Source organism: Chiroxiphia lanceolata, chromosome 2, assembly GCF_009829145.1.
Source record: "Chiroxiphia lanceolata isolate bChiLan1 chromosome 2, bChiLan1.pri, whole genome shotgun sequence".
Taxonomy (NCBI): Eukaryota; Metazoa; Chordata; class Aves; order Passeriformes; family Pipridae; genus Chiroxiphia; species Chiroxiphia lanceolata.
In genome coordinates, this window is record NC_045638.1 from 118,111,475 (window position 1) to 118,230,494 (window position 119,020).

The 119,020-nt window shown below is 45.9% G+C and overlaps 3 protein-coding genes and 1 long non-coding RNA gene across 8 annotated transcripts; 3 read left to right on the forward strand and 1 right to left on the reverse strand.

Moving 5' to 3' along the window:
* The first annotated feature begins 278 nt into the window (after positions 1-278).
* Positions 279-14,240, forward strand: GPA33 (glycoprotein A33). Of its 2 annotated transcripts, XM_032679412.1 has the most exons (8): positions 279-293; positions 2,748-3,007; positions 7,919-8,070; positions 8,940-9,150; positions 9,688-9,846; positions 12,065-12,178; positions 12,582-12,705; positions 13,135-14,240. In XM_032679412.1, exons 2-8 carry the CDS (start codon positions 2,959-2,961, stop codon positions 13,214-13,216), a joined length of 891 nt encoding a protein of 296 aa, XP_032535303.1. In that variant the 5' UTR covers positions 279-293; positions 2,748-2,958; the 3' UTR covers positions 13,217-14,240. The 2 variants fall into 2 exon arrangements, with proteins under 2 accessions (XP_032535303.1, XP_032535302.1); XM_032679411.1 differs by lacking the exon at positions 279-293 and having other exon boundaries at positions 1,702-3,007.
* Positions 14,241-18,658: 4,418 nt separating this feature from the next.
* On the reverse strand, positions 18,659-34,036 carry MAEL (maelstrom spermatogenic transposon silencer). The gene is given in 13 exon segments (XM_032680768.1): positions 18,659-21,723; positions 21,726-21,757; positions 22,560-22,632; positions 22,843-22,960; positions 23,582-23,656; positions 24,871-25,012; positions 25,359-25,413; positions 26,179-26,306; positions 27,217-27,258; positions 27,600-27,755; positions 30,308-30,410; positions 32,575-32,661; positions 33,804-34,036. Coding segments are annotated over 13 exon segments (1,251 nt in total). The 5' UTR covers positions 33,936-34,036; the 3' UTR covers positions 18,659-21,615.
* Positions 34,037-34,846: 810 nt separating this feature from the next.
* On the forward strand, positions 34,847-42,898 carry LOC116782145. The gene is made up of 4 exons (XR_004355152.1): positions 34,847-35,246; positions 38,684-38,784; positions 41,484-41,594; positions 42,514-42,898. It is a non-coding gene; the product is annotated as an uncharacterized LOC116782145 (long non-coding RNA).
* A 1,320-nt stretch (positions 42,899-44,218) lies between these two features.
* On the forward strand, positions 44,219-82,311 carry ILDR2 (immunoglobulin like domain containing receptor 2). Of its 4 annotated transcripts, none has more exons than XM_032678331.1 (10): positions 44,219-44,498; positions 54,156-54,488; positions 55,578-55,697; positions 66,204-66,260; positions 70,517-70,663; positions 71,408-71,584; positions 76,659-76,775; positions 78,135-78,345; positions 79,291-79,981; positions 80,809-82,311. In XM_032678331.1, the coding sequence occupies exons 1-10, from the start codon at positions 44,453-44,455 to the stop codon at positions 80,842-80,844; spliced, it is 1,935 nt and encodes a 644-aa protein (XP_032534222.1). In that variant the 5' UTR covers positions 44,219-44,452; the 3' UTR covers positions 80,845-82,311. The 4 variants fall into 4 exon arrangements, with proteins under 4 accessions (XP_032534222.1, XP_032534221.1, XP_032534219.1 ...); XM_032678330.1 differs by lacking the exon at positions 44,219-44,498 and adding an exon at positions 46,137-46,738 and having other exon boundaries at positions 76,662-76,775; XM_032678328.1 differs by lacking the exon at positions 44,219-44,498 and adding an exon at positions 46,138-46,738.
* Positions 82,312-119,020: the final 36,709 nt, after the last annotated feature.

Genomic DNA, 119,020 nt, shown 5'->3' on the forward strand with positions numbered 1-119,020 from the left:
GGAGAGCCTGGGAATGAGGGAGGTGTTTGTAAGACTTGCTTTACTTCTCATTAACCTGCTCTGACTTGGATTGGTAGTAAATTCAATTAATTTCTCCAAGTGAAGTCTATCTGGCCCATAATGGCAATCGATGAGTGACATCTCCTCACCCTTATTTCAGCTCCTGAGCTTTCATTGTATTTTCTCTCCCTTGTCCACCTGAGGAGGGGAGTGAGAGCAGCTTTGGTGGGCACCTGGCATCCAGCCAGGGTCACCCCACCACACCACAGGGCAGCTCTACTGACTTCTCACAGGTAAACTGTACATTTGCCTCCTGCATTTAACCTGAGACCCCCAGTGAGAACCGTAAAGGAAAAGTGACAGAATAAAAGTGCCTTTCCAATCCAGGCTTAAATAACTAAAAAAAGCAACAAATACAGTGCATCTGAACAAGCACCTTAATATAAATTTCTGTAAGTATCAGGTGTTGAAGCATATGCTCTCTACAACACACAGGAAACCAGTTTTAGTGAAGCCTCCAAAACAACAGAACATCGTCCACCTCAGTGCCATCTTATTTACTCGTGGTGCAATGGAGTGCAGGGTAAAACTGTTCCCACCAGGGAACTGATTCCACACCAGCATTGCCACATGGCCATGACAAAAGGCAGCTTGTCCCTGTTACTACTCTACAATTTTTCCCTGGCTGCACAAAAGATGAGGCTGACCATGGTTGCATCGGTTGTGAAACCACGGATTCTTGGAATGGAAGACAATTATTAATGCCCACAAGGTACTGTTAATTTAGAGTTCTCTCTTGTCCCAACGGATTGGGATTGATGATTTTTATGAGACTGAAAGGAACTTCCCATTTTTAAGATTACTATCTGTCCATCAAATTTAGCTGAAATCAGTCAACTGGGTTTTGAAATTAATGGGGGAAGAGAAGAAGGAGAGGTTGTATAAATGATAGTGAAAGTCATATTTGTGTGAGGAGGGTAACAGCAGGCTGACCAAGTTCGTACAGTGTCTGTCAGAAACTGTAACCAACTTCCTATGGTGAACACTCAAAGCTGTTCTGTAAAGAATTGAGAATTAACACAGGAAGTATGAGCAGATGGTGTACAGTGATAGCATCACCATCTCTGATTCACTTAAAATATTAAATGGGAGCAAATTCAGAAGTGTGGAAGCTGCAGTAGAGATCCTACATATCTCTCCCTGGACGCTGTGGGATAAAGTCACAAAGATTTTGAAGTGTTTAAAGGAGGTAAACATTTAAGAAACTCATCCTTGTAAGGAGTCTCATCCTTGTGGGCTCCAAAGAGGATAACTGAGACTACTGACGTTGCTCCAATTTTGTTTACATCTTAAGTAATTTTTAGTTAACATTTTGAGGTTAGCAAGCTGCTTTTGGAAAATGGCTCTTCCCTCTTTGCGGGGTCCTTGCCATCTCCTAATGCCTGCAGCCAACCAAAGGTGAGACACATACACCAGGATGAATTGTTCTACCATCTGTCCTCATTTGGAAAATTCCCAAAGAATTAAGTCTCTGTACTCTTATGTACTAACAGTCCAAGGAGAACTGAGGTTATGTGTAAGGAACAGAAGTACAGATTGTCCTTTCTATCAGAGGGACTTCCAGTCACTTGCAAGTTTCATTGTCTTGGAGGTATTTTGAACAACTGCCACATGGACCACAAGGCAACCTTCAGTGGGGACTTTGGCAGGTTTACCATGCTAGTTTGAGGTCAGCACAAGGGCAAGATACAGATCTACTGTAGTGGACTAAACACAGATATCCGGTGTAGACAACCACTTTCGAAGTAGCCTCCTTCAAAAAACCAAAGCAAAGTTCATCACTATTATCACTGCATTGTAATCTGAAAATGATGTCTAAGGACGTGAAGTCCCCATCTAAGATGCCTAAAATGATCACTCACAACCTAAAAGCGACTTTGTCCCTCAAATGGCTAGAAATGGAGCAGAGATGACTATCCCAGATGGGAGCATCCCTTGCTGCCTAGTGGCAGTGAAAACTTCAGAAGGCACGCTATCCAGCTGCCCTCAGTCAAATGTAATGCCAGAAGTCTGCCTGAGCTGCTATCTGTCCTCTTTGTATTCTTCAGTCAATTACAAGAGCAGTTATTTGTCCTTGCCAGTGCCCATCCAGAGCACGGGAGCAGTGCCTGGGTTTGCCCTCCTGGGCTCACAGCCAGCACCTGCAAACTGTGGTTTATCTGACTGCCTTTTTCTGTTGAAAGGGAGGAGCACCTTTGGTACCTACAACTGTTGTGCAAGCCACACACACTGGGCAGCTGAACAGCAGGCTTAAGAGATTTAGAACCTGGCTGAGATGCATCTCACTTTTATTTAGATAACCCATTAGTGATCAAATTCTCATAAACTGCATATTCTTACGGGTATTTGGAGTAAGTGGAGTTCAGCACCTCAGTTCCTTAAAGCCTGGATGTGGGCTGCTGCCTGCATGCTGAAACACTTCAGTACCTTTTTAACTCTATCCCTAGGCTCCCTCAGTAAATATTTGAGATGAACGAGGCTGACCCTCCCCTAGTCACCTGTCACCACACGCATGACTTCAGCCGTGCTGTACACTCCACTCCCCGTCTCACCGCACCCTTCCGTTTGTCCCTTTGCTTGCTTTACGTACCTGTGTGTTAGGAGAAACTGGGAAAGGCAGTTTAATTGTGGAGGAAAGTTCACAGCCAGGGAAAGAGTTTACAAGTCTCCTCTCTGCCCCTGGGCAGGGAGCAGCAAGCGATGTCAAAGCCTACTGGTGATCCGGCTTGTCATTCTGGCCCGGAGGGGAGTGGCAGACCTGGGAAGAAGCACTTTAAAAGAGACTGAGGAAGTGAACCTGTGATGCCACTGCAAGGCAGCCCTTCAGCTAAAGCCAATTACTTATCCAGCCACCTAGAGATTACAAGGAAGAGCACCCTGAGGTGAAACAAAGGAGAGATGAGGGGGACGGCAATGAGAAGACTTGGGCTGTTCGTGTTCAGTGCAAGTAAGTACTAACTTGGTTACGTCCTCAAGGGCTGGGTAGAAGGAAACAGCACTACGAAGTCTGAGCACTCCAGTGTACTCTGTGAGTTGCTTTTTTGTTTAGTAAAGGTTCCTTTGTGTTTATGATCAGACAAGTGTGTGCACTGTCTCTGTGCCGAATGTCCAGACACACGGGCATATCCTAAAGCTGCAAGACAGTGGGGAAAAATGCTGTTCTTCATGAGGCTGGAAAATACCTTTTAAAAGCAGTTTTACTGCTTTCCATGAAATACAGTGTTTATCTCTGAAGAAGGAACTTCCTCATCTGGGAGTGGAAAGATCATAGAATGGCCTGGGCTGGAAGGAACCTTAATCTTGTTCCAACCCCCCTGCCATGGGTAGGGACACCATTCACCAGATGAGGCTGCTCAGAGCTCCATTCAACCTGGCCTTGAGTCCTTGGGTTCTGTTCTTCTGTACATAAATCTGCATGTACTGAACATCTCTGTAGCCTGAATGCTACACTGATACAACTTGTGATCCCTATGTATTACTCACACCAAGGGGATACACAGTGATTCCTACTAAAGCATGTAAATCAGCCTGCTCACCCTGGGCCTTCATCACAGTCTTGCCCTTTCTCACCTCTGCCTTGCAGAGCAATTCCAGTTCTCAGTTCCACTGCTTTTTATCCTGTCTCATCTTCTCCTACCAATGTTCCTGCACCTTCTTCCAGGCTCCAGACCAAGTTACACTCATGGAAATTGCTTGGGTTTTTTTAACCAAAAATCCTGAAAACTTCAATAAGACCCATGAGAGGGAAATTCAGAAAGTTTAACGTAACTAGAAAAAGTGGATGTGCTCTGTATGCAACAGAGGTCATGATTTGACAATCATTATGGAAACTGTGTAACACCACTGCTATTCACTCTCCTTTTTCATTATTCTCACCTTTCATTCGATCTAAATTATGGATGGGGAACTTTTCAGAGCAGAAATATGTACGTTGGATGAAGCTCTTCTTGCCGGTTTGGGCAGAACTCAAATGGCAATAATTTAGTGTTAAAACACTGGCCTGTGAAAAATTTCTGCAGAAGGTACAGCAGATTCCTGCACTGCACCCGAGTGGAGAAACTGCACAGCACATGGCAGTGCTGCATCAGGATTCTGGTGCTTGGCTGACTTCTGCAGTACAGCTTTTCACTGCAGTTGTGTGAGTAACTGGTACTGAGAACTCCTCGGTGCAGGAAAAGACACAAATGGCCATTGTGAATCAAACAAAATATTTACCTTTACTGCAAATTTCACATTTAAGAGGCTTTCTCTCTCCCGCTTTGGAATTAAATTTTAGCTAAATTCTGAGGTAAATGAATTAAAAATCAGAACATTTCCTTGTAAAAATGAAGTAAAACACTTCCTCTTTTCCTACTTTTCTCACTAGCCAAATCTACCATAAGAAATCAGCACTAATAATTTTGCTTGATCAGAATCTCATTTTTTTCAGCAACCAAAATATTTCTCTAATTGTTTCTAGCTGTATTAATTTCCCTTTGATCTATTAACACTTAGGAAGGAATGTGAAAGCAGGCACGTGATTTTCTTCTTTGTACAAGTACAAATCCTAAGTTCAGTAAGGGGAGATAAAACCTTTCTCAATTTCTTGAAGTGTTATAAACGTACTAATTGACAACACAAAACAAGTAATTCTAAGGGTTAAATCTAGATGACACTGTCTCTGTTTGTCCTCTCTCCTTTTATGGAGTTCTTTCCAAACTGGCCTCCCCTCCCTCCAGCCATACTTTGAATAGATTCTGTCTTCCCTCAGAAAAAGAACTCCAACCCTTGAAAAATGAACCACAATTTCTACACGTGCTGACTATGAAGTGAAATGTGGTGAGAAAGGGAAAGGAGGAAATCAGCGAGAGTGAACAGCATCCCAGAATGAAACCGTGCAGCTTCCCTGAGAGAGGGAAGCTCTGGGATCCAGAAGGATGTGGGTGACAAACAGATGAGCATCAGAAGAAGTGGGGCAGTGGGGTGACAGCACCAGATGAAAAAGCAGCCTCGCTTGTTACGGGCTCTGTCTCTTGCACGTGGTGTTTGGTTCAGCTGTTCCCCAACTCTGCATCACCCAAGACATGTCCAGAAAAAACAGAAAGATCTCATTTACTGTGGGATTTGAGTCATCCAATTGAAAGAAGAAAAAGAAGCCTAAGGGTTGGGCAGTTTCTTCTCTGCCTCGGGGCTCAGTTAACCTGTCAGTGAACCCCAGCCTGGCAGAACCAGTTCGAGTGACAAAAGGATCCGGAAATGGGTTTTGCTCCATCTCCTAGTACAGACAATGGTGCTTTTCACCTAAATGCAGGAAAGCACCTCTATCCAGTTGCAACAAGCAAAGAGAAAGCTTTCACAGGTGTCTCTCATACCAAGGGGATACGAGAACAACAGTCAGAAAGAGCCCCGGGGCTACACAAACATGGGCCTTGCCCTGGGTGCTCCAGAGCAGGGAAAAGACCTGGGAGTGGCTGCAATAAAAGCATTCGAGAAATACTTTGCCCTGCTGGTTTCCTCCTCGGAGCTGTCAGCAGCTGTAAATGAAATAACCTCCATGAGAACAGAAACCGCCACCGCCATGTCACAGAGGAAGAGGTTAAAACACGGGCCTGACTAATGAACTGTGAGAGACCAGAGAACAACTTGCTGGGTGGCAGGGGATGCAGAAAGATGAGAACTTTGGCTAAAAGCACATTCCTGTGCCAGTGTAATTACCTGAATTGCCACCTGCAGGTTCTTAGCTCAGTGGCAACAAAACCTTTTGGGTCCCTAGACTGTTATTTTCTATCATTCGCTCCGAGTCAAGGATCTGGTCGTGCTCAACTCACCAAAGGCTTTTTCTCTCTCACTGACCTGATGCAAGTAGCTGTGGGCTTTTCCTGTCTAAAGAGCAGGTATTCACAGCCAGTTTGCAACTCAAGGTGCAACCCAGACATTCCTTGCTTTCTCTCTTACATGTTACACTTCCTTATAGATCTAATTTGGCCAAAGTGTGGCAGAATCAGGACTCAGAAGTTTGCTGGATGGCAACTTTTCAGACAATTCCTCTCCAGGGAACACTGACTCAGCTTCCAGGAGCAAACCTTCCCCACCACACGCAGCGGGCCCCTCGTAGGGGTGAGCATATGTCTGTGCCCTCCTTAACCCTCCTCCTTGCAGCACCATGTTCCTCTTAGCTGTGGAAGTGGCTCTGAGCAGCACTTCCTTTCCTGCCATTTACATTCTTTCCGAATGATTCGGTTTGGTGCCATTAAAAAAAAAACCCAAACCCAAACCACAAACAAACCCAAACACAAGAACCCACGCAAACTGTTAGGAGAAAGCAGGTCTTTTTAACCACGGGATCCCCACAGGCATGAAGGTCATCTGTGGCAGGGCAGAGGCAAATGTCCATCCCAATTCTGAGAACAACTAAGACCTGCCCACTAGGTAACACTCAGATGTGATGAATTTACAGCAAGTCAGATGGAATACAGTGTACAAGAAACACCTGCCCTGTGCCCTGCATGCTTCACCAGGGCACGGGGGGGATTTCTGTTTTATTCAACTCTCAACTATTACAGTGCTCCAGAGGCAGGAGCTTGAGTTCTTGGGGAAAGGTGACTACTGCCTTACTCATTTTTAAAAACTAATAGCTAGTCTTCCCTCATTTCTTTCAATCACTCTTTGCTTTTCTAAGTTTTTCTGTTTTCAGGGCATTGCATGAACAGGTTTTGATTCCCTAGCACAAAATGCTGCTATTCTATGGACTTGGATTGAGGCAAGTTATTTAACAGTTTTCCTGATCCCTGAAATTTGACAATATCGGTTTGTTAGTTTAGCCTGAATCCTTAAGACTGCTGATGCACTTGCAGTATCTGTTTATCTGTCTCCCTCTGTATATTCTGGAGGCTGAACATGAGCCAGCAGTGTGCCCAGGTGGCCAAGAAGGCCAATGGCATCCTGGCCTGCATCAGGAACAGTGGGGCCAGCAGGAGCAGGGAAGTGATCCTTCCCCTGTACTCTGCACTGGTGAGGCCACACCTTGAGTATTGTGTTCAGCTCTGGGCCCCTCAGTTCAGGAAGGACATTGAGGTGCTGGAGCGGGTCCAGAGAAGAGCAACGAGGCTGGGGAAGGGACTTGAGCACAAGTCCTATGAGGAGAGGCTGAGGGAGCTGGGGTTGTTTAGTCTGGAAAAGAGAAGGCTTAGAGGCGACCTCATCACTCTCTTCAATTACCTGAAGGGAGGTTATAGCCAGGTGGGGGTTGGTCTCTTCTCCCAGGCAACCAACAATAGGACAAGGGGACATGGGCTCAAGCTCTGCCAGGGGAGGTTTAGGTTAGATGTTAGGAAGAAATTCTTTACAGAGAGGGTTATCAGGCATTGGAACAGCCTACCCAGAGAGGTGGTGGATTCACCATCCCTGGAGTTTTTAAAAAGAGATTGGACGTGGCCCTTAGTGCCATGATATAGTAATTGGAATTGGATCAGGGGTTGGACTTGATGATCTTGGAGGTCTTTTCCAACCCAATCTATTCTAAGATTCTATGATTCTGAACTGTCAAAGGATGTCAGTCACACTGAAAGAGGGCTCAGGAAAAAAAAAAACAAACCGAAACATCTTTCTAAACTCCATGGTGAAATATGTCTAGGCAAAGGACCTTCTTCTTCTCTTCCTCTTCTCCCTCGAAACACACAACGGAGAGCAGAGTTTAGCTCTCAGCCATCCTGTGCAGCAGCTCCCCATAGTCAACCAGCCACCTCTTGCTCAGGGGGGGAACGTCGTGGATGACAGTGGGAACGTGGGGTCACTGTGGCACGTGAGAAAGCCAAAGAGACCAAACGTGGAACCCAGACGCCGTTACTGTTGCTGAGTGCAGAATTCATTCTCTTCCCAGTTCTGGCGTCTGCTCGTGCCCTCACTGTGGAAGCACCTGCCAAGCAGATACAGGTGGCGCGGGGAAGGAACGCGACTCTCCGCTGTAATTTCAAAACTCAGGCTTCTGCTGACAGCGGAGACCTCGTTGTCTGGAAGAAAATCACCAGTCCGGTAAATCATACAGCAAGACGTGGCAGGGCATCCAAGGGGGGGGGGGTGGCAGGGGAGATGGAAGCAGGACTGTGGGTGGGAATGTGTGCTGGAAGAAAAATGTAGTTTCTCCAAGACTTTTTTTAATCTCAGAACTGAGTGAACAGAAACGCTGATCGAGATGCAATTTATCCTGAACCTCCTGCACGACACTAGGCAAGGCCCCACCCTTCTTCTTCCTCTCTCTTGGTCTCACAACTGGTTATTGAGGAGACATCACTGTATGTTAAATGCTCAGATACCTTCTAAAAAGATATGTATACTTTTAAGTATGTGTGTTATACGTGTATATTTATATATATGAATATCTTTGATACGATATAAAAAGTTCCAAGTTGATGGTAATAGTACATGGAGAGATTCTTGAGGCTTCCTACATTCTTATGGAGTATTTGAAGGTAAAAAGACTTTTAAAGTTCTCCTTGACTTCTTGGGAATTAGTGAGAAGGGAAGCAGCCTTTGGAGATCTCCTTGTGAGAACTGCCAAGGGTTTCTTCTCTGAAGATCCTTCCTGGAAGAATTTGCGTAACCATGGGGGAACTTGATTGACATGTGGATCTCAGACAAGCCTCATGTTGTCCTGCCATGGAGAGGAAAGGTGAATAAGCCCCAGCAAAAGAAATCACTGGTCTCTGATTTCACATAAGGTGGGAAGAAGGGAAGCCTGGAAAGAAACACAGATCCTTTTGAATTTCTATGGTTTTTCCTGGCATTTTGTCAAGGCCCTCTTTCCCAAGCTGCTCCCAAGAGCGGGCTAATTCATGGGGTTACATTGCAGACTCACACAGAAGGAACTGAGACTGACCCTTTTCCCTCCCTCTCTCCCGCAGATCGACGCTGTCACGAGGTACTTCGACGGACTCGTACAGTATGGCGAGGGCTACGAGAACCGTGTCCAGTTCAGTGGTGACGTGAGCAGTGGGGACATCAGCATCACCATCAGCGAGGTGACCATGGAGGACAACGGGACGTACGTGTGCAGCGTCCGCCTGCGGAACGACCCCCCCCGGCAGAGCGCGGTCCTGTCCCTCTACGTCCTCGGTGAGCAGGGGGATGGAGGCAAAGCCACTCCCATGAGATAAAATTGCCCTTCCTCTAATATCCACATTGTTTTAAACAACAGATTTTCTAACGGGGGGGAAAAAAAAAAAAGGAAGTTGTCATCCACAATTCCACCTCTGGTCTTTTCCTGCTACTATGGAAGTGGGTCAGAAGGCTTAGAGCATGCAGCTCCCTCAGATACCTCACTCTAGAAAATAGTCTTTAGAGTTGTATAATTCACTTTCCTAGTAATCCATGCCTCACTCTAGAGCATTCCTCATACCCCCTGTGGCTTGTCACACTCCAGTTATCAAAGGATAACACCTAACACCATCAGACACACCCCAAAAAAGCATCTTACAATTCCTTCTTGGCTTTCCAGTGCCAAGAAGGGAGAAACAAAATAGGTACAAATTCACTGGAGTTCCTTTGAGAAGAAGGTGGTAGATGCAAGACCAGCCTCTGTTTAGCAAGAGACGGGCTGAAACAAGAAACTACGTCTAATTAATAAAACTACTTCCTTTTTTCTTCCTTCAGTTGCACCATCCAAGCCTGACTGCAGGATTCTGGGGACACCACAGTATGGACAGACAATCAATCTAACCTGCGTGTCTCAGGAGGGCTCCCCACAGCCCAAATACACCTGGAAAAGCTTCAACGTAAAAAATGAGCCCCGTGCACTAGAAAACACAGAAGGTAAGGAAAGTTCAAAGGTATCAAGTCCCTGAGCTCTTTGCAGATGAGGGCTGGACAGATTTTGAAATGCAAATACTCTTCAGGCTTTTTCTAGATCCTTCCCCGACTAGGGTTTTGAAAAGTTGTCCTTTTGATACAAGACACGCTCATGAGTAACTCAGCAGGGGGCAAAGCACTGTAACCTGAAGTAAGCACGGTCAGTAAGTTTTTAACTCCAGCTCTCACCTGCTGAGGAAGCTGTCTCTCCCTGGAAGCAGCCAGAAATAATTACTTCTCAGCTGCTGGGTGTAAGGGGGGCATTACATGAAGAACAGCATCGACTTTCCTAACTGATTTGTCTTTACATCCCAGTTTGCTTGGCAGTGACCAAATCGCTTTCTAGGGTGAAGGAAACAAAAGCTGGCTCTGGAAGCTACTTACTTCCAGAGAGGACTCCTCACCTAGAGGAAGGTGGAACGAGAAAGTTACATCATTACTGCTTTGAGCATAAATAAAAGAGGCTTCTGGTTCTTCAGGACTGACACACAGACCCAAGTATTTTACTTGCTTTCAATTTAACTCAGAATCTGTAAAGAAAAGGGAATTGAATTTCCAAGGTAGGACCTTTGGCAGAACTATTTGTAGAGAAAGGAGGGTTTAGTACTCTTTTAAGTGTAGCAGTGACAGAGGACTCATATTTATTCCACTAAACTTTTGTTTTTTCCTGGCCTGTCCAGCTTCAGAAAGACTACCTGAGCCCACCCTTCCCAGTTTAACTTACTGGAGGGGGTAAACTAAATATGACGAGACTCCACAGGGTATTCAACACTCACTCAAGCTGCTTCTTGCACAAAACTCGCGAAGGATGAAACACCACCGGGGACACGAACCTTATTCACCTCCCTGGCCACTGAGTGGTGCCAGCGCATCACACACAGCCCTGAGCACACGGGACTTGCTGTGGCAGCAGCTGCTGCTTCTGCTGCCATCCTGCTCTCCCCTGGGTCCCCTCTGATCCGTTTCCTCCTCACTGCTGTTGTCACCACAGCACCCGTGTCCCAGCAGTGAGCCGACTGTCCCCTTGTGCCCCAAGCTGGTCAGACTGTCACTACAAGCAATTTTTTTTCTGTGTTAAGCAAGTCCTACTGCTGCAAAGTGTGCAGAACCCCGTCAGGAAACGCTCCAAAACTGATTGTATCTGACCCACGTTTTTTTCCCCCGGTTTGTCTCCCTTTCGATTTAACAGGAGGATTTACATTCCAATCACATTCTGCAACTTTGAGAGACACAAACACCGCACGAAAATAAAAAAAAAAAAAAGGAAAAAGGAAAAATATAAATAAGCACGGGCAGTATGTAGAGACTAAAAGAAAATAAAAATAAAAAAGATCAAGCATGCAGTCCATCATTTCTCAGTTTGCATGCTATTCTACTATCTGGCACCAGGCGCCAGCAGAGACTAAACAGAGAGAAGTGAGATCACAGGGAAAATAAAACAGGAAAATCCCTGGAAAGTATTCAGTCTTTTTCTTTCAGAGCAAGGATTTGGACCTTTATCCTAAGGAAATGCACAGACTACACATACAAACATCAACTGGAGATGTAACAAACAAAAACTGACTGCCTGACTGCCTAAGCTTCAGCCCATGGCACTGAGCTCTGTTAGGCTGGACACAAAACACCGGTATCATAACAGTCACGTCACTTCATTTCTTTTCCTTCGTTTATTTTCACAGCCTGTGTGGCCTCTCCCAGACTAGAAAACTTTTCCCCCTACTGCTAAATAATTCAGGTCTGAAATCCTAAGAGCTGGAGAACTAAAGAGCTTTTTGCTGTTTTACAAGTTAATTCATCAGAGGGCCAGTTCTGAAAGCCAGATGGTGGTTTGGGCATCTTATATTTCTCAGCAAAATCCAATGAAAAAAAAAAAAAAAAAAAAGCTTTCACTAAGCACACACACTTCTCTACCCTCCACCTACAATTTTCTTTCTGAAAGGAATGTTCAAATACCACAGATTCCCTGTAATCTAAACAGCACGCTTCCGTTTGTCCTCCCACAAATCACACCAAAACCCAGCGATGAGCACGGCAGCTCCAGAGCCAGCCAGAGCAATCCATCAGCTTTAAGCACCTCTCATCACTCCAACCACCCCGGGCTGGAATTGAAGGGCTGCTGTCCCCACTTCCTTCCCCGCTTTAATTCTTTTCTCTTTTGGACTGGATTTGTGTTTGGCAACAGGGGAACGAATAACTCTGAAGAACGTCTCAGCGGATACCTCTGGCTTCTACATCTGCACTTCAACAAACATTGTGGGGACGGAGTTTTGCAACATGACGGTCAGCATCGTGCCACGTAAGAGATGGGGCTGCTCAGTGGAGGAACAGGACCAGAGAAAGTACCCAAGCTAAGAGGCAAAGGGTTAAGGGAGGGGAATGACAAGTTTGTTATCTGGCTTCTGCACACCTCTGAGAGACCCTCTCCACTGGTCTGGTGCCAGTAGAGCACTCACTAACTCACAGAATTAGTACAGCAGTTGCTCAGACTCAGAGGCTCCTCCCTATCACTAATTGCTCCTGCAGACTTATTGACTACCCAGTACAGAATTAACTCCAGCTGCTGTAGTCAAACAAACGTGGCTTCCACTCAGTCTGGATGCGGTAGTGAGGTCTGACACCTGGTGGTGGGGTTTGAAGCCCAGTGATTGTGCTGACCGTCACCCTCCCTGCCGAGGGCTAATGCTTTCCTTCCCCTGCAGCATCCATGGACATCGCTCTGTACGCTGGGATCATCGGCGGAGTCATCGCTGCGATCGTAGTGATCGGGATCTTGGCCTACTGCTGCTGCTGCCGGGAGAGCAAGGACACCGACTACGAGATGACGTAAGTGCCTCTGCCTGCAGGATTGAATGGAACAGATGAAGGGTTCTCATTTCCCCTCCAGCATCAACATATGGAGTAGAAAGCACAGGAGGAAAAAGGAATCAAGGGAAGCGTGCGCTGCTTTCCCCTTTCGGTTTCCAGCCTAGCAGCTCCCGTCTCTTCTCGTGGAGTATGTCCAGTAGTGCCAGACACGTCTGTGGTCTCTGGGGTAGAATCAAAACCTTGGAGGTGAATTAGCATACATGCTGTGAAAGAACAAAAAGGAGCTCACACACCTCTTGCATCACCAGCAAGGCTTAATTTATGGAGTTCTGCTTGGTACAGTTCCAATAAGCTTAGAGCAGTGTAAAGCCACTGTAACACAAAATCTCTTCAGTAAAGTTTCTAGCTGGTTTTAATTAACATCTCTACTCCTGAACAATGTTTTAGGGTGCAAGAAGAGAGGAATGAACCCTCCAAGGACATGCCAACGAGGCAGCAGAGCACAGAGGAGGATGATGCAAATGCATGAAGAAAGAAGCAGGAGGCCAGTGCCATCTTCAGGATTTGCTGAGGCACATAGACATCACTGTAGAAAAGAAATCAGTCCCTCTTTCTTACTGCAAGAAATGAATAATAAAACGAAAGCTAATGGCTCTGCCTTCAAGTTCTGGGAGAGAACATCCTTGTTTCCCTGCAAAGAAGTGCTTTATGTACAGTGAGTGCTAATACGTAACCTCACAGCAGAAAAATGCATGTGGAGCACTGTTTCACCCAGTCATCCAAAAATAACCAGTCTTTTTAGACTCCCCCACTTTCTGAAAAAAGAAACCAGTCAGGTCTATTTGGAGAACAGAGTTGCTGCTGTATCCCCAGCTCTGGAGATGGCTTCAAGGTCACCAACTGCAATTCCTCAAGGAAGGGAGGTCTTGTTTACGGTGCCGTGCAAATGTCACAGCTTACAGCATTGTCCAATGCAGCAGCTTTTTCTGTGGACGTCGAAGCAAGCTGATTTTTAAGGACATTTTATTAAATGTGTTCTTTGTATATATTATACATGCACACATAAATAAAGATATGGGAAAAAATCCATAGATGACCAATGGAAGTCTCCTGTCTGGGACAACGATGCACACTAATCCATGGGTAAGAAGTTAGATGGACTTGTAATTGGCAGCTAATAAGATCCAGAAACAGGCTAATAGCCTACATACTGTCAGACTCCTGAATTTCTGAGTTCAGAGAGTTCCTAAATACTAATTTTCATTATGTTATTCTTTCCTCCTGATTGCTGCACGGGCAAGTCAGAAATCGTCCCCTGCTCCTGCTGCTGCTTCTGAAAAAATGACAGTGTGAGAGCATGTACATAGCAGGTACATCTTTAACTAAGAAAAAAGTAGGGGGGGAGGGAGGGAAGAAGGAAAAATACCTTTTTATTCAAAACTGTAACAATTTAATCAGAAGCACTTTATGTGCAAGATGTGCGCAGACACAGAGAGAACTCCTGCCACTGGTATCTTTGGAAGAGAGTGGACTGTCTGTCCAAAAGACTGTCAGCAGGGTATTAAAATTAATTAACAGCTGGTTCAGGGTTGGTTGGTGGTTTTTTGTTTGTTTGTTGTTTTTTTTTTTTTTAAAGACATGTTCAATAAATTACTTACGGTAAAATATTTATCCTTTCAAAACTCACTTTTGCATCTTCAGCTTCAGGAGTTTCAGAAACTTGCTGCAATGCCTCCCACATACCCTTTACTCTCAAATAGCTACTGTAATGAAAATCTAAAATTTAACTTCAAAGAAGAACCAGCAATCCTCCTACACAGGACCAGAATTTTCTAGATTTCGAACTATGAAAATCACCCTACCAGAACTGTTATTCTGGCTTGTTTTCTGCCTGCCTTTGTTTTACTTTGTTTTACACAGCACTTTAAAATACATTACTCATTTGTAGTAATGAGTAGCAAAGACCAACGACAGGAGCTTTTTACAAAGAGCATGCAAACCCAAATCTCTCTGGCAATGAACAACCCGAAATGCAGCTCAGCAAGACATTCTGAGGACCTTTTCCCACGAGGCATGACAAACATTGCAAAAGATGGATGACTAAAAAAGAAGGTTGCACACAGAAGCTGAAGGCAGATAAAAAAATGAAGTGCATGGCTCAGAAACAGAGCTGGTATGTATTTTATTCTCTTTTGTAGCGAGCAAGTATAGCGTGAACTATCTAATTAGCACTGTAACATGGTTTTAGTGAGAAACAAAAAGCTATTTCTTTTATAAATGTTACAGGCGTTACTCAGCACACCCTGCTCCCTCCACCAGAACCCTGTGGCTGAAGAGGGTTTCTGCTGAGGGACAACAGTGGGGATTCTCAAAGATCTTAGCTGGAAAGGCCAGCAAAAGGACCTTGACAATTATCAGCAGCATTTATAGCTAGAAGCTGGCTCTGGCCACTAAATAACACTGTGCTACCTGTTCCATACTCATCACTTTTAGGACATTTGAGGCTTAATTGCTGCTTGTCAGCTGAAGCCCTCAAGGAACACTCACACACTGGTCATTTTAGGCACAGAGAAAAATGCAGATTAGCAAACCTGCACTAAGTTATCTGAAGAAAACCAGCCATGAAATACAGAAGAGACTACACAATGACCCCCAAAACTGTGAATTCAATTCCCTGTAAGTAGGTTCTATAAGAACAAGCAGGGGAAAAGCAAGAGAGAGTCCAACTTGACAACCTTTACAATAGAACCACTTGAAGTTCTGCAACACTAAGCTCAGTTCTACACTGAGAAATAAACTAAGTGACAGCACATGAAGACATGGTTGAGATAATTCAGTGCTGCTTATAATTTTTCCTTTTTGGATAAGAGTAATATTTTGGAAGTAGTGCATTTATCAGAATGCTTTATGTGTTTTCCCTCAACCAATTTGTTAAACTCAGTCAGACAGAAACACACGTATTCAAATTTCTATCTTACTCCAAGGTTTTTCTGCGACTGAATTAGTTACTTGTCTGTCTTTGAAGCAGGAATACCTCCAGGAGTTACCTGTAGTATATCCACAGCCTTAAACAAAATTAACCAGCAACAATGTATTTGGAGGGAACATGAAGAAAGCTAGTGATACTTAACTAATGACAGAGAGTTCATGTGTGTATACCCAACTTCAGTACTCACTTCCCTCAAAAGGCAGGAATTAAGGAGAAAACAGATGACCAGGCAGAAAAGTAAATTCCTACTTTATCCTTTTACACAGCCTACAGCAAATTACTGTTTAGTTATGTTCGACTTTCATTATTCACAAACCTATCATGGAGAGCAACCAGGCTGGTCAAGCATGATTTAACCCTGGCTAATCCATGCTGATTCTTTCCACACCCCCTCTTCTCCTTCGTGTACCCAAAACGTGCTCCAAGAGGACTCACTCCATGATTTTTCTAAGGAGTCCAGTGGAGCTGAGCAGCCTATGCTTTCCTAGATTGCCCTTTTGACAGATGGGTGCAGTATTTGCCTCCCACTGCTGTGGACCTTCTGTGCTTTCTGTGACCTTTCAAAGGTGAGAGAACAGCCTTGAAAAGGTATCAGGCAGCTTTCTCAGCATCCTTGGATGCAGTCCCTCTGGCTCCAGGACTTGGATGGCTCTAGAACTCCCAGCTGATCCCTGACTCACTCTTCATCCACTGCTGCTGTTCTCCTGGAACTCTGAGTACAGAATTAGCAGATCTTATCAGAAAAGACTGAGACACAGAAGGTACTGAGCACCTCAGCCTTCTCTGCGTTGCTCCAGCCACGTTACTAAATCACTCACATCATTCAGCACCCAGGACCACTTTTCCCTGTCCAGTCCTTTCCTGCTAACACAGTAACAAAAGCTTTTCTGTTGTTGACCTTGATCCCTTGCAAGCATCAATTCCATCCCTACAGACGTGTCAGTGTCTGTGGATTCTTTCTTTGTATCCCACTCCTGTTTCTAACTCCTCAACCTGCACTAGGAATGGCCATGAGATCTCTGTGAAGACAAGACAGTCCCCCAGATCAATCTACCTGCATTCCTAGACTGCTCTTGTGTTTGGAAAAACACTGTTCTTAATGGAAATGCCAACCCTAATGAATTCTTCTATTATACAGAGCTTCCTAAGGGATTCTACCCCCTCCCCATTTCCCACATAACCCCAAAGGTCTGCTCTCACTGCCTTCCTCACCCTTCTCAGCATCCTGAGAAGTACTTCCAGCATTACAGAGGAGCTGTTGATTCCACAGCCCATTCCAAGATTCAGTACAATGCAGAATTCAGACAAGAGTTAATTATCTCACCATTCTTGTTGCTAGAAGTAACAGCACTCCTTTTCTATTTATTTGTATCATCTGTTCCAGGAGAGACACCGAGGCAGTCTTCTAGCTGATGAAGTTCACAGTACGATGATCGAACCATCAGATTAATACTGGACGTGTTGGAACTGGTACTAAATTTATTACAGCCCAATGTAAGGGAGCACAAGGGAATTTGTAACTTCTCTCTCTCTGCATTTCACCTGTTCACTACGGATTGAGAGGAATTATTTGATAAATGGCAATTAAAGAAGTTTGTGGAGCTTCTAACACAGAACCAAGGAAAAGTAAGGGAGCAGAGGTAACACACAAGGTAGACTAATAGGAGCGTTTGCCCATCTCTTCATTTTACTAAATCACTGGAACAAAAATATTGGCTGGCCATTCCAGGGTGACAGTGAGGATGATATCCAGCAGAAGTCATCAAGAGGACAGAGACTAGATAACAAACTTGTTTTTCTCCTGCTCCACTGCAGTACATTTACTCTGCCAAATGGAAACGTTGTTAAAGCCTTTGCAGTCAGCTGCATGATGAGTATCTACCTCTATCTATCAACCAGAAACTAAACCCAGTTTCACAGATATACTCGAGTCACTTCACTTCTGGGCAAAGTCTGGAATTCTGCTAGCAGAAAGCTGAACTTAAAGTGCTAATCCTAACAGGTCCAAAACCGCAGGCTCTCTGTGATAATTATGCAGATTTTCCTAAAGATATCGGAACAGAAAACTACAACATTTTGCAAGGAAACTGAGACAGGGCTTCCTAGAATACAGGTTTTCATTCACCCAACACAAACACTTACTCAGAAGAATGTGACCTTCAGCACACACCACCACCTGACTGTGACTGCTCAGTGTGTCTGAAATGGAAGCAAGTTTTCCAGCTGGGTATGACTCAGCCTGGACCTCACTCCTGGGGACCTGTCACAAGAACACTCCCCGTGGGATGAGCATCAACTGTGCCATTTCATCAGGGCTCACAGCACTGCTTCCTCCAGTCTGACACGCACCCAAACAGCAAAGCCCAATGCCTAATATTTGACAGACCATTTGGGACCCCAGAGGGAGGAAAACAGCAAAAAAGCAGCATCACAACCCTCAGCAGAGCAGTCTTCAGAGGCCTCGTTCAGAGACCTGCTTGAGAGAATCCTGTTGGCATAGGGTCCTGAAGAGAAAAGGGGTCCAGGTGAGCCTGTTGATTTTTCAAGTATCACCTCCCACAGATAAACAGTCAAGCAGCAGAGGTTGACCAAAGGGCTCAGGACAAAACTCACCCGTGAAAAGGAAACACACAGGAGATGGCAGCAGGGACAAGCAACTGGGGAGACACACAGACGCTGTGTGGGTGTGCAGGTGTGGGATAGGAAAGCCAAAGCCCACCAAAGTTCAACCTGGTGAAGCATGTGAAGGGCAAAAAAAGAAGGATTCTGTGGATGCATCTGAATGGGAATAAGGAGGAGGTCATGAAGGACAAGGATAAAGCTGGCTTCTGCCTTGATCTTTACTGGTAAGATCAGCTCTCCACAACAAAATTCAAATTAAAGATGTCAAAACCCAGGTATTTCTGTATCCACAGAATACATGTATGTATTTAAGAGAATGCTGGAGCAGAGACAGTGGTCAACAGAAGCTTCTTCCACAGATCTAGTTTCTGCAGTTTATTGAAAGGAGAGGGTGGACAAGCCAGCAATGCACAAGTGAAGTTAATTCACATCTTATACATACAGAACCAGTAACTGCTGCTTACTCTGTATTAACATGCTTTATTTTCAGTATCAGCTACTTACTCTGAAGAGACGTAAATAAGAATGTGATTAACAGGTCAATACACTGATGCCACACATTAGATCAAGCAAAGTTGGCCCCACAGCCCATTGCTTTCACAACCCTCAAACAACCGTTCCAGCCAAAACTTTAAAGAGTAGCAATGCATAGTTCAACCCTTTGTCTACTATTATTAAAACAAGAGCAAAAATACCGAGAAACTTTCTAATGTGCACGTAAAACCAGGATGGTTTTTACCCATTCCTGTCATGGGAATGAGCACCTACAATAACAGGACAGAAAGTCAGGTCTGACAGAACCCATCAGATGTCTTGTTTACAAACCCAACTCTTTAGCCACGTTGTACCTACACCCCCCACCTGCAGAGAGTATCATCACTGTTAGTTTTTACCACCTGGAAAGCACTATGTTTAAAGCTCCCAGGCTGCATCACTCAACTCTGCTCAAGGACGATTCTGCCTTTACTTGTGTTATTTCCCCTTGAGAATCCTGTCATACAAGTGGGGAGAATTTTGTCCTGATTGTGACCCACAGTTTGTGCCTTACCACTCCTATTCCTTGCACTTAAAGATGTGTGCTAAGGTTGTAAGTCACCATCTTTCCTCATCTTTACTTTCTTTTATTTAATGGAGGAGGAGTATTAGCTGTCTGTGTTTATTTTTCAAGAATTTATTTTCAGAAATTATGTTTCGGAATTTATTTTTTTTGAGAAACCAAACAGAGTTTCAAATTGCAAAGCAGCCAGGGAAGCAGAGCTCCCAAAATGAAAGGATTTTCAATCATCCTTCAGTGGCTGTTAGGGATCTCCCTCAATATATGCAGATAATAGCATTAAATGGGTTACATCAAGTGAAAGTGCTTACTCTAATTGTATAGGTCTTGTGGTTTTCACTACAAAAAACCCACTGTAGGTTGTTGGTTATTACAGTAAGAGTTACTGCTCCAGTTAACAGCCCACTGCTGCTGCATATAATTAGATCTTCTACAGCTTATGTGCTATTTTAAGTCACAGGTGATAAGGTACAGATATGACACGGAATCCTAACGGTGTTTCTGCACTCCTGCTCAGATTCTTTATCCCAGTCTTGACACAGGAACACATCAAGCATAACAACCAACGTTCCTAGGTTTGTGCACCCAACCCTGAATGGGTGTTTCAATTAATACTTTTGAAGGCTTCTCTTCACGTAAGAATTGAACAGAAAGCTTTTATTGCAACGCTGAACTCCGAAAATAATTCAAAGATTCCCGGTTCTGTACGTTTTGAAACCGTCAACTACGAACTCTGAACTTCAACCAACTCCATACAAACACAGGGAAGCCTTCAGCACTACTGGAGAGACACACTCATCCTGGTACAACATTCCCAGGTGGGATTTCAATCTCAGATTTCTCTTATTTGGTGAAAATTAGCAGGTAGGACAGCAGCCTCAAAGGCAGCAAATACAGAATAATACATGGAATTCAGGGATGGGGCAAACAGTCAGGTAAGAAGAATGGAAATGCCTCAGTGATCCTACAGTACTGGAAGAAATGCCTCAACTGGCCTTCCAGCAGTTTTAACAGGTTTCCAATTAAAATAGCAATTGGCCTTTTTTGACACACTGATCAGCATGGCTGAGTTTATCCACAAATAAACCTCTTTGTTGGGTTTTGTGTTTTGTTTGCATTCGTTTGTTGAGTTTTTTTTTCCTTTTCAACAGAATGAACCACCTAATCTTGAGTTTCAGTACCTAGAAGGAATGAAATAAATACCTTCACAGAGGAATGAAATAAGTACCTTCACACAGTTAGTTGCCATGGAAATAGTGTTTCAAAGCTGGACCTCTGTTGGAACAAAAACGCAGAAACAACTTAAAAAAAAATAAGATCATATTTCTGAGAATCCGTTGCTTAAAGACACGTGGACAAGGCTCAGACAACTTTCTGGGAACTGGTCCCAGAACTGTACCTCCATAAAATGGAACAACTGACTTCCCTGAGGAATGTTAATCAGTCTCCCACCTTGTTACGTGCCCTCAAATAATTATGACTAGTATACACCCAGCCAGCTAAACTTGCCAAATGTATCAGTTTGAGTTCGATACTCCTTTTAAAAAAATTAAAAAAAAAAACCCACAAACACTTAGACTTCTCTCCAGTCTGTAACTTTGAGGGACGTGCATTTCTTAAAATGAAAACTGATGCAAATTTAAAAAAATTAAAAGTTGTCCTTGCTCGTGATGTACACAATACAGTCCTGTGCCTCTAAGAACATTAACAGATAAAATAATTTCCCAAAGTATTTCTTTCAAGACACTTCATATCAAGTCTGCTTTCTTGCCTTGAAAGACCACTCAAATGCTTCATGGCTAGAAACTGATCAATTATAGAAACCTCAGGACTGTTGTACCTTTAAATTCCCCTTCATACCTTCAGTGCTTCCCCCTGCATCATTTCTTGGAGGGAGACTATTATACACTGAAATTTTGTCTTCCACATGCAGAAGAGGACAAGGTTATTACAGAAGAAATAAAGCACTTGTTTACAGTCATACTGCCACCAAAGAATTCTCCAACCCAATTACATTGATTAATCAATCTTGAATTTGCCCTCCACTCATTAAGAAACAGAAATAGTAGGGCATGTATTTTTAAAGATGCAGCTGCCAGGTCCCTCCAAAACAAGTCTTTCTGCAGATAACAAACAAGATTTTATCTTCTTTAAATCCAGTCAATAGTTTTATCATTCTAACAAGAACTTGAGACTGTCAAGGGTTGCACAAAAGGTGAAAATGCAGTCTCTACTACTGGTTTTCTTAGGGAAACAAAGAAAATTAGTCCTGAATGTAAAAAAGATTTTCAAATACTGAAAGATTGAACAGATCAGATGCACTTTTCAGAAATGGAGCAACTCCTCTTCCCTGTACGACACTTCTTTCACACCAAGGGAAGTCTTCACACCACATGGAGAATCACCTATTAAATTAATACAGTTTGCAAATCAAATCAGCCTTTACAGCCTGCACAAACTAATGGAATTATTCTTCATATGCTGTGGAGCTGAAGCTATTCCATAGCTCTCATACAAACAGTTAAGACAGGTTGTGTCCTCTACAAACACCAGACCGTAACATCTCCTGATTTATAAGTTTCAGAGTTTAATTCAGCAGATCTTTATGAGCATCGAATGTAAGCTGCAAACCCAGAATTCTCAGTTATTTATCTTGAAAACCTGATCCTGTTCCTCTGAAGGTGAGCCATGAAAGCCCAGATGAACTGAGCTCACGTGCCTTCCAGTAAAGAACTCCTGACTTCAAAAAGACATCTTTAAATGAGCAGTTTATAAACTGAGTTTGTGACAGAATACTTGCAACAAAGACCTGATGAGTTTGCACGTGTACTGATTTAAGAGCAAGGAGAGTATTTCCAAGCTGGCCCTGGCCTCAAAACACCTAGGCATATGAGAACAGACTTCATGTAGCAGAAAAGTAAGGGGGTATACATCAGAGAGCAACATTTGTAAGAAAAAGCTAAATTTTGAGAGACTTTTTTGACTCTAAGATTGTGTCCAGTAAGAAAGGGCAGCTCTTTATGTTTGTGTCTTCCAAAATTCAGTGAAATCCATATGCAGGGAATAAGCACAGCCCATGCAGAGCTAGAGCTGGGCAAGCTTTATGCCACTGACAAGCAACATTTAAACCCAGAAATGTGAAAAAGGCAATAAGTGGATTAAGTTTAAATATTCTTTTTCCTTAAAATGTGAAAGTTTCAAACTCACGATTAGAAGGGATAAACTCCTGACTTGGAGCACCAAAAGGTCTGTCGTAGCCAGAACTCTCAGCTTTCATTTTCTGTATGAAGAAATAAACATTCAAAAATGAATGTGTGTTCTAAAATGCAGTATACACCACTACCCACAAAACCCATGATTATGGTCAAGAAAAAACCCACCAGTTCATCAGTCTGCCCGATATATATGTCAGAAAGGACAGCACCCAGAGAGAAAACAGCTCCCTCAAATGAAATAGAAATAAATCAGGGTACCAGTTGAAAGATCTGACCTGACAACCAGCATCCAGTTTCACAATCCTGGCACTTGTGCTTTGATCACAATGAGAGACTCCCAGAGGCAGGTGAGCTGCTGTTAGTGGGGACTCCATACCATTGGCTAAAGATCTACTGAGCAGTAACTTGACCCAGAAAAAAAGGAAAACAAGGAAAGTTTGGCTAAGAGGGCTGTATGGAAGGACAGCATTCCAAATTCTTCAACTGGCAAACAAAGCAACCTGAGATGCACAGAGCAGATGCCAGAGGGCAGAAGACTTGATGGCAGCAGCTAAATGGTAACTCTGCAACCCTTCCAAGACCACCAGCCTATTCTACAACTACACACACAATGAAAACAACTGCTTCCCCACACTGCCACATGCAGCACTTAGAACTGTGAAAGGCAACACACAGCAGCACCTGAAGAGTTTTCTGAATGGAAGACTATTCATTATTGCCTCTCTAAGTGCTGCCACTGCTGCTGACTGAGATCAACAAATGGCATTTCCTCGTTTCCCACCTATTTACTTTCCCTTCTCCACACCAAAAAGATAACAGGGCATTACGACTCTACATTATACATAAGGCAGTACAGAAGTTTGCAAAGTAGAGATACACTAGAATATGCTGAGAATTTCTCACCACATACAGCAAACCTCTGAAGAAAAACAGTGAATTCTAATGCAACTGACGCTTCTGTCTACTCTGTAAGAGTGACACAATAAAAAGTCATCATCCTGGAGACGACTCCACAGCAATACTCACGCAATTTTCTTACAGGATGCCAAAGCACAGTAGATTATATCGTTCTCCTCGTGCCACTTGCACCTACATGAAACAAAGCTCAGGCTCATTTCAGAAGCACCTATGTTGTGAACCAACACGAACAGCTGGTCAGATGGAACAGGAATAAGCATTAAAAATATTATCTTTTTGTCACAGAGGCCATGTAGTACCTCGAAAATTTCACAGAGGAGTAGAGTTCAATAGCTGTGCCCTAAGTAGTTTATGCAGAGTTAAAAGCCTGGTTATCAGGAAACCTGCTCTGTGCTGAGGTGGGGGGCAGGGAGAAAGACAACCCTGAGAGACAAATGGAATTTAAAGGTAACCATTTGAAGTTTCCCCATTAATGTGAAACAGTTTCTCATAGCATAAGCATCGTCACTGTCCTCTCCAAATGTGTGGTTTAGAGCACAATTTTCCATTCTCCTTAAACTCTTCTTCTAGTGTGAAGATACCCGTGGAAATGCAAAACCACCTGACCACAAAAAGACAAAGTGACACCCATGAACCCAGTGGGTCTTGAAATCCACATTCCAAGCAGACTTCCGAGAATGATTTATGTGCTTTTTAAATTCACTAAAATTTAAGGTCAAATTACTGGTTCTTTCTTAAAACAGTAGCAGAGGAAAAGTTAAAAGTCTATTTCTAAATTAACTGCATCATCACCCAGTAGGCTCCTGCAATGTTGCAAGCTACACACCACTTTTGGCACCAACACAGAAGAATGTGAAAGCAGGAAAAGCTGTACTGTTGAAGACATAGGGGGGGGAAAAAAAAAAAAGTAAAGATCCTATGGAGTAAATAGGATTCCAGCTGTGTAATAAAAAACATTTCTTCTGGAAGAAAAAAAAATAGGATCTAGCTTAATCCTATGCTTGAGAACTTGATTTATACCAGTGGCAAACATACTTTGCCCCTCATCACAGCAGCAGCATGAAGCATTTGATGTATAGCAACAGCCAGGTCCCATCCAAATCACACTTCTAAGAGTCTGAATCTTCTCACTTCTGTGATTTCCAGTTAAGTGCCACAACGTATTTTATTCCCATTTTTACCCCCCTCCTTTAAATTAGGCCTCAGACTCAGCATTAAAACGCCACCTGCCTTTACACTTCTTCTGGGAAAGTAATTTTCATTTGCACTTGTACTCATGATGTGACAAGAAGCATTTCTGACTGGAAGGCCTAGCAGCACACGAGCTGTTTGCAGAGCACCAGGACATGCTAACTCACATTTACACAAAGAACCACCCAACCTACCTGGTGTTACTGGAGAAATCCCACAGGCAGACATCGAGTTTTCTAGACACCCACGTCTTGGATGGCTCCTTTAGGTATTTCTTCAGGTACAGTTCTACTATCAGGTCTTCTACAGCAAAAAGCTGCAGAGGGCTCTCAATGCCTACAGCGCAGTGAAAATCCAGGCCAGGAGAACAAGAGTCAGTGAATATTCTGCTCAGCTCACTTCTCAGGCAGTCCCTGTTGACTGCCCAGCCCCTTACTGTAGCATCAAAGCTCAGAGTTATTCCATTAGCACTTTTCATAAAACCTGGCTTCCCGGCAATGTGGCCTTTCTCCACTGACAGGGAGAAAAGAAGAGGAAGAAGCGCTCCAAGAAGGCGACCACCTCCTGTGAAAACTCTGAGGCACCATTTTCAGACCAATACAGCCCGTCCACGACCACATAACCCTTATTTCTGGGGGCAAGGGGGGGAGAAAAGGAAGGGCAAAAATGATGCATTTCCTACCTGCTACGCTGGCCATTCGACCGAGGCACCAGCTAATTCGGAACCTGTCGCTGGACTGGAGGGAAGGAAACTTCTGTCACCTCTAGGGAGCACAGGATGAATTCTGACAATTTGTAGAACTTCTGACTTACGCCTGAAAAAGTCACCTCCAAACCAAAACTGTTTGTGTGACCGAATGTACACTCTTCCTGAAAACTATCTTGAAGAGGAACCAAGTTTCATGCATATCTCTTCAGAGCCCTCTATCTACAGATGGAACCCAAGATCTTGACCCTCCCAGCCTTCCTCAGGACCAAGGTAAGGCTTGAATGGAATTGAAATGTGATACACCTGTTATGAAGCTTAAACACCCCTGCATCCTAACATTTTATTTTGCTCCTTGGCAAATGAAGCTTCAGCAAAAATTAAGAGACACGGTATTCTCATGGGCAAGGAGTCACAAAACCAGAAAAACCTCCCTTGATAAAAGCAGGGTTGTATGGCTATTACTGAGCACATTTGATTTAAGTCAATCTTAAAAAGCCCTTAACCTAAGTCAAAACAATGTCAGAGACCAACAAATCCTGTTCCTCAGTAGGCTAGAGCCAGAAGCACAGGCTGAAAATAAGAAGATAGAAAATTAGGTCTCTGCTTTATAAAAAGATCAGCTTCTAGAGGCCATTTCTTCCTGCATGGAACTGGGACACTTCGGACAGGAGTGTCTTTTCCCACTCATTTGCACACTGATCAGGTTTTAGAGCAAAAGTATCTTCTTAGTCATCCAACAGAAGTGAAAGCAGAAGTTTAGATTTAGAGCATCTTACTTTGACCTTGGCCATACCCTGCAGAAAAAGCGAGGCTGGACCCCTGTGGCTGGCTGGGCAAACTCAAGGAGTTCCTGCAAGACAACTGCGTAACAAGAACGTGGAAGATGAAATCCAGATATGGGGATCTTATGAGTTTCAGCACCTAATGGAGGGGAGGGAAGGGGGGCAGGAAAAAAAAACAAACACAAAAAGTTGTCAAAGTCCTGTTTCCTTAAATGATACAGCTCCCTCCTCCTTTCTATCTTTTATATACATATAGTATACCCACAAGCACACACTCCTCCTCTTTTCCATTGCAGTGTCTGTGATTAGAGCTATGAAAACCTTGCTTCTGTCAGCAGAAGCCTGGCAGGTCTGGGCTGTGAGCAAACACACACATACTCCTGCCCCTTTTAAAAGGCCATTATCCAAGTATTTGACATAGGAAAACAAGCTCGTTCCCTCTGTACACAAGGGGAGGAAGTGTCCTAACAGAAACAATTAGGAATCTATAAACATCACTAAAAGTCGTAAGGGAAACACGGCAGGCCAAGCCAGACACAACAATGGCATAAACATTTTAACTTTGTTGATAAAGTTGCAAAATATAACTTAAATATAAACCAGCATCTTTGAGATACCCTGTCATTAATTAGCACTTCATGCTGAAGGTACTTCATGCTGAAGGTACTTCATGCTGAAGGTACTTCATGCTGAAGATATAAGGACTATTAAAAGAAGGACACTCTGCTCAGACGGGCTTGGTAGGCCAGAAAAAGTTTGTCCCATTTAAGAACAACATATTGCAGTTACTATTGCATTAAAATAGGAAAACAGGATACAAATAATTCTGCCATTGATAAAACCATTTTGAGTGCTCTGCCACTCATGGGTACAAGAAATATATAAAAGGTGACTGTGACGAGCCACTCTGACATCTCTTCCCTTTGAAATTTGAGAAGTTCCCAGAAGGAGAAGCTGCAGACTCACAAAATACTTGGCTACAGGTCAGACAAGCTGAGTCTATAACTGTACACCTTCGCATATCCTTCTTTTCCTCCACTGACACTCACCAGCAGCCTGGCAGTGGTACCGAAAACCACGGGGTGGTGCTTCTGCAGGAGAAAAAGAACAGTCATCATCCAACAGCCACAGTGACAGACCCCTAACTCTCAACCACACACCAGTTCTCATACACAGAAGGAAACAGCTTCATCTTCCCTTGTGGCCTTGCACAAGTGCCACAACTATTTCTGAAAGAGCTGTTTTCAGCTGTATGCATACTAAAAACAAAGCACGTCGCACGGTGGCTTTGGGTCCAACCAAGAGAAAACCATCCCTTGACACGAAACAGAAAGCACAAACGTCTGAAGGTCCTCCTGGCTTTAATCCCACCCTCCCTGACGTTTCCTGCAGCTCTGACAGCTGAAGCCACCCCCACTTTCTGGGAACTCACCCGGATCTATGAAGTGGTGGAAGTCGGCCGTGATGCCGTCCTGCAGGGAGTACCTGACACACCCAATCTCACAGGGGAGGAAGCGCAGCTCACACTGGGAGGGCAGCTTGCCGTGGCTGTAGATGTCCAGGAAGTAGAAGATGTCTGTAACCACAGCTGCAAGGGAAAGGAACAAAACCATTTTCACACCAGCCCCCAGGGGTTACAGCACACGACTGAGTGAAGGAGGGTGACGACCAAATGAAACGTGCAGGTCTTCCCAAGATGACAAGATAAATAATGCTCGTGCAAGAGTCAGGCTCATCAGCAGTCCTAGTACACCTTCCATAAATGCTACTCTGTGTAGAGATTAGGTAAAAAAAAAAAAAAAAAAAAATCAATAAAAGCAAAACCAAACCAAAAATCCCACTAAAAAAAAAAACACTCAAAAAAACCCCGCCCAAGAAAACCCCGACAATTAAAAAAAAAAAAACCAACAAAAAGACCCCAAAACCCTCCTATAAAATCTCCCCCCAAAAAATCACCCAGAAAACCCCCCCAAAAAACCCATAAAAAAAAAAAACACCAAAAAAAACCACCCCAAAAAAACACCACCAAAAAACTCCAAAACCCCCCTTAACCCCCCCCCAAAAACCCCCAAAACTCCCCCAAAAAGCCCAACAATAAACCACTCAACAATAAAAAAAACCAACAAAAAAACAACAAAAAATCCCAAACCCCCCAAAAAACTCTCCCCAAAACCCCCCCTAAAAAATTCAACCAAAAAAAACCCAAAAAACCAAAAAATCCACATTAAGAAACCCCAACCAAAAAAAAAACCAACCAAAAACAACCCAACCAAAAACAACCCCAACCAAAAACAAACCCCAACCAAAAACAAACCCAACCAAAAACAAACCCCAACCAAAACAAACCCCAACCAAAAAAAAACCCCAACCAAAAGAAACCCCAACCAAAAAAAAAACCAACCAAAAACAACCCCATAAAAAAAAAAAACACCAAAAAAACCACCCCAAAAAAACCCCAACCAAAAATAACCCCAACCAAAAAAAAACCCCAACCAAAAAAAAACCCCAACCAAAAAAAAACCCCAACCAAAAAAAAACCCCAACCAAAAAAAAAACCCCAACCAAAAATAACCCCAACCAAAAATAACCCCAACCAAAAAAACCCCAACCAAAAAAAAACCCCAACCAAAAAAAAACCCCAAACAAAAAAAAAACCCAACCAAAAAAAACCCCAACCAAAAAAAAAAAAAACCCCAACCAAAAAAAAAACCCCAACCAAAAAAAACCCCAACCAAAAACAAACCCCAACCAAAAACAAAAAACCCCAACCAAAAATAACCCTAACAAAAAAAAAACCCCAACAATAAAACTCCAACATAAAAAAAACCAAAAAACCCAACAAGAACAAACTAACAAGAAACTCCAACAAAACAAACTAACAAAAAAACCCAACAAAAACAACTAACAAAAAACCCCAACAAAAACAAACTAACAAAAAACCCCAAAAAAAAACCCAGCCAAAAAAACCCAAAAAGAAACCCAACAAAAAAAAAACCACAAAAAACAAAAAAAAAAAAAAAACACTAAAAAAACCAACCAGAAAACCCCAACAAATAAAAATCACAAACCAACAAACCAACAACAAACAAAAAAACCCACTCCACCAAAAAAACACCAAAAAAACCATCAAAAAGCCAAACCCCAAACCCACAAGTTTTTAAGAAGCCTGGAATCCAACAGGAATAACTATTCCTTTTAATGATAGGTCTCTTTGCACTTTAGAAAAATAAGGACTGGGGGAAAAAAAAAAAAAAAAAATCAATATCTGCAAAGCAGCCTCAGAAGCTCAATTTAGTAACTTCCACAAGCTAAATGAGCTGGTAGTAATCTTGTGGGGCAGGAAGATGAGAAGTCTGCTAATTAAAAGGATTGCTTCTCCTCTGCCAAATGAGCTCCCAAAGAAAGCAGCAAGAACACCCAAGACAAATGTTAGGAAATAAATTTATCATTTACTAATTTCAAGAGTATCCAATATAAAAAGATATTTCACTCCACACCTTAATCCTTCTCTCCGTGACTGTCACGTACCGTCCTCACTGAAGTTTAAGGCAGACATTTACTCCTTTAGCTTTATCAAAAAAACTCCTTCTTGCTCCACTAAGTAATAATCCATTTGAAGATGGGGCACAGATAAGGAAGGTCTCATTTCCCAGAGTTCTTTCAATAAGGAAGCAAGTCAGGGTGTTATAAAGGCACCACGAGGACACATCCTCCCTTCTGCTCTCCCAAAGAGGCCAGGCCATTGTTTTATTTAATACCTCTACCTCACAAATCTTGAACTTGGGATATCTAATAACTCTTCACCCTTTAGAAAGAACCACAAAGGACTTGAAAAATTACTTTTTCTTTCTTAAAAAAAAAAAAAACTTGAAATAACTGTTAAAAAACTATTAGTGGCCATACTCCTAAAAAAAAAGAAGGTAGAATTCTTAGGAATTTGTGGGGGGGGGGAAGGGGCATTTCCATGACTTCACTCTATATTACCTTGTAGATCAGTAGCAAAATAGTTTAAAAGAAAGGAGCAGTTGACACAGATGGCTGTTAGCTAAATGTAAACATCCTTTGTAGAGGTACCACTGAGAACATCCACAGAAGGCAAACTTTCATCTGTGAGGATCAATAGCTTTAAGATTACCATACCCTGATCATTATTCCAAGAGGTAGCAAGGGCATCTGGCAAAGAAGCAACACTGGGCATCTTTCTGGTCAGAGAAGCAGGAACTGGATCACCCAGATTACGTGTCTGGAAAAGATGAGAAAGTTTTAAAAAAAAAAACCAAACAAACAAAAAAAAAAACCCAAACAAAAAAACAACCAACACCACAAAGAGTCTTCTCAGCCCAAATAAAGTCCTTCACCTCCTTATATCAGAGGAAAATGTAACATCCACCATAACAATTACAGGTTAGGTGGAATAAGTCTGCAGTTTATATAAAAGTGCCTGTATACCTTCAAGCCAGGAAATCAATATTTCTCTTCAGTACCTTTGTCAACTCACTACAACTTCAAAGAACTACAGCTAAATTTGCGACTGTAATTAAAAAAAAAATAATTTCTTAGGTTCAACCACTTATCACAGGCAAGGAACTCCTCAAACTGGAAATAAAAGTCTTTTTCCCCTAAGGTTTATGAATAAAAGCTCATGGCACATGTGTTAGTTGTCTTTGGGCAGAAACAAATTCATGAAAAGCTCACATAGCCACAAGGAAGTCATCAGATTGCTCCAGCAAGGAAGAGGGGTATGCATTCCCATAAACACTGAAACTCCATTCAGGAACAATAAGCTTTTAATAGGACGGGAAGAGAAACCTGGCAGGCTCACAGAATTCAATCATTCAAGACCCAAATTGGGAATAACATCCACATTCAGGTGCACTGATTCCAGACAACCACCTCAGCCAAAGTTAACTGGTTATCAGTCTGAATTATTTAAAACAAAACGAGGAATGATTCCCCTCTAAGTAAGCTTTGGTCTTCTCCGAAAGATGAACACGACCTTTCACTACACAAAACGTCTGTCTGTGTGCAGGGCTGTGATAAATAAACTGAGATCACACAGCTCCTCATACACACACACACTGCCCTATTTGCACTGACAAGCAGTGAGGATGGTGCTCTTTATTTGGTAAAGCAATTATTCCTTTGCTGATTACAGACTTCTGAAACGGTACAACTTGGGGAACGAAACAGAGAAGCTTCCAAGCTGTCATCACACTTAGTTTTCTACAATATATAGAAATGGAGTTTCATTAATCACATACCTTCAGCCTGCTAAATAACATCATGATCATCATATTTTAAACAGCTTCTCACCCAGCAGGCAGGCCCCCAAAAATCAGAAAACACTGCCTAATGTCCCCCTACTAGTCTAGACTGACCAATTTAACTAATCCAGATTTACCAGTTACTCCAAACTGCAATCATTCTGCCATTCTCTAGCATCACAGAAGTGTTTTAAAGTCCTGAAATTTATCCTCACCACTAATCCATAGCCATTATCTAGTAATAGAGCATGAAGAAGTAAATGCACTACTATCCATTTACTCAATCAGGCTCTTGCCTTTGACACAAAAGTTTTTACACTGCCAGCCAAGACTGGAATAAAATTAAGTTTTCTGACACCTCACATAATTCAAACTCTGAACCAAACTCTGCTTCAGGGAACTATTGGGAGAGGCAGAGAGACAGACAGAAACAAACAAAAGGGATACACACACCTTTCCAAGACAGTAAACAGCAGAAGTGGTGATGTGTTTACCACTATTTCCAACCACAACCACATTCGTCTTAACCTAACTGCTTACTTTATATCGTCCTCCACCATTGCATTACCAGTCTCTTCATAACCAAACCAACCTAGAAATAATGGCAAAGTGCAATTATTCTATTTGTGCACGGGCTGCAACATTTCACTGACCTGGTTCACCACACAGCCACTCAAGAACAACAAATCAGCTGCCTGTAAGATGTGCTTTCAGGCCATCAGGCAAGAAACACCTGAATTAGTGACACTCAAAAGCTACATGAACCTATGACCAGAAGTCATATCATTTTGCAGCATTATAAATTAAAACAGAAAATACTGTTAAAGTCAGGCGCTGCAAAATACTGCTGAACATCAAAGTAGGATGTTAGAAAAATACATTTTACTGGGTAAAAGAGCCCAAAGGAACGAGCCGTGCTGGTTTAAAAAGGTATGGAGCATTCTACCCTTCAGTTCAAGCCAGAACAACTGCCTGGACAACCTTCATAATGGTATGAACTGCTACAGCAGCCATAACCTCCAGAGGCTGGAGGCTTTGGAGAGCAGGGGACCTTGCACGGCATCCGAGCTGACCAAACCCCAACCCCACTTACCCCGCCCTCCTGGTTTAGCTACTGAAGGGTGTCCCATTCTCAGCTCTCACCTCTTTCTCAGCTTTCTGAGAGCGATTCTTTCCATTCCACTTACGAGCCTTCTCCAGGTATGTCGCCTTTTCTTCCTCTGTCAGCGACTTGAAGGAAAAAGAACTCTTATAAAAGGTTTCTACCCTCCCTTCTGCTTGTGGCCCCACAAACTCCATGTTGTAAAAAAATTACTCTTACGTTTTCCAAAGGACATTATCGAGGGGTTGCCAAGCCTGACTCAAAACACTCCCAGTAGCTTTTTTTTTCCCTAAGGACACAGTAAGCTTGGATTCCAAACACCCAAGCGAGCAGGTGCTTTGGAAGGATCTCCAGGTGAGGGCAGGCCAGCCCTGCCACACCACAGACTAGGGATCCTCTGGAACTACCACAGACTAGGGATCCTCTGGAACTACCACAGACTAGGGATCCTCTGGAACTACCACAGACTAGGGATCCTCTGGAACTACCACAGACTAGGGATCCTCTGGAACTACCACAAACTAGGGATCCTCTGGAACTACCACCAACTAGGGATCCTCTGGAACTACCACAAACTAGGGATCCTCTGGAACTACCACGAACTAGGGATCTCCTGGAACTACCACAAACCAGGGATCCTCTGGAACTACCACAAACCAGGGATCCTCTGGAACTACCACAGACTAGGGATCCTCTGGAACTACCATAAACTAGGGATCTCCTGGAACTACCACAAACTAGGGATCCTCTGGAACTACCACAGACTAGGGATCCTCTGGAACTACCACAGACTAGGGATCCTCTGGAACTACCACAGACTAGGGATCCTCTGGAACTACCACAAACTAGGGATCCTCTGGAACTACCACCAACTAGGGATCCTCTGGAACTACCACGAACTAGGGATCTCCTGGAACTACCACAAACCAGGGATCCTCTGGAACTACCACAAACCAGGGATCCTCTGGAACTACCACAGACTAGGGATCCTCTGGAACTACCATAAACTAGGGATCTCCTGGAACTACCACAAACTAGGGATCCTCTGGAACTACTCCTGCCAGCCAGGGATTCCGCTCTCCAGGGCACACGAGCCAGGGGCCGCCCCGCCAGCCGAGGGGGAGGGCGGCACAGCGAGACCCACCTGAGGCCGCTCAGGGTGCCCACTTGAAATGCTAAACACACTGACACCGACCCGACCCTCCGGACAGCCCGCACTGACACTGCGCCCCCCTCGCCGCCCTCCCCGCGCCGCTCGCCGCCCCCTCACCGCCCAGGCCTGGCGGCAGTGCGGGATGGCGTCCGCCACGCGGGCCACGGGCAGCCCCCGCCGCCGCAGCTCGGGCAGCTGGTCGCGCACGAAGCAGAAAAAGGGGCTGACGGAGCCTCTGCGCCGTGACATGGCTCCGACTCCAGCCGCTCCCGCCGCGGTGGGGCAGCGCGACACTTCCCGAGCGCCCGCCGGGGTGGTGCCCTCACGGTTTTGGCGGCAAGGGCGGGGCCGCCATTACCCGACATGGCCGGAGGGGCGGCGCCCGCCGCCCTGCTGCGAACCTGGGCTGGCAAAACGACCCTGAGTCGGGATCGCCCTAGGCCCGTAAACGGAAGAAGACTGAATCAGTGCGACAGATAGCAGCCGACAAGCTCTGAGGATCACAGAATCATAGAATGTTAAGGGGTTGGAAAGGACCATAAGCATCATCCAGTTCCAACTCCCCGCCATGGGCAGGGACACCTCCCACTATCCCAGGTTGCTCAGAGCTCCATCCAGCCTGGCCTTGGACACTGCCAGGGACGGGGCATCCACGATCTCCCTGGGCAACCTGTTCCAGTGCCTCACCACCCTCACGATAAAGAACTTCTTCCTAATATCTAACCTAAATTTCCCCTCTTTGTGTCCAGTTCTGGGCCCTCACTCCAGGACAGACACTGAGGTGCTGGAGCATGTCCAGAGAAGGGCAATGGAGCTGGGGAAGGGTCTGGAGCACAAGTGTTATGAGGAGCAGCTGAGGGAGCTGGGGGTTTTTAGGAGAAAAGGAGGCTCAGAGGTGACCTTATCGCTCTCTACAACTCCCCGAAAGGAGGTTGTAGCCAGGTCTCTTCTCTCAGGGAAGAAGTGACAAGACAAGAGGAAATGGCCTCAAGTTATCTCAGGGGAGATTTAGATTAGGTATTAGCAAAAATTTCTTCACTGAAAGTGTGGTCAGGCATTGGAACAGGCTGCCCAGGGAAGTGGTTGACTCACCATCCCTGGAAGTGTTCAAAAGGCATGTGGATGTGGCATTAGAGGACATGGTTTAGTGGTGAACAGGGTGGTGCTGGGTTAATGGTTGGACTTGATCTTAGAGGCCTTTTCCAAACTAAATGATTCTGTGATTCTGTAGTTCATCTGGGCCAAAACAGATGAACTAGAGAATGATGAACTCCTCCTGCCTCTCACTGTAGGGCTGGGCACTGCCTGGCAGGATGCCTGTCCTGATATCTGCATGAGCCCCCTTGGCTCCCATTCTTTCATCTCCTCCTGGAGCAGCCTGGCTCCTGCTTCTCCCTGACAAGATGATCACAGCGATGTGCCTTTTCTGGTGCTTCCAGTAGCATTCAAAATGCTACCAGGACGTGGGGGCCTGGGTGAGAATAGGGGCCCACAAATCATGGGGGCAGTGGCCCAGGACGTACAGGAAGGAGTGGAGGAAGAAGTGGAGACCAACTTCAGGTGAGAACCCTGGGTTTGGTTTTGAGATATATGACAGGAAAGTGGAGGATGTGAGAGGGCATGCGTGTGCTTGGAAAGGCAAACTTCCTTATTAAAAATAATTTGGGAGCTCATGTTATACAAAACTGAGGCTGCTGTTCAGATTGTCTTTTTGTGGGTTTGAGTTGTTTTTTGGTTTGGTTTTTTTTTGTGGTTGTTGGTTTCTTTTTCCTTTCATCTATCTCATTGACATAACTGACACCTCCTTCACTGAAAGTTTGCACAGTTCAGATAAAATAAAGTTTGGAAATAATCTGATCTGCATCATCTTGATGAGTAGCACAGATCTGCTTCTGACCTCAAGCTTTCTATTGATCTCTCTCAAAGCCCAAATGATCTTCACTGGCCATACTGAAGTGGCAATATTGGCATAGGCCCTGGTTAACTTCTGGCCTGGTTTTCCTTGTCTGAGGCATGTGGTCTCCCACATTCCCTACTGTTCCCATGTCTTTTGGGGGATCTCCTTCAGCATGTGGTTGCAGTTCCTGCAGAGCACAAGCAGTGCAGCAGAACAAGTGCCATGATGCTGCTTCTTGTGCAGCCATCTTCAGTGGAGTTGTCTGGACAATCTCGATAAAATAAACGGTGTAGCCCTGACTTGAAAGATTCTTGCAATTCTCTATCCCACAGTTCTGTTAAATCTGCTCTAAACTTAGACATGAGGATAAAAACAGCGATGAAACACCTCCATGCATTTCCAAGTCGCTGGAAAACATTGTCTCTTTTCCTCAGTCTCGCTACTTTTTTCATCCCCTGGTTGGTAATGTAAGGCTGTTCAGCTCCAAAGGAGGTAGCTCTTGTTTAGGCTTAAATATTGCCTTAACTGATTATGTTTGTCAGTGGTGGAACTGTTGTCAGGTAAGGTCAGATTAAATTGTTCCTGCAACTCCCTGGTGTCTGGTTTCTCAGAGGGTTAAAAAATGCTGGCGCAGTTTAATCTTCTGGAGGCTCAAATCTAATGAAACAGTTGGGTTTATGTTTGTGAACCGCTTGCTAAATTTGCTGTTAAACATCCAGGAGGAGTCAATCGCATTGTTAAAAACGTATAAAATTGTGATGTAACCTCGATGAAAACAGGTAAGCATTTTTAGAGTTACTTTCAATGCTATGGAAAATAATTTATATTCAGGTCTAGTTCCGGCTACGTTAAATGCTAAAGCTCTGAGGAGAGACTGCAAGAAATGACTCGTATCTTGTAAATATAAACATCTGCACAGAGTCTAGTTTTTTTTCAGGCAGAAAGGCAAGTATTTACTGTTATATTACTGTAAGAGTTGTTGCTAGGAGTGCATCTGTGCACTTGTGTTTTATTTTTCTTCGCATCGTCTTCTTTTCTCTCGTGTGCAGCTTTGGGACCCACCCTTTAGCAGCCCTTCCTTTTAAAGAAATTCAGATAATGTGTTCATCGACTGTTTGAAAAACACAAGGCTCCAGTAATAGCTCTCCTAGGGCTAGAGGTGTGGTTGGAAAATAAAATTCATAAGCAGCAGAGAGAGAAAGGATTTTCCTATGTGGGTTGTGGGGACAGAGAAAAGAACAGGGAACAGATCATCTCCAGAGCACCATGTCATCAGTATTCTCCCCCAGAGCCCTGAGGAGAGCCCAATGCCTCTGATGAAACTCATGTTTTAACTCTTCAATTGTCTGCTGTTTAACTTAGCTGGCAAAGGAGCTCTCTGAACCATTTACATTGATTTGTAAATAACTGATTTGTAGCACTGAGACCATTCCAGCAGATGACAGCAAGTGTTGTGCCAGTATTTATATATTACTTTTTTTTTTTTTTTGGCACTTAATTCAATTAAGTGATGTGCCAACACTTTAAGTCCTGGGTACCTGGCCTTGGAAACACAGCTCCAGAGTTTACAAAATCAGTGTAGATGGTCCAGAGAACTCATTTGCCAGCCTGTGCTTTTCCATCAATGCATGGAGTTTGCCACGGGTATCTCAAAAAAGGGTCTGTGTACCCTAGTACTTTGTTGGCAGAAAAAGTATCTGGAACTTTTCTGCCAGTGAGGTATATTCATTCATTCAGGCTTCATAGCTATAATCTATCCAAGGTATGTCTTGCAGCTGTTTGTCAGAAAGAATGAGCAAAGTTATTCCAAAAAACATCGCAGTGACCACATCTGTTCTTAGCCACTTGCCTGCTGGTCTGGGGCCATGTCACCCTCCCACAGAGTGAAATGTTTCGTGTTTATGTTAGAGGAGTCAGGCCAGATCCATCAGCCCAAGAGAGGCGAGGCGGGTGCAACTCCACCCTCCCAGGTCCAACCGAAGGGAGGTCAAGTATGCAATCCCAGCCTGACCCAGCTCCTCCTGTTGTTTTGCCATTAGGGATGAACCATCCTGTCCCCTCTCCCTGGCTCTCAGGGCACACCACCCTCTCACCTAGTACAGCTGACAAGTCAGGACCTCCTCCTGCCTCTCCAGTCGCTGTCACCCAGGCATGTGGACTCTCCAACCCATGGCCTGACTAGAGGCTGGCACAGACACCCCCACACATGCATACGTGCAAAATAGGGAGTCCTTCTCTCAGAAAAAAAGTTATAAAGGAATTCAATAAGAAGAAGGGAACGGGCTGTGCATGACAGATAAGCACATTGCCCAGCAAACTCTTCACACACACAACTGGGTCTTTCTATCCCCTTATCCATTTCTTTCTGTTTCTTGTTCCTTCCCAAATCATCTACATCCCTCTCTTTCTTTGCCTTTGATTCCTCCCCTAAGCATCCCATAAGAAGCCCTATGCAATTCTGAAATGCTTTTCCCTTGCATCCTGTAACAAGTCCTATATCCGTAGGCTGCAACCTAAAGTTGCTGTGGTGCTGACTCATCTTGATACGCTTCAAGTCTGCACCCGGGAGCTGAGGCTTCCCTGGGACAGCCCTGGGAGGGGCTTAGACAGGTTTTCCTTTATTCTGAGTTCCTATCTGAGTGTTCTTTCTCGTCTGCCATTGTGTCCCTGTGCGCCTTTGGGCTTGTGGAAATGGGCTGTTGATGGGCTTTTGAGACAGGTGTGGGAGGAGCCAGGGCAGGGTGTTTGCTGGGCTACCCCCATGGCACTGTCTCTCTGCACTCCTTTCTGTGTGTGAAGACAAAGTTTTTGTCACAGCTGATGTCTTTCTCAGCCTGGTTATGGAGGTTTTAAACCTACAAATTCTTTTGTAGGTTTAAAAGAATTTCTCTCTTTGGAGGCAGAAACAAAGTGGAAACTATGCCTCCCTGGTCGAGTAACTGTATTGTTTCATATGTAATGCATAAACATTTCAGAGATCAGAATCTGCAGGTTTCCCTTTCCCCAGGTGAATGGTTTAACCAGTATGCTACAGCTGCCAGGCTTCTCTTAGTCCCACTCCCTTTGACCTAGTGAATCTTGGGTTTCTTTTTTTTAACAGTGCCACAACTGCAAAAGGACTTCAGGGTGCCTTACACCTCAGCTATGTGTTTTAGGATGTAACCTAGATCAGCTAGGAGTCAGGAGGCCTTTTCACAAAAGGTAAGCCACGTCACCCTGTCTTTGCAGGGCTTTGCTGAGTGTTAGACCTATTGTGAATGTCCTGGACCAGGCCTCAGACGTGGTATCAGCATCTTTTTTCCAGGTTTCACAGGGAACTCTAGTGAGAACTGATATGCTTCTGCCTGCTCTCCAGAAACAGAAGGATTTGTGCTGGGAGCTGCAGTGCAGCAGGTCATGGAGTTGTGGGATGCATGGGACTTGCTGGGCGAGTGCTGTGACCCTGCTGAGCACCACCTTCCAGGACCACTGAAGCTGATACAAGCCACAGGGTAACCAGCTGCCCAGGTGAGGTACAGCTGCATCCCCTCTATGCCATAAATTTCAAATATCTTTAAAGCCATACCTCCAGGGAAATCATCACGTTGTTCCAGTATCCTGGACAAATACTGGGAAATCCTTAATATCTGATAAGACAAGGATCTGGCTTCGACAACCCAAATATATGTAAGCCTTGGCTTGAGTGTTTGTTAGACATCTGTACTATCTGGGTATGCAGAGAAGGAAAATTGTGAGCATGCACTTTGACAGTACATGTGTGCTTTCATTCTCAAACTGCTTCTCAATGAGTGTTTTTTTTTAGATTGCAGTTCTAAATGTTAGGTGCCAAAATTTTTCCAAATTTTCTTGTTTTGGATCTGGCCCCAAGTAGGATGCCCTGAGTAATTACAGACCTGTCAGAGTGACAGGGATCCCAGGCAAAAGAATGGAACCGCTGACACAGGAGTTGCTTCAATAATGAATTAAAGAAATGTAACGTAATTAATGCCAATCAACGTGGGTTTGCAGCAAATAGATTCTGTCACATTGGTCTGTAATTGCATCAAAAAGATATTAAGTGTGGTTACTAAAGGTAATGCATTCAGACACGTGAGGCATGTGACTTGACCACACAACATTGAATCAAGGATACACATTTATGATACAGAGACCATCCAGTCTCCAGATAATGCATTAGCTTAGGATGTCTCAAAATGTAATTTTAAATGAGGAATTGCAATCACACTTTTTCACGAGATCTTTCTTAGGTCATTTCTTGGCTGCATACTACTAAATATTTGTTGGTACCTTTGAAGGAAACATACAGTCATCACAGTTACTTGCAAATAATACAAAGATTGAGGGAATACTGAATAACATAGGTGACAGAGTGGGACCCCCACCAAAGAGGAGATCCCTATGTGTTGCTGTGTCAAGAGGACTAACAAAGAGCATGATCCTTGGAAGGAGAAACAAAGAAATATTAAGCAGGGATGATGATGCTGTAGTACTTCTGCTTTCATCCTTTTAGCAACTGAGCCTGAGATGGTCTCTCTATTTCTGGTGTTAGCTCAAGAATATAGCAAAATAACAGTCTGTTGAACTTCCAGAGAGGATGTTAAGGGTGCTTTGATCATAGTCTGTCATTACCTCTGTTCAGAAATTTCCTTAAGAGTGCCCTGTCTTCGAGCTTGGCAGTACTAGAAGGTGAAGTTAGGTGAAATTAGGGGCAGGGTGAGGTCCCTTCCATCCCAAAGTAATCTGTGATTCCTTTTGTAACAAAACACAGGGTGTAGTTCAAACTGCATGGATGTAGCGTGGCAAAGTGATGTGGCCTGTTTTATTAAAAAAGCTGGATTAGACAGTCACAGCAGTCTGGGTTATGAACTCCAGGTCCCTGAAGGTATTTGTGCTGCCCACGGTTTCTCTACAGCCAAAACCTTAGGGGGTTTAACAACTTGTTATCTCCTTGGTTATCTGTAGATATGCAAGCAGAGTTTTCTTATTCCTCTACTGTGTATTTTTGCTTATAGTGACACAGAGGATTGTGAGCTGGGATGGTTCACTGGTGATTGTGGTGTGCCTATATAATAACTTCACAAAACATTACTGCTGACATGTCCTTAGTGTTCGACTTAAATGAAAATTTCAGGTTCCCCCTGAAGTGTAGGAAAGTTATGCTGTGATTTTTGGTATCTAAAAAAAGGATCAGGAGCAACACGGGAAATTTAGACAGAGGAGTAAATACTATAGAAAGATGCTGTTCTCTTGGTTTCTTTCTAATGCTGAACTTGTATTACGGAACTGAAGGTTCACTGCAACGAGAAAGTCAAATTTCTCCCTTAAATATTCTAAACACTGCTTGGTACAAACACCATGGTTAAAAACAAAAGCAGTTTGTATATCCATATCCCTCACTCCTGACGTTAACAGGAAGTAAAAGCTCTGTATTATTGTGCTATTATTGTAGCAAGGCAGCTCGAAAAAACCCCAACATATCCAGAGTGCATATGTTTCAGTGATGTCTTGCTGTGAAGCTGTCAACGATTAAAAAGAGATTCCAGTGTGACAAAGCAAAGGAGGAAAAGTTTTAGTTAGTAGCCATGCTGAAGAGACTCACTAAACGTTGTGAATTGATGGTGTGTCACCTAATAACTTCTGTAGTGTGCTGGTCTCAGTACTAAATCAAGAAAGCAGTGTCTACTGGCTGAATGTAGTATGACATCCCAGAAAGCTGCTGAAATCACTGTTTCTATGGAAATTTCTACAGGGGAAATCCAGGGGGCTGAATGGCAAGAAAATCTTCGTGCAGCACAGTGGGTTTTCAGGGATGTTTCCGAGATGGGTCATTCTGAGTGAGGTGCTGGTGTAAATCATTCCACGTGCTGGTAATTTAAAAAGCTGACTCTGCTTATCAACAGAGGAAATGACCACAAAAGACTGGTACTGGAAGATGAAAGGAGGGAGGGAGGAATGAAGTACTTGGCAAGGAGAGAAAAAAAGCCAGCAGCTGCTACAGCATGAATAAAAAAGTGAGTTTGTTTGTTTCCCTATTGTTCAACCGAATTTGTTCAGGATCCCATTGCTTAGAGAACTCCTTCGGGTGGAATCACGGTATCAGCGATGTCAAACAGTGTTGAGGTGTGGTATTCTTCAGATTCAGTCTGGGGCTAAATTATGCAGGACAATCAGGGAGAAGTTACTGAGGGAGATGAAGGTTTAAGTCTACCGGTATGTTGTTTTTGAAGGGACAGAGAATCCCTGCTGGGCCGTGGCTTGAAGCCATCTGGCTAATTGCATAGGAATTTCCCCACCGTTTGAGGGTGAACTGGGGCTAACTGCAGTCATACAGCCTTCTGTCTCCAAGAACCGGCTACAAGGAAAGACAACATCCCAACATTAACCATTAAGCCAGCTCAGATGTTGCAATACTCAGATCAAAGGTCTACAGAGATCTGGAACATCTATTCCGGGCTTGGGCATCCATCACACGTGGATGTACACAAATGACAGCTCACATTAAATGAAAAAGGGCCCTACAGTGAGTTTATGAGAATTTCAAAGCAGATATAAATCCAACGTTACGTGCAAAACAATGGCGCTTCCTTGTATTGAAAATCTTTCCTTCCTTTGTCGTGAGTCAAAAGTTTAGCACAGCTGATGTATGCCAAACTTATTTGCAAGAGCTGGAGTGGATTAAAAAAAAAAAAACACAAAAAAACCAGCAAAAAAAACCCCTAGGAGTAGCTAACAATAGTGACGCATAAGGGATTGTACTGCTCCCAGTGTTAAACAGATGAGATAATATCGACATCAACATGGTCTCAGGAAACTCTGGATTAGACTCCCGGCCAATTAAGTCACAAAAAGGCAACGAATCAGGATTTTGAGGGTTATCAGCAAAAATGGCTAAGAGAGGGAGAGAAAAATAGCTTTATATTCACATTTTAGGAGTCTTAATTCAGCCCATACAGACCTTCATGGATTGTACCCTACAGATATATAACAATGGCGAGGCAGGCCCTCAGCTGATGCAAAGTATCCACCTGAGTTTTCTGGAACCACAGGTGTTTCTGGAGGCTGAAGTTGTGGCCCCAGTGAGAGTTTCTACTTTGTCTTCCACCTGCAAGTATGGGCAAAGGCAGTGGGGTGTCAGATTCCTGTGTGCTAAAGGAGAGCAACACTGTGGGCTGTTACACATATACATGATTTAGTGTTAACAGGGGCTTACTTCTTAATAGTGACTTTTAGCTAGTACTGCAAAACAGTTAAATTCATAATGTATCAGGTCAGAGGAACATCAGAACAGTGATTGGGGTGGGTGTGTATTTTTTTTTTAATGCGATGTTGAATAAAAATAAGCTTCCATGTGAAAAATATTTTTCAATAACATTGAATAGCTCTGAATAAAACACTTAAAAACAGATTGGCTGCCTAGGGATTGTCTCCTTGCTTAATTCTACTTTAACTATGCTAACAGAGGGACTACATCTGTTTAAAAACAGCCAAGGATGTTTCAACACACCTTTTATCACAGCAAACATGTTTTTTCACTCAGAAATTATTGATCTTCTTTCATTCACACTTGTTAAAATAAGCTTATCTTGCCTGTAGAGAAGTTCAGTCTGAAAGGCAAAATGATGAGGGATCTACAAGCACCTGGAAAATACCTGCTAGAAAGAAAACAGCTTGTACAGTTTTACTGCAGGCACCCCTGTGCACCCTTTCAGCAGTGCTTTGCGTTAGGAAAGTCAGAATTGTTCGTGTTCTTTGGCAGATTCCAGATGAGATGAAGACTACTCCCATCTCCCATGTGTATCGCTGATATCTGCATCATCCCAGCTTTGGTTACAAAGACCAGCCAAGCCCCTGCAAGAAAAATGCCTGAGGGTGAACAACACACAAAGGGGAGCTGTGCTGGATGCTGTGAGTGGTGAGTGCCACGTTGGAAGGTGCTGAGCCACCAAAGGAAGCATGATGCTATTTTAGCCAGCTCTAGGCCTATGAATAATTCCACTGATTTATTAAGTTTTCACAGAAACTGTAAAAGTTTTAGGTACAGTGAGTGTGTATCCGTGTGGCTTCACTGTGGCCAGGACCGTTTAATTTCCAAGCAACGTCCATATCCTAAAATGTCATTTTTAGCTGTATATCTAGTTGGCTGTCCCCTTCCTCACAAAAAAAAAAAAAATTCCATCCCCTCCCAGTATCACGTTTGCACAACAACTTAACACCCCACAACTCAGCTGCCCGTTGCTAACAGCCAGAACACCTCTTCCTCATCTAAAATTATATTCCATCTAAAATTATATCCCTTCTTCATCTAAAAATTACAGTAATTACTTGCAGTGCCCATGCTGGAAGTGGAAACCCCGGGGAAATTTCGAACAGGAACCGTCTGCACTTATCTCCCAAGGTACACGTTAAGGTTAATTTGGGGAGGACAGACGATCGGCGGGGACGTTTTTAAGCGCTTACTAGAAGTGGTAAGAACCCCGCTAAGAAGCGGAGGGATGCCCGGGGGGGGATGAAGGATTTGCGGAGGAACGTGCCGGGGTGCCCGTAGGCTGAGGAGCGGCACCTGGCAACCGAAACGCGCCTTCGCCGGAGGGAGGGAGGCAGGCAGGCAGGGAAGCAGTTTCGGGAAGCCGTTTTGGGAAGCCGCATCCCCCCTCCCGCGCCCGGACAGCCGCGGGGGCGGCCGCGGGCACCGGCGGCGGGGGAGGAGCGGAGCAGGAGCAGGAGCAGGATCGGGAGCGGATCCACACTGCGCGGCCGCTCCGCCAGCCCGGCCGGCGCTGCGGGGAGGCGGCTGCCCGAGCGGGGCCGCCCCCGCGCCTCTCCCGCCCTCCCTCCCTCCCGCCCCGCGCCGCCTGGACCACTGGGAAAGATGGATGGGCACGTCCTGGGATGGATCGTCCTGCTGTGGCTCGCAGGTAGGGCCACGGGCGCCCCGGCGGCCCCGACGTGCCCGTGCCGTGCCCAGCCCGCCGGGCTCGGCGGCTCTCTTTAGGGAGAAAATGGGGGGGGGGGGTTGGGGAGATGCTGCGGGAGGGCAGCGGCGGAGGGAGCCGGTGTGGGGTGAGGGCTGCTGCGGGGCGTCCCGCGGTGCAGTTTGCGGAGACTTCGCGGAGAGGGGCTGGGGACGGGGGGGGAGACGGGGGAAGCAGCGCCTCCTGCCCGCCCGGGGCCCCCGGGGGGCAGGTCCTCGGGGTCCTCGGGGGCAGGTCCTCGGGGCCCCCGGGGGGGCAGGTCCGAGGAGTCCCCGGGGGGGCAGGTCCGAGGGGTCCCCGGGGGGGCAGGTCCGAGGGGTCCCCGGGGGGGCAGGTCCGAGGGGTCCCCGGGGGGGCAGGTCCGAGGGGTCCCCGGGGGGGCAGGTCCGAGGGGTCCCCGGGGGGCAGGTCCGAGGGGTCCCCGGGGGGCAGGTCCGAGGGGTCTCTGGCGCTTCGCTCCGCGTGGCCCGCGGGGCGCCGGGGCCGCTTGTTCGCCGCGGGGCCGGCGGGAGAGAAGCGCGCCGGCGGCGGGGAAGGTGGGAGCCGGCCCGGGAAGGCAGCTGGAAAGCGGGGGAGCTGGAGTGTCCTTGGCCGCGGTGCGGGAGGGATGGCGACAAACCCTTGGCTCCCCCTCGCCCGCCCGTGCCAGGCCGGGAACAATCGCAGGAACTTCTCCTTTACCCGGTGTCCTGACCGCACACGCCGTGCTAACAGAGCTGTGAGAGGAGGGGGCTGCCCTGCCTCTGCCCCGGCCTCCAGGGGGGCCTTCCCCGTGACGGTGCAGTTGTGCCCAGGTCTTTGTGACCGTAGGAGGGGATTGCCCCCCCCTCCCCAGCCCAACTCGCCCACCACCTCTTGCCCGTCGGGCGAGCCCTCCCTCCCTAAGCCAGGGGGAGGGGAGCCGGAGAGGAGAGCAGAGAGGGGGAGAGGGCAGGGGGAACGAGCTGAAAAGGGGCTGGGTCTGAGAGCTGGACAGCGAGGAAAAGAGAAGGATTAAAACAGAATGAGAACGGCGGGGCAGCCGGGAATCAGGGAGGAAAGAGGGAGCCCTCTCTGAGGGACAAGATCTGGCTCCTGTGAGTCGGTGCAGCAGCCAGGCACAGGCAGGAGCAGCAGGCTTTAGGAAAAGCTGCAGCAGGATGACTTAGCCAGGCAGGCTGGTTACAGGCTGGTTACAGGCTGAAAGAAACAGACACACTTGGTTTAAGTGGCACATATTTCCCACCGCCACCGATGTATCCCACAAAGAAGACCTCAGCCTCTTCCCTCTTCCTATTCAGATTTAGGATTCACAAGCAGTAAATTCGGCTTTTAGTCATAACACTTCTCTCCCACTACCCACCCACCCCTTTCCTTGCTTTTTCGCTCTGAGTCATCTTCAACACCGGTGCCTGCCTACTGCTCCCTTCCAGGGTTTCACGGCTTCATCTGGGGCTTCAGCAGCTTCCAGCTCATCCTCCCTCCCTCCCTGCCATTTGGCTGCTTCCAAATGTATCCTGCCTCACCGAGTTGGTCTGGAGTGCCAGCGCACCCACAACTACCGCTCCTTTCCCACTAGCCATGGTAATGAGCTGATAAAACAGCATCCAGGGGCTGGGAAAGGAGTACAGGGTGCAGATAAACGTGACATAACATTCCTCCCTCTTTTTAAAGAGCTCCTTTATCTGGACATGTGCGGATAGATCAGGACTTTTCCATCAGGCTAAAAGACTGGGCTGCTGACACTTTCCTCCCTCCACTGAAGGTAGTTCAGGATTCCTGGCAGCGACCGCTGTTCGGAGCATGCAGGGTCAATGCAGAGAGAGAGAGAGAGAGGTGCCGCAGTAGTAGGAAGACCTTCCCGTTTCCTCTAGCCCCGGGGTTTTGAGGCAGGACTGCGTGCTGCTGGTGCTAGTCGAGAGCCAGTGGGCACAGGCTTCCGGAGGCAACAGGTTATCCACAGCTGCGTGCTGAGAGATGGAGGCAGCCGGAGCCCGTCTGCTTCCCTCCAGCCTCTGGTCGCTGCTGCCCAGCAATAAATCAGGTGCTGCTGTCCTTTTTCACGGCCGAGAGAAAGCAAATAAGCCAAGGTGTGTGACTGTGAGCGCGTGTGTGCACAGAAAGGGAGGAGAGGCTAGCAAACATGGATTCAAGATTTTCCTCTCCCCAGTGGCTGTGCAAAGGAATGAAAGGTCTGCATCAAGGTAAGGAGCCCTAATCCAGCCTGAGTGGTGCACTCTACTCTCGGAAAGAGAAGTGGGGGCTGGGAGGTGGAGGGGCCAGGGTAGGAGGCAGAGTGCAAGATGGGGGGGAGGAAGCAGGGAGACAAAAGGGAGCACGAAAGAGAAGGCTCTCATCCCCTTCTCTCCCCTCCTCCCTCCTCGAGGTGGGCTGAGAAATTTCTAATCAGCACTCGCAGTTCCCTTCCTCCCAGCAGTAATTCCTCTCTGTCCTTTGTTTGTCTTTAATTTTTGGCTCTTGCATTTATCTTTTGTTTGGTTTTGCGCATTGTGAGTTCTTACTGCAATTTCAAAAAATCCTGTGTGAGGTACAAAGGATTTGGTTTGGCTTCTCCTCCTCCTATCCTGCTCTCCCACGTTTCTAAAGCCAGTGTTTTAATAACAACAGCAAATGGATGAAGAACAGGTCGTCCTTTATTCCTTCCTGTAAGGTCACACAGGTTAAGATATGTGTGGGACTGTGTTCTCATTCTATAGAAAGAAGATACAATTTGCCAAGTATTCTTAAGTCACTGTGTAAAGCTGGTTTTTGTAAACTACCAAGTGCAGCTTGATTCTGGAATGAATCCTCTCCTCGTGCTTACCATTATTCTTAATAGTGCTGTAATTTGTAATGCAATTAAAACTAGAGAGAAGTGTTGTACTGGAGGCTGAGCTCCAGTTTTACGTACAGAACAAGCAGAGCAATATTTTTCTGCCTCACAACTTGGACTAAGCTTGGAAAGATTACAATTAGAAGACTGCCCATGTTGAAATGGGGTCTTTTCTCCCTCCACTAATTTAGGGCTTGGTCTCTGTTTACTCTCCCTATGCAGAAGAGCCACTGCAGTGCAATAGTGTAGTAGAGGTGGGTGTATTTGCTACCTCAGCTTCCCCAGCCACAGTTCAGGAGAGCAGGCTGAGGGGCACGCTGGAGCACAGCTGTGCTTTGCTGTCTCCTGGCCAACTGAGCACGCTTCTTGGGAAGGCAGGGAAATGGATGGACTGTCTCATCTGTCTTGGCACAAAACGTTCATCTGACTTCCCTTGCCTGGCTTCACAGAGCATACGTGCAGCATAACTGGGAAGAAATCTCACGTTTTTTCTTACTTTCCAGTCCTGTGAGGTCACCTTGAGTGGGACTGGCACCAGTGGAAATCCCAACGCTATCCCAAGGACGGGTGTTAATGCTTGGTGTTATAAAACTCGGAGAGGCTCTTCCCATTTATTTTCCTTTGTTCTCAGGTGTGGTGGTGATCAGTTGCTGAGTGATAGTTCTGAGCATGAATTCTGGGATGCTGAACCAATACTGTAAATCATGAGGCATCCGACAATTGTAACAGCTTTCAGACAGTAATAAGACAGGGTGGATTTGATCTGGTGACCAGAGCTGAGATAATTTGCCTGAGAACCTCTGGGGTGACTTTAGTCAGTATGTGAAAGGGGCAGGTCATAAGGGGGTGTAAGGAGCACGGGGAAAGTGATGAAGAGAGACCAAAGTCAGGAGCACAGGGTACCTGGGAACAGCACCACAGAGAATGGGGAAGATCATGGAATAGTCCAGTCTGTTTGCACAGCCTGGGCTGTCCTACATGGATTGTTTTTTCTTTTATTGAGGTACTGTACTGGGTGTGCAAGGCCATGCTTTTCTGCAGCTGCTGTGGGCTTTCCCCTTTCCAGGTTAAACAGTCAGAGAGCTGAAATTCTTGGTTTTGCTATGGAGCTGCAAAAAATCAGAACCATGCTTTCACCTCAATTGCTCCTGACCTGTTCAGGAGTTGGTTTCTTGCTTCCGAAAAAGCTGACAATTAGTGGTCACGTAGCTAAGAACACAAGTCTGATAGGAACCAGACCAAGCCATCCAATTCATTTCCCAAAAGGCACTCAACACAATCTGATGGTGATGGCTTTTGCTGATAAATTGCATGGATTGGATTTAGTCCAGCATGAGTAGGCAAGAACCTACAACACAATCCTAGTGATCCCGGTGGCTCTCCATTCATCAGTTTACACATCTGTTTATCATCTCTAACTTTCCAGCCTCAAAGTCGAGGTCTTGCACTTCCTGATTCAGGCTTGATCCACATTTGAGAGTGGATGGTGTGCCAGTATTCAGCAGAGGGGGAAAGGACACTTCTAAATGATGGGTAGTAGCCAAGGTGCAATAAACAAAGATCCTTTTGCCCAACAGTTTATTTTGTTCAGGGAGGTGTTATAAACTATGCCCTAAGGGCACTGTCTCTTACCAATGAGTGTATGCTTTTCTGCTGAAGCCCTTAGGTATAGTCTAGGAGTAGTTTTCCTGAGGTGCCTGTTTCAGGGCCCAACTGCATGCAACAACTTCTGTCAATAAAGGTGTGTAAAACTGGGAGGATGTAATTTTTGTAGCTTTATAGCGTCAGCTGTACTGCCTTGGGCAAGTGGTAGTGTGAGCCAAATAATAGCAAAGAAAGAGATGAGATGCATGCACAGGTAGGGAGACTCATGCTGACCTGAAGAATGATGTGTCCTGCCTTCTCTTGGACTCAAATCTTGTGTGCCAGAAGGATGCAGCCTGAGACCTGTTAGGCTGAACTACACTGTGTGGCTTTGCCATTACAGGGATTAAGGCTTTAGATCAATTTTATTTTGACTAGATGATCCTTGAGGGTCCCCCCCAACCCAAACCATTCTGTGATTCTATTAATAGAGGCTAACTTAAGGCTGTGTGGTGGAGGTAAATCTTCCTGGGATTCATTTCACCTCAGGGAGGCACAGACTTCTCTGGAGGGCAAGGGCAAAGCAAAAGGCTCAGTTATCACCCCTCAATTGCTTTCCCTCTTTTGCTCAAGAAAGGCGCTTATGGAGATCAGACTCACAAGGCTCAAAGGCGCCCTTACAAATATCCCCTCCTGTAATCACTTCCTGGAATTTGCTTTAATCACCAGTGAAATGTATTAGTGATAGCTCGTGTGTAGTGTTGATTGCATAGTTTGAATGCATAATCTGAGGGTAGTTTAGGAAAAGAAACAGAGAGAGGAGGGGAATGCACATTGCCAATTGAAGCAGACAGACCCCGTACAATCATATTTCTGAAGTGATTATTTTTAAGCTTTTTCTCTGGGACTGCGTGTATACATATGTACAGGCACACGAAACCATGGATTCTTTTTATTTTCTAAGACTAAGGATATCTGGTTTTTTAAGGTGCACTTGATTAATATTTTCAGACCTTTTTCTGAGGGTTTACGAGAACACGAAGGGTGGAAAGCAAAATGGTTAGAGTACTCCCACGAGCTAGATTTTTTTTTCTTGTGAAACTTCAAACGTTGTGAAATTCACAATGAACGGGTTGCTTCTCTGGAGTGCAGGAATTGCATTTCTATGGTGATTTTGAAGTAAAGGCTAATCTTGCTCTGTCTGCATTAATCAAAACATAGCACAACACAACTCAGTTTCTTTTTAGTCCTACTTATATTGAACTAGACAAAGCTACCGTGGTGCTGTCACTCGGCTTGTCATTGTTTTTCACGTATTTCAAGTTTTTTCTCTGCTACATTAACAACCCAGAGTTCTGCCCTGTGATACATCTGAGGCTTTTCTTATCTTGGCTAGTCTCTTGAAGTTTTTTGAGGTCACGGTTTCTTCTTGAAGGTGAGGAGGTCCTAAGCAGACCACTATAATTCCTGTGCATGGACATAACTGATCCGTGTAAAAGCCACCATCTTGTCTTCAGGCTGTCAGACATCCCGTTGGCCTTTTTGATGGACACTGTTACAGCAGTGACGTGCTACATGAATCAATTCCAGCCTTTTTTTTTTTTTTTTTTTTGGCAGAGGAAATAACAGGTGTATAATTTCCCAGTTCAACCATATATATAATTATATATAATTTGACTTAAATAGATCTAAAGTTTCCACTGCTCCAGTCTCTCAGTCTGAGGCGCTGTGTTGCTCTTAAATGCTATTCCTGGAAAGAATCCGAAAATAATGCTTCAGAAGTTAATAAAGAGCTTGGGATAGGATATAGAAAATGCCAGATAATTTTCTGCACATCTCCAAAAAGCTAGAAAAAGAATAGTCTAGAAAAAAAATTCCTATGTGTTCTCAAAACTGCGTTTCTTTTCTTGAAATAGACATTCACATGGGGGTATGGTGGGGAAAGTTAGTCAGATGAGAATTTGCTAAAGCTCAGCTAATCATTTATTAAAGCAGTCCCTGGCTTGCCAAACTCATTAATCTCATTAACAGGAAAGGAGGACTACAGTGCACGGTTAGCTGAAAGCACAGTGTTTACTAAGCAGAGTACTTGGTTCACAAGGGAAAGATTTAAATATTCAGTGTGTCACTGTTTTATCCCTGAAGCTGAGGTAACGTGATGAGTCACTTGATCAGCTCATGTCACATGCTGGCTTTGGCCTCAGACTGCGAGCGGTCAGGCACAGAGTTACCAGACACAGGTCTGACCTGGACCCGTTTGTTTTTCAAGGTGTTTGTCATGCCTGTTGCATCCAGATGCAACCCAGAAAGCACAAATCTCTTGAGAGGAGAGAGTAAGACATCGCCGCTCGGTTCACCTTGAGAAGCAAGTGCTGTCGTTCCCTTAGTGCCGCACGGCCCCTGTGTTTGGTCGCTGAGAGAAGGAGGCCTGGCAGAAACGTCCCAGTGGCTGCTTCCTGAATTGTCTCTTTGCTTGTGCCTTGGGAAAGTACAGGGACGGCCTCATGGCCCTGCCTCTCCTGTGGGAGACCTCAGCTGTGTTTGGTGGCGCTCTGGAGAACACCCACACTTCGGTGTTTGGATTTGTGTCCAAGCGCTTCTGTCAGGACCAGCATCTCTTGTGCAGCTTCCATGTGGCACAAGCACTATTTCCATGATGTCATGCATTTTTTTAATGCATGGAACAGTGTGGCCAGCAGGACCAAGGAAGTGATTCTGCCCCTGTACTCAGCGCTGGTGAGGCCTCACCTGGAGTGCTGTGTCCAGTTCTGGGCCCCTCAGTTCAGGAAAGATGTTGAGGTGCAGAGAAGAGCAACGAGGCTGGTGAAGGGACTTGAACACAAGTCCTATGAGGAGAGGCTGAGGGAGCTGGGGTTGTTTAGCCTTGAGAAGAGAAGGCTCAGGGGAGACCTCCTCGCTCTCTACAACTACCTGAGTGGAGGTTGTAGGTAGGTGGGGGTTGATCTCTTCTCCCAGGCAATCAGCAGTAGGACAAGAGGACATGGCCTTAAGCTGCACCAGGGGAGGTTTAGGTTGGATATTAGGAAGAAATTCTTTACAGAGAAGGTAATCAGCCATTGGAATGGGCTGCCCAGGGAAGTGGTGGATTCTCCATCCCTGGAGGTTTTTAAGATGAGGCTGGATGTGGCACTTAGTGCCATGGTCTAGCAACTGTGGTGGTAGTGGATCAAGGGTTGGACTTGATCTCAGAGGTCCTTTCCAACCCGTCTGATTCTATCATTCTGTGATTCTATGAATATGGCATTTATGTGCAAATGCCACAGCACCCCTGTGCACTTCAGGCCTTCACACAGTAGTCCCCAGGGTCAAGTCCTGCCTAGATCAGTAACTCTTTTTTAGTGTCAGGGACCATCTTGCCTGTCTGAAATAAGCTTTCCCCTAGGCTCTGTCCATGCTGTGTTTTTATCCCCTGAGTGGTATTTGCAGGCTTCGTTGTGATTAGTAGTTTGGACATAAATAACATGTTGAATTTAATATTCACTGTTGTTCCAACCTCTTCACTTTCCTTTGGTTCTGAATCCTGGTTGTGCAATCTCTGCTTGCTTTTGCTTTTCAGGTCTGCAGCTGTCTCCTACTCGACCTTGTCTCTTCATGCCTGCTGTTGTCATACTGTTGATGCGTTTATTGCTCTCTGTCTGCTTCAAGCTCCAGTGCTTTAGTCTATGCCTTTTTTTCCCCCATTCTAAAGATACCTCCTGTCATTTCATTTTCTTTGGCCAGCTTCCATCTCCTTTTCATCTCCACTTTCTGGAGTGGGTGGGTTATTTTTGCTGACTCCTTTTCCTCTCTTCTCTACATCGTTTCTTAATCTCCTGCAACTCTAGTCCTTTGAAATTATTTTGACCTGGGCTGAGACACCTTCTTCAGTTTCTTCCAGCTGAATGTAAGCTTCCATGATTGTCATCCTGCTTATCCTTCTGCTTCCTGTACTTACTTGATACTCTATCCCTACTCTGTTTTCTTCTTTCTTGGCATTTTCCCTTCTCTTCTACTGCTTCCTGACAACAGGAAGCCTTTATTTGTCCTCAGTCTTTTGTTCCTCCCTAAGCTTCCCTAAGTCCATCAGTCCATTCTCCAGATGTTGTGTAAACTTTCTCTTCTGCTCTATTCTCTTGATTGTCTTTTGTGTCTTGTCCTCTTTTTCATCGTGCGCTGCTCTGGGGTGTGTGTGAACTCTGAGTAGGGAGTCATCACCAATATTTTCAATACTGACTCTGGTTCCTTTTTCTCCGGTGTTGTGTAAGTGCTCTCAGGCATTGCTGCCTGCAGCACAAGGAGGGAAGCAGTGAAGGGCATGCAGGGGAGGTTTTGGCCTTTCCCCCTGTGGGTAGATGGAGTACCTCACTCTCCCAAGGGCTCTGTGCTGACACTGCTCGCTGACTCTTCTCCCTAAGCTACATAAGGATGTGGCAGCAGTCCCATGCGTCTTCTCTGGGGCCTTAATACATCAGAGCTCCAGGCTGCAGCTCTCCTGTCAGCTGGTAGATAAACATTACATATTGAGATCCCTCTCCTCCCTGGGAATGTGAAAAACTTGAGTGTTTGGGCCATTTTTCTCCACACCTCCCACATGGAGCAATTTCTTTCAGCGCTACTTGCCAGCCCTGGGATGAGCTGTCTGATTTGGATCCACTCCTTCATGCATCTCTAGAGGTTGGCAGAGCAAGCAGCACTAACTGGGCACCAGTGCACAACAGGCTGGGCCAGGCACTATGTGTTGCTTGGCTTACAAAGAGGAAGTGTGATGCCACTGAAATTGGGAGGGGGGTGACTTATTCTGCAGTGGGGTTGTTACGAACTTGGGATCTGACCCCTTGGCTGACCTGCTGTAGAAGTGCAGCATGGCCATCCCTGAAATACCTCTTTGTTATCTGTGAACCTGCCACAGAAGCTGTGAATCATCACACCACTGTGTTAGGGCCTGTGCAGCATAAGGGTGCTACATCTGAGCCTTCAGCCCCATCATGGTGTATTTTTATTTGTGGCTGTAGGCTAGGAAAAAAGCAAACTTACTTCTGCTGCCAACATCCGTCCTTACAGCAACATTGAGGAATATTGCACCCTAGCACCTGAAACAGAGGCACAGTTTTGTGTGCGTGGGGAGAATGATGCTGTGATAAAATGCAGTAGCTCCCTCTTCAAGCAGTGCCAAGGCTTATGATACTCATGTTTTTGCCTTTTAGCTGAGGTGGAAGGGTTGCAGGTCACTGTGCCTGAGAAGAAGAAGGTGGCCATGCTGTTTCAGCCTGCTCTGCTTCGCTGCCATTTCTCTACTTCTTCCACCCAACCAGCTGTGGTGCAGTGGAGGTACAAATCTTACTGCCAGGACCGGATGGGAGAAGCTTTGGGAATGGTGACCTCTGGGTTACAGACAATGAGCAAGAGGAACCTGGACTGGGATCCCTACCTGGACTGTGTGGACAGCAGAAGGACAGTCCGTGTCGTGGCCTCCAAACAGGGATCTGCCATCACTATAGGGGACTTCTATAAGGAAAGAGACGTCAGCATTGTCCACGGTAACTCTCCTACCCCAGTCATGCTTGGTGGGGGTTGGAATGGACCCTTAGCAATTTGGGATACTGGAGTCTGGCAGTAATTGTCTGGTTAACTCCCTTAGAAAAGGCTGTGGGATGGGATTGTATGTCAGACATTCAGGATTCAGCCAGCCAACCAACCCTAGACCCAAAGGGAATTTCCTTTGGCACTTCCTTTTATTTGTCTCCATATAGGTCTCCAACCCTAAAGATACAGAATTCTTTTTTTCCCTTCAGTGAAGTGGAATGTTTTCATTCCTGGCTTCTGCATATTGCTCTGTATATAGATTTTCCTTAACAAAGGAAATCTAGAGATTTCCAGCAAGAGAGAGATGAATTCAGCCTCTGCAAGCTGGGTTTTTCTTCCTTACAAATCCCACTGATTTTTTTCCCAGTTCCAAAATCCTCAAATTATCCTACACCTCATGTTTGCTCAGCCCTGGACTCTAGCTATAATGAATCTAAAGCCACACAGCCTTGGGCAGTGAGGAGAGATTCCTGTGGGGCGAAGTCCTGTTGGGTGGAGAAGAGGGGTGTCAGGGTCCTGATACATTTTGGTCTGGAAGGCTGTGTGAGAAACCTTGTTCCTCCAAAGTAAAAGGTTTCTGCTTGGCTCAGGAGACCTCCTAGCCAGAGGTGGAGACTCCTTGGAGTGGAGAGTGTGTGATCAGCCTCAGCAAGGAGGAGTGTTTCCCTTTGTCTCCACGTAACCTCTGGCAGATGACTGAGGTGCTGTAGGGGAGACAATGTCTAAGCCCTTCTTTAATGTTGTAAATAGTTTGGGCTCCCAGGCCATGGAGGAGGATAGAGAGTGACATTAGTTACCCCTTCTGCTCCTGGCACTTGCAGAGTTGCTTCTGCAACATTATCTGTCTTCCCACCTGCAGCTCCAAGTCCCGAGCCTGTTGGTTTTTTTCCTGAATACTGTGATGTTCAGGATAAGATTAAGTCCTCTTCTTAGTAAGGAAATGAAGTGGATTTGGGACACAGAGGTGGACACAGTGCATTCAACGCTTCATTCTTCCTTTAGGTGTTGGAGGGGAAGCTTGACTTTTCATTTTTGCCTTCCAGATGCAGACCTGCAGATTGGGAAGTTGATGTGGGGAGACAGTGGGCTCTACTACTGCCTTATTATCACACCAGATGACGTGGAGGGCAAGAATGAAGAATCAGTGGAGCTGCTTGTGCTGGGTGAGCCCTCTTGTCAGATTGCTTTTTCAGCAGATACCTGATGCACCTTTCCTTCTGCCCTCTCACTCTCCCCACATATCTGTGCACCATATTACTATGGGGTGTAGGAGCTGTGTAAAACAGCACCTTCACCATTGCCTTGCACCTTGTGCAGTCATTCACACCTTGGCAAAGTGGGTGGCAAATGCTACCAAACCAGAATAGGAGTGTTTCCACCCACACCGCTCACACGTTACACAGGCGTCAGTGACTGCAGGGAGTGCAGGGCTGTGGAAAGTCACAACCCTTGTTTTTAAGGTGCAAAACAATAAACTTGCGGCAAAATGAACACTTGAGACAGAGTCTTTTAAAAATAGACACCCAGAAGACAGCAAGTCCTATGATTTTTGCTGTCTTTTTAACATTCCCTTCGTCCCGCTCCTTCTGACCTGTGAGGATGTCAAGAAGTGCTGTGTTAGGTGTGTCAGTTTGGGAGGTTATTTTGTCTGCCTAATGCTACTTGTCCAGTTAGAGGTGCAGTTTCATAGTCACCCCAGTCAGGTCTGAGCTGGTGCTGCCACTGAAAGGAGCTATACCCTCTGTGTGGTCTGCATGCTTGGCTTAAGCTCCCCTGAGCAGTGTGGTGAGCAGTTGCTTTCCTGTTTGCAGAGTTAGCTTTCAGTGATGGCTTCCATGATCCAGCTCACTGTAAAGGTCAGAAAAGCACCCATCCCAGCTAGAGGAGAAAAGCAGAGTGGAATGGGCCTTTCAGGGACATTCATTGATGTGCCTTGAGCCAGCTGTAGTAGTTGAACCCTAGATGCCTCAGATGAGTTTTTCCCAACTCTCCTTAAGACCTGCTGATAGCAACATTTGTCTAGTCAGCATGGTTCTTGGGTGTACAGATTCTGTACATCCTGGGAAGGAAATGTTAAAAAGCTTGGGCCAATAGTGTCTAGGTGATATGTGGAAGCATGATAGAACAAGTCTGTCAAGTGCCCTTGCCCTTCTGCCTAAGGCCAGAGTTTAATTGACATTTGTATTTGGAGCTGTACTTATCATCACAAAGTAAACCAGGTTGAATGGATGAGGCCCTGTAACAGTGCCACCACCTCTCCTCAGCCCTTCAGAGGATGGTCAAGCAATGGACAATTGGAGTGGAAGGTCAGAAAGTGGAAGGTCAGCCTGGTCCCTCCAGAAAAGTGTCATTTGCCTGTCCAAACCCACGGTGTGACTGTGTATCATATACCAGTTAATAAGAGGCCCAGGACTGACCTGTGTGGGCTCAGGTGACATTATATCTGCCAGAGGGCAATAGTAGCTGTTACATACCCTCTCCAGAGGACCTGTCTGGGGCTGTGTGGTGATGAGCTGCTGAATTTTTGTCCTTTCTCCACCCTCCTGTTCAGGATTTGGTGTCTTCCTCTTGTGTCTACAACTGTGCTCAGACACCAGTGATGAAACAGTGCCATGGTAACAGGAAGAATCTGGTTTTTGGTGTGTACAGAAGATTATGTGGGGAGAAAACATAGAACTCCCCTCCTCTGGAGCTGGCTTGGTGTCCCTGTTCCCAGTTTGTTGTGGTTATGTTGGGAGGAAACACGTAGCTTTGTGTTACCCTCGGCCACATCTGCTTTTCTGTTCAGCTTGTGGGTCTGACCTTGCGCTGTGTGCAGCGCTCGTGCCAAGTTTGGCAGCAGCATGAAGCAGACTTGTTGTGGGCATACTTTGTTCTGCCTCATGCTGTTAGGCGCAGCTTGTGAATATTTCTTTTCCTGGGTAGTGTGTACGGAGGCAACATTCCAGCTTTTGGTGCAATTCCAGGGTTACTTCCCTCCCTGCCTCCCTCCCCCTTCCCACCTTATTCTTTTCCTTCTGCCTTTGCCGTTACTTTTCCTTCTTTTTCCTTTATCTCTCCCCTTTGATGGCTAAAGGATAAAGCAGCCAGCGGTGAAAATACCATTTCTTAATACTCTGGCATCTTCTGGGGCATTTTTTATTCCGTGCCACTGCTTGGAGGGAGACACTGGGTACAGATGTAGATTGGAGCGATTCCACAGTCCTGGGAAACATGTGGTAAAAAGGTTTTGTTTGCTCTTTTTCTGGTTTCTGCTCTTTGGGTGGAACCCAGATTCCCTGTTAGGTTGGAGCAGTGGAGGGATGGTGTGTGAGAGACACTATGATTCCCACAGCACATTGCTGTTTGCTCTCTGCTGAGACTGGGCTTTCATATATAATTTACATTGCTTATTTTGGGGTTGCTGCATGATTTAAGCTTAAATTAGGATTTTGACCAGGGCGTTGTCACGTTATCATTTGGGGTAATAGAAAACCCAGAATGTTTAAATTAGAGAGAGATACTGCTGGACAGGGCAGTTTTACAGCACGTAGGAAACATGAAGGGTCTGAGAGGCAAAAATGGTAGATACCTAATAGCACTGATAAATTAATGGTTTAGCCAAAAGTGGAGGGTCCTGCTTTTATACAGTGAATCACACCTTTAAAAATCAGTCAAAAGCTGCTTTATCACAAATTGAACCAAAATCCAAAACCTGAGCAAGTTACAGCATTTTTTTTTTCTTAGGGAAGCGATCACTGAGACTACCAGTGAACTCTTAAGCCAGTCAGCCTGAGCCATGATGGGTTTGCATGCTGGGTTTTGTCACCTGGATGTGTTGTGTTGGCACACAGAGCTGCTGGTCAGCTCTGGGTAGCATCAGAGAATCCCTTGTGCTGCCTTCATTTCAAGAACATAAAGGAATTAATGAATATCCATTTGTGCTCAGCAAAGCTGATAGGATTTGTAAAGCATACCTGATGTTAAGCATGTGCTTGTTATGTGCTTTGCTGAGAAGACCAGTCAGTAGCTTTTGCTTAGTCAGGGTCTTTACTCTCTCTGATGGAATCAGTGCAGGTGAGGGAAGAGGGAGAGTAACCTCTGTGCCTCAGAAACACAAGAGGAGATTGGCTGGTAGTGAACTTCCTGTAGAGTAAGGGAAGAATTTAAATAAAAAGTACTATTACACATTTTTTATATATAAAATACATATTTTAGACCTTATTGCTCTCTAAAACTATCTGAAAGGAGGTTGTAGCAAGGTGGGGGTCAGTCTCTTCTCTCAGGCAACAAGTGACTGGACAAGAGGACATGGCCTCAAGCTGTGCCTGGGGGGTTCAGGTTGGACATCAGAAGGAATTTCTTCACAGAAAGGGTTGTTAAACATTGGAATGGGCTGCCCAGGGAGGTGGTGGAGTCACATCCCTGAAGGTGTTGAAGGAAAGACTGGACGTGGCACTCAGTGCCATGGTCTGCTTGACCTCGTGGTGTTCGGTCATAGGTTGGACTTAATGATCTCAAGAGTTCTTTTCCAACCTAAATGATTCTGTGATTCTCTGATATATGTGTATTTTGATGGTGTTTGGAATCTCCAAATGGGGTGTAGTGTGCTGGAAGCTGTATGAGCTCTGCTTCTGCTGCAGCAGGACTGGACAGAGCTTAGCAATTCCACAGCTGGAGCCAAGTGATGTTCTCTGCACTCATATGCTTTACTAGAAGTGTAGAACCTTTGCTGACATTATAGCTGGGCTGGTGAATCCATTTGCAACTTTATATGTTTTTATTTTTTAGAAATAATGCGATTGAATCTAAAAGGCTGAATCCAACATTTTAAAAATTGCGTTTCTGTCATAGTAGCTATCAGCTAGTGTCCTGCTTCTTGAAACACAGTGCTATTAATCATGTTGTTATTCGTAGCCCCTGTGTACTGCTTTTTATATGAGAATGTCAGTGGGCTTCAGTAAAGTAATTCATTGCAGCCTTTCTGAAGGAACTGCACGTGTACCAGTGCAGTGGGTGCAGGGTGCCTGCAGTACCCTTCACACTGGAAGTACAGGGCAGTGTCAGGGGATACCCCATTCTTTGTGTGACCTTCTCACATCAGGAGGCTGTCCAGCTTAGTTGCATGGGATTGTGTATAACCCAGTAAGCCTTCCCAAGAGCCAGAATTTACTAACCAGGTGCAGGGTCCTGTGGGAGCTGCTGTGCTGCTCCTTGCCAGGCTGGTGAGGCAGCTGTAGAGCAGTGGCTGTGGGTACAGCTCAGCTCAGCTGGGTACCCTGAGATGTGTAGGTCTGTGCAGGCTCAGCAGTGTTTGCATTCTGAGAGTTTACACACCTAAGACATGCTTCATGAAACAGTGGCTTCATTTCCAGGGACCTGTCAAGTTCTTGGAAGTGGCAGGAAAGGGCTCCACTAATCCCAGCTGTTGGTTTGATACTTTGGGTAGTGATCCGTATGCTTTGCTTGACATCTATTGAATGTGCTCTTTTCCCCTTCATTTGGGCAGCAAATACTATATAAACTATATATTAGTGAAATACTACTTTAGAATTAATCACAGAATCATTAAGGTTGGAAAAAAACATCAAGTCCAACCTTTGACCAATCACCACCTACATCAGCAAGTGCCACATTCAGTCATTTCTTGAACACCTGCAGGGATGTTGACTCCACCACTTCCCTGGGTGGCCTATTCTAATGCCTGACCATCCTTTCACTGAATAAATTCTTCCTGATGTCCATCCTGAACCTCCTTTGGTGAAGTTTGAGGCCATTGCCTCTTGTCCTGTCACTAGTTGCCTGGGAGAAGAGGCTTCCTGTCTACAACCTCCTCCCAGGGAGTTGTAGAGAGTGGTAAGGTCACCTCTGAGCCTCCTTTTCTCCAGGCTGAACAGCCCCAGCTCCCTCAGCCACTCCTTTTAACACTTGTGCTCCAGACCCTTCCCCAGGTCCGTTGCCCCTCTCTGGACATGCTCCAGCACCTCAATGTCTTTCTTGTAGTGAGGGGCCCAGAAGTGGACACAGCACTCGAGGCGAGTAACTCCATTCCCCACCACTCTCTGGGCTGGACCAGCCAGCCAGTTCTTAACCCAACAGACAGTGCCCCTGTCCAAGCTGTGGGCTGCCAGCTTCTCCAGGAGAATGCTGTGGGAGACAGTATCAAAGGCTTTGCTGAAGTCCAGGTAGGGTTCAGCCTTCCCCTCATCCTCCCGAGTGGGTCACCTGGTCATAGAAGGTGATAAGGTTGGTCAGACAGGACCTGCTGGGTTTTTGTAAATCCGTGCTGGCTGGATCTGATCCTCTGGTTGTCCTGTAACTGCCATGTCCACCCACCAAGGTCAGGCTGACAGTTTATCAGTTTGTTTTATCAGTTCCCCGGATAAACCTTCAGCTTCTCCCATTGTTGTCCTTTAAATAACAACAATTAGCACCTGAGGTTTTTGTTAATTTCCAAAGACGGCTCTTAACAAGGGTAAACTGAAAACTTCAGTAGTTTGTATTACCAGCCAGGCTAACCCCAGAATTTATCGGTCTTGACACCTATAGGTAGGAAAGAATGTAGATACATACACACACAGCAAATTGTGCTGTAATTAATGTACTAATAGAGACGTGTTGGCTTTCAGAGAGGACAAATCTCTACTGGGACACGTGTGTACGATGTGCAATGCTAATAAAGGCAGTTCTTACTCAGCAAAGTGACTCAAAAGCTGGTATAAATATAGCCAGGTTTGGAGTCTCTTCCGTGCCAGGAGGGACTGTATTATAAAAGTCGACGTGATTTTGGAGATTGAAAAGCTCTTGGCAAAACTCTCCCTTACAAGACGTTGGTTTTAGGATTTTGCTCTGATTTGCTGAAAAACTGCCAGTAGCATCCGAGCCAGTGCTCGGTCCCAGGAGCTGGCAGAGATATCGGTGCTGTTGGCCACGTGCTGGGGATGAGAGGGCCAGATCTCAGCCGGGGAGATGCCTGTAAGGAACTTCACCGGAGAGGGCTTGCCGACCTTGAGCTGCACTTTCGGGACCGAAGGTGGGTGGTGCCAGCGGGCGAAGGAAGTGATTGGCACAGGAGCCTTCCACTTAAAAATCCGGGAAAGTTGCTGATGCCAGGAAGGCTGCTCCTGCCCTCCTACCCCCAGAGTGCTCATCCTGTCCTCATTGGGCACTGCCCCGGACCACTGTGCTGCCGTCTTTGTGATCTGGTTCCAGGACCCCTAGCCCAGCCTACTCCTAGTTAGTTATTTCACACCGTTTACAAGTGCTACTTGTTGCCAAGGTTTTTTACCCCTCTTTTCCTCCTTATTTGTCAGCGACAGCCGCACGCCTCTCACAAAGGAGACTGGTGTGATTAAAAGACCTCTGTTACTAAGGTAGCCATGGCAACAGCCTCCTTGGAGGTCTTTGTTGCCTGTTAAAACTTTGATCTCCAAAAGGGGCTGCTGCTGTTTCTCCCTCTAGTTGAAGAGAAGGATGGGAAGAAAGGATAAAGTTTACTCCGAGCAGAGGGAGCACAGAGGAACTCATTGCAGAACCATGCTCTCCCAATAAATCTCACAGCAGCCTCCTTGGAAAAGTGTCTGATTTACAAGGGCCACACTTCCTATCTTATGCTTTCCAGCCTCCCCTCAGGGCAGTGTCCCGTGCCACGGGCTCTTGCTGTGGCATGGCTTGGCACATTTGTCCACCACTGAGAAGGAAATAGTTCTCTCTGTAGCTAGTGCATCCCGTGGTTCCACTGCAGCAGGTAGGGCTGCAGAAGCAGCCTTCAAAGAGGAAAACAGCTCAAAAGTTATTCCCATAGTTACCCAATGTTTATCACATTTATGCAATTGACAGCATTTACCACGTTCCCATATTTACCCAATTGCCGTGTTCCTGACTGCACCTGCGCCTACTTTATTCATGCCATCATTTCTTTTCAGCTGCACCACTTACCCTAATTATTTTTGTGTCTCTTCTCTGCAGACTCTCTGCTAATTGTCTGCTTGACTCCAGGTCTTCCCTGATCTGCTGCTATTTGCTCTCCCGCTCTGTCGCCTGCCTGCCTCCTGTGTATTAACTCCTGTCCTCGCTCGCCTCCGCTGTGTCTCTGCACCTCCTGGAGCCGCTCTGCGTCATCCCCTCAGCTTTTCCTCTCCCATTCCTCCTCCTGTGCTCTACTGCTGTGCTCTGCACAGAGCAGACGGGGGGCTCATGGGCTCCCTGGCACTTCAAGGCTGGCTGGGGCCCGGGGCGTGTGAGGTGCCTGGTGAGAGGCCACTTCGGGCAGGTAAAGCCCCACAGCAGCGTGGTGGGAATAGAGATGGCACGTGTCCCAGATCCTTTCTGGAATGAGGACAAGCTCCTAGCTCTGACACAGTCACCTGGGACAACCCTGGTAAACGGGGCCGTTTTCTATTCACTCTTTTCTGCCGGGAGTGTCGAGGTGGTGGGAGCTTGCACAGAGGACACGTAGCTCTTGTGGCTGGGAGCACAGAGCTGTGACTCAGCAGTGGTGCCCAGCCACGTCTTGGAGTGCCTGCAGCCCTTTCTCAGCTGGGCAGAGCTGCTGTGCAGACGTGGTGTGGCCAGATGGTCTCTTGGCAGGACGTTCTACTAAATTGTTTCCTCCCCACCAATTGCTGTCTAGTCCCAGCCTCCACCTTCAAGTTTCCTTAAAAAAAAATGAGAGAAGTGAGGTGAGCTTAACACCCATGGGAGGAGCATCCTTGGCACAGAGAGCTGGATGGGTGCTGTGACCACGTCCTGGCTGATTTTACAGCCATGGGTCCAAAAGGAGACCCTGCTCTGTGTGTTTTGGGCACTGTGCAACTCACTGGGGTGCTGTCCCAGGATCCCCTCCGCTGGCCACTGCCTGGCTCTGGGGTGTGCCCATGTGTAGGCCAGGCTTGCACAGGCCAGGAGGCAAGAGCCACTGGCAGCCCTTGCCCCCTGGCGCTGCCCTGTCCCTGTGCCTGCTGGCAGCCGGGGTGGGGGTTTTGCTCCACTTGTTGCTGGCGGCAGCAGCAGCAGCAGCAGAGTGAGGAAAGCTGCCTCCAGTGAGGGACAATGGTGGGAGCCTCCCGTTGCTGAGGCAACCGCAGGCGGCCTCGGCCTGTTGGCTTCCCTGAACGAATAGTGTGGGGAAGGTTTATCAGAGAATTAGTTCAGCCCAGGGTGGGGAGGGGGCAGAGCTGTGGAAGGCTGCTGGGGGCACGGCAGTCCAGAGGCAGCATTGTGCTTGCTGGCTGTCAGCTGGGATAGTCGAGGCAGCAGAGCTCAGGCTGAGCTGTGGTGGTGTTTGCCGCTGCCTCAGGTCCTCCCAGGCTTTGTGCATCCCTGCTGGTGGCTCTGGGGCCCCCAGGGCTGTGTGAGCCCCACTGCCAGGGCAGGGATCCAAATTCCCCAGGCAATGCTCTGATGAACCAAGTCGGGCTGCACGAGCAGGGAAATACTTGACTGCTTGTAGGTAGCACAGAGGAACCACTTTGGTTGTCTTTGTAAAGACTTAGCAAGTTCTCAGGCACTGTTTTTTTGAGGGATGCTTCTTCCCCCTTGGTCATGTAGTTCCTCTTGGGGATCAGAAGGTACCATAAGACCCAGCACTAGCAGGGTTCAAGGCTCTTCAGGTAGGTTCAAAATAAAGCAGGCACCTATTTAGTGATGGCCATTTGAGATGGAGTTTTTGCTCCTTATAGGTGTCACTCCTTTAACTTTGTTAACACGGATTCAAGCCCTAAATTAGCTGTATACCTCCAGCTGTTTATCCATTGACATCTGCTCTCAAACTGGGGCTGCATGTGAGCTTGTGCAGAGATGATAACACGTGGGAGGCAAGCTACATGCTCATGTCTGCCCATGTGTTCTGCATGCATGTGGTTCATGCGTGTGCTCTTCACACACACACACACACACACACACACACACACACACACACAGGCCTGTGAAAGAACTGCTTGGGGTTTTTTTTGCGAAAATAAGGAATATATTTAGTGTGCATGTGGAGCATACTGTAAATCTAGGACACTGTCATACAAGGCATGCATTTGGTGCACGTGTCTGGAGCCCACCTGTGGCACCCAAGATTTAAGCCACACGTATGTTGTTTGCGTGTCCATATGTTTTGGGAGCAGAAGGCATACAGGAGCACGTTCCCACAACACACTAGTCATGAGTGGTTTGGACACTTGATCCCTGCAGAAAATGGGCTGCAAAGAACGTCATGAAGCTCTTTGTAAATGTAGATGAAAACGTTGCAGTGGACTGATGGCAAGAGCCCTCCCTCAAAGTGGTGAATGGGGAACAATTATGTGAAACATCACCGTGCTGTCTTTTGCTAAGAGTTCAGGACCACCTCATCATGATAGGAGTTACTGTGAGTACTAGTCAGCTTTGATGAGTTGCAACTGGCTGCAAAGCACTGCCTGCACTCAAGAGTATGTTCATTATGGCTCCAGCAGGCTTCCTTGTGGATTTTTGATCTCTACAGAGCCTCTGCTGAAGCACTGAGAAAAAAACGGACAGTGGGAATTTGATTGTAATGTGCTTCAAGGACAGACTAGAGGCCAAGGAACTTGGGATCCAGTTCATCAATCACTGTGTCCGAGTGCTGCTTAGTGCAGGACCTGCAGGGCCCGTGGGGAGGTTAAAGGTAGCTTTCTACCACTTTTGCATTGGCTTACCCTTAGCTGCACCTGTTATGTTACACCCACAGTGTGTGTCCCTCCTCAGAGTGCAGCTCTCCTGCCTTGTGCATGTCTTTAAAAATCGCAGCATGATCCTGGTGCCCTGTAGAAGAGTTCACAGCACAGCTGCACGGCCGTTCTGCCCATGCAGGTGTGTGTAAATGATAGCTGAACACTGGGCAGGATGTTTGCTGTGCGTTGGAAATATCCCAGGCATTCAGTGCCAAAACAAATAGGCACCAGGCTGCCTTTGGGCTTGGATTTTGTTTGTTTGTATTTGGCTTTAAATTTTGAAGTTGACTTGCCTTTGGTTTTTTTGTTTTTTTTTTTCCCCTTTTGCAAAATGACTCCACACAAATTTCCACACAAATCCTCCCCTGGCTGGTTTGCTTTGCTTGGGAGCTGGGCTTTATGACACAGCCTCACCAAGTTCCTTGTGCATCTCCAAATAATTAGCACATAGGCACAGTCATGCTTCAAGGCTCCTTTCGTGGAGCTGTCTGTGCACTTGCAGAGCCCCACACGGAGAGCACCACCCACGGGTTTTGGATGCATGTGTCTGATTTATCAATGGCCTTGGGCTAAAGATGTTTCACATCCACAGAAACTACATCAGTGCATTTCAAAAGTAAACAAAGTCCTTCTGTTTGAGTACCGTTGTGTATTTCCAGGAGCTTTTTGCATGCATAGAGCATATCTCCAGAAAGATGTTACCACGTAACCATGCTAAAGGGACTCCTTTTTCTTGTCATTTTGTGCCTAGATTGGAGAAGCTCTGTTCCAGATTCTTTCCCCCCCAGCTCTGCCGATAAAGATAAAATGCAAGGACACAGAAATGGCAGAAGTGCAGAGGCAGACACCAGGCATCGAGCAGGATGACATCTCTGGTTGATAGGAATTCACATAACACGAGAGTGCAAGTGGGCTGATGAGGAAGGGAACTGGAGGCTAAGGCAGGGGCTGGGGAGTGTGTTTTTCTTGCAGTAACCTCTCTCCTTGTTCTCCTCCTTCTGTCTTTTCTAGGCAGGACAGGGCTGCTTGCTGATCTCTTGCCCAGTTTTGCTGTGGAGATTATGCCAGGTATTCAGTCATTTCACCCTTCAATACCCATTCCTCTGTCACCTTGTCTGTTTATCCTCCTGCAGCATCTTTATGTGGTGTACATTTCACTCATATGTGTGTTTTCTCTGGGGATAAAGAGAGAAAAGCCTGTCACTTAGTGGGAAAGTGTGTTGGGTTCAGATCTGAGAGAGTTGATGCTGGGCCGTGCTGGGAGCCAGTACAGAGATGGTTGGTGTCATACCAGGATCAGTGTGAGAGCAGAAATACCAGTGCTGTTTTGGGGACGTTTTGTGTCAGGCTCTCTGCCCTCCCCCAGCACAAAGGTAACGCTGCTCCAGCCCACGAGACCTCGACAGCCCCGTGCAGTTCTACCCCTCAGCTGCTCCTGTGCAGTAACCTCAGCTCCCCAGACCCTGGCCTGTGGCACTGCCACAGCCATTGCCACAGTTGGTGGCACAGGAGGTGCTAGAAATAGAACACTGGCTAGCAGCCCATCAGTGGCACAGCCTCCCTTGTGCTGCATGGCCAGGGCACCATCTTGGTAACACCAGGTGGTTGGAGCAGACGTGAGAGCTCCGTGCCCGTGATGGATCCCTTGTTAGCCAAACTAGCGAGGGCCACCAGTTCTGGCACCGCTTGCAGAGGAAACGGAGACTGTGCAACAGATTGTCCTTGAAAGGGAAAAGCTGTGAGAACATTTAGCCCTTGAGTCATCTGATCATTCCCTGATGGTGCCCAAGGAGCATTTCTTTCACACGTTTGGGCAAAAATGCGACTTCACAGAAATGTGTGAAGCTATTTTCGAGCCTGTCCCAGAGATGCAAACGGAGAAGGCAGACACTCACCCACCTCCAGTGTAACCCAAACCTCCCTAGAATTTCTGCATGACAGAAGAGGGATTGGTCTTTTCGGCACAGACAGCAGTTGATTCTCTGTTGCCTAACACTTTTTCCGCCATTATTTACAATTTTATTGAATGGGTATAAAATTCTTGTGTGTTAGCCGGGTAGTTTTCTGATACCCCTACTGCACGGGTAAACAAGAAAGTGTAAGATGCAGGAGCAAAACACTTTTCAGCTGTTAGCATTGCCTGTTACCTGAACAAACAAAAACAGATACTTCTGCAAGCACAAACCAGTAATTTCCAGACAGCAAGGACACACAGCACTTCAGCTTGGTAGTCATTTGAATCCCAGCGTTGCACAGTTGTGTCAGGAAGTGTTTGAACCCCAGTTTTGTGCATACAGGAGGAGCCAGCAGGCTCTTCTGCTGTTTTCTTAACGTCATCAGAGAAGCAAAAGGTCTGTGGAGTAAAATTGCTCCTGACTCCTAGGTCCCCAGTGGTTGTGACACTGATTTCAAACATCCACTTCTGGTGCTGAGTATCTGGCACCGTGCAGGGTACACACTAACCTGACGCCCTTTTGTACTCTCAGGATGTCTTCAGGCAGACCACAGATACTCTTGCCATGGACTTGATGTGTCTGTTTTTTTTTCTTCTACCAGGCTTTTATCCTTTATGGAGTGGTTGTTCACTAACAGCTCTGGAGATCTGACATCTGAGCTTCATTGTGTAGCTGTGGCTGGCCACTTGTGTCATGCCACCTTCTATTTCGCCACCTTCTCTGTATCCACGATGGTTGTAGAGGACAAGATGAGAACACGACAAAAGAAGAAGCCACTGAGCTGTTGCCCTGCTCAGATTGGCATAGGTTAGGAAGTACAGGACTGGAAAGGATAGTCTGGCTTGCTGTCTTGCTTGCCAGCCATGTAATTTCATCCTTTCCATAAGCTTAGCCGGATAGTCTGGGTTTGGCCTTTCCCATTGGATCGCTTCTTTCAGCTTCTCTCTACATTCCTGATAGCCTGTTCATGCCCATTTATGTAAGACCTTTAACTATAATTCCTGCTTTTCCTCCTGCATTTGTCCTCCTAGCATATTTATGGGCAGCAGCCACGTCTGCCCTCAGCCTTCTTTTTAATGGACTAACACAGGGAACTGCAGCTCCCCTGCTACAAGGCAGGTTCCTTTCATCCCCTCAGATCCCTGCTTGGCATCAGCTCCAACTTGAATTCATCTTTTCTTCTACAAAGAGCTGTACTATACAACTTCAGATGAAGTTACATGGAGGGGAGACCTTGTGTGATGGCATTAATATTTCCTTAATGCGACTGGAAATTCCTCCCTTGTTGGGCATAGGATTGTGTCTGCCATTTTTTGTGGCTGTATTGCATAACTGGTGGCAGTTATCTTGTGATGGAGTAGTATACTGGATCATTTCTCTTGTTTTTCAGTTGTTTTCAGCTAGTGATGTCCTGTTCAGAACAGAAGTTGTTCTTAATCTTTGAACCTCTGAGCTTGAAAGTATTGCTGCATACCTTGAAATTCAGGATATTGCTGCATTTCACGTTTCTTATTGTAGGTCCAAGGACAACTGGCCCTTTCTGTAGCACGTCCCAGTCTTCATTTTTATTGACAGTGCATCCCTACTACTTCCTCTCAAGATATATTAACATATTCTTATATTCTGTGTCAAGGTAAATAATGAAAATATTAAGAAAAATAGCTGCAAGAACTGGCACTTGAGGAACCGTATCAGTAATCTCTCAGCTCCTGTTTTCCATTCATGAATGATTCTCTTCTGCCATTTCCTTACTCGTTAGCTGAATTATTCTCAGCATATAGTAAGTTCACTGAAAAAAAATAATTCCACAGAGACCAAAATTAACCGCAAAGTTAAATGAAATTCGTCTGTTTCAGCCAAAAAAGAAATAAAATATTCAAAAAAATAGAAAACATTTTACTTCACACTTCTGAAATGAAGTGTTTTGATTTGTAGATGCCAGATCTTTGACTGACATTTTTTAAAGGAAATTTTAAATTCTAGATTTAAAATGGCATTAAAAAAAGGGGAACTGTTTGTAAAAGAGTTAAGGAAAACTCCAGCTAAGCAAAGAATCATACTTTTGTTCAAACAGAATTCTGTGGATGGATCAAAAATGTCACCTTCTTATTTTTGTGTTTTATTAAGAACTAGAAAAAATTCTGTTTTGATTGGTCCAAGTGGAACATTTCTCCTTGACTTGTCAGCTTAGTGATGCAGGTGAGGGGTGCACTGTTTTTCCAGTGTGATTCTGTGTGCACATTGCAATCCTTGTATCAATACTTCTTCATCTTGGATAGTGATGTACCAGGAGATCCCTTAGAGAGCTCTGGACGTCTTTTGGAAACAGTGGTCTGCTGCTTTTTTTGTCTGGGGTGGGGATAAACCCTACCGCACTGCAAAGCAGCCCCACCACGTCTTTATTTGGTTTTTAACCATTTCTCCAAGGTGGTTGAATAACACCTGGAGTCTTTCCCCACCAGTGATCTGGCTTCTGGATAGGTCCGTGTATCTCTCTGACTTAAAACCAACTCTAGGCTTCTTGTATGTTCAGAGTCTTGAAATTTCTCAGCCCAGATGTGTTCACTGATCATTCCCTTAGTCTGTGGAATTCCCACGTGGCCCTGTGCAAAGTGCAGAGTGTTCAGATGCAGAGCTGGGAGCTGCCCTGGCACAGGCTGGGTTCCCCTTCCAACCCCATCCTGGTTTTTGTGGACCAGCTCTTCTGTGCTTTCATTTGTAGGGTGTTTTTCAGCTGCTCCCTTTTGGGGCTTGGCTCAGACATCATCTGAGGCTTCAGTGGGGGGGGGGAAGTGGTTGTTGTGTTTCCTGGCTGGCTGCAGCGCCTGAATAGGATGTTCGCTGGGCACATTCAAAAGAATAATTGCATGCGTGGGCCTTGCTGCAAAGGGGCAGGCCTGGCTCGTTTACTGGGCTATTTATAGCGTGCTTTTCACCATCTAGTTTGTCCCATTAAAACCAGAATGTGGGTAGGGAACAAACACATAAGCAGGGCATGAACATGGCCGAGAAGAATGAGTCTTTGATGAGATCCAAATGCTAATGGAGCACGTCCTGTGGCATTCTGATGGGTCTGCTGAGGGGTGAGGGGTTTCTGGGCTGGGGGTTTCTGCCTTTGTGCTGCTTGTTTCTCAGCCAGCCAGAGGTGCTGCCAGAAGGGACCACATTTCTGTAGCTCCATTTCTCACTGTCATGTGCCATTTGGACACAGAGGAGGACCTAGTCCTGGACCCACAGGGAGCCAGTCCACTTCTGTTGTTCACCTGTCTGTTTTGTCCCCGTGCTCTCCGTTGGGAGGATGTTGCTGACGTCCCTTCCACAGCAGTGTGCAATCCTGTAAGTATCTTCTTTTCTCCCTTTGTTTTCCAGAGTGGGTCTTTGTGGGCCTGGTGATCCTGGGGGCGTTCCTGTTCTTCCTCCTGGTGGGGATCTGCTGGTGCCAGTGCTGCCCACACAGCTGCTGCTGTTACGTCCGCTGCCCCTGCTGTCCTGAGTCCTGCTGCTGTCCCCGGGCACGTGAGTGACCCTGCCCAAGCCTGGTGCAAATCTTCTGCTGTACTGCTTCAGCTCCCTGGCAGAACAGGAGGAGAATCTGCTAATAATGCTTCCCTTGCCCTGAGCACTTTGCTTGGCTAAAGAACCCGTTCTTAGGGAGTGAAGCATCTGACCTATTACTCAATGGTTGAGCGCTCAAAGTTAATTACAAATGTAATTCCCCGAGCCCTCCCTGCCTTGGCAGCTGTGCCTGCTTCTCCAAAGTGTCATGCTCCCATTCCAAAGTTGTTGTTGTGTCAGTGAATGTTGTGGGTCAGAGCTAAGAGCATCCTGGGAGGCTTCCTCCTGGCAATGCAAAGCAGCTGCCCTCTACAACAGTGCAAAATCCTTGCAACCCAGCAAGGTTCCTGATCAGGCTCAGTCAGATCTGTCAAGTTTCATGAGCCTCATCCCTGCTGCTTGGGTCATCAGCTGTTTTTAAAGCTGAACTGCCACTAAATCGTGGCAGTGGTAGTGGTGGCTGTAACACTCTTGAGTGTCTTTCTGGGCATCTTGCAGTGCTCGTCCAACCTGCTGTGTGACTTCTTTAAACTCCCCTCAGTGCCCTTTGAGGCTCAGAGAAATTCAGGTTGGTTCTTATAAAATTCATTTGTCTGGTTGTCTCCTGCTGTGTTGTCACCTGTGATGTGTGCAAGTTTCGGCCACGTGCTGTGAGGGTCTGTGGGGGCTGCTGTGACGCTGACTCTTGTTCTTTTTCTTTTTCAGTGTATGTAGCAGGCAAAGCAGCAAAAGCTGGGTACCCTCCTCCAGTCTCTGCCATGCCAGGTCCATACTACATCCCCAGCGTTCCTGTAGCTGGTGTCCCATCTCCTGCTGTGCTGATGGATAAGTCGCACCCCCCTCCCTTAGCCCCAAGTGACGCCAGTGGAGGAAGCCAGAATGGTAATTTGCAGTGCCAGGCACAGCATTCAGTCCCCTTTACTGGGAGCAGGAGCTGGGAAAAGGAAGAATGATTGTCACTGGTCGAGTGGTGTGAACGGAAGAAACAGAGAAACTGCGTTTTAATCTTGTGTCTGACAATGACATTTGTGTCCCTCAGGGCCACACAGTCCAACTTTTCTAGTGCCATCAGCACAGTGTCAGTTTGTGGATCCCCAGTTACATCAGCAGGGAATGGGAGGCCAAGTTCCTGTACAGGACCCCTCTCGTTACTGCTGCTGCTATTTACTTGCAGAGGGCAAAAGGGTGATTTCAGGGGAACAGAGGCAGTGGCCATTTTCCCCTTAGAGCTGATGCCTTGCAAGCTGCTTTCTCTTTGTAAACTCTTCTTCCTACCCTCTGTAGGGCACTGCTTGGTAGCAGTTTTTGCTGCAGCGTGTTTTACTGTTCCCATGGCCTTTTGGGCAAAGGAACCTACTCCCTTGGTGTTTCTGCCCAAGAGCATTTGGGGCTGGACCCCGTCCTTTGCCTGACAGAAGTCAGTAGGGCACTTTTTTCTTCAGCCTTTGCATTTGTGCAGTGTAAGAGATGAAAGGCTTCTAACTAGAAAGGAGTTGTGGATCAGTGTCAGACACAGACTGTCACTATGATGACTCTGTCTCATTGAGGGTCACTTCTGCTGCCATTAAGGAAAAAGAGGGCAGCTGTTTAGCCACACACATTTCAGGATCAGAGCGGTGGTCTAAAGTCAAACAAGCTGCTGCAGAAATGGGTTTTACCCGTGTAGAGTCGCCACTGATCCAGCTACATGTCTGATTTCAAAGCACCACGCTAATTATCAATTGTCGAATTTGCTCGTGACAGTGTGTTGATAAAACACATGTGAAAAGACAAGATTAAGTAGCATAATCAATTAATTAAGTTTTTGGAACAACTCTACACGTCCTTCTGCTGCCCCAGTCAGTATATTAACCTTTCTAGAATTACGAAAAGTATTTTCCTTCAACAATCATACTTTATTTTGCCACTGAAATCAAAACAGCTCTGGAATGGAGCACTTTAAAATAGGAAATAAATCAATCATTGATCCAAAGCAGAATGTATCTGATTCAAAAACCTTTGTCAGAAAATGATGAATGACACCCTGGTGCTTAATTTTTTTTCTCCTGTGAAAAATGTCACTGCGTGTAGAGCGTGGTGGTGGCTGTGGGAACTCGAGGGATTTTTTAAGAATCAGATCACAGCCCCAGTCTTGTCTCTGCTAACAGAGCACAAGTGCAGAATGAAAAACTGTGGATATGTTTGGTAACCAAACAGAATGGCTCTTAAATTTGCATGATCATTAGACAGAAGGATGCTTTTATTATATAATCCAAATCAGGTGTCTGGACTCAATCCCTCACCTCAGGACTTGACGTGAAATACTATGTATTGCAAATAAAAACATTATCACAGAATTTTAACCTTTGTGGCAAGACAACAGAGGTTCTTAATTTCTTTTTTTTATGATTATTATTTTAATTAATTTATTTTGAAAGAATGTGGACAAACCCTTAGTCTTGATCATGCACCTGTTGTTCCTTGAACTGTGGAGCTAAGGAAGGGTTATAGCATGTATCCTGTTCCTTGTCCCTTAAGTTCCTTCACAAAGCCAGAATATCCCTTAATGACAGGCTGTGGAAGAGAAAACATTATGTGGCTTTTCCGTGCTACTTATTTGCTGGTTGGCCAGACAGCAAGCTAAACAAAACAGGTAATGGTTGAGTTTATAGTAAGGGCCTTTTCTCAGAAGGAGCAATAATCATGATCTCTATGTCCTCCACACAGCCAGTGTAGGTCTGATGTGAAACCTTTTATCTTTGAGAGTTCAACCTTTCTGTCAAGTCCATTTAGAAAAACAGGATCAGAAGTGCTGGGGGACAGAGGCTGGAGCCTAAAAAGGCTAAAAACTACAGCCTTTTCCCTAGACAGATTCTGTGCTTAAAAATGACCCCTGTGAGGGGATCTAGTGAGCAAACTCAGGCATGAGGATATTTAGAAAATTTGTCCAGGGTTACATAAAAGCCATATGACAAAGCTCTGATTAACCCTAGGAATTCCATCCTAAACTTAGGGATGAATAAGGGGAAAAAAATCCCAAAACTTTTAGCTCTCTTATTTAGAAGTGCTGGCAACACATAATTTAGAATTCATGCTCTATTTTAAATCCAGTGGTTACCTGGAGATTCTTGCATATATCCCTTAAACCCTGCACACAGGGAAGCTCTTGATCCTAGAACTGCAGACCTTTAACATTTAAAGTGTTTAAGGATGAGGCATCATTTATTTCCTAACCATACTTGACTGAAAAAAATAGTAGTGCTGTCCTTTCTGGGGAGGGAAACAGCTTACAGTTTTGGCTGACTTGGTTCCACCCACAGAAGAATAAAAATAATGTCTAGTTAAACACAATTTAAACATAAGAAATCTGTGAACTATTCAGGAGAAAGAAATATGGTCTAACAGGGAAGAATGTTGTCTTCTCTTTGACTTCAGTGAATGGTTCTGGACATGTGGTCAACATCTCTGCATCTTTATTTCCTTATAATTAAGATGGGCCTAAAATTATTCAGACCTGATTAAAGGATTATGGCAATTACAGATGAAGAAGGGTTTGAGGAGGAAGCAGTAATATCTTTGGTTCTCAGATGAAGGGATAGTGAAGAGATTTAATAAGTTGAACATTATTAATATCATTATGAGAAGTTTTTAATAAATAAACGTAGAGACAAAAAATGCTTCGTCGGTAATGGAAAATACTTTTTACGAGCAGTTCACAGTCATCTTTGCAGATTTAAATCCAAAATTAATTTCTAGATGCTTGCAGAATTAACCAAGAAGTTCATTTGCCTTTTGATACACAGCTGCAGTAGCAAGTCAAGCATGAAGCCTAGCTAATTCTCCATCAGTTCCAGGAGCTATAGATGTTGCCCAAACAGATATTTGGCGCAGCTTCAGTGAGTGGTGGCTCCGGGGAGACAGCCTGGAAGCTGCCTGTTCAAGTTCCCCAAAGGTTATTAGTGGGTCAGAGTCATTTCCAGCTGATGGTTGTTTGCTGGCCTGTGTGTAAATGAGGTGGCAGCTTAGCTGAGCTCCTGGTAGAGACATTAGAAGAAAGAATAGTGAGAGGCCTCTTTCCTGGCAGGGTATCAAGCAGAGGCCAACCGTGATGGGGAGGTGCAGAATTGGCCTTGCTGCTCGTGCAGTGCAGCAGGAGCCATCTCTTCTGAGGCTACTCAGTCCAGCCCCTCTTTACAGTAGAAATCTCACTTGAGGAGATGTGCTGTGCTGCTCATTTTGGAAGGCAGAGACAGGGTTCTGCACATCCACTGTGTGCATTTTGCACACACTCATGGGGGTAATAAAGCACGGCAGAACTCCAGACTGCAGTCAGCTAAGCTATCTGGAGCCACGTTAAAAGAAGGACCCTGATAGACCCATACTGTGTTTTTACATCTAATACCTTTCCCAAATGCAGACACACAAGGTAATATTTCAAGATGTAGTCACTTAACTTACATGTGCGCAGTGAAAACCCACAGTAAAGCACTTTGCTCCTGAAGCAACTTGTGGGATTGTGACAGGGATTGTTCTACCCATTTCTGTGGCACAGCCATTCCTGAAGCAGAGCATGGTAATTTGATAGTGCACAGACACAGGCACAGCTGTGTAGGACAGAAGGTGCCTAAGAATACCTCTGCCAAGTCCTTGCTCAGCCCACACAGTGCCTAGTATGCAACGTACTACCAAACCCATATGTTAGTGGCTTCATATATTGCAGTGAGGGATAAAACAGAAGGAACAGGTTGGCTCAAAACCACTCTCCAAGTGTTTAAATTGTTCCACAAGAGGAACACTCATGCACCACTGCAGTATTCACACAAGGGAACATATTAGCCCCATGCAAGGCAGACAGGTTCCATTCTGCAGTGCTAAGTGAATTGTCCTTATCACAGTTCTGTAGTGAGGCTGAATTTGAGGGTTGTAGTCCTCTTTTGTACCTAGACCTGAGTTTGTGTTGGGCCTGAAATAGTCCCAGGCTGAGACCTTTCTTAAATCATCTGCTATAAAAGCCTTATTTTCTTCAAAGCCCTGACAGGTGGAGTTCTCTGCTTGCTGACTTGGGGTAGTCAGGCTGTTCATAGCTGTTGTTAGCAGGAAAGGTATGCATGGACCCAGCCTCCCAGAGTTAGAGCTGCTGTGGCTCCAGATGTGTAGGGGCTTCTTTTCTGCACACAGGAGTGTGAAAAACCCCCAAAAAAGCTGTCCAGACTTCTCCTGTAAATGGAGTAATCCCAGGAGTCAAGCTCTTAAAGTATGTGTAAGACGTACCTTTTCTGTAGAGTGAAGCACGTAAAGAATGCCAGAGCAGGCAGTTTCACAGCTACCAGTGGCCTCATCATGGGATTGGGTATAAATCTTAAAACAGTGTGATGTGCTTTGTGGGATTTGGTGTTCCCTTCTGTATTCTCTGGAGCTTCTGCTGCCACAGGCCCTTCAACCTGTGTCAGCAGAATTCACGGTGCCGGGAGGGTGGGGTGGTCCTGCAGAGTGACAGCTCCCAAATGCTCAGCCACCTGCTGCTCCTGCAGACTGGGAGCTTACAGCCCCCGCTGCATAGAGGAAGCCTGGTCTTCCAGGGCTGCTTCTCCCCTACCATGACGAATCCTTTCTGGTGGTGCTGAGGAAGGAGAAAGGAGTTCTGCTTTTCTCCCCGCAGTCGTCTGTGGGAGTTGGAATCGCTCTGTGGCAGTGACACCACTTGATGCATTTGGCTGTACAAATTGGGCATTTCCAAAGCCGTTTTTGCTGTTAACTGCAAACTTTCAGAATGATGCAACTGCTACAACTTCGCATCCCACATTTTAGACGAATTTCCTCTGAAGCAGCGACTGACTCAGTCTGTTTTGACGCAGCCTACCTGCCTGCAGACACGAGCTCGATTACAGAAGCAATGTTGCTGGAATGTCTTGTTCTTAAATTGTTTCAAAATCTTAAACGTGTGTTTCCCTCCTGTGCTTTTTTTCTTTCTCCCTAGCGGTGCGCAAAGGGTACAGGATCCAGGCTGACAAGGACAGGGACTCCATGAAGGTGCTGTACTATGTCGAGAAAGAACTGGCTCAATTTGACCCAGCCAGGAGGATGCGAGAACGATGTAAGAAAAAAGCATGGTTTCATTTTTTTTTCCTTCCCACTGACTGGAAAAAGACTGCAAATTCATAGTTCAAAGTTGACTGGCTTTGCCTCAGGGTCAGCCTTTAAGATATGATGTCCAGGATACAGTAAATGGGGCAGATAAAGCCTAGATTTTAGATATCTACAGGTACGTTCTGATTTTGAAGATCTGGTGCTTACCTAATCATTCTTAATTAGAGCAGACAAAGTGAGGGATACTGAAAAGCTCATGAAAATTGTGCACTCAGGTAATTAAACTTTTGGATCATCAGCACCTTATGATACTTACACCTTCTACAGCCTGTGGTGTGATAATAGCTGGGATATTGTTTTCACAATTTCTATACGTCTTACAGTGTAAATTACAGTCTGTAAATTCCCAGCATGGCAAAATAGGAGAGGGATGGTTTTACTGAAAACAGGTTTTGTGGGCTGCAGTGACCAGAGTGTGGTTTGAAGGATGCAGAAGGTTTGTTTGGAGTGGCTGCTGCAGAAGGAGCAGGGACTACAAGAAACATTCAAGAAGTCAGATTTTGTGACACTGAGCTAACCCATGTTAGGCACTGGTAGAGACTCATTTAAAACAGACATGTGGGATGCTGCAAATCAATGAAGGTAAGGGAATGGGAATGACACTACATCAAAGCTCTTGTACAGATTAGGCATAACGAACAAATTATATATTCTTCTTAAACAGTCATTGCTGAGCACACTGTCTTCTCCACCCACAAACTTTACTATAAAAAGACCTCTGCAGATTGGTATGTCAGGCCTCCAGATGTCAATGTGCTTGATGGGGTAGAGACTGACAGTGATTCAGACAGACACTTACTTTTCTCTTAATCTTTTTTTGTGGGTGTTGCTTTTGTTTTAGATGGGCAAGTCAGGGCAAATCCAGAGCCAGCTTGTCTCTCACCAGGAAGGGGGGAGGTGGCACAACTGCTGTGCTGTGATGATGTCCCACCACGCTCAGTGCCCACCTCCCAAGGCAGGGAGCTCACATGTGTTACTGAAGCAGGGCTGAGGGGAATTTCTGGAGCACAGGAACCTCATGCCATTTGCGATACCCTTGGAATATCCCACCTGGCTGCCACCGACAAGGTCAGAAGACCTTTAGGTCTAACAGCAGCTCTTGTGTCCAGACAGAGCTCCAGCAGTGCTGGGTGGGATTGTTCAAGGGTGTGAAGGCCTCTCATTCCATTTTGATTGTTTTCTAACAGAGGGCAGCTCAGCTTTTCTGCTGAGAAAGCCGCAGCTGGGGGGCATCACAGCCTTGTCCTCCCCTCCCCTCTCACACATGCCATCAGGTGATGATGCCCATCTCATTTCTTTTCTGCAGATAACAACACCGTGTCTGAGCTCAGCTCTCTGCACGAGGAGGACCTGAACTTCCGCCAGCCCTACCGGCAGTCGCGGAGGAAACCCCTGCCTCCCGCGGGGGACATGGACGGGGACGCGGAATACTGGGCGGGAGTCATCGGCGGGGGCAGCACGTCCAGGTCTCAGGCTGTCTCTGATTACAGAGATGAGAGGGACAGTTACTGGCACAGGTGAGGAATCACCATGTTGGGAGGCAGCTAATATCTGGCAAAGTGGTAAAGAGAGGAGAAGGGACAGATGGGGACTGACTGGTAGCTCTTCTCCGTTCCCTGCTGCTCTGGTTCTGCTTAGCGGGAGAGAGGGGTGAGACAGAAATAGGAAATCTGGACGTGTCGTTAGATGAGGTCAGAATGAATCTGATTCCCACACGCCTGCTGAAGCCTACCCAGCTGGGTAAGGGTAGGTACCAGTCCCATTCCCAGTGGAATATAAAAGTGAGATTAACAGGGAACCAAGCCACCCTTCCCAAAGTGGGAAGGTGCAGTTACAAATCTCCCTCCCGATATTTGCACCTGATACCTCCAGCACTTCCCAGTGCTGGTTCGCTTTATTCGGAGTCGCACCCTGGTGCTTTGGTGCAGCAAGACCTGTTCTCCAGGCCTAAAGGACTGGCACTCTGGTACCTGGAAGAGACAGAGCACATCCTTCCTGCACATACCAACAGCCCAGTCTCCCAAAAGCAATAGCAGGGATTTCCTTCCTTCAGTACTGTGCTATCTTGCCAGTTCACTGCTTTAAAATTGCCCTACTGTGAGCTTCTGTAGCTGGGTCCTTGGGTTTTCCCAACAGGACATAAACCTACAAGCTCTGGGGCCAAGAAGGAGCAAGTCCAGCCCTGCACACTGGAGGTCAAGGGAGGTGCACTCTGGGGTTAATCTCGGGTAACCTTAGATATGCAGAGCCTGAGCCGTCTGCACCGAGTTGCCTTTACAGTCAGCAGAGAGAACCCGGGTCTCAAGGATGTGACACATCTCTTCCTACGGAAGATGATGGAAACAGTCCAGATGATTCATGCTCCCAGGAGTGCCTGTTTCCCTCCATTGTCTGTGCAGGCAGCCCGAAGGGACGAGCGCAGCCTGATCCTGCCCTCTAACTCTACCTCTTCCCTCCTCCAGCCAGCAGAGATCCAAGTCTGAGATGCTGTCCCGTAAGAGCTTCTCCGTGGGAGTGCCGGCTGTGTCCATGGACGAGCTGGCAGCCTTTGCAGAGTCCTACAGCCAGCGGCCCCGGCGGGCGGACAGCCAGGAGACGCGGCGCTTCGAGCGGTCGGAGTCGCACGGCGGCCGCAGCGGGGGGCTGCCCCACCAGGACAGCTCCATGGAGGAGTACTACTCCAAGCGCAGCAGAGGGAATCGGGAGCCGCTGACGGACTCGGATCGGGGCTGGTCGTACACCCCGCCCCGGAGACGGGCCCACGAGGAGAAGCACCTTCCCAGGCTGGTGAGCCGGACGCCCGGAGGGAGCCAGAAATACGACCACTCCTACCTCAGCAGCGTCTTGGAGAGGAAATCCCGGAGCTACGACGAGAGCGGTGACCATTGCGCCACCCCCTCGAAGCTGAGCTCGCAGCCCAGCCAGAGAGGAGGGGGGACGTACTATGCCTGGTCACCACCCTCCACCTACAAAGCCGAGAAGTCGCAGCAGCAGCCGCAGCAGCCGCCGTCGTCTCAAGAGGAGGATGAGGAGGAGGACAGCCTGCCCCCCTACAGCGAGAGGGAGCTGAGCCGGGGCCCCTCGTACAGGGCCAGGGAACAGGCCTACCTCAATGCCTCTGACAAGAAGAGGAAAAAGGACCCCAAGAAAACAGTGAGGCCATGTCTGGTGGTCCTGGTCCAAATAGGCTGAGCGGAGAGTCACCAGGCAGGGGTTACTAACCAGGGTTAACGGGCAAGGGGGTTTTCCAGGAGGGTAGAGCTTGGGGTCTGGGTGTGACTGCCCGTGGGAAGGGGGAGGTCACTGTGGGTGTAGGAGGCAAGAATGGGAAATAGCTCCTACGTGGAAGTTCATAATGGAGGGGAAAGCCAGATGTGCCTGGGACTAGGGAGGTAAGGGATGTCTTTGGCATCTGTAGCCTGGTGATCCAAGATGGTGGGAGTTTATCTGGAGTTTAGAAGGATCACGACAGGGAAGTAACCTGGGGCTTACAGAAATTACAGGGCTTTGGCACTGATCCTTGTTAAGGAAGCGTTGAGAGGCTCTTGTTCTTCAGACCGGGACAGGGCTGGTAGCAAGGTATGGTGTAAGAGACAGCTTTCTGAAAGGGGTGACTGTTGACCCACTCCTCTGGGCTTGTGTAGGGCCTTCTATGCCAAAGGCATTCCTCACCCAGGTTACCAGCAAATGCAAAACATCCTGCCACAGTCCCAGCTAGTGAGGACTGATGAGTTCATGGCTGGTGGGGATGGGGATCTGGCTGAAGTCTGCTCCATGAGGGAGACCTTGTCGCTAGAGTAGCTTGGCTGTTAGGCCTGAGTTTAAGTGGCATGTGTGAGAGAGGAATGGGTTGTGAGTGGACAAAGCTGTTGCTGTTTTGTTGTGTCTCTGTCAAAGCTTTGTCTGTCTATTTGTTCTATGGGTGCTTTCCTGTTGACTTCAATCTTCCGTTGACTTCAGTCTTCTCCCTCTCTTCACAGAATGATTTCCCAACGAGGATGTCCCTTGTGGTTTGAAGTTGTGGACATCTCATGTTGGTGGGCTGGATATCACGAGGTGACTGCAGTGGAGAAGATACAGAGCAACAAGCAAGACTCTGTGACCCTTTGCAGCCATCACCTGTGGACTGTTTCAATTGTTTGTTTCATCAGGGGAGCAGAGCCTTTTGTAAGAGACAGACGCCCATGAACAGCACTCGGTCTCAGAGGCTCTGGGAATCTGCCAGGAAAATGAGGCCAGGGCTCTCTTTGGCACCCTGTTTCCCAGTGCCCTCCATTCTGCACTGGAAGGCAGCCACGTCCCTACTGTCCCTGCAGCCCTCCCTGCAGCCCTGAACTACAAGCGGGGATGGCTTTGTGCCTCCTGCCCTGTCTCATGTGCAAAGGGAGGCCTGTGCATACCTCTTGCTGTCTGCCTCCTCAGTTCTCTGGATCAAAATTGTCATCCATACTTTAGAGCCATCTGTGTCATCCCCATACTGGGACGAGGCCTTGTTCTTACAGCTGCAGACTGCCTCCAGCTGACCAGGCTCTAAATGGGAAAGAAAACTCACATTCCTTTCAGACACTCTAAGAAAATATGTTAACTTTGATAAGGGCTGAATGGAGAAAGACAATTATGAGCTGGTTTGTTCAATATTTAGTTCTGTTCATTGTGTGATGAGAGTTTCAGGTGAGATTGATGTATTGTTTTGAAAGTGGGTCAAAGTAGCTTTTATTGTGATGAGAGCATGATGTGTTTTCCCCCTGTCCGCAACTGTGTTTTGTTTTGATGCAGCTGCATTTCCTTGCAGCTGAGCTATGACCCTGTAGAGCTTCAAGCTAGAGTACCTACTCCACTGTACCATAAGCAGTGCTCTAGCCTTGCTGGTGCTCTGCTTCCAGCACACCAGACATCCCTGCAGAGTGAGTGGCCTTTTTGTTTTAAAGGAGCAAAAAGGGGACAGTCTCAGTGAGAAGGCAGCTGCAGACCTTCAGTCCTTGCTACTGGTATCTCTCCATTCTGGGAATTGTTTCCAGACACTGAAGAGAGCAGTAACAGCAGTGGAAAAAGAATTAAGCTCTGTGGATGGACACAAGCTTTGAAAGTCACCCTTTTCACTTACAACCAATTCAGTCACCTTGACTGGGACGGGATTTTAGTGGCTGTTGTCTCAGGAATAGCTGAATTTTGAAGGAGTGCTTCACACCATTTGGAAGCCTGACATCCTTTTTTTCATAGGGTATTATGCAGTCATTTATTTAGCTGCCAAAATCATCACGTGAAGGAAGATGATGGGATCATTTCAAGGGCCAGTATCTTGCCCCTTATTATGCCTAGAAACAACTTAGTGCCCTGTTGTGTTATGGACATTGTCAGCTTCTGAAATTACACCTTTATTGTTACTCTGGGAATTTGGGAACCTGTCTGGCCTCAGGTGCTGATACTGGTAGTATTGTTTTGAACACAAGGTGTATTAAATCACTGCAGTTCTCCATAAAAAATGATAGATTAATTTCTGTATTACTCCTTTGCCAGGTCAGTTCACCCACCAGGAATGGTCAGGGGAGAGGAAGAATAATCTCCATAGGTCTGATGACAGCGCAGTTTTCGTGTGAGAAGGTGAATTGGTGAAAGGATGGCTTTCTTCTCCCACATTCCTCTGTAGTTTTGGAAATCATAGTCCTGGGTCTTCCTGGCAGAGAAGCATTAGCCTGCAGGGACATAAAACTATGGAATCACAGAATTGTTTGTGCAGGAAGTAGCTGTTAAAGAACATCTAGTTCCAACCCTCTGCCATGGGCAGGGACATCTTCCACTGTATCAGGTTGCTCAAAGCCCTGTCCAGCTGGACCTTGAACACTTCCAGTGATGGCACATCTGCAGCTTCTTTGGGCAGCCTGTTCCAGTGCCTCACCACCCTAATATAAAGAATTTCTCCTTTGTATCTACTCTAAATTACCCTCTTTTAGTTGCAAGTCAGTGCCCCTCTCCATTGAGGGTAAAAAGTCAAGGTGGAGGACATCAGATGCACTTTCCTTATTCCCCAGTGCAGTCAGAAGAAAGTGGGTCAAAGAAGCTTTTATTTTACTCAACCACAGAAGACCTCCAAGTGAGCAGGCATGATTTGCCCTTGGTGGAGTCATGCTGGCTGTCTCTTATCATTTCCCTGCCATCCTTACGCCCTGACATAGCTTCCAGGAGGATCTGTTCCATGATCCTAGAGGTGAGGCTGAGTGATCAATAGTTCTTAGGGTTCTCTTTTTTTTACCCCTCTTAAAAATGAGTGTGATGTTTCCCTTTTACCAGCCACGGGGAACCTGACTGCCATGACTTTTCAAATAGGGAGAGCAGCTTAGCAACTACATTTGCTGGCTACGTGCTTGTATTGTGGTTGGAGAGACTAAATGTTGAGTATTTTCATCTCTTCTCATCACTGATGTGTGTTCCTAGGAAAATCCCAGTACAGTTAACAAGAAGTAGGGAGGTGGCTGCCATCTGAGACCCCTGGGGCCTTGAGCAGTCTGCAGAGCCACACTACATGCTGTTTTAAATTAACATTTCATCCCTGACATATGATGGTATTGGCACGTTGATGTTTTGTTGGTCTGAAAACCTTGGGAATCCCTCTGCCATGAGTTTCAAGGGAGCTTAGCCTGCTGTCCTTTCCATCAGACATCCAGAAGACCCGGTTTACATAGGAATTTGAAAGTGCATCTGCAACAATGACTATGTCAGAAAGGGGCCAAAAAACTGATTTTGCAGTCTCTGAATACCTCTATCTTTTAATCACACTGAAAGCCTGAGCATCACAGTCTCCTTTTCATTTTGGTTGTGTTCTGTCCCTTATCTCAGTCAGTGCAGTTTATTTGATCAGGCCCTCAGCAATGAGTTGTGTGTATTAAAAATACAAGCCTTCCCCTCATTTATTTGAGTTGTTTTTGTTTGCTCAGTGCTGGTACTTTAGGGCATCTGTACACTGTGTGTAAGAAGTTGCCATTTGTGTATCTAGCTTATAAATAAGTAGTTGCAAACTAATTCTCTTAAGAGAACTCTTTTAATTATAGAAACAACCGTTTGTAAGAACTCCTCCACATCTCTTGAATCCAAGTAGCTGGAAAAGTATTGAAGATTTTGTAACTAGTGATTCCAGAAGTTTTACCACATGATAAGAATTTCAGCCTTAAAAAAAAAAAAAAAAAAAAAAAAAGAGCAGGTCTTAATTTCCTGAAGTCAGATCTGGGCAGCACCTTGCTCTAAAATTTAAGATTTCATATCTCCCCGTAACAGATCTGAAGGCATCTTCATGGTTTCCATTTACTGATAGTGTCTGTGCTCAGGCCATCTTTTATTTTTCCAATTAGAAATGCGCCTGCAGCAGCAGGAGCAAATGGACCAAATCAAGAAGCGAAGGGTGACGTAGAGTATTTGTACAGCTACACAACCCTAATGACCCGTGACTCCTGAACGGGGGAGCAGGGGGCCAGGGGCTGCTGGAGACCCCGAGAGGAGCCTTGTGTTTCAGGAGAGAAGCAATGGTTTGTGTCTGCACCATCCTTCAGAACACCTGCAGAATGCTGGCACTGGAAAAGAACGAGCCTGGTTATTATGTGGTCTCAGATTATTATAAGTTTTCCAGTTATCGGTTTTTATTGCTGGCATAAAATTAAAATCCTTTTCATACCAGCTATGGATGTCTGGGTCATGTCAAGGACACGGATAGTTCTGTGATCTTGAAATCACAGCAACACAACAGTGGCTTGCTAAGAAGACAACCGAGGTGATTAATGAATCCTTTAAAAATAAAAGAGCCCTTAGAGCAACAGCAGGATCAAGCATCAGTGGCAGATTTGGCTGTGCTGTCAAGAAAAGTGATCTTGGCTGGTGAAAAAAAAGTTTTCACATAATGGAATGGGAAAATAAATACCAGTGGTAATGACTTCTCATCAATCCCATTATTCCTTTAGAGCACATTGTAAAAGTTCCAGTGGGTGGCTTCAATGTGAATATCCTCAGAACACTCCATTTCCACTGAGATGGAAAATTAACAAAACTAGCACTTTGAATATTTTAAATTTCTGAGAAACTCCAACACTTACAATCTGAAACAGCCAGCCAGAATGATTCAGGTCTTAGTGCTGGCACGTAATACAGGGCACTGTTGGGCATCCCTGCCTTTGTTCCTGCAGTCAGGTCAGAGATGGCCATCAGCCCTGTCCCCAAGGTTCACCTCTCCCCTGCAGCCAGCACTGGCAGTTCTGTGTGCCAGGTCTCCCTGTGGGGTCCCAACTCTTGCTCAGATGTCTGAGTCCTTCCACAGCTCACTGAATTTTGATTTTTCATTCTGGCTTGTGACTTTGGGTCCCTGCTGGCCATGGATCAGCAGTTACACTGTCTTCCTGGCCTCTTCCAGGTGGGCAGCACAGTTCACCTCCAACATAAGACAAGTGGTTTTGCAGTCACCACTTTTACACTCCAGTCCTCTCCAGATTTACCCTAAACTGGCCAGATAAATTTGTGTTAAGAAAGTACTGGGCACTGTAAGATGGAAGTGGCCCTTTGCAGGGAAGAGAGAAGAGGTTTCAGAGCATTTTCAGAGCAGAGGTGTCAGGAGGGTTAACCACACATGGATGCCACTAGTGGGCTGGGACCAGCTTCCTCCAATAACAGTGATCTGACATTGCACAGAAGACCTTTCCTTGGTCAAGTTGCTCCTACAGCTCTGGGTTGTCTTGAGCAAATCAACTGGAACTCTCCATACTCTGGAATAGGACTCCTGTCTCTTTTGAGTACCAAAGTTCCTCCCCAAGCTGCTTCTCTGAGAGATACAGGACAGCCACTGGGCTGTACAAATATAGATCCATGAGAAGAAACAATCACAAAATATTTCAGAAGTCAGACCTTGCCACAAACTGTTACAGGTACATAAACACACCACCACAGTGTTTATCATGCCTGGGCTATTCTGAAAATAATTGTAATGACGAGATTGTTGGAGATGCCAATGTGGAGATTGTTGAGAAACCACGTGGAGCTGTCTTCCTTTTTCTCCAGAGAGCTTTTGCACAAAAATGTGGGTGTGAATCTGTTCTTTGTCACTAAGTACAGGCTTTAGGACACAAGGAAATAAAAGCTAAAGGGGCTTTAGCTCATTTTTTGTCTGGGTCCAGGAGCAAGGATACCCTTGGCATAAGCCAGGTGCTGCAGATGTGACCCTGTGATTCCCAAAATCCCTGTGGTGCAGCATCTCCATTGGGCTCCACTGGCTGTACGTGCTTTCTACAACAGTTGTGATGCTTAAACCACCTTCATCGTCACCTGGGGCTCCTAAAGTCCTTTTCCCATTTCCTGGAAGATCAGAAAAGGGATCCATTACATGATGTGACGGAACAGGTACCATTCTGATATGATCTCAGAAATGCCAGCTGGATTACCAGCATTAGAAGCAGAAAAAATCTGAAGAATAAACTTGGCTAATACTAAAGGAAGGAACCCGCCACAATTCCCATATGAATTCTCTTGTGACCTTTGTAATCGCTTTTTGACATTCCCCCCTGCCTGCAGGGGGGCCTTTGCCAGGGAGCCCATCACCTTCTCTCCCTTTTGCCTGTCATTTTTTGTCGTGCTTGTAGTGCCTCTGTGACCCCTCTGCTTTCCTTTGGCTGTTTCCAGTCAACCTTCAGAGTTGTGCCTTGGGCTCCGGATCAGCTCAGATGTAGAATGAGTGGCATTTTGTAAAAAGACATTTTTACCCCCCTATAAAAGCAAAAATTACAGAACACCCACAAAAAAAAAACCCCAAGCCCTCCAGATATTCTCTCAAGCCCAAGCAGGGATGTTACCGGAAACATTTTAAAAATTAAAGCTGAACATAATTTCAAGAAGAGTAAGAATTGTTTTCAGCCCCAGGGCAGCCGCAGTCAGAGCTCTGAAGTGCAAACAGCAGGAGCAAATGCACTCAGGTTTCACTGTCCTCGGTGAGAGCAGTGGCAGAGAGAAGCAGCAGGTAACGAGTGAGAAGGCAAGCGGAGTTCCAAGATGCTCCCAGTGACGTGTGAGTTAGAAGTGTGGACTAAAAGTTGACAGGCTCAGTTTAAAAGCAAAATTCAGTCCAAGGAAACTTGAGCCCCAGGTCAAGTTCTCTTGGTACAGTTCTCTTCAGAGGTACAGTTCTCTTGCTGTTTAGCAACAAGCTGGGCTTTTTCCCTGCTGCTGTTGCTGCCTGCCACAGCCATTTCCCAGCCATCACACAGTGAGTGGCTTTCTTTGCTGTACTTGGCTGTCATTATTTTACTTATATTTTCCTTCTCCCCTGTAATGAACTTATTTTCAGTGTGAGGGGAAGAAGGGCATAACAATACTCTATAATGAAAATGTAATAGTTTTATAGCTTCTTGAGACACATCCTCATCCCCAATTACCAAGCATTATACATTTGCCATGCTTGCAGTATCTAAGTTGTTGTCTTTGAGTTGTCACCATGGAGAATAAATGCAGGAAAAGCTACCACCAATCTGCCTTTTTATTATCCTGCAGGCAAACAATTTTCCCACTTTTTGCTAAGAAATGAGAAGTTTACACGAGTGGTTTTCGACCCATTTTTTGATTAAAGGACAATAAAACAAACATTTTCAAGTGGAGCAGGAGACCCTTCATAAATTTCATACCATTCACAGGACAACATATATGAACCCATTTTTCCCATCCTCCTTTCATTCAAGAAATCCCTGCAAGTACCCTGTGGAGCCACACTACTTCACAGAAAGGACAAACTCTCCCCTGGTTTTGCAGACCTAAAAACTTTTTCCCTGTGGATTTTATTAGGAAACTTTTATCTTTTTCCTGTAGAAATCTTATTTGCTTTTGGCAGTATGACCTCATTGTCCTGCAGCCCGCAGTACTCTGGACTGATGTTTTTTGACTCTCATAAACAAGCAACTTCATTCAGATCCCGTCTCCGTGTTATAAATAATGGATTCAGACTCCCACTGTTTGCAGGTGTAATCTGAACAGCATTTACATGTTTAGATCCGTGTCTGATAGGTGTTACCAGCACTCAGGTGAGAAGTGCACACAGCTCTGCTCTGTATTTCCCTGTGCAAGGGAAATCCCTTGGCTCTCCAGTTTCCTCGCTGTGGAGAGGGAAGTTATCCAGGGACACCCGTTTCCTTGGACAATGCCAGTCAGGCCGAGCAAGCTCAGCCCCTCTCTGGTTGCCTCTCCCAAATCGTACAATAGTTTGTGTGAAAAGGGATCTTTAAAGGCCATCTAACCCAATCCCTGTGCAATCAGCAGGGGAATCTTCAACTAGATCAGGTTGCTCAGAGCCCCATCCAGCCTCACCTTAAATGTTTTCAGGGACTGGGCATCCGCCACCACTCTGGGCAGCCTGTTCCAGTGTTTCTCCACCCACATTGTAAAAAAATCTTCCTTATATCTAATCTGAATCGACCTTTCTTCAGTTTATACCATTACTTCTTGCCCTATCACAAAGGTCCTGCTAAAAAGATTGTCCCCATCTTTCTCTAGGCCCCCTTCAAATACTGGAAGGCTGCAATGAGGTCTCCCCAGAGCCTTCTCTTCTTTGGTCTAACAACCCCAACTCTCTCAGCCCATCTTCATAGGAGACATGAGCAGCCCTCTGATCATCTTTGTCTCCTCCTCTGGACTCGTTCCAACAGAACCAGGTCCTTATTTTGGGGGCCCAGAGCTGGCCACCCAGCCATGTTTTGGCAGCTCCTGGGGGTGGGTGAGAGGAGCTCCTGCAGGGGTGGTGGGAGGCAGAGGGCTGGCAAGAGGCTAATGCAGTGGGGAGGGTGGTGGTAAAGGCTTCTAAGCTTAACATTTGTCTCTGAAAACTGTCTGTCATCCTTTATTTGACCCCATGTGAACATACTCACTGTTCCTTTGGCCAGCTTTATTCCTCCTCCGTCCCTCAATGCTTCCCCCCTGCTCCCACAGGAATCTCCAAGATGAAGCAGGAAAGGTGCCAACCTTGAAGACTAATGAGCGTGAGGAAGACCTGACAACACAAGTACTGAGAGGTCACCCAGCTCAGGGCTCTGTGGGAGAGCACTTCTGGCTGGGGAGGTGTTTGTGCCAGCAAGGCAGAAGCCAGAGGTGCCCCTGCAGCTCCCACTGTAAGCTCCTGGTTACCCCTCACACAGGTAAGGCTCTTCTGTGCCCAGGCACAGCTGGTCCAGAGCTCCTGGCTGTAGATACAGGTTTGTGATTTCAGGGCCATTTCTGAATTAGAGAAATGAGCCTGAAAAAATTGCCCGAAGTGGCACAGGACCACTTAATTACAGCAGGTGTGGTGTTTTCGTTTAGTCCTCACCGCGTGACAGAAATCCTTTCTGCTTACATCTCAAGTTGGTTTCCATCAGCCTCTCCAGAGCAGGTGTGGGTGATTTTCATGTCCCAGTTATCACATCTTCCCTTTGAGCAACAGATCACTCAGTGCACTTGTCTCTGAATAGGTACTCCAGGGTAGGGAGAGGCAGAGCTCCAACTGGTCGCATTTTGCACTCAAGAGCCTGCTAAATGATTAATTAATTTAGTCTCTCAAAAGTTCCCTGCTTCCTGGCAAAGCCAGAGCGTGTGTTGCTACAGGCCTCAGTCCTCGGAATCACAAGTTTTGGCAAGGGCTTTGACATCCAGTAAGGTGGATATCAGTGCATACAGAAAGGATGTGTGGGGCTGGTACCTACAACAGTTTTCTTTAGACCTCGGATTCCCAGCTCCTCGAGGTGGAACCACGAGCCCAGCCAAGTGCTCAGGATTCCCGAGAAAGTACAACTACTTAAATTAGTAAACCCAGAGTGCACATGCAGTCTAGGGCAGCTGCTTTACAGAGACTGCAGTGTGCACCCCTGGCAGCCAGAACCACCTGATGCTACTTGGAACCTGCATCTTTGCAGAACCGAGCTGCCAAGGCTTGGAGAGCACTTGGTCTCATGCATAAATAGGCCTTCACCTGATGGACAGAGTGACAGAACTTGAGTGGGTAGCAAGCTCTGAGCCTAAGGTATGTTTTAAGTAGTACTGGGGGAGTGAAACGGTGAAATGTGTTTGGGGTTTTTTTGTTAATTTTTTTTTCTTTTTTTTCTCCCTTTAAATAGAAATATATTTTCATATTTATATAAATTTTTGTCCTTGCTTCTCAGAAGAGAGATCTGGGGCTGCCTTCTGCTCAAGTCAGTATGGTGCCTGAGTGCAAAATTTCACCCCCCCAGTTTCAATAAAACACAACATAGGACTGGTTCTTGTGAATAGTTGTAAAAGGAAAGTTTCTGCAGCAGAGCTCTGTAATCAAGATGTCTCCATGGACAGTCAGTCATCCTGATGAGAAACACATCTTAATTAAGCAAGGATGCTGCATTGTAGCTGAAACAATTCCTAAGTGTCCCAACTTCCCTCATCACATCAATGAGCCCGGAGTTAAAAAGCTCCCAACAACAAGGGGTTTTAGAGGATTTCAAGAGAATTATAAGTCTAACAATTCAACACTTGAACATGTTCAGCATGCAGAGAACACATTTCAAAAAGTGTTTGAAGAGCAGAAGCATAGTTTTGTACTACTTCAAAGATCTTTGAAAGGCAGAGTATGGATAGCATCCCAAGTATTGCTGTGGAGATCTGAGATCCACACACTTCTGTGAAAAGTTCAACTTCACTTGCAAGCAAATCAATTAAGAAGCAGCCCTTGCAGCCAAGCTTAACTGATTTCCTGTTTGAGCATCTCAATTACACCGATTTCATGATTAAGCTTGTTCAGATTAATGGGGAAACCAAAAAGAACCCACGGTCAAAATATTGGAAAAACAGTTTAGGTTATTGAGCGAGGACGCTGGTGTTTGTGAAGCAGCTGGTAGGGAGAGCCTGGGAGGGGAAAAGGAAAACAGCTGCCTGCAGATAAGCACTAAATTCAAGCACAGGAGCAAAGGGAAAGGGAACATGCTGGTGTGCTTTTAACACGTCAAGTGGCAACACAAAAGTGCTGCATGAATATCGATCATCTCACTCAGCTGATTAGTACCTCTAGGTTATGTCAGGCTTTTCCAGGTCTAGAAACATAAAAAAAAAAAAAAAGAAGAAGGAAAAGCAACAAACACCTTAAGTGATGTGTTTCTTGGGAACTAACAGCAACACTGGCCACATTATTTAATTCTTTTTTTTTTAGCCAGTCTGTTCTCTGACTCCAAGCTCTCAGTGGTACATACCCTGCTCCTTGTAAGGCTGTGGTCTAGACTGGGCTAACGGATTTTAAAATGAAGTCTGTCATTTAAGAAGCATGGATCCCCTTAAGGATCCTGGAGCATGAGAACACTCAGCACAGCTGTATTAATTCAGACTCTTGGGGAGAAGGTGGCAGTAGAGTGAGACCAAATGACTGAAACCAGATCTACTGCCAGTGGAGCACGAAGCCGTGCCCTTTGTGGTAGCAGCTGGTGGCCAGGGGAGGTGTGGATGTATCCACATTGCTCAGCCAGCAATGCCAGTCACATTCTGGTATAGCCTGCTCGCTTCCCTGGGATCCTGTGTTCTTCATGCTGGGCATTCTCTTTGCCCTAAGTGATCTCCCCCATCTGGGAGCTCACCTCTGCGTGAGAGCTCATTGTTACCACCGGGCCTCACGTGAGGTGCTGAAAATAAAAACCCCGCAGCACAACAGATTTGATCTCTCCGTTTTCTTGCCTGAGGCACACTGTGGTTTCTTCCCGTTTGTCTCTGTGGGTGGAACAGGCATTTCAGTATACACTGCCACGTTCATTACAGGGAGTTCTTCCTGCTAGAGATATTAACATCTTTGTTATTACTGCCAGTTCTCTCCTCCCCCGTACCAAGCGGTCGCCTGAGCTAGAAATTCCTTTTAAGGACAGACTCCCAGTAGTAGTGTTCTCCTCCTCAAAGTGGGAAAGATCTCTTCAGAGGTCAGTTCCTTCTGCTTTCTCAGAATCCTGCCTCCCCCATATTCCTTAGAAAGTCATTATTAAAATTGTCAAAACCCCTAATAAAAATATCACAGAAATTCTAGAAATCAGTTTCATGATTACCTCTTTGTAATCATGAACAACTCCTAACCATGGCATTCAAATTAAAAAGTTTTATGCAAGAAAAAATGTTTAACATTTGATATAAAATCAAAGTTTGACATAGCTTATTTTTCCAAATGTCATCCTTTTTCTGTTCATCACCTGACAATTAAAAGACCACAATTAAAAAAGTCATCCTACATACTTTTAAAAGCCTTACAAAAACATTCATGAAGTGCCACCCGCAAAAGCACCTAAACAAGAATTTGAGAGAAATACGTAATTAGGATGTTAATTTACTTAATTGCTGCTGAGGACTAAGCCATCAGACAGCAGTGTAATTTAACAATGATAGAACCCAGCAACCCCATAGATGTGGCCCCAAAACAGCATCAGCTGGGCCCACAACACATACACAGAGGCACCCAGCACAGTGTTTTGGGGGTTTTAAATAAATAAATCCTAACACCATCTAAAACCAAGTCTACCAGCAAGTGGGAGATGTAGGTTCTGTGGGAAGCAGTCATCCCAGGCTGTGGCCTTACTGTGAGGGAAAACCCAGCCGGTTTGTACAGAAAAAATGGCACAAACTATAGGTGGGGTTAACTGGGATAAAAAACACTCCCCACTAAAAACAGCAGAAAGAGGGACTGATCCTTGGAACGTCTCTGTGTTCTCCTTGAATGGCCTTGAACACACCATACCATTTAAGTACCTTTCTCTTCCTCATCCCTAAAAAGAGGGGCTTCAGGACAACCACCAACACCACAATGAACACACACGAGTTCTTCGCTCAAGCGTCTGGGTGGTGCTCACTGCTCACAAACAGATTTACCCAGAAGCACAGGGGACAGGCCCCGAGGGTTCTCTCCCCCCAGATTCACACCCCGCACAAGATGTCCAGGGAGCAGCTTTACACCTTCACAGAATCACAGAATCATAGAATCACAGAATCATAGAATCAGCTGGGTTGGAAGGGACCTCCGAGATCATCAAGTCCAACCCTTGACCCAACCCCGCTGTGGTTCCCAGCCCATGGCACTGATGCCACATCCAGTCTCACCTTAAAAACCTCCAGGGAGGGAGAATCCACCATTTCCCTGGGCAGCCCATTCCAATGCCTGATTACCCTCTCTGGAAAGAAATTCTTCCTAATATCCAACCTAAACCTCCCCTGGCACAGCTGAAGACCGAGCCCTCTTGTCTTGCTGATGGCTGCCTGGGAAAAGAGACCAACCCCCCCCCCGGGCTCCCTCCTCCTGTCAGGGAGTTGCAGAGAGTGATGAGGTCTCCCCTGAGCCTCCTCTTCTCCAGGCTGAACAGCCCCAGCTCCCTCAGCCTCTCCTCACAGGACTTGTGCTCCAGTCCCTTCACCAGCCTAGTTGCTCTCCTCTGGACCTGCTCCAGGACCTCAGTATCCTTCCTGAGCTGAGGGGACCAAAACTGGACACAGCACTCGAGGTGTACGGCTTGAGCCTGCTGTGGACTCGCTGGAGCTGGACGAGGTGGGAGCTCTGGCTGAATCCCTTGAGGTGGGAGCTCTGGCTGAATCCCTTGAGGTGGGAGCTCTGGCTGAATCCCTTGAGGTGGGAGCTCTGGCTGAATCCCTTGAGGTGGGAGCTCTGGCTGAAGCCCTTGAGGTGGGAGCTCTGGCTGAAGCCCTTGAGGTGGGAGCTCTGGCTGAAGCCCTTGAGGTGGGAGCTCTGGCTGAAGCCCTTGCCGCAGTCCCTGCAAAGGAAGGGGCGCTCCCCGCTGTGTGTCCGCTGGTGCTGGACGAGGTGGATGCTCTGAGTGAAGCCCTTGCCACACTCAGGGCAGACGGTGGGACGCTCCATACGAGGGACTCGCCATGATGCTGCTGCTGCCACCACCCTTCTCTCCTGCCTTTTTGCCGGGGTGATACCAGAACAAGTCAGCTCAACCTCCTCTTCCTCCTCATATCCGCCTTGCTGAGCCTCTGGGGAACCATACTGACTTCCATGGCTGTCCCCAAAACGTTCCTCTCCTCCTCTGGTCCCCACTGCCAGTACATCCTGCAGATAGGCACTTGCAAGGGGATCTGGAAGGGGCCCTAGGTCACCACCTGGAAAAAAAGTATGACTCAGTGACTCCTGCTGGGAAGTGGCAAGCTGTTATCCTGGGGAGCCTGGTCTGCACTGTGGAGGAGAAGCAGTAAAGGGAAGACCGGGAGCAAATGGAAACCCAACTTCAGGAAAGGTTCCATGACCTTGCCATGCATCAGAGCAGAGGTGCCATGCACAGCAGAGCCAAGGGCAGTGCTACTGGAGTCTCCTTGTCCCCAAGAACTCTTCACACGTTGTCTTCTTAATATTCCCTCTTCCTAAACACACCCTTAGCCGCAGGCTGGCAAAGGCAAGCAGGCTGCCTGCCCCCAGGGGGACACAGCAAGTCTCAGTGTGAGCTGCACAAAATAAAGTGGCTTAAATAGCACTGAGGCATCTCAAAGAGCATTTCACTTGCTCTGTGTTTATAAACTTGCATAACTTGTTCCTCACCCACGTGTGTCTCCTCCAAGGCCTCATGGTCTTGTTCTTCTTCTTGGTCCATCTGTGCAGTTACGTCAGGTTGATCAATCAGGAACCTTTCTTACAGGAGCAAACAAAAGCAATATTAGTTGAATATTCAGCAGGAGATTGTCATATGTCTTAAAATCTACTGCCCCTGCTGAATACTGGGATCCAGCAGAGTGGTTCCATAAAAGAATGGAGTCAACTAAGCACCAAACATTTATGGACATCCTGTGCACTACTGAGGTATCTGGTGTCAGATATTTTCCTTAAAGGGGACTCAGGGCTGCCCCTTTTCTAATAACTGATACACATTAGGACATGGACCAGACGTGTTGGACTCACAACTGGTTGACAGCAATCACAGATACAAGTGTAAGCAAAGAGAAAAACCCAGCCATACTTACACTTCTTTAATAATGACAGCCAAAAGACTTACTATTCTCCTAAGAGTATTTTAAATACGAAATTACTTTTTAGACACCAGAACCTGATTTTCTTACTTGCTACCTCACCTCTTCTTTCTCCTCCAAGATTCTCAGGCTTGGGCAGAAAGACCCAACAAAAAAGCAATTTGATGTCTTGTCTACTCTGGCTGGATTCTCTCAGTTGCCAGCCTGGCATCCCTGCTGAGCTCCAGCAACCACCAGGAATGCAACTCTTGGGCAGGGTGCTCTTACAAATGCCATCAGCACCCAAGACAAGAATTTTTCCATTAGTATTTACTCCTTTGAGGCCAAAACCAGACAAACAGCAAGCAACAGCAGTTAGCAGTTGCTGCAGAAAAAAAGGCAGAAGAACAGGGAAAATACAATGGTAAGAAAAATCCTACTTTATTTTAAAAAGTACTAATCAAAAATGGCAGGGAAGGGATACCACAGGGATGAATCTATAACCAGAGAGCCACATGCACCATGGGTAAAGCTGAGATCACATACAGGAATATTTTTAAAGCATTTAAGACATTACTTTCTTTCCCCCCTCTTTATAGATACCCACTCCCAGTTTGAATCACTTCAAAGATGCTACCAACCTCTCTGGACAACCAATACCTATGGACAACTACTCAAGCTCCAGATGGCATTGACTGAACTGGACAGATGAGTGCTGGTGCAAATAAACACAGCAAACTGATGGGTGCCTGGTCCTGAACCACTTCATCCACCAAAACCAGTTATTTAACGGTGGGTAATAAGGGATTGGACTGTGTCAGAATCAAGGAGACAGCTCAGCTGAATGGAACAGTTTCAGACCTTGAATGCCAGTGACCACAAAACCACCAGTCCTGACGTCTTTTACCCTGTGTGGCAAAGCTGGACAGAAAGAAAGTAAGCAAGCAAAAGAGACAGACTGCAGTCTTGACCTGAAGAACTATGAAGAAAAAAATAATTAGATAAGCAAAAAAGAAGCCTTATAAAAAAACCACCCAAACAAAACAACCCCCCCAACCCACCCCAAAAAACACCAAGAAAAAACTCCCCAAACCTTCAAAGTTAATAATCTTAGTCTCTACTTAAAATATTTGCTGAATGCTGGAGTGGACCACCCCTGCAGATGGGTTGTTTCCAAGGCAATAGACAAAGGGAGGCTCCTTTCTGCAGCCCTGCAGCTCTCAGGATTTTGCCACTACCGAGAACTTCTGCTGCAAGAGTCTGGCAGAACCACCCAACCAAGCTATTTACATGCTGCAATGTGTACCAGATGGGCCACCCCCGCTCCAGAGCAGGAGGAGTCAGAACCATGTCCACACACACACCTTTCCCCCAGGCAGCTCCCCACAAACAGAAGGGTTTTGCTCTGGAAGCTGTCAACAAAGAGGAGCTTTGGAGGAGCAAATCCACCAGCATTTCAGAGGTGGTACCAGCACCTGACAAATGCCAAATGATCACCACCCCGGGAAACATCTAAGCAGGCAGACAAAGTAGAAGGAAGAGTTCCCTTCTGACCCTGCAAAACCTTCCTAGCTTGGGCTGCCACTGAGACACTGCTGCTATGCTCAGATTTGCTATGGCAGCTCAGCAGAAAGCAGATAACCTTCGTACAATCAACAGGGTAGTGTGGAGAAAGATTCCCATGATCACAGTCATGTCTCTGTGAAAGGAGGGGACAAACCTCATCAACAGAGGGGAACTTCCAGCAGGGATTTCATCTGTTACTAGCAAAGGCACAGCCTTGGGCATATGGGGTTATTGCTTGAATGTGGAAACCCAAACAGGGGGGTGTGGATTTACTGCAGGCAACATCCACAGCTTTACTAAAACGAGATATGAAGGATACCCAATCTGGACCTCCAACAAGGGCTTTGCAAACGCACCACACTGTTCCTGGGGCCTCGGCTTTAGCATTGTGATAGTGTATTTTTGTAGCTGGATCCTACAACGTACGTTCTTTGCCTTGGCTACTCATTTTCCCTTCCGAACACTCAGCTCTGCGTTCCTCCCATGGCTGCACCGAGGTGTGGGGGTTATGGGAGCTCCCTCCTTTCAGCTTCTCCTGCTCCTGACGTGCCACCAGCAGCCGAGGTGCAACAACAGCACAAACTCCAAACCTAGAAGGCAGCGCTCAAACCTTCCTCTCCCCAACTATTTTTTTTTGGGCGGGGATAGATAACGCTCGCGGCAAAGCCAAAAGGTGAAGACTTTTTTTTTTTTTAAAAAAAAAAATAAATCACAGAAAGCTGTTCTCCACGCGGCTGCACGCATTTCTCTCGGGCGCGATTGGAGCCCCCCCATCACTGTCGGGTTTGTTCCTGAACACAGCTCCCGCCTTCCTGCGCGGCTCCGAGCCCGGCTGGGGCGGGGGGGGGGACGGGATGGGGAGGACACCGAGGAGGGGGAACGCAGGAGGGGGCGAGAGCCCTTTTGGCAACAGGGAATTCGCGCGGGGCAGGGGTGCGAAGGTGGCGCGACCGGAGGCAGCGGGTGGGAGCCGGGGCGAGGGGGGAACCCGCTCTGCCGCAGGTGGGAAGGGGCGGGAGGGAGGGGAAGCATCATCATAGGTAAGGGATGCGAGCGCACAGGGACGGCGGCAAAAGGGACACGCCGGCCCTCCCCCTGCTCCGAGCTGCGTCCTGTCCTCTCCTCCTCCAGCTCCATCCTCGGCAGGGCCGGCACACGAAGGCTCTGCGGTCAGAGGGGGTGTCAGTCCCCGCTCCTACCTGCGGGAGCCGCTCCCGCCTGCCCTCCCGGCTTCCCGATCTGCGGGCAAAGGGCGCTTCCTGGGCGGGGCAGCGAGCTGGGATACTGCTGGGATGCTGCCGGGATACTCCTGGGATGCTCCTTTCCCCCCCGGCAGCCCTCCCGGGCACCGGGACGGCCGGGAGCAGGGATGGGCTGTTCGCCTTTGGAGCTGCCCCTCTTCAGGAGCCTCAAGCCCGGAGCCTCTCCCAGGGTGTTGCCCAAAGGCGGGTCCTCGCCCATCCCAGGGTTTCGATGCAGCGCTGTGGGTTTGTGGCCCGTAACCGGGTTGTTTCGTGTGCTGGAGCGCTTCCCCTTGTGTCCTGCTTTCGGCTGGGATGCAGTTCGTTTTTCTCAGTAGCTGGCACGGTGCTGTCTTTTGGGTTCAGAACGAGAAATAACGTTGATAACGCGCTGATGCTCTTGGTTTTTGCGAAGCCGTGGTTTATTGTAATTCAGTGTTTTGTGTGTGTGTGTCATGCACTGCCAGAGAGAAGGTGCACAAAAGGAAACTGTGAGGGAGCGTAGATGGGGCAGGTGACCCAAGCTGCCCAAAGGGATATTCCACTGGATATTCCCCAGCATATAATCAGGGGGGAGCTACCCAGAAGGGTTTGGGAAGGAGGTCTGGCATCGGTCAACAGGTGGTGACCGATTGTATTGTGATAACCTGAGAAAATGATTCGGGCTAATTAAGAGAAAACAGTGTAAGGTCAATATGACCTGGAGAGAAAAAAGAAAAACAAATCGTAAAATTTAATTGGGCCCCTACAAAGAGATAAAACAAGTTACCTCCCTTTTACCTTGTGTAGGATTTATAGTGAGAGAATTTTGTTTAGTTAGCTAGATAATAGCACCTTTCTTAAAATTTATAGATAACAAGCAAACATCTGCTGAATGTCTGATTTAACAATATATTATGCTTATAGATAACATTCTTGTTAAGAAATAATGTTTATACTCATGTACCTAACAATGTGTAATGTTTATACTTATGTATAATGAATATTCATGTAGTAGCTGGAAATAAATGTAGAACAACTGTCTTCTTTGGGTGTGACAGGCGTTGGGAGTTGTTGAACCCCTTCCCTGATCACCCAGCGCTGAATTTGCTTTTATCATATAATAAATTCTGATTGGAAATTGCCCGATTGGGTTTCTATTTCTCACAGTATTGTGAATCACTTGTTTGGATTTTTTTCCTTTCTCTTTTTATTATCGTTATTATTTACCATTATTATTGTATTTTACTTTGTTTTCAACTATTAAACTGTTCTTACCTCAGCCTACAAGTTTTACTGTTTTTTCTCCTCCCCATTCCTGCAGGGTGGGGGGTGAGAGAGGGAGGTTAAGCGAGGGGGCTGTGTGATGCTTATTTTCCACCTGGGCTTAAACCATGACACAGGTACTGTAAGATCACACTCTCAGGCCCGACTTCAGGGCAGAGGGGAAGCAGCTGAAGTGGGGTGTGTAGTACTTGTCAGTGGTAGAAAGTAGGGCACACAAAAGGGGCACCGTGAAGTTGGAGAAGAGATAGGAAGTCACTGTTCTGGAATTACTTCCTTTATTTGGAGTTTCCCCAGTGGAATGAAACGTGCACATGGTTTTACAACACGGCGCCCGCTCTTCTGAATTTCTCCAGGTATCTCATACCTGAAGGGGAAAAAGGTAAATAACCATGTGTTTCCATGAAATGTGGTGGGAAATGTGAGAGCTTGGCTTCGTGCTTGAATTCTTCCCTCGCTGATGTTGGAGGGCTTTTCTTGCCGTGGTGACCTGGATGTTTGCCGTTTTCTTTCCACGGTGATCACCTGGGTTTTCCTGCTACCTTACCAGAGGACCGGGAGCGGGTTTGAAGACGGAGGAAGCCACCCTGTGGCCACAGGCAGGAGACAGCAGAAAGACTTCACGAGGCCGTAAAAAATATGTTGCTTTTCAGCTCGGCCACTGTTTCCCAACAGATAAATACACCGCCTTTACGGGTGATGGTTTTTTTCAAGCCACCGTGTGTTCCTAGGTGGTAATACGGAACATTACCTGGCCTTTCTAGGAGCTAAACCATCCAAATACATAGTGTGTGCTTAGCAGTGATACAAGACAGGCCAGACATGAGATGAGTACCCAAATGAGGGCAAAGAAATGAGAGGTTTATCCAGGAATCTGAAAAACTTTCCTGCTAAGGAAGTGAAAAATACTCAGCCTCCAGATTCCCTTTTCACTCCAAGCTATTGTTAGCAGGGCACAAGTGACCTGAATTAGTCAGAAACCTTAGTCACTGTGTACCCTGAACTGTATGGGAACGGCAGCAAGAGACAAACGAACAGGGAACAGTGTTGTCACGTGGAGGCTTTGTTTGTTAAGGTTAAAACATCAATTTGCATTAAAGAGTTTTTCTGTTGGAGAAGTGGTGACTGATACAGGCTCATTAGGCTCGCAGTCTGTAATTTCACAGGCTGTGTACAGATGGAGAAATGGTTGCCAACAAAATAAGATGGGAATACTGAAATAGAATGAAAGGGAAAACACAGCCCCACCAATTTACAAAACAGTACAACTGACAGGCACAGTTGCTGCATCTTTGTCATGCTCATACCGTACAGCACATTTGCTTAGAATTGTGGAGGGCTGAAGATCATTATGTTCACAGTCAGACTATTAATGTATGCAAAAGAATGAAAGAGAAAACTGGCTGCTTGCTGGATCTCCATCACTGGAGGTTTTTGAAATGTGGCCAGACAAAGCCCTGCCTGACCTGATCCGGTGCTGGTGATAGTTCTGCTTTGAGCAGGGGGTTGGATTCCAGAAGTCTCAGTTCCAGTCAACATTTCTGTGATTTTTTTGTGACCCACATTTGGGCAATTATGGGTTGCCATACAGCCTGCATCCCACAGTCAGTTCAATAATTAAAAGTTGGTTATTTGGGAGAAATTGTCATAAAAAGATTTGGCTGCCTTGAAAATGCATAAAGCAATAAAGTGCACAAAATGGGTAATGTGACCATATTTCAAGGAAAAGGGAAAGAAGCAAAGTGTCTCCAGGTCGATATAAATGGCAAGCCAGCATTTATTAGATGGCTATTAAAATAGAACTGCCTGAATCTAGACAGATGCTATCGAAAAAGCTCTTGCATTTCAAGATACCTGTAACAGTTTATAAACACCACCATGTCAAACCTTGGCTCCATTTTTTACTGTATCAGAGCAATTTCAGTGTTTGATGACCTTGAACTTCAGCTGGCTAGTGATTTAGGAGTCACCTTTTCTTTTTTTTTCTGTTTTGACATGGATGATATATCAGTTTTAAAAGGCTCTGTGCTTTTAGTGTTAGAAGTATTTTGTCTTTAAAAAGTCCACAATACTTAAATAGTTGAAATGACCAAGCCCCCCCATGTCAAATGAAGAGCTTGTTGGAGAAAAGCAATGAAAAAACCTTGGTGAGAATAACAGTAGATAAGGAGAAGTACTAAACTGTTTTTCCAATTTGCAGTAAGCTCTAGCTGGCCTTCACCTTTACAGGTCTCTGTAAGGAATGCCATTCCTACCCAACAGCCTTTACAGTAATTCACTTACACTGAGCAAAACTGCCATCTGAATAGAAGGAAGTAAGCTTAATAAAGACATTTGAAGGATTGTGGCTGCCCACTGAAGATTGTTTCTTAAACTTAGGTATCGATCAACCATTTTCATCTGCACTGAAAGAACTTTTGGTGTGGAGGGACGTATCAATCACTTATACACAGAGAGCACCAACACTCTGAAGTGCTGCTAAAAGAGAAATAAACAAGAACATTTTGCTGTCTCACTCTTCTTCAAGCCCATTTGACAGGAAACTCCATTCCAAGTATTTCAGTATTTCCATCAACACATGAAGTTTTCCATAGCCTGTGTAAGATTGCTTGTTAACACTGCAAAAAGTTAAGTGCTTTCCAAGAAGATAATGACAGCCCTTGGTTTAGATGTGAAGTATTAAATCTTCCCTCTCTCCCAGTAGTTTCTGGTATGGGAATTACGGAATCACAGCGTGGTTGAGGTTGGAAGGCACCCCCGGAGATCACTTCGTCAAACCCCCTGCTCAAGCAGGGTCAGCCAGAGCAGGCTGCTGAAGGCCATGTCCAGTTGAGTTCTGAGTATTTGCACATCTCCATTGCATTGCAGGGGGGAAAAAAAAGGGCGTGAAGCAGCTAACACCAGATTGATTGAAAAATTGGAAAGGAAGCAGTTCCCATGTCAGTGCTAAAATGTGACTGCCCCAATCTAGGCATGTGCTTGTGGAAAAAAACAGGCAAACAATAAAACTGCCAAAAGCTGGGCTGCATCACCGTGTCATGTTCCATTTCTTAATCGTTCAGGGCAACTCTGTTGTGTTCCAAGGAGATACACATTCTTCAGACTACAATATGTGCCACTAATCTGAGAGGATTCCAGCTTAAGGTATTCATACTGTGTCTGGGTAATAACTGCTGCTTTGAGCTTCTTGCACTGAATTGTATCTGCTAGCAGCCTTAAAAATGGATGCAGAAAGAAATGCTTTCTGTCAGGAGGCTCAAGGACACCTGTGACTTCCTGGAACTAAAATGGCCATCAGAGCTATGACAAACACACTATCAGGGCAACCCTTTGTTGCCACAAACTTCTTGCTAGGTTTGGTTCAGTCTTACTGGATAAACTGCAGATTTTCCAAATATTAAAAAAAAAAAAAAAAGTGTGCACATCCATGGATCTGCTATTTTTAATGTGCTGTTTTGTTTACAGATGATGATACGCTCTCCCTTTTTGTAGGAATCAGCCTCAGTGTGTTTGGCCAATTAGACATGAAATGCAAAAATCAAAGCTACGTTTTGTGCACCTGGTTCACCACTTTGGCAAGTCACATGTGGTCGAGGAGATTTGCTGTATTTGATGTTTAACCTCCCCTGTAAAGCAGTACAGTAATCCTTGAGGTTTGCATATGAACACACTTGTAGACCATCAGTCTGCAGCTGACACGAGTGAAGGTTATTGTGAGGAACCTGTGACGGACCCTTCCCTCACCCAGGATGAGGATTTGCTGTTGTGTGATTTTTAAGAGTCTCTAAGTAAAATAGAAGGAAAAGAGCACTTGTAGAGATAAGGGAGTGTAACAGCTGGGGGAGGAGAATCAACCAGTGGGTAAGCAGAGGCATTCCCAGCATTGAGTAACTGGAAAAAAAACAAGTGAACACACCTGTATGAGTTTATCAGAGCTGGCCCCCAAACTCCCAAGGCTCCTGGGGCACCTGGCCCACAGACTGGTGTAAGCTTGTCAGTGGAGGCTGTGTTTATATCCCCAAAATAGCTTGCTAGTTACAGGAGTGACTTATCTCAGTTGCTGATTGCCCAGTTACCTGTTACCTGGATTTATGGCTTTGGCTGCGCTCTTATAAAAACCAGGTAAGGGCTGAAAGCTGGAGAAAACCCTGAAAAGCAGCTGGGAAGCTGTGCTGAGAAGTTCCTTCAACAGATGCTCGGTTTTGTCACACCTTTAGGAGCCAGGTAGGATTTAAACAGTTTGCTGTTTTAAATAGGCTAAATCTTTTTTGCTTTCCTGTGAAGCCTGTTTCCTCATACTGAGGGAAAGGGAGACTGGAGGAGGATGTGAATGTGCACCTGAGAGAGGGAGCTGGCCCTGTGGGAATCCCTGTGCCTCGGGGCCATGGTGGTTGTTGGGACCGAGATGTGGGGAAGGGTGGGAAAGATCTGGAAGGAAAGGGGGTGATGCAGGGAAGAAGCCGTGCAGAGAGGCTGAGAGCTTGTTGTGGGAAGAGGCTGCTGGGTGAGGGAGCGTGGCTGCAGGGAGTGTGTGGGCATGTGTGAGGCTTCAAGGAGCAGCAGGGGAGAGGGTAGAGCACCTCTTGCATTTTGTGGCAGCAATAGTGTGGCCAGCAGGACCAGGGCAGTGACTGTCCCCCTGTACTTGGCACTGGTGAGGCCACACCTCAAATCCTGTATCCAGGTCTGGGCCTCTCAGTGGTGGTCTGAAAAATAAAAGCTAGACACGATCCCAGTATGGGGAAACTGGAATTGTTTATTGAGCACGAGAACACTATTTTAAAGGTATCTGAGGTTGGACATGTTAATGAAGGGGACGAGCTATGTTAATTATGGAATTACACAAGTTTTTACTGCAATTTCTAAATAGTTAATTTTTCTTCTGGTAGGATTACATGGGGGATAGAGGGATTACAGGGGTTTAGACATGGTTTGATACAATCATCTCAAAAGTCTTTTCTGATTTCTGCTGGAGCCAGGCTTGATCCATGAGGTAGAACTTTAACAGGTCTTGTGAGAAGGGTCCAGCTCCTTCAGATCATGAGGTTTTTGTCAGCCCTTGTTTTCCTTTGCTGAAAGTTGGGTTTGGGCTCCCACACCTCTCTCCCCAAGAAAGACACTGAGGTGCTGGAGTGTGTCCAGAGAAGGGCAATGGAGCTGGGGAAGGGTCTGGAGCACAGGTCTGATGAGGAGCAGCTGGGGGTGTTTAACCTGGGGAAGAGGAGGCTCAGGGGGATTCCTCTTCCTCTTGCTCTCTGCCTGAAAGGAGGTTGTAGCCAGGTGTAGCCAAATAACAAGTGATAGTACCAGAGGAAATGGCCTCAGGCTGCACCAGGACAGGTTTAGATTGGATGTTAGGAAAAGCTTCTTCACTGAGAGGGTGGCCAGGCACTGTAAGGACTGCCATACTGAATCACACTGAAGATCCACCTGAGGGTAAGCACCGAGTGATGCTTCCTCTGTGAGACACTTCCAAGTCAAGCTTACCTGTGCCCTGACTGCCCAAAGGTTGTACCCACAGCTTTACAATCATGTAGTTGCAGCAGCAGTACTGTCTATGTTCTAGCCTACACTGTGATTTACTTCACAGTTTTGCAGGGTTTTGTTCAATAGTGTTTTACTTGCAGATATCTGAACACGATATTCTAGTAAACATCTTACTCTCCTGAGTTTTCTGTGTCTGCAAGAAGTATTACCTACTGATTTTTCAGCATTAAGTTCAGGACACAACCTTAGAGGTCTAGAGGAAGAACTCTACATATATAAGGGCAAGTGCCCTTAAAATGCACAAGTTTTGCAGGAAAACACTGTAATTCGTTCCTCACGTTTTTCACTGGGATGTTTCAGGCTGCTTGAAGTATAGTGCAGTCTCCCTTGCTTAATTGGCAGTTGCCTGTGGGAGGAAAAAAGGCTTGTTTATGCATCATGGATGAAACACTCTCAAGAAAAAGGCGAACGTCGTAGATCATGGCCTGCAATAGTGCTTGGAGTCTGGCACTGATGGAGCCTGCTGTTGTCTGCCAGTGTGTTTGTAATACCCAGATAGATTTCAACATCACACTTGGTGATTTGTGAGTCAGTCCTCTCATTCTCTTCTGTTTGCGTTCAGCAGAGTGAATTAGGAGCTCAGTTTCACTTGGGGTGGAGAGTCTGTGTCGGAGCATTGATTAAGTCTCTGGAAAAAAAAAAAAACAAAACGCAAAAAAGATCATACAGAGCAGCAGAAGTTAGGCATATGCATTAATTTTTCCAGCAGTTTTCTGGGAAAGTGGCAAGGTACTGCTGATGTAGCCCTATGTATGGGGAACAGCATTGGGAAGACGACCAGAATGGGTGAAGTGAAGCATCTTGTACAACTGTGGGAGAATTGGAAGGAGAAGTATGAATGAGATGCTTATTACCTGTTTTTGAAAGCTTGCTTTTCACCAGAGAGAACCTGTGACTTGTTTTTTATAGCCTTAGCTCTGATTTGTTAATTTTTAAAATTACATGAATGTCTCGGGGTGTGCTAAGAAAGCTGCATTTTGCTCTCAGATATCTGGGGAATGAGACGTTTTTGTACTGAAGGGGTCAGTCTTTCCCCGCTTTTTCCCTCAGGCAGTCTGTTGTTGAATTACCTCATTTTAGGTGATGGCCGACCCAGGAGTTAAACCACATTAACATGGCTATTTGTTTAAATATGTATTCTGCCAGCCCCATCAGGGTAATCGTGTTATGCAAAGTAAAAAGGTCTCAGCCTCGGGTCCCGTCGCAGCTTCATTTCGACTGGAACCGACCTGCTGACAAGCTCTGAGTGAATCAGTGTACCTGGAATTGCAGGCACGAGCCTCATCTGCCCAAAGGTAATGCCATATGCAAATTATTTGGGCCCCAGCGGTCTGTGGGTGCTGGGAAGAAATGATTAACAATGATTATGAGGCTGCTGGAGGGCTGGTACTCCGTGAAGGTTCTGCACGGCAAGCCTGTCAGAGGGAGGCTGGAGTCATTCAGCTGGTTTTCTCCTGAGCCTCCCCTAATTACAGTGACTGCCTGAGGATCCAAGCAAGACAAAGCTCAAAACAAAAAGCTGAAACGGAGCAGTACATAAATATGTGCACAGTTAGGTGCACACCTGCCCACACGCCTTCACAGCATGAGAACAGTGAAGGGCACGCTGATGTTAACAAGACCAGTGAGTCTGCTGGTGGAGGTCGACATCTTTCCACTTTGAACCCAGGATAAAGCTATAACTAAAATGCTGACTACCTCTGTTTATCAAATCTTGCTTCTGCTTTGGGCTGTGTAAAGACTCAGCCACTTTCTGGCTACCTGATAAACGTGCTGCCACTTTGCCACGTGATGAGGAACATCACCAGTTTAGTGTGGCAGGGACGCAGAGGACCTGTGCCATTCCTGGCATGTCTGCAAGGGGTTGGATGGATGGATGCTTCTGGGCATCTGCAGTGCCTGTGGAGGTCACTTAATGAGTCTGTGTGTAGACTACAGTGCAAGGATTGATACTGGGGAGGGCACATCTGAGGCAGCCTCTGTCCATCTTTGTTACAGCAAAATATGTTAATTATTGGTGTAGCTGCTCTCCTTCGGAGATCTTTTGAACCTGAATGACATTTGCTGCCAATAGCACTGACAGTCATGCAGCTATTTTTCTGGTTTCATTAAATCACCCTGTTGTTTGAGATGTCTGACTTGCTGCAGGACTGCACATGGCTTAGATTTCATGCATTTGCTGGCTTTTTTCAGTGGCAATTTCAGTGCAGGGCTCTGAAAAGTGAACGACAGCCCTTTCCCCCAGGAAAGAAAGCCTGGAACCTTTGGGTTTCAGGTGCAGTTGGTGGGCCAGCCTGGGCACTCCATGGGCAGCAAGAGCTGTCTGTGGTGACACCTTTTTTTCTGAGAGAAATCTTCATCTGTATTCAGTTTTGGGATTTGGACTTGTTTCTTGCTATTTTAATATTTGCTGGAATCAGGCATTAAAGATGACCCACAAAGCTGTATTTTGTTGTCAAATAAGGTAGTAATGTGAAAATTAAGGAGGGTCTGGTAAAGTTTGCACACTTTTTGCAAATGCTCGACCTGTTGATTGTATGGCAACATATATTTTTAGTTAGGCTAAGATCTTTCAGATGGTTGCCTCTGAGATTTCTCTCTCATTTCTATAGGACTGTAAACAACAGCAAGTAGTTATTTGGGATAATCACTGTGAGTCAGCTGACATTTGTTTCATTTTAAGGCTCTTGGATGCATGTTCTTCTCTGACCCTGTGCTTGCAGAATTGAGGTCCAAGGCATTGTTTGACAAGCCAGGAGACAGCCTGTTCTCCTCCCCAGAAGTTATGTCCGTTTTGTTTCTTATCCTGGCTGTCAGCTCTGCACTGTGTGCAGTTTTCCTTGTTCATTGTTGAAGCAGAGGTAGTGATTTGTGGGAAAATAGGAGGCAGCAAAGACAGGTTCAATCCATATTTTGCTGCTCAAGTTGCAGGCTCGGTGCAGTGCACGTGCTGCAAAGGGAGACTTCACCCTAATTTATGGGCTGCCTGTCAGGCTGGGAAATCAGATTCTGTGAACTCCAGAAAGAAGCTGACCCTCTGAGGTGACTATTCAGCTGGCAGAGAGGCTTCTCTAGGGACTCGAAGTCTTTGGGTTGCTGCACGGTGTTGCACTGTTCTATACACATTTTTGTTTCCTCGGGGAAGGATCTGATGCTGCAGGTAACTGTGCTGCAGCTCTTTTTTGGAGACATCCTTGCACTTCTGATGATGAGGTTATGCACCTTACCAGACACAAACAGGAGCTTTCACAGTGGTGGAGTGTTTTTTGCTGAGGGCCAGAGGAGAAGTTGTGAGCCCAGACATGCAAGTCCCTCTCCATCAATTCATCTTCCTTGGCTGATCTGCAGCTACACCTTTGGATTTCTTTTTGCTGTGAGAAATTTTCTGGTGGTGGCAGCCCCCACTGTCACACCTGTGGCATGGCAAAAAGGAAACTTACCCACACGTTCTTAGCAGATACTGCTCTGACGGTCATTGAAATACAGGATTTTTTTAAAAAACAGAATAGCCATTATATCTAAAATTTCTCTGCTCAGGTTCAGTAAGGAAATGATTAGCATGCAAGAGTAGTTTAAATGTTTCTCCTCACTTAGCTTCAAGCCATATCATTCACTAATGGTAATGGGATTTAAAGGTTTCCTGGTGAACAAGCCCATGAAGAAGTGTATAGATAATAGCAAAGAAAAGGTCACTTCTGAAGTGTTACCTATTTTTCCTATTGCAGAATTATTTTAGAATTACTCCTGCTTTAAAGCAATTATTATAAATATTAAATATTATTATAAATATTAAATATTATTTATTACAGCCTCCATTGTGTGCACTTGTTGTTTCTTGAATGTAAGAAAATTGATTTAATTCCTAGTAATTTCCTAGTTGCAGCATGATTTTATGCTAGTCTGGGATGGAATATCTGCTTTGGTATGGATGCATTCTTAGAGGTTTAGGCTCTGGGTTTATTAGCCTTAGGACCAGGATAACATTTGAGTGTTGGGTTGAAACAAAATTATGTTCCCAAAGTGTTTTAGCATGCTGCACTGGCTGTTGTTAAGTAGCTTCTGCTTGAAATTAATTCCACTGGGAAATAAAAGACCTCAGCTAATGGAATTACGTCAGTGCATTTGGAATATGAAAAAGGCAAGCAATTAAAAATAGAATATTAATTAATTAAGCTTGCAGCTTCCTCTTAAAGATTTAATGTTTGAAGGAGCGCTGTAATAAACTCTAGCAAGATAATACTAATAAAACAAATATAATTTGACAGAGTTGGCTTATTATATATTATTAATTGAGCATGAGTCGAGAGTTGTGTCTTAGTATTTACAGAGAATAAAAATGGCTGGTTCATTAGCTGTCAGCAATGCTTTTTAACAAGCATCAGCTTAAAAAAAATCTTTTACAGACGTTCAAAGAAATTTCTCACTTAAGCTTTATGAAACTACTAAGGAGGAAGGCCAGTACAAAACCATCTGTGGCACTTGGACAGGCTGGGGTTTAGTGATTAGTTAAAGATCATACACTTCAGTAGCTGGATTTGGAAGCAAATCCCAGTTTCCAGTCTTCAATCCCAAGCCCCAGGTGATGTTTTCAAGCCCGGATGTTTTCATTGCCAAAGTTTCAGCCTGACGGCTGCAATCAGGTTGAACTGTTTGTTGGTGACTTTTTTTCTGTGTGTTGTGTTCTCAGCTCACAGTGGTACGTCCGTGACAGGTGGGAGAGTGTACGAGTGTTATTTTTGACCTTGACTATCCCTTGTTGGAGCAGCCTTTTTGGATCAGCTGGCACCAGGGACGTAGGTCCCTCACAGCACTGGGCACACAGCAACACTGGGCACGGCCAGAATATTCAGGTTTTTCTGGACACAGAGGCTGGGGCTCCGTGTGGTGGGGAAGGAGGATGCAGGACAGCACGTGGCCCTGGTGTGCAACAGCTCTCACAGCACTGTCTGTACCAAAGAGAATTTCAGATGGGGGCGTGTGGCAGGTGTAAATTCTTACTTTAAAGTCCGTGTCTTGACGTCTGCAGGGATCAGACACTAGTTTATGTTGGGATGTATACCTTACATATCCAATGGTGGCAGCTTCCGCCTCTGTTTTTCACAAAATCATCGAGGTTGGAAGAGACCTTACCAAGACCATGTGGTCCAACCACCAATCCAGCACCACCACAACCACCCCTAAACCATATCCCCAAGTGCCACATCCAGATGCCCCTTGAACACTTCCAAGCACAGCGACTCCACCACCTCCCTGGGCAACTTATTCGAATACCTAACCACTCTTTCAGTGAATTTGGTTTTTTTCTAATATCTAATGTGAACCTCTCATGGCAAAATTTCATCTGAGTTCGTTTTGAGCTCATGTGATAATCTAAATCAGAACACTTGCATGTTATATTTAAGGTTTGTTACACTTGCAATTATCATCTATGCTTCTGCTACAAGTCTAAAAACAAGATGTTACAGTTAAGACTTTTAAACCCAACCATTTAAGCTCCTAAATGTGCCAAGCTCTTATTGAGCTTCCTTGTTTAGTTTATTGGGTGCTAATTTTAGACCGTTTCACATCTTGGGGTTTTTTTTTTGTCTCTATCCAGTGCTTGAATTTGCCAGCTAGAAAAATTAGATCTTTATTTTGAAATAGGCATTAACATAGATGTCGAGGTCAACCCAGTCCAGCAAGGTTTACTGAAAACTGCTTTAACCTTCATGAAGTCTGACCCACAGTGGAATAATGTGGAGATTTTGGGACCTATAAAATATTGATTAGGACTCTCCTCCCAGTTCTGAGCATCCTGGCCATCGAGATGTTAGAGTTTTTCAGGGATACCATGGCAAAGAAGATTGAGAATTATGCATTGTTCTGCCCTCCTGCTTCCCTCAGTCTTAGCAACCCCCTCTGCTTGTGCTTTCAGGGCTGCTGGAGGGCCCACAAAAATAAGCACTTGCCTCTCTTCCCAGTGACTCCTTGTCTTCCCTGCCACCTTTCCCTCTACTTCCTGCATTTCACAGCCAGGAGTAGAGGATGGGAATGACTTTGCTCCTTCCACTGCTCCCTTGATATTGTCAGTGGCCAGCAGGTCACTCCAGCTGCCCTGTCCTGATAGCCCTGGATGTCGAAACCAGTTTCATGTTTCATGCTTCAGTGGCTTGAACTTGCCGTCTCTGACTCAAGCCAGAACAACACAGGAATGTGAGACAGAAAATGGGTTCTGATGACCCCACTGTGTGGGATGACTTGGTTTTTGTGCCCCTTAGTGCCCTCCCTCTGTTTCCTGAAGGTAGGAACTGGAGAAATCTTTTTCCTTCTACCTTGTCTGGGAAGACAGAACAGAGAGACCAGGAGGGGTTTAGGCTGTTTGAGATGTGTCCTGTCTTTATTTTGAAATAGCTGGGGGACTCAGCTATGTTATGGCAGGTGGTTTCAATGTGGGCAGGATCTTTACTTGCCAGGACAAAACAGTCTTTGCCCAGAAACAGTTAGCTTCTTAGTAGCAAGCAATTATCATTTGTAGGGAAGTTATTTTCATTCAGACTACAGTAATTTTGTAACTCAGACATGCCAAATTCCACTTATGACAAAAGGCCTAGAGTTAGTTTTCAATTCTGACATAGCAGCTGTTGCAAATGTCAGGATCCAATTTTGTAGGGAAACTGTTAAAAATTACTGTTTGAGCTTTTCACAGTGTCAAAGACAATCTTCTAGATGTGTCCCTAGGCGTTAGTAGTTATGACGGATGCTGATTCAAAATACACTCTTACTGTGACTTGTGACTTCCCAGTAGGATTCTCTCTTCCTAAATCAAATCCAAATATAATGCTTCCTCAGCATGACAAGGAAATGGACCTTCTCATGGTGGGGAAACTGTTCAGGGGCTTCATTTGTTACCTGCTGCCTTCTCAAAAGCAAGCTCTGGCTTTATGTAGGTTCTCAGTAGATAATTTGTAAACCTCTGTGACAATGCTTCCGAGGTAGTAGGAGATTTCAGGAAGCAAATACATGTGATCTCCTGTACATCCTTTAAGTAAATCACACATGGTGATTTACACACGGAATATTCTGAGTTGGAAGGGACCCACAAGGATCATGGGGTCCAACTCCTGGCCCTGCACAGGACATCCCCAAGAACCCCACCATGTGTCCTGAGAGCATTGTCCAGGTATGGAAAATCCAGAGAAAAATTCCCACATTTCTTCCCTTCCATTCTCTGAGGGTAGCTGTTTTGAAGGATTTAAGTCTGGGAGTTTAGTTTGGCTGGGGGTGGCGGGATAAGGAGATGCACTTGTTTGTTTGGCAAGTCCCGAACACAACACTTGGGTGGTGTAAGATACTCTGGCAGGTTTCCTTGTCCAGGGTCTGTGTTCTGGCTTCTGAATTCCAACAAGATGGTGAGCCAATAGAGGTTCACTTCCCCCCGTGCCAGGCCATGCTTGTGGTTTACTTGCCAGCAAGGGGAAAAGTAGAAGTATAGGAATTTACGTGTATCCTGGGCAGTCAGCACCAATGAGTGTGTAAGGCTGCATGGAGTTCCAATAAACTTTTGCCTTACCCACCCTGGGCACAGTCTTGTAGTGAAGAAAATCTGTGTAAGCACATGGAATGGAAGAAACACTATTAAAATGAAAACAAACTCTTGTATTACAAGTAAATATATTCAAGCACTCTTATAGTGAATTTCTCTGTATTGGTTTCAGGCTGGTGTTTCAAGTACCCACAGTAAAGGAAGAACATTTCCAATTAACAAGGGATACAAGGAATATCCCTGATTGTGGTCACTCTCTGTAGAATGTAAATTATCACAATAATGAGCAGATATTTTTTTTTCTCCCCTCAGGAGTGTAAGCATTTAAAGAAATCACAGAACTTCTTGGTGAATCCACATTCTTGAATTTAACAGAGACACAGCTGAAACCCTGAGGGGGGGGGAGGAGGGGAAGAAAACACAGAAATGGCTTGGACAAATGGTTTTGGTACCACGAGGAATATGTGAACAGTTCTGAGACTGTTCTAGTCTGTCTCAGACTAGACAGGATCCAGGAATGTGACCCTGGCAGGTGCTTCATAGCAGCAAATGGCAGAGGTGGGAGATCTGTATATGAAGACCTGTGGACAGAAGTGATTCCTGCATTTGGGTGCTGAGCACTGCAACACTGGAGCATCATGTGTGAACCGGGTGGTTCAGGCAGCAGATGTGTCCCCCTGGGCTCCTTTCCTGCTGTGTTTTGTAGCTGTAGGAAGTGATGGGGGCAGTGGGTAAAGCGAAGTGAAACTCAGATGTTCTCCTTGAGAGGCACGATTTCGATTTACACTTTTTCTCAGTTTTTGGTAAACATACAAATCTAATAACTGTAGAAACTTGGCTTCAGCTGTGAGCAGACATTTCTGTTTTGCTTTCTGCTTTAAACAAGATCCCTCCTCACGGAGGATGGTTCTCAGCTCAGCTTCCCGTAATTCCTTACAGAGCATCCTGTAGTGAGTCCCTGACCTCCTGAGGCTCCCAGTCCGCAGGCAAAGGGGTTCAGAAGTTCCTGCATCAGCCACCGGGCGGCAGAGGCAGCGCAGGACTGAGTGTCTGAGAACCCTGCAAAGGTCCCGAGTGTGATGGGAGAGGGCAAAAGTGAGGGGAGGTGGTGGCGAGTTGAATTTCTCTAATTCTACATAATTCACTCCATTTGGAAATGGGACAAGGTTAAGTGAAAGGCACTTCGCTATTGGAAATCTGGAATAATTGGAGCAAAATTGTTGGGAACCCATGGGTTGTCGAGAAAAGGGGCTGTAGATCTGTGTAAAATTCCCTGTCCAGCTGTGACTGCTTTTGGGAGTAGAGACCAAAAGTGTCCATCACAATTTTGACCACATAAACTGTTTAAAGCTAATAAGGAAGAGCTTTTCCCAGGTCAAATTGATTTTTGGTATGTTTGGGATAATTGGTGATGTGATAGATCTACTGGCAATTAGACAAACCAGTCTTATAAGAGTCAGGTAAAGAATGAGAACAAACCCAAGGCATCTCCTTAGTCACTGCTAATCATGCAAGTTCAGGCAGATGCTGTAGATATGTCTCTGTTTCCTTTGCCTCCCCCTGTCTCCATCACTCTTTCCGTTCCCCCTGAGCTGTGAAGGCCAAATAAAGTGAGATTGACCCAGCAGGAGTGTTATTTGGCAGAAATATTCAGATTCTGAACACAATCATGGCTGTGAAAACTAGTCTTTCCAGTCTGTTGCCTTTTTTTTTTATGACTTCTATTCCTGGAGAGACCCCCCAGCTCCAAACTTCTGGTAAATACTGCCAGGTTTCAGTCTCCAAGGAGATAAAGAGAAATATGTATGAGGAAGGACTCTAGAATAAAGAACCAGGGTGAGTATCATCTGGATCTGTACACTGCTCAGGGTCCAGGGGCTACTTTAAGAATATTGTCAGAAATTTCCTTCATGGGGTATGTGCTAGCACTTTCTGAAAATCTTACTCATTTCACTGTTTCAGGGTGTGTAGGAATTTAATCTAGTGTGGAAGGGCCTCATTTCTGTGCTGCCTTGGCCCCAGCCAGGGTTACCTTGTTAAAGACAGTCATGACCAAGGACTTTGCAATCTGCCTTTTAAGTTCTAATTGTCTTGCTGAAGCTGTGCTTCCAGCTTTGATCCTATAAAACACTGTTTTTTATCCTCTTTCAGTTTGTGAACTCCTTAATTCTTTTTTTCAGTGGCATGCTGGTCCCTATACAATGAATTTCAGTCTGCTGATGAGATAGCTCTTATCCTAAATGTCTCCTTGGCTAAGCACTTCTAGTAATCAATACAGAGTTAAATGACCTGGGATTGGTTGGCTGGTTTGTTTTTTTAATCAAAGAAAATGTCTGTACTGCTTGAAAGCAGCTTTTTAAAGCTTATGAATGCTTTCATTTGCGGCAGGTACCAGGGGTTGCAGTTTCTTGTGTCTGGTAGCAAAGCTTCAGGAAAAGGCACAGACTGTGTTTCTTGCTGCTTTTTCAAGTCTTTTGACTGTCACTTTAGGTTATTCATGTGCTGGAGTGTGACAAGGCAGGGAATCCCCGTCATAACCACCTGCAATCTTGTGGTTGTAAAGCTGTTCTGGTGGCTTTTGTCCCCATTTTGTGCCATACTGAAAGATTTTCTTAAGTGAGTCTGGCATTTACCTCATAACCACAGCAGATGTATTGCTCAAACACTGTTAAGTGAATCCTGCAGGGAATTTTAATTTATGAGATCTCTTTGCCTTTGTAAACAATCCTTATATGATTAGTTTGAAGATGGCAATGTTCGTGCAATTTCCAAAGTTCCGAGCTGGGATTTAGCAAAGTCTGTTTTCCCCTCACCAAAATGAAGCAAGGAGAAACAGGAGAAGATGAGCAAGAGAGTCATTCATTAGAGATGACAGCAAAAAAGCACAGCTGTCCTGCACCAATCTGTGGCAGGTTGTAGCCTAACTGGCCTTCTCCTCCCATTGTCCGTTCACAGAAACAGATTTTCCTCCAACTCCAGCCAAACTGGCCAAAGCTCATAGTCTGGGGTGCTGTGCTTGCTGTGCCTCAGTTAAGCTTTGTTCATGTAGCAGCATGATTGAATCCATGTGTCTGAATAGCTCTGCAAGGGCTTTTGGGTTTGGTTTTTTTTCAAGCAAATGCAAAGCATTTCCCCCTGCACGCAGTGATGCTAAATATAAATTGGGTAGTTTCTAGCAGTTATTCCATATATGGGCTCTTCTTTTTCACTTGTCATCATGGACCAAACTAGGAGAACCATGTCAGAGAAACTGTATGTGGCTGGTGTGCTTGGCCTGGACAGCTGGGATCCTTGTGTTCTCGTTCATCTCACCTTGCAGTGGGGTGGTTGGTGAGTGCCAAGATGGGATGACAACGTAGCACAGCATCTACTCCACGTCTCTGCTCTTTTTGGGGACCTGTCTGGATCTCTCCCCCGCAGCTGCTGAGCAGTGGTGGAGTTGGGAGTGAATTCATGACTTTTCCCCTGAACTCCCTGGTGCTGGGGACAGATGGAGAAGCCCCCATAGATACAGCAGGAGGAAGAAGAGAAATCCTGAGGGTGACAGCAACCTGCTGATGAGCAGAAATCTGAATAAACTGCTGTAATCCTGGCTGGTCTTGTTTAGCATCTGAGAGAGAGCTGGGAGAGGGGAGCTTGTGCATGAACTATGGGATCTGTGACAAGCACCTGGGGAAGACCTCTGTCCAGCTTGTTGTTTCTGTATTCTTAAGGCATGGGACTGCTCTGCTGTGCATTACAGGGCTGTCTCAGAGCACGAGGCAGGGGGGCACCAAGCGCATGACATCAAGGTGCTTCTGTGAGCTTTTCTGCTTAGATTACTTTGAGTAGACATCTTCTGCAGATTAGATCCTCTGTTTGCTTCTGGGTCCTGTGCAGAGTCTCATCATCTTCTCTGTCCCTTCAGGATCCTCCCTGCCATGCATTGTTACTTGTGCTCTACCTTTTAGTCAGAACAGCAGCATCTGGTTCTCTGGGTCCCAGGTAACCTCAGCATCAAACAGTAAAAGCAAAGGCTGTGGCAGGGAGTGTGAGACCAGGACCAGTGGTGTGGGACTCACCAGAGGTGCCTGAGGCGCAGCAGACCTGCTTCAGGGAGGTCTCCCAGGTTTGTCTTTGTGCATCACAGTGGGTATCTGTACAGGTTTTCCTTTTTTCAACGCGGTTGCTAAGCCCCCAACACAACGAAGTCCTCATCTGTGTTTGCAGGACCTTGGAGATTCCTTCCACCTCTTGGCAAGAGAAAGCTGAAAATGCCCACGGATACTCTGAAGAAGAGAGTGTGTCTCCATTGGCCCTTGTCTCTAGAGATCTGACAGTCCCCATGGGGGCATTCCAGGAGCTCCAGAAATCCTGGCCCTCGCTCTTGCAAGTGTTGGACTGTATCTTCCCTGGAGGTACCTCAGGCTGGAGAAACCCACATGTACCTTGACCATAATCAGGCCCAGAGCCTTTCTGTAGCGGTTCCTGATGTCAGCATGTTTCTGCAATGTCCTTTTTTTAATTTGTGGGCTACTTTAAATGTCCCTGTCACAGGGAGACATCCTGTCACCTTGAGGCTCTGACATTAGCATTTGCTGTTGTTTTGGTTGTTCTCGCTATTTCTTTGATCGAGCAAGAGTTCAGAGTTCAAGCATAGCTCTCTGGAGAGTTTAATTTAACAAAGAAAGAATTCATATGAATATGAATCTTCATCAGTTTCTGGGGTCCTGCTGCCCCACACAGAGGCACCTCTTAGGTGTGCCCCTGATTCCTGCTTTGTGGCTGCACAGTTAAACTCTCCTGAGAGCCACTCAAAGCCTGTTTCAAAGAAAACGTCTCATGCATGAATAGCTGTAGGTGTGGATTGGACAGGTTGCAAACCTCTCCCTCCTCCCAGTGCTGTCCAGTCCTGGTTGTACCTGCTCTGGCAGCCTGTGGTGTAACCATGCTGCTCCACCACAGGGGATGGATGGACAGAAGGATGACTGCAGCTGTGCATTACTGGAGCTGCAGGCTTATTTTCTGTTTCTGCTGAGTTTCTGGCACTTAGCTCTGTCAGCTCCCTCCAAACAAAACCGGGCCCGTGTGTTTCCCCGGTGAGCGCTGACATACATTAATGACAGTAAAAATAGGTGCACTGCTTACCAGCCTATGGAAAGGAAGATGTGCAGAGTGGATATGTACAGATTTCTTCGTAATATTTCACGGGTTATTTCCTTCTTTACTTGCTAACTCAGGTTTTCCAATCTCCCATGCTCCATCCAATGCCTCATGCCATGTAAGGAGTGAATCTCTGTTCTCCTTTCACGATGCCTTCAGGCTGAAAGGGCAAAATGGTCCCGTGAGCTTGCACCTCACCAAGTCAAAAAGGTTTTAGTTCATCTTCCAGCTACAAATTCTTGTGGGTTTTTTGATCTGTTTTCTCTTTTTCTCCCTTTTTCTACTTGTGTTTTCTGTTAAGCCTCACAAGGTGTTTTTTGTCCGCAGCAACCCCCATCACACAAATCTCTGTGTCATTATACAAAAAGGGGAAGTGAATTCTCTGGCAAGCCATGGCTCTTGTGAGCATTTATTAGCCAGTGCCAGAAATTAGTGCCTAATCTCATCTAAAAACTTCATTATATGTGAAACTTGAGAGAGTTACTCTTAAAAGAGGCTGCTGATTGATGACAACACAGATTGTGTGTGTGCTGTCATCTTTACCCTGGCTGTGATTCTTTTTTTTTTTTTTTTTTTTTTTAGCTAGTGAGGAGAGGATGTGAGAGACAGAAGAAGCCTAATGGGACTTCATATACTGGGTGATGTATGGGGCACTTGCAGTCAGAAATATTGAACTCATAAATGTACTCATTTGCCCTGGAGTCACTGAGAGGGAGACTAAATACAGGACACCGCAATGTCACAGTCATGCAGAGTCACTTCTGTAACAACAGAGTGACAGCAAAAGGGCCATATTTTCCTTGGATTTTACTGCAAATCTGTAAATGAGCTCTCTGAGGCTGCTCTCATTGGCTGGAGGAGAAGGTGAACTTTTGCTGGATTAGTCTGTATGCAGACCCCTTTTGCATCTTCTTGTTTTTTTTTTTTTTCCTCCTGACATTCTGAACATTTTGGGGTGCTATTTTGGAGCAATGCTGCACATGCTGTCCGTTCTGTCTCGTGTCTCCAGCACAGCACTGCAACCCTAAGCTCTACCAGCCCGCCCCTCAAGCATGAAGGTGAACAGAGGTTGAATGTGCACATCTGAGGCAGATGGCAAGCCCCAGTCTTGCAGGGGTATTTGAGAGAGATTTTCTTCATGTTACTTCAGCAGCACAGAAGGAAATGAAAGTGTTTCTTACTGTAAATACTTTTTTTCTCTCCCCCTTCCTCTGCACTGCTGTGAGTATCTGAAGACTCACTTCACTGCTTTTCTCAGAGAAGTCTATTTCTGTCTCAGATCAATTTAGACCTGTCCTATGCACATATGATAAAGACAGGATGTTGCTGTGATAGCCTTGAACAAACTTGCAAGTTTGGGACACTGGGAGCAAGAGGCAAGATGTGATTGTCATGGATAAGAAGTCAGAGGGGCCAAACCAGTGGCTAAAACGCGAAATTTATTGAGCATGGCCAAATTGTTGGAAAAACAGGGCAGATCACAAGACAACGGGTTTACCCATTTCTCAGATATGAGTGTGTACATGTGATTCCACCATGTGGAGCTCCCTTAATGGGCTGTGCCCTTGTCTGTGCCCAGAGAAACAGCACAGAAGTATGGGGTTCCCAGTTGCATCCTCAGCTGATGTTTTAGTTACTCCCCAGCACATCCTGCTGAGTGCATCTAAACAAAATCCAAGTGTTGGCTCCAATGCTATAACAGTTTCCTTTCTCCAGTGAGCGAGACATTTTGTGCTGTGTTGCTTGTGTAGCACACCTTGGCACTCGGTGCAACACACCAGTGTGCTTTAAACCACCTCAAAGGATGCCAACAAAGTATCTGGCCCTCCCAGGCCCTGTAGATAACTGGTTCACAGGGGTTCTTCAGGACCGGCTTTTCAGTCTCGTCTCTGGTATCTGCACTCTGAACAGAGCTGGGGTGTCTTTCAGGCTGCATTCAGTTTAGTTTTGCAATGCAATTTAACTTCCCGTAACCTT

Excerpts from the sequence above, each read along its gene's own strand:
- GPA33 (XM_032679412.1), top strand. The coding sequence starts at position 2,959 with ATGAGGGGGACGGCAATGAGAAGACTTGGGCTGTTCGTGTTCAGTGCA. Across the intron at positions 3,008-7,918 it reads GCTGTTCGTGTTCAGTGCAA|TTCTGGCGTCTGCTCGTGCC; the intron begins GTAAGTACTAAC and ends TTCTCTTCCCAG. Across the intron at positions 8,071-8,939 it reads GGAAGAAAATCACCAGTCCG|ATCGACGCTGTCACGAGGTA; the intron begins GTAAATCATACA and ends TCTCTCCCGCAG.
- ILDR2 (XM_032678328.1), top strand. The coding sequence starts at position 46,678 with ATGGATTCAAGATTTTCCTCTCCCCAGTGGCTGTGCAAAGGAATGAAA. Across the intron at positions 55,698-66,203 it reads AGTGGAGCTGCTTGTGCTGG|GCAGGACAGGGCTGCTTGCT; the intron begins GTGAGCCCTCTT and ends TGTCTTTTCTAG. Across the intron at positions 70,664-71,407 it reads CTGCTGCTGTCCCCGGGCAC|TGTATGTAGCAGGCAAAGCA; the intron begins GTGAGTGACCCT and ends TTTCTTTTTCAG.